Source organism: Oryzias latipes, chromosome 14 (assembly GCF_002234675.1).
Source record: "Oryzias latipes chromosome 14, ASM223467v1".
NCBI classification, from domain to species: Eukaryota; Metazoa; Chordata; class Actinopteri; order Beloniformes; family Adrianichthyidae; genus Oryzias; species Oryzias latipes.
The window spans coordinates 1,371,129-1,515,307 of NC_019872.2; the positions used below are offsets into that span (position 1 = coordinate 1,371,129).

The window sequence follows — 144,179 nt, forward strand, 5'->3', positions numbered from 1 at the left end:
CTATCTGGAAAGTGCAGTAGTGAAGGAGGGCAGGCAGCCAGATCGAGCACCGCAAGCTAACCACACTGCAAAGGTGTTTTTTTTTTTCCTGCTTACATACAGCTGACTTTAGACATGGCAGTCTCTACAACTGCCAAGTGTCTTTTTGATGTAAAATGTCATGGGCCCATAACCTGGAACGTCAAATACGGTAGTTTAGGGGATCTTTCATTGGAGCTCAGAGTTTACTACTTTCCGTATGTCTCATTGCATTCATTGGTGTCCCCATCTTCACATCAGGGCCGTCCCCTCCCTAAGTAAGATTGCTGTTGTCTTTCTCTAGGGTGCTGTGTCCAATCAGGCCTCTCACAAACAGCCTCTGTGGGAAAAATCTTCTGATCATTTCCTCCAGTTGCCTCATAACTTCAAAGCCAACTTCAAAGGCTCTGGACAGTGGGTGCGCCATCAGCTGCAACAATTTAAACCCAGCAACCTGACCCTTGAGGAGAAGGAAACCAAATCTTTTTGTCTTCATCCAAATCAGAGAGAGGGCAGGCTGCGTAACTGGGAGTGACAGTGCCAATATGCTGCAGTCTGGGGATTATGTGATCTCCAGGGGCCAAAGTTGTATGCAGGGTCATGAGGAGAGGAAGTTCAACAAAGCACTCACAATGCCTCACACCCAGAACAGCTAAACCCTGAACAAACCCCAGATAATTGTGTAACACAAGCCCAATTAGCCACAACCCCATAGATGCTAACAAAAGATGACCTGCCATTTATCCTACATTTGCATCTCATGAATCCTCATCCACATCTTTCCATACCAATTTCCTTTTAAAATGTATTTACATGCGAAATTTTGAGATTAATGCAGATAAATGCAAAGTATTCATTTTAAATATGCATTAGCATTTTAGGAGCTCAAATGGTCTCAAAGCAAAGGTGGTAGTTTTGGCAGCATAGATTATCCACAATCTCCTGATTCTCGACCTTTTCAGGTTTCAGACCAGGCCCTGCTGTTTCAAAGTGTCTTCAGGAAGCTGACGCTGCATGAAACTGCAAAAACACACTCAACTGGAATCCGTCAAGACCTTGTGGTGTTAGAGATACTCAGTGTTTTCACAATCTGTATTAAGTCTTAGAAACAAAGCATGACAGAAGCTATTTGCCGGAGGAGTGTTAAGTCTGTGTGAGGTTGATTAGAAAAAGAGGACTGTTATTTCTCAGCCTCAGAATTTAAAGAAGAGGGAAACCTCAGCTCGTTTTCCTACAGAGTAATGTGCACAGTTCACTTCAAAGAAACCATACGGTCCTGGGTAAAATCAATTTGAAGCTCCTGTCCACACATCATACAGTAAGTACTTTCCAGAGGACTACCACAAATTCAAAATCCCAATTTCCTGGGGACTTGTGTTAGTGAGTAGAGCCTGGGCAGCTTGATGCAGAGTAAAAGGCTGCTCTGATGAGTCTTTCCATACTCACCGTACAACCCCAAAGAACATGCAGCATGCAAACACACCATGTCGAATGGTGTGTTTGCATGCTCAACTCAGAAAAATATACCTAGATATTCTGAATAAAATAAAAATGGTGTTGTTAACAAGTTTTTGTGGCATTTTTCTGAAGTAGGACATGTATGAAGAAAATTAAGAATAAAATTACATTTCTACGTTTTCTTTTCTTCTTCAAATTGTGAATCAGGAGCAGATGCAAAAATACCATTGGAAAAGGCTTTAAAGGTTGATGTAGAAGCTGATGCATCCAGTGTTTTCCTTTTCTGAACGGCTAAAATTGGCATAATCATAATCGTAACAGACCACTGGGAACACTTTGAAAATAGATCAAAAGGTGAGTGGGACTTTAGGAAGGAACCAGAATTTACAGCCTATTTCAGATTTGTTTCCAGTTCCCTCCTTGGCCATTTTTTAGTTTTTCAACACTAATTATGTTTACTTTCTCCTAATTTTTTGTTAACTTCTAAATGATAAATGGAACAAAGAACTTTGCAAATGTTCAACCTCCTAAGCATCCATGAGCATGGACAAGAGGGAAAATGAAAATGGGGGGATTTGCAGAGAAAACGTGTCAAAAATCCAGAAAGACTTACACACCATGACCAGTTTCCAAGATGACAAGAAATTTGAGATGGTTAAAGATAAACTATAGCAAAAGTCAGATTTGTAAGACACATGCATATCTCCACAATGAATGCTTTGTTTAGAGAAACTTGCATAATTTCTGAATTATTCAGAACAAATACCTGTGATCAGGAAGAAAGCATTTTTAGATAAAAAAAAGATATCTGTTCATTTTGCACCTGAATCTTCTAAGGCACGTCTTTTTACTGTAGCATTATGATCACTGAGGACACATTGCGCCCCAGCACCTCATGTTTTCATGCCATGACGCACCGGCAGCTGGCTCCTATCAGTTCCAGACATATGTCGTTTATAAAACATTAATATAAAGCTGAAGTTAATAGAGTCAGAGAACACACTTTTAGATAATAATGGCCCATAGTGGAAGCAAAACCACAAAGGGATGTAGAATCCAACAATATATCTACCTTTTTTCTGGTACTTAAATTATGGATTTAAACCATCTGGAGGCAAGCAAATGACATGCCTGACAGATGACTTTAACAAAGATGTGGAGAGAGCAGGGGGCGTGTCTGAGATCACAAACTGAATTATAGCAGATCCAACTGCTCCATTGTGTGGTGTGATGGGCTGGGCATTCACAGCTGGGGCAGTCCAAACTGTTCTTTTATACTCTTCGATTCTGCTTTATTGAGGCCAGAGGGGCTCGACAAATGATTAAAACGAGGCAAACCCATTCCCTCCCAAATTAGTCTCCATTCATTTTTTCGTTTTTTTTTTCAGTCTTCAGAAAAAACACTCAGGATTGGTTGGTTGGATGATGTTACTTATGGTTAGGATGGCAAAAGTGGTGAGAGCAAAAAATAATTTCCAACTCGTTTCCAGTGCTGACTTCATTTAACCAGAGGTTTGGTTTGTTTGTTTTGCAGCTAATTGCAAAACATAATTTTCTTGTAAAAACAACAACAGTGACTTCTGTCCTTTCAAATTCTACTTGCATCCTAAAAATAAAAAATAAAAATTGAATATTGAATATATTCTTTATAGACATGAGTGACCCCCCCCCCCCCCTTTGTGTTGTTTTGTTTCCATATGGAGTCCATTTTTAGCACTTCTTTGGCCCCCAGGGTGGTCAGAGGAAAAAAGATCGGTCCAGCTTAACAAAGCTCTCAAACACCCGTCACCCCCACACCCCCGTCACTCTGTAAAGCAGGCTAGATGGAGTCTTGCCAATTAGGGTGGAGAGTGGCTCTTTTGCTGGCACCCACAGTCTTTTCACCCCCACATCCTCTGACTGGGGCCATTAGCGGCGGTGGCCTGCTGGCAGGGACTGAAATGTGGCCTCTCAGGAAATGACAGAGGTCCTAATGGTGGATCATCCTTCAAAGATCAAAGTTTGTTCACTGTGCCTGGAAGTGTATTTTTTTCTGAGATGTTGTGACGGTTTGTGTCACTAAAATTCCATTGATCAATACTTGGATCCTGCTTTGGTTCTGAGATAGATGTCTTGGATAGGATTTAAAAAGAACAAAAGCTTTTTTAGGTGTGTGTTTCTGCTTTAGCATTTTGTGTTTCTGACTACAGCACACATCCTTCTACATGATTTTAAACAAGCATTTAAAATGAGAAATAGAAGACTGAGGTGTAAACATTGTGTGAAGTATTTCCAATGCTACTACTGGTCAAATGGTAAAATGTTGCTTTTTAGAAGGTCATAAGTCCCAGTTAAGGTAGAAGTGAGTCAGCTGTGGCCTGGCTCAAGCTTTAGACTGTGGAGATGAACAGTGTGCAGATGTTTAGATTTCTGGACTTTGTCATTTTTGGGGATCTGATGTGGGGGTGCATCCTCTTCTCCAATTAGAAGAAAATCCACTTTCTATGCCTCAACCTTGAATCTGTTCTTGCACTGACATCACTGCATGGTTTGGAATTCTTTCCAAACAGACAAGACAAGTGGTGACTACCTGGACCTGCTGGGATCAGTCCTGGGGTGGTTCCAAAGTCTAGCAATGTCAAGGATGCCACCCAGAGTAATGGGCCACACAGGATGTCTTAACTATCTATCTTAAAGACCCTTGGAGCATCACCCAAGCTTATTTCTCTGTTTAGCCTCCAATACAGCAATGCCGAAAGCATTGCTGTATGTGTTTAACTGCATCATAGATCAGCTGATGTCCCGGGTCTGTGAGCAGGTCCCTGAAGTGTCTCTTGGCAGTTACCATTTGACTGACCTGGAGGATGCTGACAACACCATCCTACTCAGCAAATCCCTCACCCGCATGATGGGCACTAGCAGCATCAGCGCTGAAGTCTCTCAAAAAAGCTCTCTGGTGGCATTGAAACATCATGACAAAGCTCCGGGTCTATAACTTCACTGTACTCTCCATCCTGCTTTATAGTTTGGAGACATGGCCTTTAAATTACAGCTTAGCCACAAGAATAGATGGCTTTGACAGCCGGGCTCCATGGACCATTGAGAACATGCAGTAAGGTGGCCCCAACGCGTCTCTAACAGAGCTTTAAGAGCCTGAACGTGCCAGCCCCAAGCCTCCTGCCGATGCAGCACCAGATGGTTCGGCCACGCTCTCCGTCTTCCCTCTTACATCCATCGCAAGCCCTTTTGCAGTTTAATCCAGGGACTGTGGGCTGGAAACGACCTTGAGGCAAGCCCCGTACTCGGTGGACAGACGTTATTGCTGGAGATGTTAAACCTTACGGAAAAAATGGAAAACCGTCGTTTTTTTGGTCAGCTCTACGCACCGGGAAGGGGCATCCCCCCCGCAGGAGCCTTGATGATGATGACGAGCATGTCTCTCCAGGACCCTTCCACTCTCAGGCAACTAAATATGTGGAACATCAAGGATTCCACAGACACAATGAGCAGGAGGCAGAGGAACAGCAAAAGGGCTGAGAGGACTGACTAAATTTGCATTAGAAATTTTAAATGATCAATTTTCTTTGCTAGGGGTGGAGAGGGTTCTGCAGCTAATTGGTTAGAAAGCAGGTTAGGAAGAATTTCCTTAGAGCAAAAAGTTTTTGGTGGACAGCTTAACAGTCTGAGAGAAAAGGAGGCAAGAAAATAGCTCCGTGATCATTGGATACGTTGGAAAGGTCATGATAAGACATACAAATGTTTGTGTTGAAAGACAAAATTACTAAAGCTGAAGATAAAAGAAACCATACAAAACCAGAGAAAAATAAAAGATTGATATAATAACCAAAAGAGGGTAATTCTTTGAAAACAATATAAAACAAACTATCTTTAAGTGCTGAAAAGATGGGATCAAACTGAATACCTGTGTCAGAAAATGAAAGGTGTTGGAATACATGATGGACGAGGTAAGACAAAGGGGGAAAAGCAAAAATGACAAGAGAAGCTAGCTGACCAAATACTGAAGAGAGTGATGGAGCCAGTATACCTGACAGAAAGACAAAAACAAACTTAACTAACCAGTACTAACCTCACCAAACACTAAAGGTAAAATAAAATGCTAAATTAGTCAATTTTTAGACACTAAAGAGATAAAGGAAAAAAATCAAAAAGTCTGAAGACAAGCATCAGTGTTTGCGTTATTTTTTTGTGAAGAGATTTTTTTTACATTTGTCTTGTTTCTTACAGTACTAAACAATCAACATCAACTATCAAATTTCTTTTTTTTAACTTTTACATTTGAGAGGTTCAATGTTTTCCAACCTAGACTAAAACAATCAGCATGCGACACATTATAAACACTTATGTTTGTCTGTGTGAAGCTGTGGGTGATTACAGTTCATTGGAAGGGCCAGTCCTTTCATTAGTCAGGAGTCCCTGGGGTGACATCACCACAGGGGAATGTCTTCCCTCTTTATTAGCCATTCGAATGGTGAGGGATACATGAGGTGGTTTGGTGTCCTCAGATGGGAGACCAGCCCTGTGAATATGCATGTTGGCTGTGGGACGGCTGCAGAGGCGGGGAACATGGGGCAACAGTGATGGACGAGCTAGGCAGGGTATCATCTGGAGTCTCTCACATCCGAACAAAAGGGGTCCATAGGCTGTAATGAAGAGGACAGCAAAGTAGCAGAAAATAGGACATACCGGTAATAAAAATGAGATGAAGTCTCTGAAGCTGACTGTTCAATCTGAAACCCATTTCAGAGTCATCTCAGCGGGCAGCAAATGACACATTTTTGCAAAAATGTCAATATTCAAACACCATGAGATTAAACTTTACACAGAAGGGCCAACGGCACTGAGGGAAAAGTAGTCGTAGCATTTTTCACATTTCAATGCTTATTTTCATGCTTAGCAAATATTTTTGTAAGTGAATAATTGCATTACAAGACTTTTTACATTAGAGATTTATTCAAACATTACATGCGTATGAAAATGTTTCATCCATAAAATTGGACCATATTCAGCTTTGTGCTTGGATTTACGGACAGCTGTAGTGCAGAGGTAAAGCGATGATCTCTGACCAAAAAAAAGCAAGTTCAGTTCCTGCCTTGTCTGCTCAAGGCTTTAAACAGGAACCAGTGAACAGACACACATCTCTCCTCTGTTGCCTGATAAATTTCGGATTGGTTTTAGAGTTTTACATGGTCAAACCCCGACGTACGTACATCTCTGACCTTTTAACTCCATACTCTTTGGCCCGATCTTTAACGTTTTCGAACAACATCTCTAAAGCATTTCAAAAACCTGCTTTAAGACTGAAGGTCTCTCCTTTCAAGTAATTGACTTTGGAACTCGCTCCCATTGTCGCTACGACAGATTGACTCAGTTGAGTAAATCCCAGGTGAAGACATTTTTATTCAGGAGAGCTTTTAGTTGATTCTAGTCATTGTTTTATTATGTTTGAACTTTTATTTTGATTTTTTGTAGGGCATATACATTTTAGATTTTACTATCTCTCTGTGTTTTGGTTTGATTTTATGCCATCTTTTTTTAAGCACATTGTGATTTCTTTTTGTGAAAAATGCAGTAGAAATAGAGTTATTCTATTCAATTCTATTCATGTCATCAAAGTGTCCTTGGGCAAGACACTGAACCCCACATTGCTCCTGGTGATTGAGATTGGCACCAGTATAAGGCAGCTGAGCCACTATGTGTGGACATGGGTGAATGGAACCGTGCCTCCAAAAGGTTTCAAATCAGAAAAACTAGAAACTCCTTATTAATAAATGCAATTTAAAATGTTTTAGCTTCTTTGCATAGCACAGTGTAAAAATGCAAAATCTCATGAGAGTTCTGAAATGTATGGAGATATGTCAAAGAAAAACACACCTAATGGGTTTCATCATTTCTCACTAATCAAACAGATGGCACATTTTCATCATCTCAGCTGCATTCAGATTTGGTGTGTTCCCACACAAAGCAACATGATATATTTATTACAGTTATCCCCCAAATCTGAGCTCAGATGGGAATTTTGCTTGATTTATTGTTGTGTGTTTACCTCTGACCTGATTTTGGAGGTTGGTTTCAAAAGGGTAAATTTCCATCGGCTCCCTTGTTGAAAAATCAAATATATGACTATTTTAAATGTATTCATAGTCTGATTTACTTTAGATATGTTTAGACCCCAAATGTCTGCATTATAATAGACATGTTTTGTTATTGGAAAGCAGACAGACTTAACAAAACGGTCACCTCACTTAGTTCCACCCAATCACTTATAGAGAATGTTGTGTGATTGAGTAACCTCCAGTCAATGTGTTCATTCCAAATGGTGTTGAGGCTTCTAAAGAGAGCAGTTTAAAGCTAAGAAGAAGCTATGTTGGATAGGATATCCCTACATAACTATATACAGTCATGGTCTGACAGCACAGGAAGTGAACAGTACTTTTTTTTTTCAGAACTTCAGCCAGCCACTTCCTGTTGCCTATTTTTCACAGATCACACAGTAGTTGTGTCCAGCAGACACTGAGGTGAAGCCTGGGCCAAGTGCCTGAAAGCAGTTGGGAAGCTTTAAATTAGAGGTTGCTGAACTAACTGATGTCAGCTGTTGTCTTGTGGCAGTTTTGCAACCTTAAACTGTAAGCAACAGTGGTAAAGGAGTTGAAGTGACAGTAAGCGTGTTGTATCCGTGTAACTTGGGGAGTAAACTGCCGTCAGACAAAACAGAAGAAGAAGAAAACATTTGTAGTCCGTATGTAGTCCTTAGCAGGATTGTGCTGTCCTGATCTTTAACGTTTCTTTTTTCTTTTGTTTTTTGTCAATATTAAAAAAAATGTCTGCATTCTTAACATAAACGTAATTGTTTTCAGCTTTTCTGTTTTTAAGTTTGAAAGCTCAAAATTTCAGTTTCAAATCTTTTTTTCACTTTCAGATCTTTTTTCCAGTTTCAAATCTAAGAGTTCATGGCTTTTATTTTGTATGTTTGTAACAGGAAGAGAGGAGAAGTGAACGACGATGTCACTGGGTGCCAGCTGCTTTTGCCGATGATAACGTGTCTGTGCATTAAACCGCCCACAGTGTTCACACCGGACCAGCACCGGACAAGCAGGGAATATTGTTTTTCTACTGATTACTAGTAAATGTCCGCCACTCTCTGTTGGTGCAAAATATTGAAGCGAGCAAATCCACCCGTGAATCAGGCTGTTGCTGTCACAGCTCTACGAAAGACTTGGTGTCAAAGGATTCCGTCCGGGCACAAACTTCAATTATTAATTTCTCCTCCAAATGATTATCGTATTTACAATAGTTGATACTTTCATGATTTGAAAAAGGATGCTCTCCATGCGTCACTACCAAACCCGAATCTCTGTCTTGTCAAAGTTTAACTGGTTGAACTTTAAGGGTGCGCTCAATGAACTGAATGAGAAGTGTTGCTCCCTTCTTCTTCTGTTTCGTTTGACTTCTCAGTGTGCGAGGACACAGTGCCACTTACTGACACTGTCTGTTAACACTGACACATTATTAACAGCGAAAGCGGATGCAGCGACCCGAAACATCTCCTCAGCGTTAAGAGTGCTCACCTCTCCTCTTTTCCTGGTGCCAACATATTAAAAAAGCGATCAAACAGGGAGAATGACTCCAAGCTGTGTTGTATTCTTTCTGTCACACATTGTAGAGATTTTCATTGTCTGTAACAGCAACAATATACAATGTTGTATTTAAGCAACCTTCTTGTAGTCCAGTCATGGGAAGCTCTCTGTTGTCGAGGAAAACATGAATTTGTGTGATTTACCACTGTTCAAACAGCTCAGACAGTCGTAAAGGAGGCAGAACTGTGTGGAAATGCTAACAGCAGCTTATCTTACTATATCCTTTTATCAATAATATTTAATATAACCTTTTTGGACACTTGTGTCACTTTTTGTTCTCACGAGATGCCATTGAAAAGCCAGTAGGAAATGTTACCCTTCAATGTTTGACGTTTGAGGCGGCTTATTCAAAGATTTGAGCAGTTATTATTAGAAAATTCCATTTGAATTACCTGTAAAGGATGAATATGTGTCTTTTGTGGCCACTTTGTCCATAACCACTTGAATAGTTGGTGTTTCAATATTCTGGTAGTAATTATCCATTATCCGTTTTTCAATCTTGAACAGCTCAGAGTGCTCTAATTTACCACTTAAAAAAGTTGGCAGAGAATATTGGGGTGTATTTAGACTGGACACATTTGGTCCACTTAAAGTGAACCAGAGCGCGTTTCCCCCAATAACTCTAAATACTGTCTGAATACACCAAAGTCTGATATGCTCTGTGCTCAGAGAGGAACAAATGGACCAAACGGCCACCGTATCCGATGTAAACAGAGTAGGAATGTAGCAACAGATGAGTCGTGGACAAATATAAAGCAACGATTGTCGGGTTAAAACAGAAAAAAAGAGTCCAACTGTTTACTTGTTAGAACATTTATTTTTACACCATTAAAAAAGCTTCCTACATGCTTTTACGTTTCACACGCGCGGCGCAGCTGTGACGTCCTCCTAAAAGCCACCTTGTAGTTTCTTAACAGAATTCTTCTAAAACAAAACATAAAACCACAACGATGAAACACAGCAACTCACTGAAATGTGGACGGATGAATACAGGCTCAACTTTTAACGTGGGACACATAGCTGCTCACTGTTTTCCCAACAATCGTTGTCATAGACACTTCTCAACTACCTTCTGTCTTCTTGTCAGTAACTGCCCTGCAGAATGCCTCCACTGGACCGAGAAAGCGATTAAAAGGTGTTGAGCATGATGTTGATACAGACATTCAAAATGTTCTGCAAAATATAAAGTTTGAATAAGTGAACTATTAAGACAAGGACTAAAAGCTGCAGAGTTTCTGCACAATTTCTGCCTCTAGTTGCTTTGAACCGCCCTCGTAATTCCTGAGTGAAGAGATCTTTGGTCATGTGCTTTTGTTAACAAGTGTCATTTTGCACGGTAAAAGTGAGGAGTTTGATACTTATAATAATTTTTGGATTGAAGTTCTAGTAATTAATTATTTTTTGTGTGTAGATAGTCATTCTATGAGCTGGATAATGCTCTTCCAGGTGTGCATAATCAGGCATGAACACGGAAGCAACCGTCCAGCATGAAAATTAGATTAACGCGATAAAAAAATGCTCTAAAATGTCTGTTATTAATTAATCGCAATTAACAAAATAATTTGACAGCCCTTCATGAGACACGTACTGTTTGTATGCGATAGTAATTTTAGATGTGTGTGTACTTTACATGGCTGTAGTTCTCAGGGACATGTGGGCACTTTGAATAGAAGCACATATCTGGGCACTCTGGACAAATTATATTTTATCAACATATGTTTTTAGTGTCTCTTTACCCTAACACTGAGTAAAATCTAACTTGTCAGCTCATAGCACACCCCATTAAACCTGTGGGAAAGGTACTTTTCTGTGCAGAGGGGCCACATGTGAGATTGAGGGGTATTAGCACTGTGGCCATCAAAGGCTCAGATTGAGAGAGAAAAAAGAAGGATAAAAAGGACTCGGCTGGGCGCTAAAGCTGCCTCTCTGCACCCAGGGCTTTTTAATTAGCCTCCCAACAGGAAGCCTGCACAAGCACACACAATCACAGTCATGCATTTACACACACGAGCTGACAGTTCTTTGTTGTTGTTTTATCAGTCAGAAAGTCATAATTGAAGCATTGATCTTTAATTGATTTATGTTATTTTAAAGGCTGAGCATCACTTTTACCACTTTAGAGGTTACAACTTACTTAGTTGTCCATAAAAACCCTTTTGATCATGTCGTGCTGTTGTAAATGCTGGATGAATATGGATTTTAAATTGATCTTTTAAATTGAACTTTAGGAAAGGTGTATTTTTGGTTGAATTTCCAAGAACAATGTCTTAAAGTATTTTTTATACAAAACACATTTACAAAGAAAAACGAAACTATAAGCTGCCTCATTTCAAGCAGACGTTCCCACCTTTGTTAGTTTTACTGTGTGTCTATATTTATCCCACAACAGCTCATACTGAATGACGAGGGGCTCATGATGGACCAGCAGACTACATCAAACTTTTAACTGGCAGAGGATTGTCAAAAGCCTTGTTAAGTCTCAACAGGTAAGACCAAGGGGTTGGCTGTGCTGTAGCGGTGGACCTCTGATTGGAATATTGAAGAATCGATTCCCGCCTTGGCCGCTAATGTGTCGAAGTGTCCTTGGGCAAAACACTGTGCCCCACCTTGTCGCTGGTGGTTATAGGTTGGTCCCAGTGTTCAGCAGCGGAGCCGCCATCAATGTGTAAAGCACCTTTTACCTTCTAGGAAGTATCCGCCATTTCCCATCTCCTTTCATTTTGTCATTGGGATGCAATTAAACAGTCGGTTGGATGGGTTCAGTGCTGAATTGTTGTCACTGTCAATGAAATAAATGTAGGGATGTCCCCATCCGATCACGTGATAAGAAATTCAGGTCCGATCCCGTGATTGCAGTCGATCAAAATTAGATGTTGTCTCCCAATCAGTGATTGGATACTGTCTTTTTATTATTGTTTTGATCAGCACTGTGTATTTCAAGCCTTTCGGTGTCAAACAAATGTCCTAGTAGAAGTCTGCGTAACATGAACGGATCACAACATTATAGTGTCATAGAGCGCAGCGGCATACAGCGGTAGCTTAGCAGGAGGCTAACAGCTAACAAATACAGTTACTGAGACATGCACTGACGTGGACATCGGGGCTTAAAAGATCTCATAATAAACATTACAGCTGACAGCAAGTGTCTCTTCTTTTTGTCTCAACGCAAACAACGGCCTCCAAAGGCATGTCCACAGAATAAAGATCAGCTTTTTGTTTCTTTTTAAAGATAACGGCACTCTCCTGCTGCCAACAGAGCAGCAGGAGAGCAACCAAAACTAATAAACTGTTACACTGATATGAGCTAGTCAAGAAAGCTAATCATCTCATTCACAATTCTAAATATTTGGGAGAAAGTCCTTGTTTTTAATTTTTAATGGACATCTGATCACATCTGATAAAAAATGTTCTGAAGATCCCAAAGCTGCAGTCACCAAACTTTCTCACATGAATGAGTATTTCCTTACTATCGTATTGCAACAAAATTCATTCATTCATTCATTTTCTATTCCGTTTTATCCCTTTTGGAGTCACGGGGATGCTGGAGCCTATCCTGGCCACTTGTGGGCGAAGGCAGGTGACACCCTGGACAGGTCGCCAGTCTATCGCAACAAAATTGTTTGAGAGAATCATTTGTATTTCTTAAGAATTTTCCATGTAAACATGGATCATAATTGATCAAATTGATCTCACATGATTATTGTATTTGTAATATAATTTCCACGGCTTGTATTTGGCTTTATTATTTACTGCATGGTGCTCTGTCAAAATGTCAGTCTGTTTTTTTCTTTTTTTACAAACAAGTTTGAGTGTTGCTGTAAAAACGCTAACATGGCTATCGATTCTAATGTGTAGTGTGTTACACAGTACAAACAAGTTCTAGAGCTGTTGTGCATGCAGCTAATAAATTCTGACTGCCTGACAGATTCATCTCAGATTTTTGTCTCATTTCAGGCTCCTTATAGTTCGGTCTTCTTTATATATGACAACATTTGGGAAATACAGTCAGGACCATAAATATTTGGACAGAGACACATACTTTCTAATTTACTTTCTGTACATTACCACTGTGAATTTGAAATAAAACTACTCAGATGCCATTAAAGTGCAGACTTTCAGCTTTTATTCCATGGGTCGAACAAAAAGATTGCATACAAATGTGAAAAACTAAAGCATTTTTTAAACACAATCCCTTCATTTCATGGGCTCGTAAGTAATTGGACAAATGAAATAACTGGAAACCAAATGGTCATTCCTAATATTTGGTTCAAAAGCCTTTGTTGGCAATGACAGCCTGAAGTCTTGAACTCATGGACATCACCAGATTCTGGGTTTTCTCCTTCTGAATGCTCTGCCAGGCCTTTACTGCAGCGGCTTTCAGTTGCTGTTTGTTTGTGGGCCTTTCTGTCTGAAGTTTAGTCTTCAACAAGTGAAATGCTGCTCAATTGGGTTAAGATCAGGTGACTGACTTGGCCATTTAAGAATATTCCACTTCTTTGCTTTAATAAACTCCTGAGGTGCTTTGGCTGTATGTTTTGGGTCGTTGTCCATCTGTATAATGAAACGCCATCCAATCAGTTTGGCTGCATTCACCTGGATCTGTGCAGACAGTCTGTCTCTGAACACCTCAGAATTCATTGGGCTGCTTCTGTCCTGTGTTATCAATAAACACTAGTGTCCCAGTGCCACTAGCAGCCATGCACGCCCAGACCATCACACTGCCTCCACCGTGTTCTACTGATGATGTAGTGTGCTTTGGATCAGGAGCTTTTCCACGCCTTCTCCATACTTTTCTCTTGCCATCATTCTGGTAGAGGTTGATTTTGGTTTCATCTGTCCAAAGAATGTTTCTCCAGAACTGTGCTGGCTTTTTGAGATGCTTTTTAGCAAAGTTTTGCGTTGCTGAGTTCACCAGTGCTTTCTTTCTTTCTCAGGATGTACCACACTGTTGATTTAGCCACTCCTAATACTGTAGCAGTTTCTGGCATGTTTTTTTTTTTTTTTTCTCAGCTTAATGATGGCTCCTTTCACCTACATGGAGAGCTCCTTTGACCGCACGTTGCCTGTTCACAGCAAAATCTTCCAAATGCAGCACGAGTCCTCTAATCAACTCCAGGCATTTTATCTGCTTCACTCATAATGACATTACAAGGGAATTGCCCACACCTGCCCATGCAATAGCATGGAAGTCAATTGTCCAATTACTTACAAGCCCATGAAATGAAGGGATTGTGTTTAAAAAATGCTTTAGTTTTTCACATTTTTATACAATCTTTTTGTTCAACCAATGGAATAAAAGCTGAAAGTCTGCACTTCAATGGCATCTGAGTTGTTTTATTTAAAATTAACTGTGGTAATGTACAGAAAGTAAATTACAAAGTATGTGTCTCTGTCCAAATATTTATGGTCCTGACTGTAGAACATTCATGGTCTACATTTATAACTTGATGGACCCTCTTGTGCAGAAAATGTCTCAGATTAAGTCATCACATTTCTGAGTTTGCATTGAAAAGGCCTCATCACGTCCTGTGACAATCTCACATGAAGCCATTGTAAGTCCTTTAATACTCATTCTGCCAAAGTATGACGTCAATACTGTGTGTCACCCTGATGAATGCCACTCAGGGGTGGCAATAGCTATCCCCCTCTGAGCCCACTGTGATCAGGTCAGCTGCACAGGCTAATGCTGTATTGAGCTGTGGACAGGCTGTGGGTCAAGAGGCCTGGATGTCTCAGCTGCTGCACACATGGGGCCCTCATGGCCATCATGCAGAAGTTCATTTCTGCTTTACTAAACCATCTTACCTCAAGGGTCCCAACCAAACAGACATGCACCAGTCAGGTGGCTGTAAATCATAAAACAGAGTTAGTCATCAGCAATCCTTACTTCCTCTGTCTTCACACTGAAGTATGGCACATCAAAAGTCACATTATTTACTGTGGCAACACATGAAGTCATACTTTTAAGATGACATATTGTCAAACTTTTTGTGATATGAAGAGATTTGCTATTGAACTGCCTGCTGGGAAAACACTTAAACAGTTCCTTTAGAGCCAGACAAATCTCATGACTGGTGATGACAATGCAAACAATGTCATCACCAACCAAGTACTGGACTGTAATTTAACATTCATGAGATGTTAATAAGATGAGAAATGTCCCTAATTCACAAAGCTGTCTTTAATATTTATTTTTTATTGGGTAATGGATCCCAGCTGCTGCCCAAGAGCGTTAGGGCATACGATGGCTGCAAGAACATGCTGACTCTGGAAAGATTATGTTGATTACTTTAGATCTTTTTTTGTGTCATTTATGTTTTCTGTAAACAAAGACAGACAAATTGCAAAGTTTACCTTAAACTTCAGCCAAAACTCAACCAGACAGATATCAAATGTCTTTATGGTCACTTTTCATTCCTCTGAAGTGCTTAACCTGGATTCCCTCACTTCATGTTCCCTGCTGCTTCTCTGAGGGCAGGAAGGCGGGGCTTTGGCTCCAAACCAGAGCTCTACCTGGATGTTTTGTTAGGAACGGGTGAGGATCAGATGTTTTTGGTCAAACGGCACCTCTCATTAGGTCTCCCCTCTTATCCAAACAAACCTAATGAGACAGTGTTTAATGTCCAGTGCCCCCTCCTCTCCCCAGTCTGTGTGTGCTAAAGCATGCTGATCCAAATTACCTCGGTGTCCCACTCTCTAAAGGCACCTGGGCCCCATGGTCGCTTGGGGGAGGTTAGTTGAGGGAGAGGAGTCCACTGGGAGGATGCTGAAGCCGAGCCCAGCTGGAGAAAGTTAAGGAGCTGTGCACTGATTGGCATGGCTTGGATAAGAGAGGCGTTCCAACATCAGGAGAGTCAGCGGGGGCTCAAGAGGGTTTTTTGTGTTGTGTTAGAGTCAGTGTCATGTAAGAGTTTACAATATATTCCAAACATATTTTCCAAACAAAAAAGCATGAAGTTCTTTCACATAATTATATAAATATATTCTGGCCAAAAGTGTCCCATCAAAGAACCTGCAGTGTGGTTTGATGGTTTGTACAGACAAAGAGACAGTAGACCTGACTTTCATAACACCTTTCTTGAAGAATATTCTAAATAATGCAGAGTTTTGATTATGACCTAAATGGGTTAAAGTCATGGATCCTCTACTAACTGAAATACAAAAGTCAGCAGTGAGGAATTATTTGGATCTTCAGACCAACTTGATTTGGAACCGAGGAATAATCACTAAAACTAAGCTCTGTTAGCAAAACGCTTTATATTAGTCAAGATTGTGTTGCTTTCTATTGAAGGATCTTCTGTTGACATCTGGTGTTACACAACTTAAACCTCAATGACAGTTTTTTACTGTGTAATGTCGGGAAAGAATGCATCCAAAGTCTCAGGTGGTTGTTTGTATTGTGCCAAAGGGGCATCTATGAGGCCAAATGAGAACAATCTTACCTCCACCCTTTTATAATCTACCAACAGCTGCTGCATATCCAGTATAATACACAGTACACTTCTTAAATACGAGTGTCATAACGTTAACATAGGAGGCAGATGACCTAAAGTTCAGGAACAGAAGATTTTATTCCAAGCAAACACACATTGGCTGCACAGCTGACACACACTCATCCTCTTCACACTGCGCTCCTTCCCTTTTATGGGCTCCAGTTAATTGGCTGGAAGTCGCTTTAATCAAACAATTAAAAATATATACAACAAAACATAGAAATGTCTTTGAAACCGTACAGTTAAAGTCCTGTAAACAAAGACAAACATAAATAAACAAACAACTCAAATCATTACAACCATGAGGTATGCAAACAAATGCAAATCTTCTCCACTTCCTATGCTCAACTCTTAAACAGGAAGTGAAGGCCTTGGCCACCATCTTGTTCTTTGGGCACCAGGAAGAGAAGGTGAGAAACATGACAAAATCAATAAAGAAGTCCAAACATTTGGTGGTTGTGTTGGTCTTCCATGACGTGTCTAATAATAATGAGCTATAACAGACAGAGTCAAGTACATACAACTACTTTGTAACAAAGAGAAGTAGTTTTTTAGTCACAGCCCCTGAAAAACACATAAAAGCTTTATGTAGCCTCACTGACGGCACTCAGCCAGGGGAGGATGGGAAGAAATCCCAATTAGGATAAAACATTATCCTTTCTCATTTTATATTCAGCTTTATTTTGTAACTTAAGCACAATTTTCAGGATCAATACATTTTAATTAAGATTGTAAAAATGTATGATGATGGGAATTACACATGCTCTTGAAATTCCTTGTTCTATAATTTCATTACCGGATGTAACTATATAATCTGATTTACTTTTTTAATAAACCATGTACAATGAATAAACAGAATAATGTTTAAAGAAAACATGATAAGTAGAAAGGAATGTTCAAAGTGTTGTAAGAATTATCTTTTCAGTAACTAAATCTTTATTCTTATTATGATTTGCCTTGTTTTTTCTCATTGATTGTTGCAAAAAACAAAAGTTAGTTTGTAAAAATTTGAGACATGAAGGCTTTCTTCATTACTAACTCATCAATATAAACGGTGTTGTGTCTGTTAGAAGGAACTGAGACGTTGTCTCCATTGAGACTTCAGAGCGGACTGAGACATGCTTCTTAAAAGAGTTAGTCTGTTAGTTTGAAGCTACATGGAAGAAAATCTGCAGGCGGCGGGCTCTGAACTGAAAGCCTGGAGGGAGAAAACATCATGGAGCTTCAGCAGCGTGTAGCCTTCATAATCATCCTGTCACTTCACACGTGTGAAATAATGAGCCTGAAGCAGCGGCTGTGAGTCAGACGTGCTTAACTGAAAACACTTGAGGCCATTCCTGGCACTGTCATTAATTCTGAAGGTAACAGATGCGGCTCAATCAAAGATGAGGAGGGAGGCAAAAATCAATCCATCGCTTGGATGAAGGTCTGTCTGAGAGCTTTTGGCAAAACATGAGTTCAGTTTTAATCCTCCTTTCAAATAATCCCAGATTACAATCTTTGAGGACATATTTTTTGAAAATCATTTTTTCAGGTCAGTGACAACAGGGATGAGAGTGATTTCAATTTCACCGTATAGAATACAAATAATATGCATCTTTACTCAACCTATATTATGTCAGTAATCCATCCGCAAGAAAATGTTTTATAAGGATTGTGCATTTTCTAAAATGATAAAATTATAGGTTGTCAACAAACAGAAAGGTAAAGATTGTGTTCTAAATCTATGCAAATGAAGTCTGATCTCATTAAATTTAAATTATGTCTGTACATGCCCCAAAAATACCATGGCGTCTCCTTGATGGTACATAGATTAACAGAGATCATCACTATTTTGTTCAAATGTGCTTTCTGGAATATTAAAACATCAATGAGCCACAGAGGATTTGACCTTCCCGCTTCTGAATGTGCCAGTTGTAAATGTTGGAAGTCTGTGTGTTCTGCATAGACCTCCACTGAGATCGAAGCTAACACCTTCATTAAGCAGCTGCATCCCTAATCCCCACACGTCACTACCAAAGTCAGGTCCTTGATTGGTCAAAGTTCAACTTTAACTTTCAGCGCACGGTCAATTGCTGGGCATTTTGTACACAGAGCCTGAAAACGGACTTTGAAAGTTGCGTTACTATGCGTGAAAGTGAAGCTACATACACACCAGCCCCAGCAACTGGAGTTCAAGCAGCTGCTTTCAATGAAATGTCGATGTAAGCGCCCGTAAACAAGTGTTTCTGTGTTTAAAACACTCACGTCCATGCGTCGCTACACAAGTTTTTATGTATGTTTTTGGGGCTGTTTTTGCGCGCTGAAAGTTCAACCAGCTGCACTTTCAAATGCTTGAATAGCTGAATTTTGACCAATCAGGGACTCTGCTGTCCTTTTCAAAACACAGAGGTGCCAATTAGTTGAAAGGTGATCATGAAGGATGCTGAATAATCGCTGTTTCTGTCATTACATGATACCCAGTCTTTCATGTATCTGTCCAAGTCAGGATGGCAGTAAAGAACCCAGATGCAGGGAAGAACCACAAACAAAGGTGTAACAAGGTCCAGGGGCTTTATTAAAAAAAACAAAGCCACAGAGAATATAGCATAAATGCAGAACGAGTCTGAAGGATGATGGTAAGTCCCTTATATATCATGAGGCATTCTTCAGTAAGCCTTCTATAAGAGAAATCCAGAAATGACATCTCTTTACAAAGCCAAACAAATTCAGAAGATTACTTTAGATCAAACATTAAAGAGCCACTCCAATGAAAATGGTCTTATTAGTGTTGTTAACATGTTCTTGCAGCATTTTCTCGTGATGGAGAACATATGTAATGAAAACTAAGATTAAAATAGCTTTTCTGAGTATACCTTTATTCAAATCATGGTGAATTGGGAGAATAAGCTTGTAGATGTTGCATACAAACTACAATCGGCAGGCCACAAGCTCTTTATTCAAATATGGTGAGTCAGAAGAAGACAAAAAAATGCTGTTGGGAAAAGGTTGTAGTCTCTACATATAAACTACAGTGAGCAGACCAAAGTCTCCCTGCTGCTCCATCCTGATGCATCCACTGTCAGACAAATAGATCCATGAAGGTCTTTGTTTACCTCGTCTGAGCTAAAATCTGGATCTAAACTGAACAGCTGGATAGCTCCGAAATTGATCACCATTTTTGTTACACTACTTCTGTGTGCTTGGGCTTGTGAGGGGCTGTAAGTTAGCGGAAGAGACTGTAAACAGATGAATGATGGGAAATGAGCACAGGCTTACTCCACAGTCCTGCTTACAACTTTCTGATGAGCTCCTGCTGCTCTGCAGAAACTATGTCCCAGAAAACAACACAGGTTTTTGGTTTTGGCTAAAAAGGGCTTAATCATAATCAAAGACCACTGTGAATGCTTTGAAAATAGCTCAAAAGGTGATTGGAGGTTTTTGGGTGGTCCTGGCCGTGGATGGCTGTAGAGAGGTGCGTCTGCATCTGGAGCGCAGGTGTGTCTTGCAGTTCCCTTGAGGCTCATTCAAAAAGGGAAAGTTGTGTGTATGGAAGTGTATCATGAAGTATTTATAAGGAAAATATAAGTTGCTTGCACTTATGATGTACAGGTGATGCTGTGGCATGGTGGTCTTATGCCACACACACTCTAGTCATTAATAAAGCCTTAGTCACAACTGCCCTCACTGCTAGACTTGGGCTGTCTACAGATGAAAAATGGGCAAACCTGAAGGCCACACAGAGGGAGTGCACTCATCACGTAAACAGCACATTTCTTTGAGCAGTCTGCAGGATTTTCGGGGTCTAAAACAGTGTTTTTCAACCAGTGTGCCGCGGCACACTAGTGTGCCGTGGGAGATGGTCAAGTGTGCCCTGGGAAATTGCCCTCATTAACTGATCTAAAAACATTTACTATCTCCAGGATTTCAGCTCTCTGTTCATCCAAACAGGCCCTGATAAAACACTGAGGAGTTAGGAATATAAAAGATGTAAAATACATTTTCTTTGCGTTTATTTTATTTTATTAAAGACATTTTGATAAGAATGACTGTACAGTACCGCGATTAAGCTGCACCTTCGGCTGTATTTTGGAAAAGTCCCGCCCCTTTAACTGTCTCCACCAATCATTCTTGGGGAGCTTAATCACATGTCATCGGTCTGACCAATCAGAAGTGGTTAAAGTCTTCACTTCCTTGTCCCGATTTAGCTCGTAAAGTCGCTCAGTTCTAACAAAAATAGCAGCTAAAGCTCGTCTTTAGCGGTGTAGCTTTGCACAGAATCCGGTATCAGACCGTGGAACAAGTGAACAAAACACTGAAGCTCCGAAAACCGATCTCCAGCCGTTTTATGCACTACATCTCCCATGATGCATTGGGTCATGAGATTGACAGCGCACAAGGAGATCTGTTGTTAAACGTCTTGAAACAACGAACACACATCAATCTGTTTTTAAATCTTCTAACTTAACTTTTATTGCATTTTTTAGGAAAAAAAACAGCTGCAGTTTCCAGCTATTTCTGCCACAATTATCTCAAAAATGCATGTGAGATTGTGGAGGGACAGTAGATCAATACAGACCATGAGTTTCTCCTTTTTTTTTTTTTTTGGATGCTGGTGTGCCGCGGGATTTTTTTTAAGGTTAAAGTGTGCCGTGGCTCAGAAAAGGTTGAAAAACACTGGTCTAAAAAATGAAAAATCTTGATGACGTGCCTGCATCTCCCCTACTTCACCCTTTGTTTACCCTTGTGTGTTTTATAAATGGTTGCCATGACCTGTCTGTTGCAGAATAGCCGTATAAAAAATGTTGATGCACAGTTTTGCTCTCGGAGCTCACTGAGCGGTCTACTACATGGCTCATTTGTGTGGGCCCCCTGTGTGCCCCAAAAAGGTTTACCCATTTTTGCCCAAAGGCAGTCTGTATCTTGTTGTGACTAGATGTGAATGCTTCAGGATAGCAGAAATGTTCTATGCTGACAAGAAACCAATCGTGTCATGGGACTAATGTGCTGATGTTTGCTGTGTCTGACCTTCAGTGGACAGCAAGTGTGAAGAATTCATTTAGACAGAATAGTAATGTCCCAAATACCAAAGATGTTGAATTTGTGTCTGAGCAGCAACACACAATAAAACAGCAGGCAGATGGAAAGCAGACTGAAATGATTCCTAGTCCCTGATGGAAGCCAATCAAACAATGTCTTAGAAGAGACTAGGTAAACAATGACACCTTCATTGATTTGACCTTGACAGGACCAATTAGACACTCAAAATTCAATAAAAGCTACTCTCTACCCAATGACAAGTGGCCTTTGACTTGTCTGCCCTTTAACGGGATGGAACAGGAGTAAAAGGTTTGTGGAAGAGGGAAAAGGAAGAGCACACCTTTTTAAGTGCAAGATTTTAGAATGTTGGAACACAATAAAAAGAATCACAATGAGAATTTAAATCAAGGATCTACAACACATAATTATCAGTTGCTTTTTTAAACAAATGTCAAATAGAAAAGAGGTGCAGAAAATGTCTAAGTTCCAACTCTTCTAGCAATCTGAGAAGTTGGAAGCTGCTAATGGGAGCAGTAAATTAGTGTTCCCATGGTGCCTGGAGTTAGGCCACGTGTGCATGGAGCCCACCCCAGCCCCCCACCAAAGTTTCACTTGTGGTAAATCTTCATTTACTTTTCAATTTGGAAAATTTCATTTTAATCTGATCAAATGGGCTTAATCTGTGACTACAAATTAAAAACAAACAAACAAGAAAAGAAAACCAGACAAAAACCGACACAAGTAATCAAATCAACACCTGCTACAGGTAAACTGCATTAAACAGATTATGACCCTAACAAACTGTGTATGTGAAAACGGCTTTGGATTATTCTGAGCCACGCCATTCTAGATTTTTAGAATAAACCAATTCTTTTATAAAAAATGTTTTTCTTTAAATTATTTACTGTAGTTGGAATTATAAATCATAATATATAGGGACAAAAAAATGTATTTTACAGTTCTTTCTGATATCCTTTTTTCCAAGTCATGATTTTAATTGAGATGTAAAAACTAAATGTCAGTCGTAGAGACGGAAAGAATGTCTTAAATTAAATCCGCAGCTTTGAGATTCCTGCGGTTGTCGAGACACATCCTGTTAAAATCAGAAACTACTGCGCTGTTACTGAGAAAACACTGCTGTCAGCCGCAAAAGACTTTTTTTTTAACTTTATTGTTCAAAACAAATAGAACAAATATGTATGACAGGAACAATAGTCATAACAACGACAATTTCAGGGGATGGTACATGTATTACAAAAGAAAGATTACAGATGCTATGCATTGAAAATACTCAATAGACAGTTTTCATAAATATGAATGGCCTTTTTGTTTAAGCTATTAGAGATAATATGTAAATAAGATTCTAATTCTTTAATTATTACAGGAAAAAAAGTTGTGATAAGCAAAACTTTGATTTGTGAATATGAAATTCACCAAATATTATAATTAGATTAATTGCCAATTTTACGTTTGATCTTATATTTTTTTTTCGTGAAGGCCAAATATGAAATGTTCAGTGATGAAAGTCAGGCAAGGAAAAAATCCCTGAACTTTTCTTTGAGCGATATGGCGGGCACAGAGCGAAATTTTGGAAAAATACGTGGTCTTAGATGCATTCTGGTGCATTCTGGCAGCTAGTTATTCACTTCTTTATCAAGAAACTAAGACTAATTGGAGCATCATGATTTGTCATTCAAACCCCTAGTTTGACTCTCCATTAAGGACTTGCTGGTCCTAAAAAAGAATTTGGAAAATTGCTCAAAGTAACACAATCCTACAATCTACGCTTTTCCTTAAAGCTGCAAAACATACAATTGCTAAAATATAGTAACATCAAAGCCCCAAATGGCAAAAAGAACACCAGTAACTATTATATTCTATGAAAATACCTCAGTTATTTATACATTATTTCTGCTTTAGAAATGACTGATGTACAACATCCACTTGCACTGTTTTCTCAAACTATAATTACATCAAAATATGGGATCTGCTTTAAACTATAATTCTATAACATAATACATCAATTCTTTAACACCAATACTAAGTTCTTCCACTTTCGGCTTCTCCCATCAGGGGTCGCCACAGCGAACGAGTCGCATGGTAAATTTGGCAATGTTTTACGCCGGATGCCCTTCCTGACGCAACCTTCTCAAACCGGGCTTGGAACCGGCAGAGGTAGAGAAGGGAACAGGGAGGAGCCTGGAGTCGAACCCGGGTTTCACGGACGGAAGGCACCGCAAACCAGCACGAGCTAAACTGGCTCCTTTAACACCAATACTAAGTAATCTGTGAAATATCAAAACAAACATACAAACTGAACTAAACATTGTAAACATTATTTTTTAAGGGAGTGCGGGTCCAAACCATCAAATACTTATAATTAATGTCAACTATACTGAACTAAATCATGGTAATTAGGAAATACAAATAAATTAGATAGAGAAATGTATTCAAAATAAAAACTGAAACTCAAAACTAAAATTGAAATTATTTCAAAATGTGGTTTTGAGATTATTTTACACAAAAAAGTATTTGACCTACACTACCTTAAAAATCTTTTTTTTCCAGCCAAGACCACTTCAATTTGTTTTTTATCGTCTTCTCACAACTGAGGTCGTGACCACGCTCAATAATGACGATGCCTGCCATTATTTTAACACAAATTTGATCGCAAACTCTTCAGATGTGTTTGTGAAAGTTTAGCGTGGGTCCACCAGTTTTGGTCTCTAGGGAAGCGAGTCACGCTGACCACGTGGTGCAGACAGAGCCAATCAGACCCGTCGACGCATCCGAAAGCAACTAAAACGTCCCGTCATTGGTCAATTAGGCCGGGAAGACGAGAAATGGCCACGACCATAGAGGAAGCGATCTGCGGAGAAATATAGAAAATAAAGCTAAAATTAGCTGATTTCAGACCATTTTTTAATCCGGAAAGCGATTTGTCCGTAGAGATCAGGTCTTTATTTCCCGGAAAGTACGTTCGGTTTGCTCAAAAACCCGGATTTCCGGGAATTCCCGGAAGACTTTCATCACTGAATGTTCAAATTTCATCTGATATTGTGAATCTAATTTATAATTTATAAAACGTGCACAATCTTTCCAAAGTTTTTTAGTAGTATTACAATTCCAAAATAAGTGACTGACTGTTTCTGGGTGTTCTTTACAAAAGGTACAGTTGGGGTCAATAGTCTTCTCCTATCTGATCATGTATTGATTAGTGGGATAGATTCTATGTAGGAGTTTGTAGGAGACGTCTCTCATCTTGTTATTAATTAATAATTTCTGATGCAGGGTCCAAACATTTTTCCAGGACAAGTCAGGAATAAATTTTCTCCAATAAAAAACAGCAGAGGAACAGAAATGACATTTTGCTGAAACACTCATGATCTTGTTATTTTTTCGGGCACAGTTGAAACAAGATTTTCCAATAGTGGTGTCACTTACAGACATGAAGGGAATATTTGCATCAAGTACAGTATTTCTAAAGAGTTCACAGAGTTCATTAGTGACAGCATCAAAAACAATGGCATACTCTTTAGGGGGAACAGCAGGGTTACTGTTAAGGTTAAATTCCTCATTTTTAAGCAATCGACCATTGTGGTTAAAGAGCTGACCCGCCACCAGTAGGATATTATTGTCAAACCAATTATTGTAAAATAAAGATTTGTTCTCGTAAAGGATACGTTATTCCAAATAAAAAACTTATGAGGGAAAAAATTGTGTTTATAGATAAGTGCCCATGAAAGAAGAGTTTGTCTGTGAAAAGCAGAGAGTTTCACTGGGATTTGTTTATATTATAATCACAAAGCAGAAGAAAATGGAGAAAACCTACGTTAGCAAACATGTGATGAGGGAAAATATTCCAAATGGAGAGTGGATTTTTTAAATATGACTTAATCCAGTTTATTTTAAAAGTACTATTTAAAGTAGTAAAATCAAGAAAATTTAGGCCTCTTTTTCATAGGAGTTCATTAATACAGATTTTTTAAAATAATGAATACGGTTTTTCCAGATGAAGTTTAGCAGCATTTGGTCAACAGATTAAAGAGTCTGATTGTCCAGGTGCAGAGACAGAGCAGAGTAAGTTAGTGTAGAAATCCCTTCTGCTTTGGAGAGTCAAATCCTTCCTCTCAGACTCAGGTCTCTCTGAAGCCATTGGTTCACACGTTTCTTGGCTTTATCAATTAGGGGAGTGAAATTTAATGAGCATCTTTCTAAATTACTTTTGCAAATAATAATGCCTAAATATCACCTGCAAAAGACAACGAGCACACCCACGTCTGCACAACGCACGAGGCACGCGCGACCTTAGCCACGCCTCCTAACGTACCACGCACTACGTCACTTTCCCTCCCCCCGGCCTTAGCAACAGAGGAAACATGGCGGCGTCCGGCAACGCAGAGCATTCCCCGGAGATAACAAGGCCGTTGAAGATCCCGAAAACCGAGGTTCCATCTCCCGAATCGGAGGACTTGAGCGACAGTAACCAGTGCCAGTCCAACCCGTCCACGCCGAACCGCTTCTCCCCTCTGAACGTGGGTTCGGGGACCACGAGCCGTCCGGCGGCCTCGTCCTCCTCCAACTTCACTGCTTGCAGAGGGATGTCATGGACGCCCTCCGAGACGAACGCCCTCATCGCGGTGTGGGGCAACGAGCGGCTGACGGAGGCGAGGATGCAGCAGCTGGAGGTGGCCGGTACCGTGTTCTCCGGGAAGGCCCCCGGTCCCGCCATGTACGAGCGCGTGTCCAGAGCCCTGTCGGAGCTGGGCTACGAGAGGACCCCGTCTCAGTGCCGGGAGAGGATGAAGGTGAGCGGCTGGTGCCGGTGCTGCGGCGGCGGGAGCACAACACGTTAGTAACACAACATCAGCAACAAAACGTCAGTAACACAACATCAAAACATCAGCAAAAAAACGTCAGTAACACAACAACATCACAACATCAGCAACAAAACGTCAGTAACACAACATCAAAACATCAGCAACAAAACGTCAGTAACACAACCACATCAGCAACAAAACGTCAGTAACACAACATCAGCAACAAAACGTCAGTAACACAACAACATCACAACACAACATCAGCAACAAAACGTCAGTAACACAAAAACATCACAACACAACATCAGCAACAACACGTAAGTAACACAACATCAGCAACAAAACGTAAGTAACACAACAACATCAGCAACAACACGTCAGTAACACAACAACATCACAACACAACATCAGCAACAACACGTCAGTAACACAACAACATCACAACATCAGCAACACAACATCACAACATCAGCAACAACACGTCAGTAACACAACAACATCACAACATCAGCAACAACACGTCAGTAACACAACAACATCACAACATCAGCAACAATACGTCAGTAACACACCAACATCAGCAACAACACGTCAGTAACACAATAACATCTCAACACAACATCAGCAACAACATGTGAGTAACACAACATCACAACATCAGCAACAACACGTCAGTAACACAACAACATCACAACATCAGCAACAATACGTCAGTAACACACCAACATCAGCAACAACACGTCAGTAACACAACAACATCTCAACACAACATCAGCAACAACATGTGAGTAACACAACAACATCAGCAACAACACGTCAGTAACACAATAACATCTCAACACAACATCAGCAACAACATGTGAGTAACACAACATCAGCAACAACACGTCAGTAACACAACAACATCACAACATCAGCAACAATACGTCAGTAACACACCAACATCAGCAACAACACGTCAGTAACACAACAACATCTCAACACAACATCAGCAACAACATGTGAGTAACACAACAACATCACAACATCAGCAACAACACGTCAGTAACACAACAACATCACAACATCAGCAACAACACATCAGTAACACAACAACATCACAACATCAGCAACAATACGTCAGTAACACAACATCACAACATCAGCAACAAAACGTCAGTAACACAAAAACATCACAGCACAACGTCAGTAACACAACATCAGCAACAAAACGTCAGTAACACAACAACATCACAACACAACATCAGCAACAACACGTCAGTAACACAACAACATCACAACATCAGCAACAATACGTCAGTAACACAACAACATCACAACATCAGCAACAACACGTCAGTAACACAACAACATCACAACATCAGCAACAACACGTCAGTAACACAACAACATCACAACATCAGCAACAATACGTCAGTAACACACCAACATCAGCAACAACACGTCAGTAACACAACAACATCTCAACACAACATCAGCAACAACATGTGAGTAACACAACAACATCACAACATCAGCAACAACACGTCAGTAACACAACAACATCACAACATCAGCAACAACACATCAGTAACACAACAACATCACAACATCAGCAACAATACGTCAGTAACACAACAACATCACAACACAACATCAGCAACAACATGTGAGTAACCCAACAACATCAGCAACAACACATCAGTAAAACAACAACATCACAACATCAGCAACAACACGTCAGTAACACAACAACATCACAACATCAGCAACAATACGTCAGTAACACACCAACATCAGCAACAACACGTCAGTAACACAACACAACATCAGTAACAACACGTTAGTAACACAAAAAGATCACAACACATCAGCAACAACACGTCAGTAACACAACAACATCACAACATCAGCAGCAACACGTCAGTAACACAACAACATCACATCAGCAACAATACGTCAGTAACACAACAACATCACAACATCAGCAACAACACGTCAGTAACACAACAACATCACAACATCAGCAACAACACGTCAGTAACACAACAACATCACAACATCAGCAACAATACGTCAGTAACACACCAACATCAGCAACAACACGTCAGTAACACAACAACATCTCAACACAACATCAGAAACAACATGTGAGTAACACAACAATATCACAACATCACAACATCAGCAACAACACGTCAGTAACACAACAACATCACAACATCAGCAACAACACGTCAGTAACACAACAACATCACAACATCAGCAACAACACGTCAGTAACACAACAACATCACAACATCAGCAACAACACGTAAGTAACACAACATCAGCAACAAAACGTAAGTAACACAACAACATCAGCAACAACACGTCAGTAACACAACAACATCACAACACAACATCAGCAACAACACGTCAGTAACACAACAACATCACAACATCAGCAACACAACATCACAACATCAGCAACAACACGTCAGTAACACAACAACATCACAACATCAGCAACAACACGTCAGTAACACAACAACATCACAACATCAGCAACAATACGTCAGTAACACACCAACATCAGCAACAACACGTCAGTAACACAATAACATCTCAACACAACATCAGCAACAACATGTGAGTAACACAACATCACAACATCAGCAACAACACGTCAGTAACACAACAACATCACAACATCAGCAACAATACGTCAGTAACACACCAACATCAGCAACAACACGTCAGTAACACAACAACATCTCAACACAACATCAGCAACAACATGTGAGTAACACAACAACATCAGCAACAACACGTCAGTAACACAATAACATCTCAACACAATATCAGCAACAACATATGAGTAACACAACATCAGCAACAACACGTCAGTAACACAACAACATCACAACATCAGCAACAATACGTCAGTAACACACCAACATCAGCAACAACACGTCAGTAACACAACAACATCTCAACACAACATCAGCAACAACATGTGAGTAACACAACAACATCACAACATCAGCAACAACACGTCAGTAACACAACAACATCACAACATCAGCAACAACACATCAGTAACACAACAACATCACAACATCAGCAACAATACGTCAGTAACACAACATCACAACATCAGCAACAAAACGTCAGTAACACAAAAACATCACAGCACAACGTCAGTAACACAACATCAGCAACAAAACGTCAGTAACACAACAACATCACAACACAACATCAGCAACAACACGTCAGTAACACAACAACATCACAACATCAGCAACAATACGTCAGTAACACAACAACATCACAACATCAGCAACAACACGTCAGTAACACAACAACATCACAACATCAGCAACAACACGTCAGTAACACAACAACATCACAACATCAGCAACAATACGTCAGTAACACACCAACATCAGCAACAACACGTCAGTAACACAACAACATCTCAACACAACATCAGCAACAACATGTGAGTAACACAACAACATCACAACATCAGCAACAACACGTCAGTAACACAACAACATCACAACATCAGCAACAACACATCAGTAACACAACAACATCACAACATCAGCAACAATACGTCAGTAACACAACAACATCACAACACAACATCAGCAACAACATGTGAGTAACCCAACAACATCAGCAACAACACATCAGTAAAACAACAACATCACAACATCAGCAACAACACGTCAGTAACACAACAACATCACAACATCAGCAACAATACGTCAGTAACACACCAACATCAGCAACAACACGTCAGTAACACAACACAACATCAGTAACAACACGTTAGTAACACAAAAAGATCACAACACATCAGCAACAACACGTCAGTAACACAACAACATCACAACATCAGCAGCAACACGTCAGTAACACAACAACATCACATCAGCAACAATACGTCAGTAACACAACAACATCACAACATCAGCAACAACACGTCAGTAACACAACAACATCACAACATCAGCAACAACACGTCAGTAACACAACAACATCACAACATCAGCAACAATACGTCAGTAACACACCAACATCAGCAACAACACGTCAGTAACACAACAACATCTCAACACAACATCAGAAACAACATGTGAGTAACACAACAATATCACAACATCACAACATCAGCAACAACACGTCAGTAACACAACAACATCACAACATCAGCAACAACACGTCAGTAACACAACAACATCACAACATCAGCAACAACACGTCAGTAACACAACAACATCACAACATCAGCAACAATACGTCAGTAACACAAAAACATCAGCAACAACACGTCAGTAACACAACACAACATCAGCAACAACACGTTAGTAACACAAAAAGATCACAACACATCAGCAACAACACGTCAGTAACACAAAAACAACCCAACATCAGCAACAACACGTTAACACAAAAACAACACATCAGCAACGACACGTCAGTAACACAACAATATCACAAAATCAGCAACAACACGTCAGCCACACAAAAAAATCACAACTTCAGCAACAACACGTTAACACAAAAACAACACATCAGCAACAACACGTCAGTAACACAACAACATCACAACATCAGCAACAACACGTGAGCAACACAAAAACATCACAACACAACATCAGCAACATGTTAGTAACACAAAAACATCACATAACAACATCAGCAACATGTTAGTAACACAAAAACAACAGAACATCAGCAACAACACGTTAGTAACACAAAAACATCACAACATCAGCAACAACACGTTAGGTTAGGTTCACAGCATAAGTAACCATGGACACTGACTCCGAGTATAAGTTACCTCTCTTTCAGAAACGGGTTTGACTTACTCTGCTTTCTCTGGTTTAACAAACCTCCCATTCTGAAACGGAAAACCCAGGGTTTCCCTGTTTTCAGGGTTAACGCACTCAGAGTTTACACTTAACCTCCTTTCTGAAACAGGCCCCTGGTGATCTGTGCAGTGTTGAGTCCACCTGGGTGATCTCAAACACGCTTTTGGTGTCACCAACATACATTTCCATCCGTTTTCTTTACTTATTTGTACTGTCATGATGCTTTGTCAGTTTACCTTCTTGTTGCATCTTCAAAAGTGCAGATTAAAATGTGACACTGAATTAGAAACAGCACATTGTAATTTTTACATCTATTATTAAAGTATTTATTACATAATACAGTGGAAATAAGTAGATATGGTTAGCATGTGGATTTACGGTATGCGCCCCTAAATTTTCTGGTTGTGCCCCTGAAATTTTCAGTTGTGGGCACAGTGCTCCTAGTGAAAAAAGTTAGTCTGGAGCCCTGACAACACAAACTTCACAACAACTCAACAGCAACACAACACAAAAACATTAACAACAACACATCAGTAACATGAAAACATCCCTGCCAACACATCTGCAACACAAAAAACGCAGCAAAAAAACTTCACAATAACACATCAACAACACGGCAAAAACATTCCAACACAAACGTCAGGAGGCATCCCCCATTCTTGTCCCCCCCGAACAATCCCACACTCAAACACTCTTCTTAGTGCCACCTACACTCTGCCACCACACAGCAACCCCTGACACTGCACGCTCGGCCCCCACCCTGGCCAGCTGGACCCCCAAAACCCCCGGGCGCCCTGAGAGGACCAGGCGGGTAAAGACTGGCCGACCCTTCCTGACCCCACCTGTGCATCGTATGCCAAACAGCAGAGGCCCCCACCCCAGGGTACCTCTGTGTGTGGTGTTAATGCGTTGTGTGGTGTCTAAATTGAAAGTTAGAATTGGGGGCAGACAGGTGTGGTGTTTCACCGTGTCCCCCTCCAAACGCCCACCCCCACAAGGCTGTCGATAAATATGGAAGTGTCAGGAGGCCCTAGCACCCCCATTCATGCACCCATACATACCAGAGGGACCAATACTACTGCCTCCCCCAGGTCGCCACCCCCCAGAATGAAACTGAAAATAAATCCCCCTCATGCCAACTAATTTACAAAAAAAAAGATCAGCAAACCCCTCCTCACCCATCTTGAAAACCTACTCCCCTATGCTGTGGATGCATCGCGGACCCCGGGGCCCTGGGCCAAGCCCCCGCATCCCTGCCGGGTCGGCGCGCACAAGACCCTGCAGGCCCGGACAGAACACCCAAAACCTTTCCTATCTGAGACAAAAGAACTGAACCAAATGTCTGCCTTTCTCGTCCACCACAGACCCTCCGGCGCTGCTACAGCCGCGTCAAGGAACACGGGATTGGCAAACGAAAGAGTAGCTATACGCTGGAGCAGCTGGAGAAAGTTTTTGGTCAGGGAGGCTGGGACTCCCAGACCTGCGCCCCGGTGTTGATCAACAGCAATGGACTGTATCAGGAGATGGAGTCTGACGGCAGCACTCTGGAAGAGTTCTCTCAGGAGGACTGGTGCAACCAGGTCCTGGACTCAGCTTTTCACGAGGGTGACATGGAGAGTGGTGAGTTACCTACTGTGTGTAAGCAGCAGGCTGGTATGGAACTGATCTGAGCTCATGTTTGTCCTGCATTTTGTGTCTAGAAGACCTCCAGGTGTCTAGAAACAGACTTCTACACATACAAGCAGAGCTGTCTGACCAAAGCCAGTAAGTCAACAAAAAACATTCTTTGTGTTTGAAATGCTGCCAATTTAAGCTTGTGTTAAAAAATATCAGTAACTGTAACAGTAATATCAGTAATACTACACTGTCTGAGACCAAAAAATCTGTTAAAAGCCTGAGACTCAGTAGCTGAGCTCTGCAGAGCCCAGGAAGTGGATCAGAGTTGGAGTCAAAAATTCACCACATGCAAGGCTATGGAAATGCTAACATGTCGCGTGTGCTAACAAGCCGCGTGTGCTAACATGCTGCATGAGCAAACATGTTGCGTGTGCTAACATACCGCATGAGCAAACGTTGCGTGTGCTAACATGCTATGTGTGCTAACTTGCCTGTCGCTACCCGATCAGTTTACACATGCGCAATATTAAAAAAATATATAAATTACGCTACAGCGGTTCATGGTCAGGGCACGTCTTCGGATGATAATAACAAAAATAGTTATATATTTTTATAACAGCGAAAATGTTTTCAATATTAAGAAAGTTTACTTTACTGTTAAAAAAAAAAGAAAAAGAAATGTTTAGGCTAAAGACCACGCGATCCTGCTAATAACTACAAACAGACTACACGTGTTTTTTCTTCTTCTTTTTTGTCTGACGGCAGTTAACTTGCCAAAGAAAGAGGACACAGTGGCACTCCCTGACACTTTATTAATAACTCCGTTAACGCAGACACGGCATAAACGGCTAAAGCGGCTGCAGCAGTCGGTGACATTTCAGAGTAAAATGTGCTCACTTCTCCTCTTTTCCTGTTGCTAACATAAAAATACAAACGACCAAACAGAGAGAACGACTCCCAGCCGTGTGGCTTTCATTCTATCACTTATCGTTGAGATTTTTGGCGACCTTTTATTTTTTGGCGCTGTAATCCCGTCGGGGGAAGCTCTCTGTCGTTGAAAAGAAATTCTTGTGATCACAGTTATTGCTGTTTCAAAGGCTCAGACTGACGTAGAGGAGGCAGAGAGGAGTGAGAGAAATGCTTCTGATCTTTGAAAAAAAAATGTCTTTTACATTTTTTGATAATGACGTTTTACAATCTTGAAAGAACAAACGTATACAACACGTTCAATTAAGGGAGTAACTATAAATCAAATGACTTAAATGTTGGCCACATAGAGGAAGTGGCGTAATATTTGCGCGTATGCAGACTGATCGCATAGCGACATTGCTGCGTTTGCTAAAATGCTGTGTCATCTCTTCGGCCGTCAGGTTAAAGCTCTATCGTGTCATTTCAGTCCGACATTGGACCGGGTTCTGGGTTAGAGTGTAAAAGTTCTCCATACCTTATCATGAACATTGTAAAGGCTCTAAACTGACTCATTACCAAAATAAATGTTCTGCCTCTCCTGGAGGTGGAGCTCATGCTATAGCATTACACTTTATTCCTTAAGATTTGAGCTAAAAATGGTGCTCTAGAGCAGTGTTTTTCAACCAGTGTGCCGCGGCACACTAGTGTGCCGTGGGAGATGGTCAAGTGTGCCGTGAGAAATTGCCCTCATTAACTGATCTAAAAACATTTACTATCTCCAGGAAATCAGCTCTTTGTTCATCCAAACAGGCCCTGATAAAACACTGAGAAGTTAAGAATATGAAATATCATAAAATTATTTTTTCTATGTGTTTATATGATTCTATTAAAGACATTTTGATAAGAATAACGGGATAACGCGATTTAGCTGCAGCTATAAGTGTGTAAGGAAAAGTCCCGCCCTTTTAACTGTCTCCACCAATCATTCTTGAAGGCTTAATCACATGTCATCAGTCTGACCAATCAGAAGTGGTTAAAGTATTCACTTCCTTGTTTCGATTTAGCGCAAAAAAGTCTCTGTTCTAACAAAAATACCAGCTAAACTTCGTCTTTAGCGGTGTAGCTTTCCACAGAATCTGGTATCAGACTGTGGAACAAGTGAACAAAACCATGAAGCTCAGAGACGCTGGTCTTTCTGCGGTCGGCGCATTACGGGCACTACATCTCCCATGATGCAGTAAAGTGACTGTCTTAGCGCACAATGAGTCTCTCCTCTTAACGTCTTAAAACAACGAACACACATCAAACAGTTTTTGAATCTTTTGACTTAATTTTTAATACATCTTTTAGAAAAAACAGCTGCAGCTTCCAGGGTTTTCTGCAACAATTATCACAAAAATGCATGTGAGGTTGCGGAGCGGCTGTAGATCAATACAGACTGAGCTTTTTTTTTTTTTATCTATTTTTTTGGATGCTGGTGTGCCGTGCCTCAAAAAAGGTTGAAAAACACTGCTCTAGACCACAAATGGATACTTTAAATGTTTCCTTAAACGAGTTTGGACAATTCTTGCCTGTGAGTCTATAAAGCTGTTCAATTAGTCAGAAATGTATGTTTAGGTCGAACGAGCGTTAGCATTAGCCGTCCTATGGGAAATTCCATTATATGTTAGCATTAAGCTAGCAGGCTTTAGCTTTACTGCTGCTATGCGTTAAGTCACCAAAAAAAGAAAGACCTAAAAGATCGATTTCTACTTTTATGAATTGATTATTCATTTATTAAGCTTTGATTGATTCAGATCATACATTCATCCTCTAAAACCGATTATGTCCCTTTCGGGGTCATGGGTCTGCTGGAGTCCATCCCAGCCACTCGTGGGCAAAGGCAGGGACACCCTGGACAGGTCACTAAACTGTCTCAGGGCCACAATAACACACCCATGCACTCTCACACTCACACGTGGGACAATTTAGATTAACCAATTAACCTATGAAGCATGTTTTTGGACATTGGGAGGAAGCCGGAGACCCCGGAGCGAACAGGGAGAACATGCAAACTCCACACAGAAAGGTCCCCCCGATTCTGATTGATTAACCAATTTGATCAAACCAGCCCAATGTATTGATATTTTTTACATGTGCATTGCGGTTTGGGTCACACGTAACTTGCTGGTCTAATATAAAAGAACAATTGTATCCAAGATGACAGCAAACACTTTAATGACTTTGGAGGAGGAAAAGGCTCCTAAATATTAGAAAAATCTGTTTAAAAGGTGCTACATGCACATGGTATCTATAAAAGGGGGGTGGCAGCGGCTCAGGTGGTAGAGCAGGTTGTCCGATGACCGAAGGGTCGGCGGCTCTACCCTGCTCCACCCAGCCAGCCGTCATTGTGTCCTTGGGCAAGAGTTCACCCTTCCTGCCTCCAGCGCGGCTCCACTGGTGTGTGAATGTGTATGAATGTTCCGGTGATGGTCAGAGGGACCGTAGGTGCTAACTGGCAGCCACGCCTCTGTAAGTCTACACTAGGGCAGCTGAGGCTACATCAGTAGTTACCATCACCAAGTATGAATGACAAGTGAATAAGGGACACATTGGAAGCACTTTTGAGCACCAAGAAAAAGTGCTGATAAATCGAATCCATTATTATCATTATCAAGGAGAAACTATGGATTTTACGGCCAAGAGATGGAAAACTTCTTTCAGTAACTGCCTCAAATGGTGGTTTTATTTGAGTGGTGAGTCCAAGACAATTGTTGAGACGTACCAACACAGCATCACAATGGACTTAAGTTAGGTAAACGTTGGTTTTCATCCAACGTGCTACAGAAGACTCCAAGTGCTTGGATTCATCTGAGAAGCAATAGACAACAACCAGGTGTCCATGAAGCAGAGAGCAGTGAGCCTGTGCCGGGATCAACAACTAAAGCTTCTAGAAAGAAAGTCTGGTCCACAATGGGGTTACCTGTTGTTTCCTCTGGTCCTGTTCAGCCTGTCCTTTTCATCATATGAAGAATCATCTCTCACTGGCACAGACCTTATCAGTAGGTATGTAGTAAAATAACCTGTCTCAGTCTCAAACACAACTAAAGTATTTAGTTTAGAGTTGTGGTGATTTGAATCTAATTCAATAGGTTACATTTTCTCATGTTTTCATATAGGGTCGTGTCTAAGATGTTCATTTTTATATGTTTTAAATTCCTTTTAGGGGCAATAGATAGATAGATAGACAGATGTTCCCGCATGGAAATTGACATCTCCATCGCATACAGCACTGGTTGACATACGTATAGGAAAGAGCAGTACAGTTACCAGAAAAATTAGAACAGTAAAAACAGTAAGTAACAGTTTAAAAATCTGCAAAACAGCATATACAAAAAAAAAAGTCATTCAGGCCCTTTCCTTTCCCTTACCTTTTCTGTCCCCCTCCCCCCTCCTAAGTGGTGGTTAAAGAGTTTGATGGCACGGGGGACAAAGGAGTTTCTCAGTCTATTGGTCCTGCACCTTGGGAGGAGCAGCCTCTTGCTGAAGGTGCTTCTCTGGCTGCTGATGGTCGTGTGCAGAGGGTGGGTGGCATTGTCCAGGATACACGTTAGTTTTGTATATAGTTAGTTAAATAGTTAGTTTAGTTAGTTTAGTTTAGTTAGTTAGTTAGTTTAATAGTTGAACGGTTGAAGCTATACCTTTTTACAGTGAAACTGTTAACTGACTTGTCCCTATAGAAATATGGAGTAAACAAATGTACAGACAGATCATGGTACTCTCATTCTTTAAAGGTCTGTAGCTCTAAGCTGTTGAGATGAAGGAATACACTGGGATTCTGTTGCACATAAAACTACAAACTATGCGGCTGTTGAAGTCCAACTCGTCGTGCTACCGTCAGTACACCGGGTTCTTGAACATGCCCACAGTTACTGGGACCACAGAAGAAGAAAGGTCAGACATGACATTATGTGGTCAATGTAATCATTTGCTCAGGCTGCACATATATACTGTCTGTAGATGCATTACTTGTTGCACAACTTTATGCATTAAATGTGTGTTTCAGAAATGAGGCAGCCTTTGATGTGAGCAGATCATCAGGCATGGAATACCTGTAAATGTGCTGAGGATGAAAGGTCCTCCTTTGGTGAAAGAGCATGAGAAGGTTGATGCTTCAGACGACAAGAAGTGCAACAGAAATACCAACATTGTCTTTGCTTTGGAGAAAAATGCACTCCAGCAATTCTATATGATAAATAAATGACTGCATAATTCTGAAGCAATCCAAAGCTCATCATGAATTTGCCTCTTTGTCTGGAGTCTAGAGAAAGATCTATCCTGTCGGTTGTCCTTCACACAGGAGTTGCCAACAGAACAAGGATCATAGATGGCCTCAGGTGACCTCAGCTCTTAGCAACGCTCTATGTTCAGCTCTTTTTGGGATTCATACATTTTCAGGATGTGCTTTTCATGGCAAGAGGTAAAGAAAGACATTTCCTGTTGAATGTGAGCAAGGAGTGCTCCTCTGCATTTGTAAATATGGGTAAAAATCGTAAGCTGGTTCAGTTAGCCTTTGAAATTCTTAGCAATTATGTTTGCCATCCTTACAGCCAATCGTCTGCAGAGTGTAGACAATGCAAGAGACAAAGCATTCTGCCTGCATTCTCTTCTGCTCTGCCAGAACGATCCACGCCTCCAACATACGACACTACATCTACATAGCAAACGCACACATTACCAATAATGAGTGATGGTCTGAGAGGTATCATGTGTGCTCTCTCATCCATTGGTAGTGGATGGAGAATTAAAGTGGCCTGGATGAGTAAGACTCCTGCTCCTCAAAGCGGTCTGCAGTGGGTCCACTGCAGGTGCCAGCAAAGCAGAAATGATGCAGAAAAATGTCAGAAAAACGGTGTGAAACTTCAGAAGGAAAGAAAAGAAGAAGCTGTGACATTGACATTAAAAAGTGTTTTTCCTCAAATGTCATGGTACTAATTCTTAAGATCTATCTAAAATGTTGACATACATTTGTAAATGTCAATTTGGGAATGTTTGTTGTTGACGTGAATTTTGATTAAAACAATTGAAACCAGCTCCACTGAATCGCCTTGTTTTTCTACAATTTGGATTTATGGCTTGTGACAAAAAACTGCAGGATATATTGTGGAGAACCTTTAACCCAAAGTCCATAAGGGTCTAGTCTAAACAAAAAGCATTTCAAATGTGGTTCCCAGATGTGGGAATGAAAATCAGGCACTTTTCCTCGGTTCACCATGTGGCCTCTGTGTGCAGGAAGAGGGACACCATGCAGACTGTGATCCGGATCCTGGAGTCGGTGCAGCTGCAGTGGGAGCACTTCCAGACATGGACCGAGTTTTCCCGGCTTCATCTCTCCAACAAGCTGGCCATCTTTGGCGTGGGCTACAACACGCGCTGGCGCGAGGACGTGCGCTACCATTACGCTGAAATCAGCTCGCAGGTGCCGCTGGGAAAAAGGCTGCGTGAGTACTTCAACCCAGAGAAGCCGGAGGGTCGCGTCATCATGACCAAAGTTCAGAAAATGAACTGGAAGAATGTATACTACAAGTTCCTGGACATCACCATCAGTGAAGCACGCTGCCTGGAGCTGCACATGGAGGTGGACTGGGTCCCTGTGTCCCAGTCCAGGGCGACAGGAAGCGGCAAAGTAGCCTTCCACTACCTCCTGCCCGGGGACATACCCAACACCTACGGACTATATGCTATTGGCTTTGAGTCTGTCATGGGCAGCAACAGCACCGCTCACACCTCACCTCACACTGACAGCGAGGATCACAGCTCGCTCCAGTGCGAGTCCGAAAACGGAGGTCAGATCAGCGGAGCGGGCCAAGGGGACAGAACCGGAGGAAAGGTCACTTACTGCTACCTGGGCATCGCTGAGGACAGAACCATCCAGCAGTGTCTCTTACAGCACTTTCAGGGTTCTGGGAAGCTGTTCTTCCGCGGGGAGTCCTCCGCTGTGACACGCTTCCTACGGGAGAACTGCAGCGGCACAGCGCTGAGTCCAGACAGCGGCGCTGGCGAAGAGCCGCCGCAGCGCTTTGCTGTTCACATCAAGTTCATTGAGGTGGAGCTGGACTTCCTGTCAGCAGGTTCGCTGGTGGAGTGTCTGGAAACTGCTGTCGGTTATCCTTTGAAATACAACTACAGAAAAAGCTTGTAGCCCACTGTGTGCAGGACTTCTGGTGGTTCTGGAGAAGTGTGTCACCAGGAGCTCCTCCCAGGTGAAGGAGATGAAGATTAAGGCTGTACATCTGCAGTTTCAGGGCCACAGCTAATATTCTTCAGTTCTTGTTAGTTAAGGTGGTAACTACACTTCTGTGTAAAAGTTTTATGAACTCCTCACTTATTTCCACAGAGCCAAACCTTTTGGTAATCCTTTAAACGGAGCCTGTAGGCCGAAGTGCCGCCGTCCCACAAGCAACCAGTCAGGGGTGCAGCACACCTGATCCGGGTCATGAGCAGCACCGGGACCGAGGCCCGGGAGGCCTGCTTCTGGGTTTGTGCAGGAAAGGGATCACAGTGCTTTGATACATCAGAAAGATGGAAGCCAGTGTTTGGATGCAGGTCTTGAACCGGAACAGCTCCTCAGAGGATTTTTAAATGGGGAACTCATGGATTCTGTGTGCATCCATTCTGCCAAGCTTCCAACTGTTGGTGCTGAGTGGCAGAGCATGACAAAAGGAGAAGTTCCTGTGGAAAAGCTCCAGGAGATAAACCTCCAAATGTTCTGGACCACTGTAGAAGACTTAAAGAGGGACGGCTGCCTCGGACTTTTGCACACTCCTGTCTATAGAGAGTGAAATGCCTGTCAACTAAATCTGGCCAGCAGGACATGAAGCCCTTATAGATGGTCTAGAGGGGAGATTTGGAGGTCAGAGTGGCTGTGGCAGCCTCTGAAGTCCCTTTGGTTTTGTAAGTCTTCACTGCTTCGTTTGTCAGCGGGGGATGTGGGAATGGCAGCATCCATCTGTCTACCTCAGTGGGATGTAGGAAACGGGGCAGAGAGCCTTGATTTATTCTAAAACTGCCTTTACTTTGATGTTAGAGTCTGAAACGGAGTTTAGTGCGTCTGATACGCTGATGGAGTTTGCACTTTCACCTGGCCGACAGCCAGCAATGCTTTCACACACAACAGGGATGACGGCGGAGGGGGGAGTCCAAGTGACCTCCCCCTTTGTCAGCCACAGTGTTAACTTGTGCTGCTGTGATTTTTTCCACTGAGAAAGTTTTGTGAAAAGACGGCAAATAAACAGATTTTGGTTAGTCTGCCTGGCTGACGTTGCTGCAGCCACAACCACTACTTGAAAAGAGAAACTCCTGAAGATTACAGGAGGAATTCTCCCTGAGAGTCTAGCGAAGAGGACGGCGACGTCTACATTTCTGTGGAGGAAGGCCTGGCAGTCAGTCCTGCCTCACACAGCCTGCTGGCCTGACCTCAGGAGCACAGGAGGACTCCCCAGTTTGCTTCTGTAAGTGTTTTGAAAGGATCCTGTCAGTGTTGGTGAGCGTCTGCAGGCCTCACAGCCCGTCTGCACAGACTGCACTTACAGCTCTTCAGCTATGCGCAGACGTCCTCAGGCTCAATCAGCAGTCAGCGTCACATGACTTCCCTTGATAGTCATCAGTCTGACTTCTTCATGAAAACACGAGGGGATGTGCAATGTTCCAGGAAAGGACTGAAGGAAGAGTGGAGGAGTTCATACGTTTCTATGTATATGAAAATGACCATATTTATCTAGTATATATATATATATATATATTTAAGAGTATCCGTGTTCTTGAGCATTCCAGCTTCTGCAAACTTACAAAATGTAAGAGTTTCTCACAAAGAGTTGTGTATTTTCTGTTGAATATGCTGACACTTGTGTTTGTGATGGTTTCAGTCACTGTCCTGTGTTTACATGTCTGCAAAACAATAAATGGAGACCTGCTGTTGTTTGTGACATGTGTGAAATGTTTCTTTTCCTGAATACTTTTATCAAAGTAATTAACTTAATCTTTTTATGACAGCCTTGAGCTGATGGCTGTCATAAAAGTTCACCGTTTTCTGTCCTGATCATAACGTAACACCACACTGCTCCGCTCCTTAGGACAGTCCTGAAAGCCTGAATGAGTGTGAAGCTCTGCTGAATGGGCACTATTTACAAACCCTGACAGTAAGACAAGAAGGAAGAAGCCCCTTTCTGGTTGAGCTCAAGCGTTTCATTAGAAATATCTTAAAGAATCTTGAGGAATGAACTATAGGATATTCTAGACTAAATTTATTTCAGTAACAAATTTATTTCACTTTCAAATTGCAATACTTGAGAATTTGTCATAACTTTCATTATTAAAACTGACTAATAGAGCACAGCAATTTTACTGCTGATGCACATAAAACACTGATACAAAAAGCTACTTATTGAGACCAAATATGTCATTCCCCAATTTGACCACAAGGTGGTGGTACACAGCCAGACCTGCTTTTACACGGTGACAGCTGTGGCAGAAATATGGGTGTCTATGAGCAAAAATCACAGGATTTCTCTTGGTGAGGCAGAAAACTGAATAACGAGTAATTCAATAAAATGATCAGAAAATGTCAGATTAGTGGGAGCAACAACTTGCACTGAGTCATTTTGGGTGTCACATTTGAAGCTTTAAAGTCACAGGTAAACACCAGAACAAATACACAGCAGGAACTTCAGATAAACGAGAAAACAAATGAAAATTCACACAAGACAAGATGAGTAAACACTTACAACATACAAGTGAAACCAATTTGATAAATGCACGAAAAGGGACTAAAACAGTGATCCAGCAGCTTTTATGCTTCTGTGGTTTGCTTACATTTTCATAAACACTATATTATTTTAAGAATAAAATGCAAGTCAGCATTGCTCACACACTGTTGATCCCTCTCATCTGCAGTCCAGAGTGGCTGGAGCGAATTCTGATCTGAAACTGCTGTTGAATGATAATTTCCAGAAAACCTTTGCAGTCTGCAAGAAACCCTCATCCATGTTACTGAGACAGTCATGCATCCACAATGCTTTCTTTGGTCTGCAGAGGAAAGAAACTCTTTTATTCACTATTGGCCCTTCTATTAGCAGCTACAAGCCAAAGGTTTTAACCCTTGTGCTGTCTTAGATGAGCCCCCCCCTTCCATTGACGTGTTCTCCCTACCATGACAACGGTGGATAAAGGTGGAAAGATTTCATGTAATCCATGGACACCAGTGAAGATCACAAATCATTGAAGAAAAAAGGTTCAGAGCACTGTCTAGTGGGTCTAGATGACCCCACTCCCAATGTTTAAGTGCCTAGGATAGCACAAGGGTTACAGAAATGTTAATTTTTTTAAATATCAAATCTTTCATTCATTCTGATGTTGTCTCTGAAATATTTGCATTACTATAGAAGAATGACGCAAACATTCTGTCATCTGAACTGTCGCTGTGGAGCAGAGGTGGAGGGAAAAACCTCTGATCAGAATGTTGGAGGTTTGGTTCCTTGACTGCTCATGAAGTGCCCTTGGGCAAAAGGCTGAACCCCACAATGCTCATGGTGCTTATAGGTTAGCGTCTTGCATGAATATGTGTGTGTGTGTGAGTGAATGGGACTGTGGCGGTAAAGCGCCGCTTTGGGTCTTAATCAAGGCAGAAAAAAGAAAAGTGCTAAGTCAGTATCTCATTAATCATAAAGCATTTTGTACTTACTGTATTTACATACATTTACAGAACTGTGATGGTCTCTTCATCATGAAAATCATTTTTATTAGTATCATTCCTATTACTATTATTATTACTATCTATATTATTCGTATTATTATTCATATTATTTATTATACGAAAATGAAGGAAATTGGAGTAAAAGAACACAATTGTCTGAAAATAGTCAAATACAAAGACTGGACTGAAAACAAGCAAAAAGGCTAACGTCCAAAAGGAATCATTGAAAAACCTTCAAATACTGATTAATTACAGAAACTAGAAGAAATTTTGCCTTAATGGAAGAAAAAGAGTCTTTAATGAGAACAAATTCTCAGTTCTGTGTGTGTTAAGGTGAACATAAGGAACTTTTGGTCAAACTACTTTGACTGGCCTCAAAAAGTAAACAGGAAAGACCAAGTTGTCATAATTTCATCAATAAAAACAGCCGTTCTTTGATGTGTTTCCACGTCTCTCTACATGTGCTGTCTTTGGGTTTGAATGTTCATTCAGATGTCCAAACAGCATGCAGCATTAAGCTGATTGTGGGTTCTTCTGATGGATGTGTCTGGCCTTTCCATCAGCTGATGACTGACAATGACTGCAGCAGGACCCCCCCCCCCAGCACAAGGGGGAAGAGGATGGTCAGGACGGACAGGTCTGGGAAACAGGTGAGGGCGGCAGGAGTTATGTTTGACTGTGGAAGAGGAAGCGCTCCTCTTCATAATGAGCAGAAGGACCTATCAGACGAGGAAGAACAGACACACAACAGCAACAGCAGCATCAAGTCGGACCTTCTTTTACCTCTGAGAGTTTTCTGGGAGGTTTTCAGGGCTGAGCTGCTTTAAGACAAAGACACTCGAGGGGAAAACAGGTGGTAACGACTGTCACTGATCCATGACCAAGCAAACAGAACATTTGGAGAACAAGAATATGTGCCGAGCTATGCTGCTCAAGAACATCTGCAGAGATTTCAATCCTCACCAAAAACAGGCAGCTTTTGGCACGTTTGCCTGAATTCTGCAGAATGTCAATGGAAGCCCAAACATGGCAGGAAATCCCACTGTGACCTTCTATTCCTGCTGAACTGGAACTTGTTTCTTTGAATTTAATCACACAATAACCTGTGTTCACCTCTTCTAATTGAGCAGTCCACCTGAATTAACCTCACCTTTGTTGCCGAGGTGACTGTCTGAGCTCCAATTTCAGTTCTTCATATTTTATGTAAGGGTTGGGGGGGGGGGGGGGGGGGCTCCCTGTGGGAATATATGTCAAACTGAGTCCTTTTGCTTCAGAGTCATAGCTCTTCATACATGATGGAACAGGAGCTGGAGAGGCTCAGAGCAGAAAGGACGGTGAAGCTGCTGCAGCTGCAGCACACAAAAACTCCTACAGTCTGCAGTGTTCAGTAAAGCCTTTTGAACCCTTTTCCATGAAACTCATTCAAATGAGTCTTATTTTGACAGGTTTTTGAAAAACCTTTACGGTTGTCTAGTTTGTCACCTTAACATGATATATAGACAGAGAAATCCTTCATAACTGTCAAACATAAAAGCTGATTTTCACATATCAAGAATAAATGAGGGATTAGAAAAAGGTCACAATGTAGACGTGAAGGGTTGATTCTCCGCTGCCAAGCTGGCGCCAACCTACCAACAGAGGCAAGATGGGGTTATTTGTTGCCCAAGGACACTTCAAAACATGAGAGGGCAAGGTGGGAATCGAACCTACAACCGTCCGATCAGACTTCCAAGAACTACCCCTTACCAATGCTGCTGTGGTGACCCTGAGGAAATCCAAGTATAAAAAAATAAGGGTGAAGGGAAAAATCGAGAAGGTTTTGGTTGATTTTAAGCATCAAGTCCCTGTTGGACTTCAGGTCTGTGACTGTCTGTCACTCTGCCAGAATATCGCATCATACTTTAGGAGGTGCTCAGATGTTTTATCTTCGTGCGGGACCGTGCGTGCGCCGATGTGAGACAGCGCACGCACGAGCCGGGGCAGAGGGTGGTGCGCTTCCTCCTCCCCGCGCCTCTGCCCCCTCCCCGTGAAGCAGACCCACGGGCGGATAACTTTGGAGTTGCACTCGCTGCCGGTGAGGATCCCGCGCGGACACACACGGACGGCGCTCCAGCTTCCGCTCGCTCCGCTCAGAGTCCGGGTCTCTCCGGGAGCCCCCACCTGACGCGCCCCCACCTGGCCCGGCCAGCGCGTCCGCGGCGCGCGCACGGCAGCAGCGGCGCAGACCTGAGCGCAGAGACCGCTGGATGAAGGACGGGAGCGCAGAGTGTGTCAGCATGGAGCTCTGCCGGAAAGTTGCGCTGCTCTCACTGCTGTGTCTTTGGGAGCTCTCAGGTTAGTCTGCGCGGGTTTGGTTCTGATCTCTTCGGTTTTTGAATGCTGAGTGCTGACAGAAACCCGGGTTGAGCCTTTGTTTGGGACGTACTGTATACCTGCCTGATCCTGACAGTTTCAGACCCGGAACATGAAAGATGTGATTCTGTCTGGAGAGTCAGTGTGCCAGAAGAAGGATGGATTTAAGGCTCAAACACCTGTTTGTCTTTCACTGGATTTGAAACAAGTGTGTTCCACATGATTATGTCTCCCAGGGAGGAATAATCCCTTCATAGCTGCTGCAACATTGGCTCAGTGGTCTTTCTCTGCAGCACCGTATTAAACTCCTACTTTCACTCATGTACAGTATCCTAAGTATCCTTCATCCTACTTTTGGCCTGCCTTGTCTTGTTTTCAGAAAGTGGGACACGGTGCAGCTGCAGGAGTGTCTGAAAGCACAGTCATGGTGTGAAGTCAGGATAAAATATATGATCTCATTTTAGAACATTTCACAAATGTCAGAGAGAATTTCACAAGAAAATAGAGACTTTCTTGAGAGTGTGTTAAATAGGTCACACAGGACGCAGCCACCAGAGGTCAAATGAAAGCTCTGCCTTTCTGGGATTTGGTGTCCTGCTTAGGAATTTAGCATCTTTCCTCGCGGCTGTCTTCACTTGCCTCTGACTTTTCTGTCAGCAGCTGTTATTAATGTTTCTACGTTCATGTATGAAACAGGCTCCCTGAAAAAGGCTGCCCCTCAGCTTTGGGGGGCCCTGTCTGCTTCAGGTGAGTGCTTGGTACCACCAGCAGGCGGGCCGATGACTCCCATGTGCTTAGTGAGGCATACAGGCAGGAGGGATCAGCTTCCCTGAATGTGTTCGGGACTGCTGTGCGAGTTTCTGACACTTGTTGCCAAAACACTCTAAAGGACTGACGCAAGCACCCTCCAGCTCTCCGGTTACTCCCTGCGGGTGGAGGAACAGTTCCATTTGACCGTCATGCCACAATGGCAGTTCAAAGGAGGATGGCAGTGATCCTCCAGCTGACGGTTCTGGGGTTCTGGAGCAGCGTGACCCCAGCTTTAGTCCTGAAAACAATGGAGATACTGCAGAAAGGTCCATGGTTTGGGTCACAGGGAGCTAGAAATGCAAACGTCTTCTTACAAACAACCAAAATAAATATTTGATAAAAGAAAACGTGAGAATCTCAGTGAGTTTTATCAGATGCAATCCGATTTAAAAACATCTGCTCTCTGCATGTGACTTTAGTTTTTAGTTACCAGAAGTTTATGTTTAGGGAAAACACAGGTGATCAGAGGAATGAACTGTATTCAGTTTGTTACAAGAAAGCAAGTTCTGGCTTTTACGCCTCTTTTTTTCAGGCTTCTTCACTGTTCTTGGTTCTCACAGCATTTGACTTTTTGAACAAGCCTCCTCCTGCACAGACTGATGCTTCCTATCTGCTGGTGTTCTGCAGGCTTTCTCCTGTGTCTCCAGCTCTTCCCACACAAGGAGAGGCAACAGACCCATCAGCAGCTAGAAGATTTAGGTTGTTTGACCTAATTTGGGACCTCATTAAAGTCATTCTTCATATTCAGCTTCTCCAACAGTGCTGTGCTTCTTAATCTGATTAACCCATTCAAAATGTGGCATTGCAGTTTTATGAAGGTCAGCCAATTTGATAATAGCTTCAAGACCCTTTGTGCCTGATTAGGTGATTTCTTCCATCTGTTTAAATGAGTTTGCCCTCCTGTCGTTCGTCCTGAAGTACATGAACACCTGAGTTTCCCTTTTTCTGTATCTTTTCATTCTGAAAGTCTGCAGTGATACTTTTCTTGTGAAGCCTTTGAACATGAGTTTTGACCTGCGTGGTTAATGGAGTTTGGTTGCAGGACTGTGGCCTGAACTAAGACCATTTGTCCAGTTTTCAGAAAGCCCTGATTTCCACCTTTTCCTCTGGAAAGCTCTTTGTGTGGCAGTGAACATGACAGAAAAACCAATCGCCATCCTTCCATCATCTATGAAAGCCGGTCTGATCTAGATTGAGCAGTGCTGTTTTGATCACAACCATGGGAAAATAAGCTCCCATCTCAGTCTCATCCTATGGATCTCCAGACACGACATCTTAGCCACCACTTTGAGGGTGTGGGGGTATGTGTGGGGGGGTAGCTTCTGCAGACACAGGCGGCCTGTCGGCGCCATATACCGGTAGCTCAGATTTGGTAGCTGCTGCAGTTTCACATGCTTTGAAAAGAAGTCTCAATTTCAGGGATACACTTTATCAAAATATAGTCAGAGTCTATCTTCCACAGACTGCTGAACAATCTCACGAGTGTGTTGGGCACGCCCTTGCTAAAGCCACCTCCTCACTTGTCTTCCAGGTAGGCAGTGGATAACCGTTACCCTCAGAAGGCTCTGAGCCTGGTGTTTTTTGGGTGGGGTAGGGTGAGGGGGTCTGTAATGTTTCTATTTTAGTGATGTGATCATGGGTCATGAAGCAGCATTAAAGCTTTGTTTAGTTTCCTGTTTCACACTCCATTGTTTCACTGACAATGCTGCATCCGACACAAATGGACCTCAAGACAATGAATGGAGTCACTGCCGCACTTTATCTGACATTTTTGGCCGTGCACTCATGATCTTTCCATAGAATAATTCCAAACGGATGTTGAACAAAGCTCTGAGCTCTGATTGGAGCAGTCTGTGCCTTTGGTTCTCATATTTTTGACCCACCAATTTTCATTTGAGGATTGAGATTGAGGGATTTATCAGTTCCAATGACAGAAACATACAAGTGTGTATTTTTTCCTGCCTGAGAGGCTGTTTGCTGTTCTATGGTCAATCTGTGCAAGAGCGCCAGTGCTTCATGTAATCCTACGTATTTACACCCGCTAGTTCTCATTACAAGGCCCAGGAAAACAGGAACCTCACAGAAGATTAGAGCAGGTTTAGGCTCTCAGTGATGGGAAAAGAGAGAGCTGTCACTCACTATATGACGCACATGATCTTGCAGAGACCATGAAAACCACTTGTCCTGACCTCCTGTGTCCTTTTACTACCGGTAGTTTTTCTCGTTTACTTTCTTATATTTGGTTTTTACGTCTTTATTTGTCTGCAGGTTGACAAAAAAATCACTTATTTATCAAAGTGACGAAATGTTAAAAAAAACTAAAAACAAAACAGGACAAAATCAGGACCCAAAAGAAATGAAGCCTAGAACAAAGTAGATGAGGAGCAAGCCAAGAGATGACAAGAGAAAGCATGAACTTACAGAAACCGAGGGTGGAACTGACCAAAGTACAGAAACTGCTGTGGAAGGTCGTATCCAAAGCCAAGTACGACCAAAACGAGTTCCAGAACTGAACTTACATAACGAAACAGTAACCAGTCTTAATTCAAAACCATTTATAGAACTATATAAAAAGAAGCCAAAGAAAACAGTTTTCCCAGTGTTGGTTTAACAAGAACAGTGAGGTCAACCTGTTAATTCCGGTGTGTTATCTGGCTTAAAGTCTTATTCTCAGGTTCATGCGGATTTGAAGTAAGTGATAACTTCTCTTTAAATGCCTTTGACCTCTAAAACTTGACCAGCCCAGCCGCCGGGTGTTTGCTTAGTTGCCCCACATTCAGTGACTTGCTCCTATTTTTAAGTTTTCACAAACATTCATATTTTTAGTCTCAAAGTGGGATGAACTGTGGGAAAGTTCTGTCTGACGTGTGACATGCTGCTTGGAGACATGCAGATCAGTCGTTGACATTTGGAAGGAGGAATTCGTTTGTACTGTCATAACAGACAACAGCAGTGCACGGCGTGTGCGGCGTGCACGGTGTGTGCACGGCGTGTGCAGGTGAGCGCAGACAGACCGGATGTCAGAGGTGTCATGCAGTGAAGCAGGGTGCTGTCAGCTTCTGGCTGTTCTATGTCCTCTCATCTCCACGCATGGACCCTGAAGGCAGGCTGCCTCGCTCAGGGGTCATGAGAAAAGGACTGGGCGACTTTCCCAACATGGCCCGAGGATTCTTAAAGGCGCAGACGACCAAACTACATCCCTTCATCTTTTTCCTCACTGCTCTTCCTGTCTATGCCCCTCCCCTTTGTTCAGTCTAAAATGAAGGCCACACCAGCCCATGAGGGGAGAGCAGAGCAGTTTATGGAGATGACACTTCTCATTAACTGGAGATCTGGGTGAATGCTCCCAACTAAACTCATTAGTGCGTTTGTGTTTGTCTGCCACGCAGTTGTTCTGAGCTGCTATTAGGTCTTCTTAATCCTCAGAGATTCAACTTCAGCCACAGACTCTAGGTAGAAAGGACCAGATGAAGGATACCAGGCAGGAAAGTTCCTTTCTGCAGACTGTGGGGACTTCTGTACGCCTGTCCCAGGCGTGCTGAGCTGCACACAGCGGCATAAGCCTCAAACCCTCCTAATTCACGGTTGACTGTAGCAAAGCTCTCTCAAACCTTTAATGGCACAACGGCTAATGACTGTTTACAGCAGGAGGAGCTGAAAGTGTCACGACATGCAGCTGAAGACGTGGAATATGTAGCCCAGAGAACCAATATCACAAAAAGACTAAAAGTAGCTGTCGGAACCAGAAGTTCATCAATCAAACACAGGATAAAACCTAAACCAGGGGTCTGCACCCTTTACCAGTAAAAGAGACCTTTGGGCTCATTCTCCACTGATCAAAACCTGCTTGAACTTAGTGTTTTGTAACCCTTGAAGAAAATGTAATACTACTTTGCATTCGTTACATCATGTTTTTACATAATAAACAGGAATTATATTTTCTTTATGGCATGAATGAAGACAGAAATATACAGAGAAATGAGCCTTTTCTCAAAATGTGATTGTTTTTTACTTTTCACAGAAGCTTGTAATTCTTTTCAAAATAAAAGTATAATGTACTCCTACTAAGGTTTTTAACAAGCACAAGGCATAGATGGCATTTTCTCCTGTTACTTCAGTCTTTCAGCCCTGCTGGCACAAACCGCCCACTGACGGTTGTCTTTTATTCATCTTTTGTCATTTTAGCTAATGGACACAATGTCAGCCTTTCAAAGGGCCATTACTGATTTTTACTTGAAACTAAAAGTTTGTGAAAGAGCTTGAGGAAGACCCCGAGAGGAAGACATCAACTGGGTGTTGAATGTAGAGAAAGCTTAATGGAGCGTCCTCAGTTGGGGTGGGGGTGGAGAAGATGCATTTTTCACCTCCGTTGCTCATGTGGCGCTCAGTCTCTGTTGGCCGTGTGAAACCTCACTCTCTGTATGAAGGAAAAGCAAAACACAGCCTTTAGTGGTAAAATAAATCTAGGAAAGTTATCAACTAATGAAGCAAATCAGAAAAATATTAAAGAAAGTTAAAACAAGAACAGAAAAAGTGATCACGGATGAACATATGAAACAGCTGTGTCAGCAAAATGAGAACCGGTGTCCAGATGAAGTGTTTAGAGTGTTTTGTCTGACCTTCATAGAATATGACTGTGAGACTGTGATAGAGTAGTATAATGCCTGATTCCAGAATAACTATGACACAAAGAAGAGCAACTGGAGGAGCTGAGACTTTCCGGTGTTCCTCAAACCCAACAGGCTCAAAGCCCTTAACTCACTTCATGTTCCATCTGCCTCTGACTGAAAGGACTGCTTTTTCTTCTCTTCTTGATGCCAATGAAGCAAAGACTGTTTCATTTCAAAGATGATATTCTCAGGAGGGCACAGAAAAGGTAGAATACAGCACAGTGTTTCAGAAAAAAGACAAAGGAAAACACCTTCCGCCTCTTACATGGAAACACTGCTGCTGACAGTTACCTAATGGGTCTCTGAAGGATCTTCTGAGGCGGTGCATTTCTTCACTCCCATGGGATGGACGTTAACAACTGAATGATAGGAGCTGTGATTGGCTGAATGCGGCGTCCCTCCACAGTTTTAAATGCCGCAAACAAAACAGAGCGGACAAATATTCTTTTGTCATGATCACCACAAGGAAAAAACAGGAGAGGTTAAAAAATCTGTGGACAGACGGGAATTAAGGGCAGGGGTTTAGACAGGACGGGCTGTGATGAATGATTCTGTGGGAATGTGTGGGAAAGATGTGGGGGAGGGGCCTGAAGCCTTAAGGATGCTGATATAATCCTGGTTTTCTTCATCAAATGTTTCTGCAGCTAATGAGCCTCTGAAAGGAATACCTGCTTTTTACTGCCAATGCTGCCTAACTTCTCCTCTTAGTCATTTTTAGTCTACCTAACGCAGGAGACGGAGTCTTCTGCCGTTTAGTCAGTTGAATAGAAACACATTTTGTGTCATAGTGTGCACGGCTTGCAGTTTCTGTGTAAAGAAACTGTAATGTTTTGGTCTTTTTAGTGCGGGTCAGAAGCATTGTGTCACTTTGTTATTGTCACAAGAGCAAAATCCCTACGCACAGAGGATGCTAGTTTGCAGAGGCAGTCTTCTTCAAACCCAGTTTCTGAATAACGCGGCTTCAGAGGAAAAGAATCTAGTTTGTTTTTTCCTTTTCAGATGCACTGATGAAAATTGTGTTTTTGGTGTTTTTAACATGTTCCTGTGGGATATATATAAAAGAATTTAAGATTAAAACTGCTTTTCTGAGTATCTCTTTATTCAAATCCCAGTGAGTCAGGAGAAAAGGAAAAACTGCTCTTGGGAAAAGCTTGTAGTTGTCAGGGAGAAAATACGCAGGGCAGGCCTCAAGCTCCCTGCTCTGCTCCATTCTGATCACTCACCATCCATCCTTGTTGTCCTGGTCTGAGCTGGAATCTCCACATCTCTTGGCCCTTGGGATGCATCATTAGTTCCATTGCAGCCATGACTGAAGTTTCTTCTTGTCAGGCTACATCCTCAGAGACTAAGCTCCAGAAGAAATACAGTTAACATTCAAAATCCTAATGAAGTGATGGCTTTAGTCATGAATAGAGGGATGCTGAGAGTGCTAAACAAGCTCTGTCAGTCAGTGAGTCTCAGCCCCTTCACTCTCCATAACATTGAGTCATATTCACTCACTTTACCCGTGTCTTTTTGGACATCACAGTTAGTTTGCTAACAGCATCAAGGAGGTCTACTTCTGTTAGTTTGCTTCTCATGAGCATCTTCAGGTTGCTTAATGTTGATTTATCAAGCTTCTCAGCCAATCTTTGAGTGAATCTGTGCAGAAACAGGTTTTTCATTTCCACACAGAAAGTTGGATCCTGCTGCAAATCCCCCTGTCTTGTTACTGAGCAGAAGCACGTCGCCTTTGTGCTGGCAGGTGTGTCACAAGAAACTGGGGCATGTTCAGGTAAATCATCTGCATCCAGCTTAAATGTGAATGCACAAAACTACTGCACCAGTCATCACTGGTGGCCAAAAAACAAGTCCTCTTTTCTGCTTAACAGGTGCATGAAGTGTGCTGTGATGCCTGGTGCGTGTGCAGTGCATTCCCAGCTCGTCTGTGATGCCTTCAGACGTGCTGTGCAGGACATGGAACACCCAGAGTTACAGTCAAACACGCGTGTAGTTCACGGAGCAGAGTGCACAGCACGCTGCATGCTCACCCAAATGCTCAGTTTGCAGAGCTTCAGGTCTCAGAAGTAGAGTTTGGATGAGCCCACAAAGCTGAAAACAGACAAGAGACTGCTCTGCAGCATTTAGTCTCACAGCCTGTTTCACTGAAAGCAGCTTTGCATCAGCTGAGCTACACAAATGCCAGATTTAGTGATTTGATCCATCATCATTCCTCCTAATTCTTGCTTTCAACTAACATCCTTACTCACGTGCTGCAGCACCACTGCTACATTACCTCAAAGCCTAATAAGGTCCATCAATCCTACATATATCAGGTAGTCAGTCAGAAGAATCCTCCTAGATGGAGTCATTTCTCTGAAATGATCAGAAAGTTGTTACTCCAGGAGCAGAAAAGGCCATTGCAGGACATTGGGGTTGGGGGTGTCAGTGTTGTCATCCAGGCAGAATGGGTGAAGGGGCTCTGTTGGTCTGTGCCCTTTCTTGGTGTTCTCCTGCAGCTACATCTGCAGTTATCATACTTTTTATTTATTAAAATCGTTGTGAATGATTAGCTGAGGAAAAAAATGCCTTTGAAAAAGCTCTCAGTTGTGACGTAGAAAATACACTGAGTTTGTGAAATTCTTCCTGCTCCGCTCCGTTCTGATGCACCCACCTGCAGACACATAGCATGAACGTCTTTGTTTTCCTGGTCTGAGCTGGAATCTGGATCTAAACTGTACGGCTGGAATATTGTTGCACGGCTACTGTTTAGTTGGGGTGGTGAGGGGCTGTAAACTAACAGGAGAGCATGAAAACAGAGGGATGAGGGAGTGGCTTACTATACACCAACAGTTCTGCCCACAACTCTGAGGTGGATTTCTGATGAACTCCTGCTGCTCTGCAGAAACTATGTCCTGAGAAACAACACAGGTTTTGGGATTTTGGCTAAAAAATGTCTTAATCATAGTCAAAGACCACTGGGAATACTTTAAAAGTAGATGCAAAGATGATTAGAGTGGGACTTTAAATAGATTTAAATAGAGATTTCAAATAGAATGGAATAATTTTGTAATGAAGGTAGGTGAGCAAAGGCAGATAATCTCAGATGTTCAGAGGACAGACGTTCTGGTAATTTTAGAAGCTCCACTCAATCCTTCTGTTCTTCTGTCCCCTGTGGACACAACTGGACTTTTCATTTTCACAAGAAAAATGCAGAAGACAAACCTGATCCAAGTTATTTTCTTTTTGTTTAAGACTTCCTGGTCTGGGCAGAAACAGTTACAAAAATAAAAACATTTGATTAAAGGGCGTTCGTCCTGCGAAATAAACGTTCATTCGTTCATTCATTCATCTTCTTCAGTTTTATCCCTTTCTGGGTCACGGGGCTGCTGGAGCCTATCCCGGCCACTTATGGGTGAAGGCAGGGGGACACCCTGGACAGGTCGCCAGTCTGTCGCAGGGTGAAATAAACATTATGAGCTTTTTAGTGTCTTATACTGTTCATTCCTCACAAAAAACAACCCCAAAGTGGTATTTTGATCCATCCATGCATCTTTGATCGTTCTTCTAAAAACCTGCTCCCTGATTACCAGCTCCTATTGGGATGTCACAAAGTGAGGAACCGCCCCTTCCAGGAAGAGTCTGTGCTGTCAGCTCCACCCCCAGGCTAACACACACCCACTTTCTCCGTGGAGCTAGCGGTGATCAACAAAAACGCTTCAGTTTTATATACACCACATGCACATCCACCTTACAAAAGTTTGGATGTTGTTTGTTTTCGTGGTTGAAAGACAGACACACTGCTGAGGCCGACTCTAGGATGATGTCATAAAATGGGCGGCACCCACAGAGATCAAGTCGTCTTACTTCCGGGTGGGAAAATGAGCTGCAAAAAATCCTTTATTAGCTAGCGTGTCAAAGGTCATATATGATCCCATTTATGGCTGCGTTTTCTCTGGAAGGCTGGAGAAAAGCATGATGACAGGCCCTTAAACATCATGGAGTCTGCCTCTCTTGCTATGCCTGTGGACTTCTTTCCTTTTCAACTTGTTGTCCGCCCCCCACCCCTGTCCTCCTTGTCTCCTGGGGGCTGCAGCTCCATCTCATCAGCATCAGTGCCTTGGCCCCAGGGTGTTTGCTTTTCTTGGCTTGTGGGTGTGAGTGCTTTGGTCATTCCAACTCTTCACTCACATTTGGTATTTATTCAGCTTTACTGCATTATTCCAGTTTATCACCTTCCATCTCCCCCTAATCCTCATCTCCCTTCGTTGTCCCTCTCCTCCCCGGGTAGCATATATGCAATTATGAGCTTTTATCTTTTTTTTTTGGTCACATGTAACCACAGTCTGGAGAGAGCACAGTTGACGTCATTATCACTGCTAATGGCTCAGAGTTGCAGCCTTTCTGCACAGCCTTTTCTCATCCCTGTTATCATACACAGTATAATTGAGGAGCTATTAAAAATGTGCCCTGTATCATTACCCTGGCCCCCCTCAAAGAAAGCCTCCACATTTAAGCATGCAGCTGATAATCTGTTTTTCCTCCTGCAGTGAGCTTTCATCACTTGTGTCCAGAGCACAAGCAGAATGACTCTGTTCACGTGCACGCTCCTCCGCTATCATTTGACAGTTTGTTCCAGCAGCTTCAGCACGCGTCTTTTTGCAGAAGGGTTCATGTAGAATCATCTCGGCGCTCCGACCACATGCCCTCCGGGGTCACGGCGGTGCACATGCGAGGAGAGAAGCAGCAGTCATTGTGCTGCACACAACTGGAATGAATGAATAATGAAACAGCTTTGTGTGGCAGGTACCCTCCTGACAAACCTGGGAAATAAAATCCAGGAATATTTTACACATCATCGGAATAATCTGATTAATAATTGACTGTTGGAGGACCGGACCAGCTGCTCCTGCGTGTCCAAAAGCATGCGGCTCCACATGAAAGACTTCTTCCCTTTCTGTGTTTAGACGCCCTTTTGGACTCCTTTCCTAGCTTTTCTCCAAAAGTCAGCATCTCATTAGTTTTTTCATTAATTATTTAACAAATGGATTATTTTTCCTTGGTTTATGTTTTAATATTAATAGGCTTTATCTAAATTTTGAATTGAAGTTTGTGTTTAAATGTTCCGTTTCTAGGTGTTCTGTTTTGTGATCCACCTTGTTAGTCTAGACTACACTTGGAGGTGTCAGAAGTCTAGAAAATCACTACAGTTGTGTATTTCTGAGGCTGATTGAGTCTGAGACATTTCCCTGATATGTGAGACACTGTAGTCCAGCATTTTTAGGCATTTGGTAATGCATCTGCATGGTGACACCTGACATCATAATGATTTGTGGAAACTGCAGATACACATGTTCTTGCTGCTAAAATGACAGAGGACGCTGTTTGATCTGTCACAAGTTCCTCTCCTCACAGCAGATTTCCTCTCAGCTGTGATTCACTGAGCGTCTGTGAGCCCTGGACAGTTTACTTTATGTCCCCTCCTGTAAAGATCAGACCTATATGAAGACAGTACTATCCGGGGCAAATAAGGTACTTGGTCTGTGAAACTCTGTGAAACGAGTTGACTGCTGCCCTTTTCCTGATTGTTTTCCTGACAGAAACCTCTGCTCTTCTGCCCTTCATGGTTCTGCTCTGCACTCTGCTGCTGCTGCACTGGCAGTCAGTCCTGCAGAGGCACAGAGTCTCCATAATCTCCTCCGCTCATGTGCTTGAAGAGGTGGAAATCTCTCAAACGAATGTTAAACAGGATCTATCAGGATTAAGTTTGAGGCTGTCTGGCTTATTGCTGACTGTGTTTCCCTTTTAAAATCGTAGACGTGCCCATCGCACGCGCCACAGAGACTCCTCCGAAGTCACGTGCTTCTGGGCTTTTTTTTCCTTTAGAGTGCCAGCTCACGGAAAGCTTTCAGCTGAGGATCATCATTGATGTTTGGAGCATTCATTAGTGACTGGTCATTACGTTCACTGATTTCCTGAGGCCAGCCATCCATAAGAAGCCATTAACCACAAACACTGGGAGTAATTAGGCAGCGCTCTGACTTTCTGTGCAGATATTTTCTCTCAAATAGTCATGTGTGTGAATAACTGTAAGAAGTCTTGGTGATTTAAATTAGGCTGGCCTTGCTGTGCATCATCTGTTTTACTAAAATAGTTTGATTCCATTTGCGGGTTATAGGCTGCTCAGTAGAAAAAGGTAGATGAGGGTAGAAGTCAATGACATGTCAGTGGATCAGCCTGCTAAATGTGTTTGTGAGGACTCACACACAAAAGCCTAATTTTCTGTCACATGGGATGAAGATCCTCATTTAGATGCAACACATTTTTTTAATATTCAGCAGTCGACATTCTCCTGCTCACACGGCGCCCCTGCCAGACCCCTATGGCAGAAGCTTGTGTGGTATTCCCAGCCCCTCCATCACCCTCTCACTCATTTTAACTCGCAGCTTCCTGGAGGACAAAAGCTCCTCATCGGACTTGTAACATCTCTCCAGAGACAGTTCCCAGACCTGATGGTCTTCCTCTGCTGTTCTGATCATCAGGAGAAATCAAAAGCTGCACACATGCAGAGTCCAGCAGGAGCATCAGAGTCTGTCTCCTCTGCCCCTCCTGACACCACATGTCAGTGTGCCAGACATCACACCGCCAAGCGCAGTAGAAAGCGTGGGAGCTCCGCCCATCCACAGAAACCTGATGTTTATGTCTTTTAACTCATCACCGTGACAAAAATAGACTCAAGCTGTCAAATGCCAGATGCTGTTTTTCCTCTTCCTCTGGTTCGGCTCATCTTTTCATGACTCAGTGGCCTCTGTGGGGTTTTTGATCATGCATCCAGGTTCATCGCCCCGACTGTGATCCCATCTTTCTGCACATCACTGAAGCTGATATGCCTGCATGTCAGGGCAGTTTATGAAACAAAGTGAGAACAAAAGTCACCTGCTTAAAAATCCACTCCGATGAAAAAGGCCTTTTGGTGTTTGTCAGATGTTCTTGTAGCATTTTTCTGATGGAGGATATAAATGAAGAAAATTTAGCTAAGAAATTAATTTCTGAGTGTTTCTATTCATCGTAAATCAGGAGCAGACGGAAAAATGCCATTAAAAAAAGAAATGCCATATTGTGACGTAGAAAAATATGTTGGCCAGGCCATAAGCTCACTGCTCCGTTCCATTCTGAAGCATTTCAGGTTCAAGGAGAAACAAATCCTTCTTCTCTTGTCTTTGTTCTTAAATCTAGTCTTAGTCTTAAACTTTCCGTTTTTGCGCATGTCATCTTTTTACTTAAATTATTTTTAGAAAATAATTATATTTAGTCTCCAGTCAATTTTAAAGACACACTAACATTTTATATTTTTGATTTTTTATGTGCTGAAAAGGAGATTTTCCGCTTGTGACCAATTTGTTTTTTCGCTCGGCCAGCTCCACAACATGTAATCTTTGCCAAAACCGCTGAGTTAACCCTTGTGCTATCTTGGATGACCCCTCCTTCCACTGACGTGTTCTCCCTACCATGACAAAGGTGGATAAAGGTGGAAAGATTTCATGTAATCCATGGACACCAGTGAAGATCACAAATCATTGAAGAAAAAAGGTTCCCGACCCCTTAGGGGTTATAGAACTTGGGGAATTTTTTTGACAGTTTTAACAGTTTTATTTGTTTTATTTAAAGTTATTTATTTCTTCTTTTTTGTTTTTTGTTTCAGAAAGAGGTAGAAACCAGAGCACCTGGAGAAAACCCTGTTTAGAATCCAGTGTCAGGCATTAAGGGGAGCGGGGGGGTTACTTCCCACAAAACTGTTGCCTGACCTCGAGAAAAATACAATGATGCTGTCACTAAAATAATGTAATTGGAAAAAAATAGAAAAGGAAAAAAAATTGAATAGAAGATACATATTTACAAGGTACACATTTAGAATAGAAAAAGATAAAAAGCCACACCAGTCAACTAATAATTAAATGTTTAACTCTTTAACACTACACAGAGTTTTAGCTACAGTTTTGACATCCTTTGGATGATCAGAACTCCATCTCCAGTGTCAAAGACTAGCTTGGTGTGTGTTTGAGGGGGTGTTGCAGAAATGAGGCTTTCCCTCCAGAGCTGTGGTCGGGGGTCCACTTAGTATAACCCTTGTGCTATCTTAGATGACCCCACCCTTACATGGACGTGTTCTCCCTACCATGACAAAGGTGGATAAAGGTGGAAAGATTTCATGTAATCCATGGACACCAGTGAAGATCACAAATCATTGAAGAAAAAAGGTTCCCGACCCCTGGTCTAGTGGGTCTAGATGACCCAACTCCCAATGTTAAAGTGCTTAGGATAGCACAAGGGTTACAGACGTCACTTGACCAATGTAGAAGCCATGTGACCATGTAAGACAACAGGCTTTCTTGGTGAAGAAACCTTCATTTTTCCTAAGATTCCAGGAAGTGTAACCCCCCCCCTTTCTGGATCACCCAGCCGGTCCTTCTCGACGAATCGGACCGGACCAGGTGACTTCAGGCTGCTTGGTGAGGAAGACAGCCTTGGCTTAGAATAAAAACCAAACTTTATCATCACATATGTCAAATCTTTGCCCTCAGTTTGAATCCTCTCTGGGGATCCATCCTCCACTCATCACCAAAACATCTTTTCACACAGAACACACACTTAGTGCCTCCACACACACACAGTACAATTCTTGTTTCAATACTTTATTTTATATTATTTTGTTTTGTTTTTTTATTAAACTTCTAGTTTCTCAGTTGAAAGCTTGTGTCTAATGTATTGCATATGTGGATTGCTTTTCAATAATTGATGATGAGCACGGAAAGCAGCAGTTGCAACTGCAAATCAGAGGAGAGCAGCCAAAGTAAAGTCACAGTTAGCCTTACTGAGTACAAAAAAGAAGAAACAGAGAACCAGCGGTTGGACTAGGAAAAGACGAGTCAGAAAAAGGCATTAAAGGCTTTGTTTAGACTTTTGTTGGGTGGAGGGGAGATGTGGGTGGAGAAGGAGGGGAGAAACCAGAGGGGACTACAAATAGTGAGTGTGACAGATAGAGCCAGATAGCAAGCTGGAGATGTGGCTGTTTAATTGAGTCATTGAGGATTAGAGGAGGATTATGTGAAAATAGCAACACAGCAGCAAATTAGCCTGGTAGCTTTAAATGTGAGGAGTGGACAAAGCCAGAGAACTTGACCAGACAGCAACAACAAGGTCACCCAGTGTCAGAAAAAAGAGGCTTCAGTCCCTGCAGGACTATGATCACAACATCACATCTTGTGCTCTTTTGCTGACAATGTCTTTCAATGCCTTTGAGATTCCCATTCTTTCTTTGAAAATGATTAGCTAGGAAAAATACAAATCAATGTCCAACCATTTTTTTCCAGCCGTGGCTGGCGATGTAAACATACTTCCGGTGGCTCACCTAACCCACGTCTGTGCGCTGCAACTCGAGTCTCGCGACTCCCACTACTGAGAGCTATGGGATAATATCATGGGACAAATGAATCCACCATGTCAAAATGCGCTCCTACGCTCAATTTATGGCATGAAATTATATTGAAGCTTTGGAGAGCTGGCTCACGGGTCACAACTCACGGATGTGGGTCGCGGACCAAGAGACGTGAGTCAGGTGAGCCACCAGAAGCTGTTGTCGGAGCTGTTTACAGCACTTAGTGTCTCTCATTTTCTGTGTGATCGGCCATTTCATTGGAACTGAGGCAGAATTTACCTAATAAAGTGATTTTCACATGAGAATAACTTACAGCCCAAAGAAAACGCTGCACTTTCTCACCTTGTTCTTGGCCGTTCATTATTATTTTAATCCACTTTATATCCGCCGTTTTTTTTTCTATTAGAGCCTCTAAAAAGTCAAAGTCGTCCCCCCACTGCCTCCCTGAATTTGACCTGCAGATTTCGGCCAATCAGATCAACCAGAAAGGTTATCGCCCCCCCAAGTGACAAACACCCTGAACACTGCTCCCAAATCGAGCAAGTGTGCAGTTAGGATGGCAACCGTGCAGTCATAAAATGCAGGGTCACTCTGTAAGCATTGTGTTTGGGCAGTTGTAAGGTTTGCTCACTCAGTTCATGAATGCATTCGTTCAATTAATGGGAGCCATGAAACGTCATAGTCTACAACCTTGAGGTTTCGTAGGGACTCAATGAGGTTTTGCTTTAGTGTTAGGCTTTGGTAACACTTTAGAAAGAGTAAACTTTCACTTTGATAATGTCTCAATTTATTGTTCTTTCTATGTGTGAATTGCTCTTAGTCTGGCCCATCCCTTGACATCAATAGACCCAGTCAGGAGCTGTTAAATGGGGAATTTGTTGGGCATGCAAACCCCTCCACCGCAATAAGGTGGCAAATCAAGGAGGGGGCATTTTTTTGATTGTTTTATTGCTTTCTAATATTACTTTTGTGAATTAGGGGTTATAGAACTTGGGGAATTTTTTTGACAGTTTTAACAGTTTTATTTGTTTTATTTAAAGTTATTTATTTCTTCTTTTTTGTTTTTTGTTTCAGAAAGAGGTAGAAACCAGAGCACCTGGAGAAAACCCTGTTTAGAATCCAGTGTCAGGCATTAAGGGGAGCGGGGGGGTTACTTCCCACAAAACTGTTGCCTGACCTCGAGAAAAATACAATGATGCTGTCACTAAAATAATGTAATTGGAAAAAAATAGAAAAGGAAAAAAAATTGAATAGAAGATACATATTTACAAGGTACACATTTAGAATAGAAAAAGATAAAAAGCCACACCAGTCAACTAATAATTAAATGTTTAACTCTTTAACACTACACAGAGTTTTAGCTACAGTTTTGACATCCTTTGGATGATCAGAACTCCATCTCCAGTGTCAAAGACTAGCTTGGTGTGTGTTTGAGGGGGTGTTGCAGAAATGAGGCTTTCCCTCCAGAGCTGTGGTCGGGGGTCCACTTAGTATAACCCTTGTGCTATCTTAGATGACCCCACACTCACATTGAGGTGTTCTCCCTACCATGACAAAGGTGGATAAAGGTGGAAAGATTTCATGTAATCCATGGACACCAGTGAAGATCACAAATCATTGAAGAAAAAAGGTTCAGAGCACTGTCTAGTGGGTCTAGATGACCCAAATCCCAATGGTAAAGTGCCTAGGTTAGCACAAGGGATAATATAAATTTAAAGTAATTATATACATAAATATCATTCGCATATATATATATATATATAAACCAGGGTTCAATTTCCCGGGGCAGAATGAACAATCAATGGCAATGGAAATCGGGCGCAATTAAAATCACCCAGTGAGGGTGCTTGGGCAAGACCCTTAACACTACTGCCTACCTCACAACATGAGAGACAAGGAACCACATGCGTCAGGTGCTGGGGGACCAGAGCATCCTGATGGAAAGTGGGCTACTGGAACAAGACGGAAATGGACTAGATGTGAGAACAAGGTTCTGTTAGGATGCTGCTACTACTCAAGTCTTCCCATTCATTCCACAGAGAATGTGGAATGAATGAATGGATGCTTCGAAACCCTCAATCAAGGCCAATGTCCAAAAAACCGGTAGCCCAATGCTCCTATCACAACTTGAGATTGAAGCAGTACAATACAATTGCAATACCACGGGAGAGCCAGAACAGCAGGTCAGAGAGGAGGTTATACCACACTACTGCCCTGAGCTTGGGCAACTGACCTGAAAGACAAGATCATGTCTAGAATGACCACTAGGCAACCCCGAAACCACCTAGACCGGTTAAGTGATGTACCACCTGGAAGTCTTCTGGAAACAGCGAATGAAGCATTAAGGGCAATTCCTTCCACAACAATCATAGAAATCAATGAATGTTTTTACACTTCAGCAGCAGTGATACTTGAGATGCTTGGCATGGAAGAAAACAATACCCATCATGGAAGCAAGCAATGCCAAAATCAAGGCAACTCGGAAGGATGTGAGTAAGCTGACAGAGTTTCAAAGAGGTACAATGGGAAAGCAAGTACCTAAGAGATACAGCCAGATGCCCATACCTGGAGCACTGGAGACTGCCAAACAAAGGCTCTTAGTCTTGAGCAGCCACCTAAAGAAGTACACAGTAGACAGATAAACAGGCTGTTCGCAACTCAGCCTGCGAAAGTGTACACTCATTGGCAGGGTCAAAACAACCGATCAAACCCACCAAAGCTGGAAACTGAACAGTACTGGAAAAGTATATGGGAGAAAGAGACAGCACATAACAGCAATGCCCAGTGGCTGGTCTCTCTGAGAAAAGAACATAGCAACCTCCCTGAACAGAATCCAGTATCCATCACAGTGGCAAACATCCAAGAAAGAGTCTCAGGTATGGACAGCATGGGGCACTGACATGATACATGCCTACTGGCTAAAGAAACTCACTGCACTCCACGAGTGCCTGGCAGCACAAATTAACCAGCTGCTAAGAGATGGGACTCACCCCGAATGGCTAACTGAAGGGCGAGCGATCCTGATCCAGAAGGATCCCTCAAAGGATGCAGTCCCATCCAACTACAGGCCAATAACCTGTCTCTCCACAACATGGAAGCTCATGTCAGGCATCATTGCAACCAAGATAAATAGGCACATGGATCAATTCATGAGCAACACACAGAAGGGCATTGGTAGAGACTCCAGAGGAGCCAAACACCAACTCCTGGTTGACAGAACAGTCGCTCAAGACTGCAGGTCACGACACACCAACCTGTGCACAGCCTGGATTGATTACAAGAAAGCCTATGACTCAATGCCACACACATGGATCACTGAATGCTTGGAGCTGTACAACATCAACAGGACTCTAAGAGCCTTCATAGGAAACTCAATGAAGCTGTGGAAACTACCCTTGAAGCCAATGGGAAGCCACTTGCACAAGTGTCCATCAAATGTGGGATATACCAAGGTGATGCTCTGTCCCCACTGCTGTTCTGCATAGGTCTGAACCCCCTCAGCCAAATAATCAACAATACTGGCTATGGATACCGACTCAGAAATGGGGCCAACATCAGTCACCTCCTCTACATGGATGACATCAAGCTATATCCTACGATGTAGCGTGACAGTGACTCCCTGATCCACACCAAGTCGAGCGTAATTACGCTAACTCATATCCGTTCTTTTGGAACCGACATACCCAGAGTTAGCAAGTTCAGACGGACTTCAGCCAGAGTTCAGGGTTAAAGTCAGGGTACTTTAAACATGCAATCTGTAATACCCCCCAGTTGTTAAAGGCTTTAGAAGCAGGTTATCTGTCTCTTAGATCCATCCAAAGGAGCAGACTATCTCCAAATCCACTCGTGCTAAACTCCAGCAGCTAATTTATTTAACGGACACGTGAGGCATGTAAAGGGAAGGAAAAGCTTCAGGAAGAACCCTTCATGGACTTTAGAAATGGTTGCTCAAATGTGGAAGGAGTCGTTGGCCTTCATGACCTAATGGTGAGTCTGTGGTAAAAGTAGTTCCAGGTTCAGAATGCAGCTTCAGATACTTGTGTGCTGAGGAGCGTTTGTTTTAAACTGCGGTGGCTTTACTTGTTTCTAAATTGTTTAAAATACACCATAAGTTTAAAATTGCTACATTTGTTTTTTGCAACTTCTTGTTTTTTTAATTTATGTAAGAAAACGATTCAAAACTAGCAAAAAACAGGAATCCCAGCCAGAAAGCAGGGTGCAGCAGGTTTACTTAAATATATGAGCTTGGATAAATATTGAACTCCCAGGCTTACATCTTCTAACCGCTGTGGTTAAGCCGCTACATCAGGCCTTCTTTCATTAGGATGTGTTTATCTAACAACCAAAGCCACTCTAGCGGCCCTCAGGGCAAACTGGGCAGATCAAGTGCCAAAAGTTTGCTTCTGAGGTTGCAGAGCGATATCACCAGTGCCACCACCCTATGTGTGATCAAAGCAGCAGGTCCCAGCGGAGCAGAACTGATGATAGATGATTGTTATCTCCAAAAGAAGAAGCTCAAAGGGTAAAACCACTGGACCGTGAATTCATGTGGGGACAGTGATGTCCCAGAGAGTCCAGAGTGCCTGGTTCAGTGAAAGGTAGAGTGTGCTGCATAATGCATGGTGGTTGTTATTTTCATCACATGATGCTGTTAGGCTTCATTGTGGTTCCTGCTCTGTCAGCACAAATTGCAGCACATTCACTGATTGCTGTTGTGGTGTTTACTTTAACCACTATTTGAGTTAGTGGTCTCAGCTGGTTCCATTAGGCCATCCTGGCTCCACAGCACTGTGGGGCATCTTCTTGTTTCATTTTTTTGCTTTCAGAAGGAAGTAGGACAAAAAGCTGGTTCTGCTTTGCAGTAGATGCATTATTTTCCTCTGTAAATAACAGGCCAGCTCACAGGTAAAACAAATGGCAGACAGAAGCGAGCATATGTACACACAGACCCCCTTTAGGACTGCAGGCTGCTGAGGGCTCTTGATGCCATGTGGCCTCACTATTTTCAGGACAGGTCCACTGTGACCCAACACAGTCTAGACATTAACAGTATATTCCAACTTCAAATCCTGTCTGTGTTTTATTAGGTATTTCCAATGCAATATTTGTCAATGCAAAAAAAGAGGCAAAAGATAAAATAACAACATTGAAGTAAATGAAGAATTGTGGATCGAAGCAAAGCTCATTTACATAACGTTTAGACATTTTTATGTTTTTATAAAACATAAAAACACTTTCAGATGTATTTTTTAACAAATGCAACTAATATGAATAATTATTATTAATATTAGGTAATATATGATCTTATATTATTATTGTATATGGATTAACTAATACAGTTAAATGTTGATCAAGTTTAACCTGTGAAGCATGTTTTTGGACAGTGGGAGGAAGCTGGAGCTCCCAGAGAAAACCCACACATGAACAGGGAGAACATGCAAACCCCACACAGAAAGGTCCCCCATTGATGTTCTGATTCAGGTCCCCCAGCCGGGACTTGAACTGGGGGCCTTCTTACTGTGAGGCAAGAGGGCTAACCACTGCTCCACCATGCAGTTGCATGTCTATTCTGGAATGTCTTGCCACATTTGAGACTTTGTTGTTTGCTAATTCCTCATTACATATCATACTGGTATGATACATTTATACCATGGTCCGAGTGAATACTTGATTCTGATTGGCTGCTGAGTGTGCATTTGAAAGTGATATACCACATGATAACCGCACGGTGAAAGAAGAAGTTCCAGTCACCTAGCTTGAATGTTTTGTATCACTGCGCCGGCTTCTTTAAAAGAACCTTTGGACAAAAACAAGCGGTAAGAGCTGAACTTTCTCTCTGAACTGATGCTTTATTCGGCCCATCTGAAAGATCAGCATATATATATCGCTGAATCTTGACTGCAGCGGTGGTGTGGCGTGACGCAGACTATTTGTTATGCACCACGTAACAAATAGTTCGCTTTTTGTGAGAAAAGCGATCCAAATTGGAAAAAAACAAGAATTAAGGACTAAAAACTGGTTACTATTTATTTCTTTTGTAAGTGACCATGGTATAAGCGTTTTGATGGCCTTCGAAGTGTGCATTATCACTTTTTTTTTCTTTCGCATCGGACGGTTCAGGCTTCCACGGCGTGTGTTAAAAAGTAATAATGCATACTTCGAAGGCCATTAACCCTTACATATTATTCATACTGGTAAAGTCGTGGAAAGCAAACCGATCTGCCAGGTGCTATTAAATGAACTGTTTACTTCAGGAACTTCAATTTTCTCCAGATTCTCCATCCTTGTCCTACCTGGGTTAGAACATTGTTGGGATTACACGCCTTAGTCAGATAGAACTTCACTTGGAAAATGTTTATATTTAAATTTTTCTAAACCTAATACTCAGCCATTAGTTTTTTGTTTTGGTTTTTAATATTATTTTCATGAATCTTTCCAGTTTACTGTTTCCCAACTGTAGTCGTCAGCACAGGGGAGGCGCTGCAGGGTCGAGCAGCTCGCCTGGTTCCGACCCGCTCCTCCTTCAGACCTGCTCACAAAAATACAACAGCTGGTTGACAGACAGCTCAAGGAGGTTCTGCATGACGAGGCTTTTTCTCACTTTTCATTCAACAATTACTGTCTTTTTAGAAGAACTTCCCATCCCATAACAGACTCTGGTCCACGTTCACAGCCGCAGACATGCCCCCTCCACGTGTTCACGCTGGTCTCTTCCTTCTGGCCGCTGGCACATCTTGACGGTGTTGAAAGCACCACGACAATCTTAGAACATAAAAGTTATTTTACAAAACCATAGAGAACCACAGCACATGGATGAAAGATCCACATGCGGCTCCGGAGCCGCAGGTTGCCGACTCCTGGACTGAACGCCTTCTTTTCATATGCACAATATGCACATCCATCTTTGCAAAAGTTTAGATGTTGTTTGTTTTAGTGGATGAGATGCAGACACACAGCTGAGACCGACTCTAGGATGATGTCATGAAATGGGCGGCACCCACAAGGAGAGAAAGGCGGAGCCTCAGAGATCAAGTCGTCTTGGTTGGAAAATGACCTCAGGAAAATAACTATTATGTCATTAAAAATCATTCTTTAATGTGCTAAAGGTAAAATATAAATACATTTATGGATTCTATTTACTATGAAAGGGTTAAGAATAGCATTATATTTTACAACAATTCTTCCTTCCAGTTAAATTTATGGTTAATTATTCCACCCAAAGATTTATATTAAATATTTTTTCATATTTACTGTTATTTATTATTTAAAATATATTTATTTTCCAAGGCTACAGTATAGGAGATACAGAGAAAAGGATCTGGAGGTGATGATTTGGTGTTATCTTTATTTTTAAATGTCCGTAAGATCTTCTTTCGTTTTCAGTTTTAATGTAAAAGTAGCACTCAAAGAGGACTGATAGCAAATGTGGGTTAACAATACTTATATATAGAATGCAGTCTTCAACTGTTAACCCACATTAGAATACTTTATTCGATATATTTATATATCTTGTTTTTACTGATAATTCTTTGCCTTCACAGTCTGTTGACCTTGTGTGACCTTGTGTTCTCCTTGTCTACATTTTGTTTCTATATCCTGGCTTCCTCCTGACGTGCTGTGACTCTGCTCCTCCATAGACTTCATTTCCTTTCTCTAAATGATGTTTTCTTAATGTAAATAAGAGAACAGAGGCCGTCTACATCCAAACCAGTGGAACTCAGCCATGTTCAGATTGATAACTTGAGCTCAGTGTAAAAATCTGGTGAAAATGATTTTTAAGTTCAGGTATACAAATGAAAAAGCACCAACTCTTGTGTCTTTACTTATGTTGTCTTTACATAAACCTGTTTTAATACATTCATGACTTAAATCTGTCTTCACTGTGAAATCCTCTTCTGTTTTTTAGCTGAACAATATTCAGAGCCTAAGCAGCAAAAATAAACAGTCTTTTCTCATTTGGTCATTTACTCATTTGAATCTCAATGATGGCGACAAAAGTAAGAAACAGAATAAAGTAAAGACTGAAAGAAACAGAAAAAGGATTACAGAGTGTAAAGACTTGTTTCTCTGTCCACTGACAGGAAAAGCTTCTGTGTGTGTCGTCAGGAGTGTGTGTTCTGGTGCTTCTGTGTGTCTTCAGATGTGTGCTTGTTTGTCTGTACGTGAGTTCACACATCACATCCTCGCCCTCTTCCTTTTTCCTGTCCTGACATTCCACTTCCCGCTACAGCAGCCTGGTGCTTCCAGATAAGGTTTTCCAGTACATTCCCTCTTCCTGTTGATGCACTCGACTGCATCCAGCTCTCGTTCCAGCCCAAAATGATCATTCCACTGATAGCAATTAGACACCAAAATAAATATGTTCTGTCTTCCTCGTATATCTATTTGAAGGTGCACCGCTGTTCCTGGATAACCCCCGTTGTGGGGGAGGGAAGGACTCAGTGCTGAGACTTGGGGAAGTAGTTGTTGAGGACAAAACTGGCACAGATCAGAGTTGCTGCTTTTCAGGTTAGCAGGATGAGTTTATTTGTCAGGTGTGCAGCCAGAACCCTGCATGTCCTGCCTGCAACTGGATCCCTGCAGGAGAAGCTGAGGGGGTCTAAGCTCACAGGGAGAGCCTGCAGGAGACAGGTGTGCAGGTACCTGGTAACCGGAGTTAGGTCCTATTGTCTATTGTGCTGTGAAAGTCTGGGCGGTGGTACAGGCTGCAGAGCACAATGCCTCAATTTAGAAAACCAGGACTCTTACCTGGAAAGGAAAACTGTGAAGGTTTATATGCCTGCTTTGGAGGTGCAACACAGCTGGAGAGGTGAAGACAGTAAGAATGCAGGTTAGCAGCAGCCATTTTTAGAGAGAGAAAATGGTTCTTATTATGCAAAGTGAAACCTGAGGAGCTTCATGTGACTTCAGATGAAAACGAAGCAGCAGCAGCAGCAGCAGCAGCATGAAGTTCCATCTCTGCCTAGAACGAGCAGCACTGAATGAATCTGCAGGCCTAGGTGGGCGATTCCGGGGATTTAGGTATCGATCTGAAACACAGGTCAGAGACTTTTGACAAATAAAAATGTTAATTAACTAATTACAACAATCTGAACTGAACATACATTCAATGTAATAGAGATGTATGTTAATAATCTCATAATACAGTAATAATAAGAAAACAGTAACTATTACACAATAAAAAGCTCAAATGTAAGAAATGTTAGTGTGATAGCATTACAAACATTTATTTAAAAAAATAAAGGCAGCAAAAAAATATCAAAGTCACTAGTAAAAAGAAGTAAACAAAAAGCAACACAGTAAGAAATATAAAAATATAAACAACACAACAAAAACTCCTGCCTTTGGTGCAAATATGTGGCTGAAGCAGGAAGGGGAGGGGCAATGGGAGGGCAGCAGTGAGAGAGGAGCAGCTGCTCCGTTTACACAGACGGACAGCGTTGCCAGATTGGGCAGTTTTCCACACAAATTGGGTATTTACTCAAATTGGGCTGTTTTTTGCTCAATCTGGCAACAATGGAGACAGATAGATGCTGCTCTTGCATAAACGTTACTAGAGACCTCACCGCATTCACTCTGTTTAAAAAGCACCTAAAAACCGCTGAACCGGTCTGTCACCTTTGTGTCTATATTTTGTTATGTTTCTCACTGTGTTCCTGTTTTTATTAGTTATTTGTATTTTAAATGATTGTCTATTGTATATGTACATTTTCTATTAACGTATTTAATTCATGTTTTGAGGTTTTTAGGTTGACAATTTTTAACACCTGTCTGGGGACTACAGATGAAAAATAGCCTTTGGGCTAATTCTGGCGCATTGCAGCCAAGCAATGTGCCAGAATTAGCCCAAAGCCTTGCACTGTCCCTGTTAAATAAATGAATAGAAAAAATAAAACTCCATAAGTAAATTAAATCTATTTACTTTACGTTTTGAAGAAAAACTGCAACAAAAGTATCAAACTCACCACGCTAGTATCAATACTATCGATATTCAGATCGATACGCCACAGGCCAGAAGTTTATTTGAACATCAATCACAGTGCTCTTCTTTGACCTGCCCAACTTCCCAAAGCTGAAAACCTTTTGTAACTCATTTTAATATTAATGCTAATACATTATTTATGATCTCTTTTGGGGAATTATGGCTCCAAAATGAAAAAAATGTCCACCCTGATCTCTTCTAATATGTGCATCCTTAGCATTACCAGGAAGTGTCAGCCATTGACTTGTCTTCACAAGTGGTTCCACAGAGTGCATGCTAACAGCAACTTCCATGAAAGTTCAAGAAATCCTTTTACAGCAGAGTTCATAGTTCTATGTGTTAAAGTGTGATTTTATACAATATTTTTCCTATTATTTTATTTACAAAAAACATCTTTGTGGTTCCAATTTAGTTCTATATTGTCCTTCCTTCTAAACAATACATCTACTCACCTTCCAACAAAACTCTGTGTTATCTCTCATGGTACTGTGTCCCATAGCAAGTGTTGAATGTTAATTTATCCAGAAAAAATACATAAATGATTGGGAAGATTTGGTTTTTTGGTGCTCAGGAAGTCATGACTTCAGCTTCCAACAGGCTTGTTTTAGTCTCCAAGTATAAATGCTAAAAGGTTCGTTGGTCTGATTAGGCTAAAGTAGTTTTACCAGTCTAGACAGTACTACACATTGCTGCAGCCCACTGCAATTCATAAAGGAGGCAGCATCATGGTGTGGGATTCTTTTAGGCAGCCAGCTTCCAGAGGTTTGAAGTGATTAATAAAAAGCCAAAATCCCACAGACTTCTATAGAAAATAAACAGCTGTTACTCAGACATTCTTCTGGTCAGAAGAAATATTGTCACTCGAATACATTTTTCAACATGTTCTTAATAATCCTCATTTTTATTATATATTTTTATGATATTTATTTAGTTGTAAGTGGTTCAAGTTATAACCTAACCAATCAGATGCCTCATGTGGTGGTCATGTGGTGCCTGCTGGCTCCTACCTCAAACATTCAAAATGTCTGATTGACAGATTCTCCAGAGCTGCTTTCAGTAAAAGTGCTTTGGATTTTGAACAAGCTTACTCCTGATTGGCAACAGTGGTTGCCATAGAAACAGTGACTCAGACCATCACCGTTTGCTTACGTCGTCTGGCTCTGAAACAACGTCGTCTGTATGGCAGAAAAATGGTGACTGAATGGACTTTGGTTGGAGCCGTAGGTTAAGCATTTTCTATGGGTGACGTCACACACGCTCAGTCCAGTTCTCTTATACAGTCAATGACTCACACGTAAACTATGACATCCATCTGCTGACACATGTTGCTCCTGAAGCTTTGATAGCTGCTGTAAAGAACAGTGACAGAAGTTAAACATGCCACTGATGTAAAGGAAAGTCATGGTGAGAAACAGAAGCAGCTTCTGTGTCCTCCAGCATAATCAGAGAGCGAGCTGCCTGTCCATCATCAGCTGCTTTGGTTATGAGACTGTGGAAAAAGGTGACACAAAAAAATGAGCAACTGACTGCTGAAAATCACTTTTGTTTCTAGTAAAAACATTTTTAGTCTTACAAGAAACATTTTTATAATAGAGGGAATTTGGTCAAATCTTTTCTCTGCAAAAACTACATTTTTTATGATGTTTGTCTAATTTCTTGTCAAATGTTTTCATTCCACTGAGTGAAAGGTGAGATGTGTAACATTACACAAAGATGGAATCATTTTTTAGACCATATGCATTATGTTAAGGAAAAGAATTATTTTTGTTAGCAGATTTAGTAGATTTCTTGCTCAGTACAAAGTTTGTTTCAGTAAAATGTAATCTGCTAAGTCTTTGAGTCTCATGTGTAATAAGCTCATTAAACATGAATTTAGGCACATTTACTTGGTGAGATTAAAAGGGTTTCCAGTGTGAACACCGGCAGCCTGAGGAGCTCATAGCAGCAGAAGCATTGAAGTCTAGACATTGCCATGTGAAAAGAATGACTCTCTATCCCATATAGGTGAACTGTGAGAAAGGAGACATTTTTGCATTGAAGTTTGGGTTTCAGCATCTGGTGTTTCATCCGGGGGCTCCAGAGTGCTCTACTGGTTAGCCTTCTTACCTCTCAACAAGAAGCCCTGCTTCCAGTCTCTGCGGGGTCCTTTCTTTGTGGAGTTTGTATGACACTCCAGCTTCCCCCCACAGACCAAAAACATGGTTCAAAGGTTAATGGGGGATTCTGAATTGAGCCTTAGTCGTGGATGTAAGTGTGAGTGGTTGTCTGTATTTGTGTGGCCCTGTGATGGTCTGGTGAACTGTTCATGGTGAACCCAGGCCTTCAGTGGTTGAGATAGGCTCCAGCAACCCGACAATTGCAAAACAGGATCAAGCAGGCTTAGAAAATAAATGGATGTTGTCTCAACAGATGCATGTTTTTTTCTGTTATGAATATGAATTTCTGTTTGCTCAGAGGATTAGTGCTTTGCAAGAGCTTTTTATGTGAGTGGGTCGATCTGCACAAAGACAACCAATCCTGCTTGAGCTACTCTGGAAGTGTGACATCAGACCTCTTTGCACCCCTCCCAGGCCCTCTTCAGTGAGAGCGGTTGTGCAGGTGTTTTCAGTTCTTCTTTTGTACCGTGCCGATGTTGCTTCCGTCTGGGCTGGATGATCATTATAATGTGTGCAGCAGTAATAATAATTCCATCATAAACAGAGGTTAGTGTTTTAGAGCTTCATTCACAGACTGAACCCAATGTCCGCTCCACACAGCCATGTAATCATGAGACACAACTGTTGTTGGGAGACATGTTATAGCATTTGAACTAAACTCCAATGTTACGTTTGTGAAGGTCCAACAGTTTTAGACTATGTCATGACACAGACCTGCTGACACAGTTAAGCTTCAGAATGCTTATATCGGTGTTGGGAGTAATGCCGTTTAGGTTTAACTGCATTACTAATGGCATTACAAGTTACGTAACAGAGTAATCTAACTAATTACTTTTATCTCTAGTACAATGCTGTTCTAGTTACTTGGTAATAATTGTGGCGCATTACTTCACAGTTCATTGATGTGGTTTAATCCTCATGGAGCGCTTCTTTTTTTCCCTCTACTTAACTTAAAACTAAAGGAACAAATTCATGTTGTGCCCCGATACTAAGGCATTACCGATGTCCGTCTAAAGCTGCTCAAATCTAACGAAGCAGCAAACAGAAGCCACTGAGCCCCGGTGTGGGTGCTCCGGTGACAAAGCTGCACCAAGAAAACAAGACCAACTGGATTCTACAGCCCAGTAACCCAAATAGAACTGAACAGAATTATTTGATAGTTTGTTGTGGAAATCCTGCTCTCACTGTTCACTGATAAGTCAGAGTCATTCGAATTTCCGGCAGAGCTGGACTTTCCCCTCCCTGCAGTAATATGTTCACAATGTGCAACGATGACAAGAACACAAAAATGAAATATGGAGCTAAAAACGTCATTTAGGAAACTTGAAATGTTCGTTTATTCTAGAAATCTTCACGTTGATACTATGCAAAGTTTGTTTTGCTCCTCATGTACATTTTTTGTTATTTATATTTATATTGCAGTTTTGTTATAATTGACAATGTTAAACTTCAGGTTAAGATGCAGTGTATAAGAGGATGACTTAAGTGAAGCAGAGCTATATCTTATAGTTGATCATTTTTCTTGTTGATGGTTTTCCATTCCATTTTTCCCTCTGTCATCGTGATTGAAACTATTTTGTTTATTCAAACAACAATTTGAATAACTAAAATAAGTTGATATTTAAAACCTTCACGATCAGTTTATGTGAAGTCAATATTAATAATATTTATATGTATGGCTTGTTGCAGTGTTGTTGTGTGATAATTCTGATGAAAAACATTTACATATCTACATTTCAATCCTCTCTTTATTGTAATTAAACAACATAACTGCATTGGTAAACCTATACCAGAATACTACAAGGGTTACTTTCATTTAAATGATTTGTTATGTCTGGACGCAGCTGAAAAAAGATATTAAATGTATTGCAGTATTTTAACTGGCAAAGTAACTGAGTAAATTATTACTTGTAAGACACACCCAGCCACCAAGACCAAGTGGGCACCATATAGTTTAAAAGTGGGCTGAAATGTTGCCCCTGAATAGGTTTATCTGCCGTTTCCGTGGTGGCCCCACCTGTGTTTGCCCACATTGGCTTAAGTGGGCACTCAGCCATATGGGGGCCACTTTGCCTTGCCGTCTGGGCAGTAGCTGAGTTACTAACTCAATTACCCGTTGGGCAATGTAACTAGTAACTTAAACTAATTCATTTTTAAAAGTAAAGGCCCGTTCACACCGGGACGAATTTCGCCGGCGATTTTCGCCGACGTTTAACGCCTCGTGACTAAACAAAGGGCACCAATGTGAGTGTGCACACCGACGCGAAAAAACGCCACGCGCCAAAGCGTCAAAAAAAAAAAACGCCTCGGGTTCGTTTTTTTTTTTCGACGCGTCGCATCGAAATCTATTCGACCAATGAGAATGCCGCTTTTGCACACGTGTCTGGAGCTTCTGAAGTTACAGTAAAACACAACTTGGGGGCGCTCAAACACAAAACTGCCTTGCTGAGCACACATACCAGCGAAGAAGATAGACGCCAAGTAGCGTCTACACAGCCGCAAAGAAATAATGACGGACATTCTAAAACATCCCCGAACCAAGCACCAGTTGGAGCTACTGATGCTTGAAATATTCATGTTTTCTTTGTATGATTCTGACAAGCGCGTAAATACTTGCTTTCTTCTTCTGAGTGAAAAGCGACTTTAAGAATCGTAAAGTTGCGCAGCGCCACCTTGTGTACAGGAGTATTTCTGTTTACATTAAGCGCCATCTAATGTCAGGGAATGAAATTGCATGTTCGCTCGGCTCATCGTCAGCGAAAATCGCCTGGGTGTGAACACAAAAAACGTGGCGAAAAACGCTGGCGAATAACGCCTGGCGAATATTCGTCCCGGTGTGTACGGGCCTTAAGGGTTAAGTCAGGGTGTTTCCCAACACTGGTTTTGAATAATGTTAACAATAAAACCATAGAGCTAGTACAACCCTTGCTCCAATGGAGCAGTAGAGGAACTTGAACTGGCAACCCTTCACTCAAAAGTCTATATCACTAACCATTACCCCTTAGGCCCCCACAGCTCTAATTCTAGTGAGTGCTTAAAGCCTGCTGACCCATCAGACCTCAGATCACTCAGCAAATCAACATACAGCTAAAAATGTTTTAGTGTGTCAAACCTTTTCCTGGTTTTTCAGAAACAAACATTTGAACTTAAAGTTTAGTTTTTCAATTCTGCAATTTCAGTTTTCAAACAAACATTATGACCCTCAATTAGCCATGCAACAACGAAAAAGCTAAGAAAACGCAAACACAAAGTGCTGATTGGATGGAAAGAGTTCTTTGCAAACAATGGAAAATAATTGTCTAAATCCCAAGAAGTAAACCAAACAACAAAGGGCCAATAAAGTTCAAAATGTTCTGCTTATAAACAGGTTAGAAAAAGACAGTTTCACCAAAAAGGTATTCAAGCGCAAAGCTGCTCTTTGGGTCTTCATGTCATTTTCCATGAAATCATCTTTTTTTCTGCAGTTCATTTTCTGCATTGGCTTATGCTAGAGCTCTGACGGCGGATAGGCAGAGAAACTTCTAATTCTGGAACATGTCAGGTCATGTTTGAGCTCCTTGGGTGCTAGGGCTTAGATTACAGGCTGCTGCTGCTTCTCCTGGTTTCCAAAGCTACAATTACATTATCATAAAAATAGCATTTGTTTCTGTGGTTTGAAGCTGGAAAAGGTGAAGTAAAGTGGAAAATACAGATGCAAGGAAAGGGTTTTCTGAAATCAGTGTCATTTTAAAGGGTACAGACAACAACACAAAAACCTCTTTTTACTGTTTTTCCCCATCTGTATTTCATCTTCTCTAGTATCTCCCATTCATCCATTAAACAAAACTCAGACAAAAGGTGAATTTTCTGAAGGTTTGATTGATCAAACTGTTGTTCCACTGACTAATTCATGTAGCTGGCATGAGCACACAGGGGGCACATTCATCGTTTTTCATGCTGGAACTCAGCAAACATACAGGTCACCCATTCTTTCGACACAGTCCTCTGATGATTCCTGCTATGACTTTCCTTTTATATTATAGCAAATGACAACACATTAGAGTGGCGAAGGCAGCAGGATATTGAGGAGCAAAAAACAAAATGAGAGCATCCTGTGGGGACGGTGAACTTTGTGACTTCCAGCGTCTCACAGCTGGTTTGTTTATTTGAATGGCTCCTCCCCCTCATGCTCTCTGGGACATTTCTAATTAGGATGTGCAGTAAGACAGACAGGACACACAGGCAGGATGCAGTCTGTGTGTGCGGGGTGTTGGTGATGGGGTCACAGACTCATTACTACCCAGTCAAAGGAAAGCCCCCCACTTACTAAACCTGAGCTCAAAATGCAGACGATCTGAGATGCTCATCACAAAACTGTAAATGTCAGAAGCAGGGCTGGTTCATGACCTGATATTGACTGATCTGATTTTTCATTTTATCATGATTTTTCAGAAAGCATATTTTAGGAGAGCAAGTTTGAAATTTGAAGTTTATTTGGTTCTTCAGATGTAAGATTTTACTATTTTTAAACCATAATCAACATTAACCAAAGCAGAATGGGCTGAAGTAAGCAGTTGGATGGCTCAGTTGGCTGGGTGTAGGCCTGGCGAGCAGGAAATTAGGGTTTGCTTACCAGGGAGCGCGATGAACCTCACCCAGTGTTGGTCTTTGGGCAAGACCCTTTGTGCTACGGCCTAACTATGTATTTGAATGACTGTTGACATTGTATTGTATTTCACCCGTTCAGGGACTACAGACGGTAACTGGCTTCGGCCATAATCTGGTGTAAATGTTTTTGCATATTGTCCCTGTCACATAAACTAATAAACAAAACAAACAAACAAAAAAGCACTTGGCATCAGGACACCATAGTCAGGAGATTATTAATCGACTTTGAAGTCGTTTCAGGCAACCTTCGGCCATTTGTTAAAACACTCGGGTAAAGAAAGGAAAAAGCTGTCCACTGATGACTACCTGGTGGAGGGTTGAATTTGCTGGTGGGGAAGGAGGCTGAAAAGACTTGGGAGACCCAGACATACTGTGAGGGTCTCAGTGACGTGCAGTGAGGTTGATGGCTGGTGAGGCACTGACTCCTCTGGAGTCAGATTTACAATTACAAGAACGGAATATTTCACCATTTATCTAACAGCAGCTAACAGCTTATAAAATACACACAAGAACATATTTGTCCTACAGAGAATATTTCTTCTATAGACATGGATAGAACACTCTTGTGTATAAATTATTCACATTTACTGTAAACAAATTAAAGTATACAGATGTGTTCAGCACACATTTGACCCTCAGTAACTATTTCTGGTATTTTTCCAACTTCAAATTCTGGAGCTTTAATCAGTGTTATCTAATGTTCTCTGTGAAAACAATCATAAAAATAACTCTTTTAGGCCTAAAATTGAGTTTTCAAATTCTTACATTTTTTTCCCAATTACTCCCATGTTATTTAAAAAAAAATAAAAAAATTGAAAACCATTTTGGCCTTACTTCCTCGCTCTGTTCCGTTTCTACAGCAGCAGTGTAGCTACAAAGCAGCTGTCAGCTCACGTCTGCCCCCTGCTGGTGAGGCTCCCCTCACTGGCAGCCTTTTCTCTGGCCTTACAGCAGTGGTCTGACCGCACGTCTCTGGTAAATCTGAGTCCTGCAGTCAGACATGAGGCGAAGCGCTTCAGAGCCTCACCCGGAGTTTCCGCTCCGAATGTGATCACACGACACCCAAGCTCTGTGATTTAAAACCTTACAAACTGTGGAAAATGTGTGGAGTCAACTGAAAATATATCTTGCACACGGATGTTGAATGTATATATGTTCTTATCACTCTAAGTGCCTTTTTCAAGACAGTTTTTTGTGTTTTGTTTTTCTTACATTAAAGTGGTTGTGTTGTGATCTTTCCGTGTGCCATTTCAGAAAACTGAACATTATTGACAACTACCTTGTGACCTATAGATAATTCACTCACCATGTAACTAGGGAGACCCGAGGAAGAGCGGTTTGGAACAGAAGGGTTGTCTGTTTCCAGCTATACTTGCGAAAAATCAAACCTGGCTCTTGGTGTTTGTTTCCTTTGTTAATACTGTCTTGTGTTTTCAGAAATAACCTTGACAACGGTTCAATAGAAAATAATATTTACTTAATGTACGTTTTTCTATTTTATCACAATGACAGGTGAGGCCGAGCCTCACTTGCCTCATCTGACTGCACGTCACTGGAGGGTCTGTTGGGAACATCTGGCTGAGCCCTCCATAAGGGAGATCTTTAACTCTCACATCCGGGAGAGCTTCAAACAGGCACAGAGGAAAGATAATTTGACCTCTCTGGGTGAAGGAAGAGCTCCTGCCACAGGTGGATGAGTTTAGGTATCTTGGCGTTATGTTCATGAGTGAGGGAAGAATGGAGGGTGAGATTGACAGGCGGATCGTGCCTGTCGTTATGCGGTAGTTGTGGGGAAGAGAGAGCTGAGCAAAAAAGCAAAGCTCTCAATTTATGCGGTAGATCTTTGTTCCAATACTCACATATGGTCATGAGCTCTGGGTCAACATTTTGGACAATTCCATGCTCCAAACAGTTCCCGCAAGGTTGGAGCATGGAATTGTCCAAAATGTTTTGGTATCCTGAAGCATTCAGAGTTTCTTTCACTGGAACTAAGGGGCCAAGCCCAAGTCCTGAAAAACAACCCCACACCATGACTCCTCCTCCACCAAATTAAACAGCATCTGCATAAACTGCATCCAACGCTTTGCATTGCACTTGGTGATGTGTGGCTTGGATGCAGCTGCTCCACGCTGGAATTCACTGAGCTCCTGAGAGCGGAACATTCTTTCAATAATGTTTGTGCAACAGTCTGTATGCCTGAGAGCTTGATTTTATACACCTGTGGCCAGGTCGAGTGATTAGAACACCTGATTCTGATCATTGCGATGGGTGAGCCAATACTTTTGATTATAAAGTGTAATTTGGGGTCTGTGTTTTTTTTTTTTTATTGAAACATGTCTCCCCATCAGAGGAGGCAGCTGAACCATTGCCTCACCTGTAAACTTTCCTCGCCATCGTGAGCAACTAATAACTAGTAAGATAAAAATCTGTCCACTAATCTGTTTTATAAATGCAATTTACAAGAACGTCTTTTTGAGCATTTTTATCCTCAAAATCGCAGTTTACGTATTTCCTATACAGTTATGATGGTTGCTCCAAGGTGAAACAGGGAATGGAGCACAGCCCCCATTGTGCAATCCCTAATAAATTGAGTTGCCTTTCTTTAGTTTACTCAGCATATGCTAATAATGTAATTCTGACGCACATTATATTCTTTGTAATGAATTTGGAAATGTTAATGAAAGGAAAATGTCATTGTAAATCTGTTGAGGGCAATGCCCAATAAGAGGAGTTTATTGTTTTAAAGGGGAGAGATATGGAAGAAGGTTGACATGTCATTGGGAGATATGGCCTGTCTGAGGAGCAGCGAATGTGCTCTGACTCCTGTTGTGCACTCGAATAAAGAAAAGGCTCTCAAACCGTGGCTCCTCTGCATTGATCGACAAGTTCTTAAAGAAAGGCCTCTGTGAAGCAGACTAAAGACCAAAGCATTTCAAAAACCGTGGGCTGTGAATCCTAACTAAAACAAACTGTAATTATTTCAAAATAGAATTAATGAGAACATATTTCCTCATGGCTGATTATTGGCTCTCAGAAAAGGCAGGTAGACTTGGGTTTTGCTCAGACACGTGCACACCTACACACACACACACACACACACACACACAGATCCAAACAGCAGCATCTGCTACTGCTGCTCAGAGAGAGGAGGTGCTCCAGCAGCATGGCGAGTGTTGCCCTGTGCAACGACCAATTGGAATCATTATGGACCTCATCAGCTGTGCAGTGCCGGACAGACCACTTCCATCTCCCCAAAAAACAGTCTTTCTTCAAGTGATGACATCCTAGCTCTGCCCATGCTTAGGCCTCATGGTTTTTCTGATGAAGCTTTGAATCACACTGAAGTTAAAAATGAATCTTTTATCTGGACGGTCAAATGACCAGTTTCTTTGTCGGTCTTGTTCACACATCCAACCACGCTGTATCCCTTTTGGGGTCACAGGGCTGCCAGAGCCTAACCTGGTTGGACGTCAGGCTAGCTCTTGGTTAACTAACCCAGAGTTTTAATTCACCACAATCAACTTATATGGTCAGCTGTCGTCTGTGTTGATCAGATTGATCTCGCAGCCACCCAGTGTCTCAGACTTGTGTGGAAAAGCAGGAAATGTTTGTTGTTTTTGATCAGCACTGATTAACCTTTTGAGGCACGAGCTGCAAAGCTGTCATGTTAAATATGACCGGCTGGCTTTTATCTCTTTGCTCCACGGGAGCTTCACTGAATGTGTGGTCCAGCATCAGACCCTTCTGTTTTTCAGCCGGGTCTACATTTGGATTGTTATTCAGTAATCGTTGTCCTTGTTTGGTTCTTAAGCATCTTTTGGTAATAGAGCAGGCGTTAGTGAGAAAGTGTCAGACTGTGTCATTACTCATTTCGTCTCCTTAGCAGACACCAGTCTTCCTCTTTCCTCCGCCTCATGAGGAAAGCAGCAAATACCCAACTTAGTTCAAATCCACTGGAATTAGAAAAGCAGAGCTGCAGTGTGTCAGAAAGGAGCAGGGCATTTATTTATTCAACTTGCTGCTTCTAAAGCTCAGACACCATGCAGCATCACTAAATTACACCGGCAAAAAAGACAGAACAGAAAGCTGAGTTGCTTCTGCCTTGCTTGAGCCTATTTACACAACAACTGGATGGAAGTTAGTGTTACAAAACGAGATGTTTAAAACAGCTGTTTTGTGAATAGTGACAGCACTATGTTTGCAGAATATGGAAGAGAATGCATAAAAATGGAGGAATGAGACACAATTACAACAATACCAGTTCCACAGAGGTATCATTTGACAGTCTTTGCTTCTCTTCTCGTCTTTGGTTCTGTCACGTTCAGCTTGTAATCTCGGAGACCATCATCATGGTTCAAGCACAGGCTCAGGACTTGGGTTTGGCTCAAAACTTTATTTTCCATTTTCTCTGTTGCAATTCACAGTCATGCTCCAATCTCTAACCGCTAACCAACAACCACCCCCAAATGGTTACAACTCCCACCTTTATAGGATATCTCCTTTGGGAGCTACCATCCACCCAAGTTCCCACAGATAATGTATTTACACAAAATATTAAAATATACATTCAAAGTTTCCCCAACCCCTATAAAAATAGATAATTTCCCCCTACAAAAATAGCACTCACTAACTCTTCCTAAACCATTTCAATAATTCAATCAAATAATAAAATCTCCCCTGTTAACTTTACAATGATTTTGGTTCCCTCCCCGGAACCAATATAAGGTTCTTGTACCCTTAGGGACCTCTTTTGCTGGCCGACCTTTCCTGCCACAGAAAACAGACGTGAGTCACCACAATCATAAAGGCATACACAGACATACAGCAGCCGTAAAACCTTCATATTTAAATCTATGTGCTTTCACAGGTGCTTCTGACCTAGAAGAACTTTGCTGCTGCTGCTTAACTTTAGCTGCATTAAACTAATAAAACCCTGTCAATAACCTTCTCTGCCTGTTTCTTTAATGTGACAACTGCTCGTTGTGACAGGTTCATAAAAAGTCCATCTGCATTTGCACTAAGAGAACCACACTAGAGTTCATGTGCAAGTGAACAGATGCCCGTCTGCTCAATGTTTGCTAGTTTGCTCCCAACCCAATATTAGGTGAGCTTTCACAGCTGTCAACAGTTGGTAAATGCTAAATGCCGAATACTTATATAGCGCCTTTCTACCTTCTTCGAAGGACCATATCGCTTTACAGTCACAGACCCAGTCACACACACATTTACACACTCCGCTGCCGAACACTGGCACCAACCTTCTACCAGAGGCAAGGTGGGATTCAGTGTCTTACCCAAGGACACATAGGCAGGTAAGGCGGGAATCGAACCCAAAAACTATCGACCACTCTACCAGTGCACTACGGCTGCCCAAACAGTTGCTAATCAAACATGGACCAGCGTTGATCGCACCTTTTACCTTTTTACCTAGAAAGTCTTAAGGATTCATCTCACACAAAAGGTTATAGTCCAGATGATTGTTCTGCTGCATTTGTTAGAGATTTCTCTTGAGTAATTTAAGCTGCAGGTGGCAGATGAAACCTTGAACATTGTTTCATTGTCTTTTTTTCCTGCCCAGCATTTCAGAAGGACTACTGCCTTTCTTTTTGCACTTCTAGTGTTTTTGGTACTGTAACACTGGGAGCCATTGAAAAGTGGGAGTATTCATCTCCCTCTGCGCCAGCAGGAGCCACTTCCTGCACGACCTCCTGCACTAGACTTCACTGCTGAACTATTCACCAGGCAAACAGGCTAATCTTGGAATATATAGATATAGTGCTATCAGGACGCCCAGCTACTTCCTGCCAGTCATCCTCTACACAATGGAAGGGAAGTGCGTTCGTGTGTTTGAGTGCCTGTGTGTGATTTTGTGATCCTTTATACTAAATTATAGGGCAGTTAAGACAGATCTTAATTGGGGTTAAGATTTGTTTATACATTTTCTGTTATTTTTTATTTATTTAGTAATTCATCATTTTTATTTAAATTAGCCATTTAATAACCATATTTGTGGGATATCATATAAACTACAAATCAATGAAGACGCACATTTGATAATTTTTGCAGGGCATCAATACCACAGCTCTTATCAGATTCATGGAACACAATTTTTAAAGATAGAAGTGTTGTTATGGTATATAACTATAGCTTTTATTAAGAGGTAGTTTGTAGAGGTTTCGTGCACTATAAGTGTCACTAACCCTCCACATAAACACACACATGATTTAGTGAGAATGAAAGACTACTATACCCAGGTATTTCCATATTTAGGAATCTGTTCAAGAATAGTCCCATTTGAGGTGGTGATGTTTGAAAATGCTTTTTTTTGCCTTCTCAGTCTGAGAAAGACTGCTTTTTCTTTCAAACCATATGACTTTAGTTTTGTTTGTGTTCAATACAAGCCTCAAGGAAGACAAACATTCCTGAATTGAGTTAAAACTCTGTTGAAGATGGGATAGGCCTGCTGTATAAAGAATTTTGTTGTCCGCGTAAAGATGAATGGGTCACCTACGTGTTGCTGCAGATAACTGATTTATATATAGTAAGAACAAGATAGGCCCTTGGATAGATCCCTGTGGCACTCCGCAGGTAACAGGGAGAGACTGTGGCATTAAAATGTCTGATTTTAGAAACTGTGATCTGTCTGAATGATATGTATTAAACCAGCCAAGCGAGCTATTAAAACACCAATATCTGCCAGTTTGTTTAGTAGAATAGCATGATCTACCGTATCAAATATTTTTGGCCAGATCTATAAGTAATGCTGCAAAGGACTTTTTTTCATCAAAGGCAAAAGTTATTTCATTTAAGACTTTCAAGACAGCAGTGATACAGCCATGATCTGGTCGAAAGCCAGACAGGGTTGCAGTGATAATGTTATTTTATCTACGTTCACACTGCAGGGCTTAATGCTCAATTCCGATTTTTTTGAAAAAATTCGATTTTTTTGCAAGGCCGTTCACATTTCCAATTAAATGTGAATTTTTGTGATCTCCTGTGTGACCGTGAAATGACCCAGAGAGAGGATAGAGCGCGGGGGGCAGTGGGGGCGCGCATTCATGTTGTGTGTTAGGAAGGAAGGAGAATGGTAATAAAAGAAAGTTTCCCCCAGAATAAATGCGATTAACCCACTCTGGAGAATCTAAGGGTCCAAACGGGGAAGTGAACCCCGAAGGAGGATCCGCCTTCGGTCCCCCGCGCTTCTAACCACGGTTGGAGAGGGAGAAAAAAAAAAGTCATCACGGGAAATGTTCAACACCACGCTCGGCCATTTCACTGGAAATGTTTTCAAAATCTGCCCGGTTGCGATAAGAGCCCATTGAGTTTGGTCTGAATAAAGCGATCACCCCAAACATGAATCCAATCGGTGACCTCGCTTCCCTTCCACTGACTGGTCTCAGCAGCGTCATACGCTGTGGTTTATGGTTATGTTCTAGTTCCTGCCTACTTCAACGCAGAATGATGAAGTTTGTTGCGTATCAATGACGTACGGGTCGGATTCACGTTCAGACGGAGGTCACATTTTAAAAGATCGGATACGTATCGGATTCAGGACCACATATCCAAGTGGCCTGGGTCGCATTTGAAAAGATCGGATCTGTGTCGTTCAGACTATCATGACAAGATCAGATACCGGTCGCATTGGGGCAAAAAAATCGGAATTGGGTCGTTTCAGCCTGCGGTGTGAACATAGCCTTAGATGTTGAAAATATGTAATTTGTTTATTCACAATTCTTTATATTATTTTGGATATATGTGGTAAAATTGAGATGGGCCGATAAAAAGTAGGGTCAGGATGATCTCCACCCTAAAAAGTTGGATGCACAACAGCTGTTTTCCATGACCGTGGTATTACAGTGGTTTCAAAACAGAGATTTATATCATCTTTAATTGGTGATGCTCTGAAAGATGCTGCAGTTTTATCAAAGAAAGGGTCCAGTTCATCAGACTGTATGGGTCAAGACTTAGCATCTCTTCAAGAATGAGCTGTTCTGAGACTGACTGGAGCCTGAAAACATGTACTGATTACAGGAGTAGACTTTAACTGAGTCTTTTCATGCTGATGAGTGAAAGTATTTGTAGATTTATAGACATAGCCTGATTTTATGAAATGTTCATTAAAAGTATTAATGATTCAACTTTGATTGATAAAGGCAGTTGGGTTGAGGGCTTATTTTCGAGTTCTCTCACTGTCTCCCAAATATATTTGGGATTAGTTTTTTTTTTTTGTTTGTTTTTTTGCTGTACTTGTGATAAAAGCCAAAGAAACCTAGGGCTATTGCGATTTTTAGCCAATTTTCTTGATGGGTGCATGCTTATTCATAACAGAATTTAACAGTTCAAGTCTGATGTTCTGATTTAGACAAAGAGGCAACAAACTTCTTCTGATGGTGGACGGTAACATCCAGCCACAGATAATACCTAATTGTTTGAAAGGAAAATCTTTCATTTAAACAGCTGGTACGTGAGTGGAGAAGATCATAAGGTCCTGTGATGTTAGTGGGGCCCAAAGTGAGGGCATGGAGTTTAACTATTACGAGATACAAACACCAGCTAATCATCTTCTCATGTCATAACTTCCGGGGCCCAGACATCAGAGACTGGGATGTTAGCAGGCAGTGTATGCAGTGGATGGAGAGATTTGGATCAGATAAATGAGACATTTGACCTCCTTCTCTCCGAGTTCTTCCATCTGAAGATGACTGGTAGTTTTGCAGCTCGAGGATAGAAGTGCCACATTCCTCTCCAGCAGTCCCACAGTCATGTCTCCTCTTAATTATCCTGTCATGGACTTGGACTTATCAGATGATGAGCTCAGCCTCCCTCAGCCTTGAGCGGTTTGTGAACATGATACGTTTTACGTATTTTACTTCTGCCCTTGTGAGGACCACATCTGCTGAGTGAAAGGTTTAGAAAATTGTGTCGAATTTTTTGAACTTTTTGCCATATCTCCACTGCCAAATTATACATTTCTTAATTTACTAGCAAGAAAAGTTAGACTCACTGGATTTGTTTGTAATTCTTCATTTGCAAGCAAAACTATACATTATGTGCATTACTGTGTTATGTATCAAAAACGTACAAATACAAAACACAATTAACACATACACAACTTGAAAAGACTGGAAGAGAAAACCGGAGTGTCCAGAGAAAATGGAAACATCCATGAGGAGAACATCCACACAGAAAGAACCCAGCTGGGATTTGAACCAGGGGCTTGTTGTGAGGTGTTAACCACTAGACCATAAAATATTACATTTAAACATGTGCAAAACTGTTAAGATGTAATTCAAATGAAATTGTATGGTTTTAAATATCATAAAGCTTCATATTTTAAATTGAAATCACTGTAATCCTTAACAGAAATAGTATTCCATGTGTCAGCTGGCTATTTAAACAAATACTGAGGTTTTCTTCTTCACTAGTAAAGACTTTGTATAAATCCTCACAAGAAGTTGTGAAGAACAGCATCAGGAGGCAGGAAGAGCCCACTCAATCAGAATGATCAAATATGGATGCCTCCACAGTAACAGAGACATTACAACAGTTGTGTGTCTGTTGTGAGGGTGCTCAGCGTATTGGAACTCCTCGTGTGCTCTGCTGTTCAGACAGGCAGAGGGGAAGGAGGGACAGTGGATGCAGATTTGACACAGACGTCAGCAACAGCTTCTCCCCTGGCACCTCACCACCCTGAAATGGTATGATTCTGTTTGGTGATCTAAAGTCTGCTGGCAAATGTTTGGATTCTGCTGAGGACACATGCAGGAGCTATCAGTTCAAACTTTAATCTGGAGGAATTAGGATAAGTAGTCCCAGGATAGTTCAGCAGTTTATCTCCATGAGACCGTGGCTTTGCATCTCCTCCCAGCCCCTCACTCTGGATCATCCAGATTATATTATCCTTCCTCCTTCATCTCTCCCTGTTAAATCTCTTTGCTATTTTTCTTTTCACGACAGCTAAGGATATTTTTAAAAGCTTTAAGAATGTGTTTATTTGTGTACCTCATATATTTAAATTTCCCGTATAGCTGGAAGTGTCTCTCAAGGTTGGTTTCCACCAACAACGTTTTAGTTGCTCCCTGTACTCATCAGCTTCCTCAGAGATGCTGATAACACAGGAAGCAGCCAACACCCTCCACCCATCTTAGCGACACATTGATGAAGATTTTAGAAGTTCACTCAAGCGCTGCTGCATTTTGTTTACACTGATGTCCAGCAATCACAGGAAGCAAAAGTCCTTCCTGCAATTTCCTAATTAGTCTGTGAAACCTGCACACACATGCGGTCAGTGACACTTTGAGACTCTTCTGAAACCGTGTGATAATCAGTTCTGCTGGTTCCCCTTCCTCTCCATGACATGCATTCAGACATTCCAGCGCCTTTACAGAAATGCTTAGATCAACACTTCCATTTCAGACACAGCAAACCACTCAGGTAAAAGTGCAAAAGATCAGAACAATATTAGATTAAATATAACATATATTAGTCATTCACAGTTTATATCTTACAGTGAAGCTAAATGGAAAATGTTTCATAATCATTAAACATTAAAAAATGCTCACACATTCTCCTAGTTCTTCCATTCCCTCCAGTAGATTGATTTTCCTTCACATAACTATGTAGAACTTAATGCATATATATATTCACTTAAAATGATTTATTGTACTAAAGTATAGTACGTTTTTGTTTTACTGTTATATTTGTGATATGTTTAGTGGCTTATCCAACCTCAAAATATTTGTTTATTTACTTCTCTTGCCATGTAAAACCTTTGCAATTCATTTCACAAAACCAATGTTTCCCTTTAAGTTGACAATTTCAAGTTGGAATTTCAAAATTACCATGTATATCTTCAGCTGATGAGGCAGGGGTAAGAATAAAAGCTCTTTTTAGCTGTTCGTGACACAAAAAAAAAAAGAGAATACCTTAGAGTGAAACAACGTAAAACAGACACATGAAAAGGAATTAGGCAGAAAAAACATCCGTGCTCAACCCAATTTCGAAAAAAGCAGGCAATGGGGATTATTTCCCACAATTCTTTGCTCCGACACAGCAGACCCGATGCGCACGTGACCACCGCCCTCTGCTGCAAGACGCTTGCGGCCACACCTCTTTGCGGTAGTCTTTGGAACATAAGTAAAAAAACTCCAGAGGGGAGCGCAACTCGCCGGTGGCTGGCTGAATCACACTAACAGGTGATTGGGAGTCTTTTTCTATCTGACAATCAACTCTGGGCCGCAGCTGCGCCTCCCGTCATAGAGACGGAGCCGCGTGTGTGAGAGGGAGGGGGAGGGGTTGTGAGCGCAGACCATTTTTTTAGGATTGAGTTTTTTTGGAGGATTTCTGCTGTTGGTGTTGCACAAATTTAGGGAAATGCCAAATATTTTTGAGTAATCCCACTGATGAGTTCTAAGATTTAGTCTTTAATGTTTTATAAGACCTAAACATATTAATCACAATAAGTTTTATTTTTTAGATCTAAACCCTCTGATATGTTTCACAAAGACACACACAGGACGTCACACATTAAGAAATTATTGCTAAAAATGAAACAGGAGTTCAGCTCTAAAAAAAAATGCTCTAAAAAATGATGAAAGAGCAAAAAAAATGGAATTATTTGATATGTAATTTCTTATTAATATTTCCAGGCTTTCTTTGTTTTGTCCTGCAGCATGTTCATATTTGTATAATTTTGACAGAATATATTTATATGGAAAACAAAATATTTCAAGTTATTTAAGGTTAAACTTGAGTTATTCTGGATTAATGTTCCTGTTTTTATTCATATTTATGTTCAAAAAGTTCAGTTTAAAAGGTTTAAAAGTTTAGCTTTAGTGTGTTCAGTAAACATTTATCTTCTTCGGCCCAAAACCTTGAGCGTGTTTTTAACTTAGGCCCCTGTGTGACTGAGTTTGACCCCCCTGTAATACGAGTCTAGAAAATTCATGCATTTTTTGATTAAAATGGCTAAATAGAAGATAGGGAACACAACAGGATGTTGTCAAATTTTGCATGCGTGCGGGGGGGGGGGGGGGGGGGGTTACCCGCCCAGGGAGTAAGTTAGTGTAGAACCGCCACTGGGGTTGACAGCCGCAGGACACGTACATGCAGGGGATTACCGTGACGTCGGAGAGAAGTCCAACCGCATCGGTGGAATTTTCGAGGATTTATTCCTGCAATCGGGTGAGACCTCCTCATGCTTGGAATGACTGAAAACCATATCAACGGTGGACAGAGCCGGTAAGCCACGTACGTTCATCCTACGGACGGAACATCGACATCCCGCGTGTCGTTTGGATCTCCGATTTCATATGGAGGGCGGAGGACGCCAAGATAGGCGGTGACTTTGGTGACTTTGTAAATAGCGAAACAATATAAAAAAACTGGGGTGTATTGGGTAAAAAAGCTGGGGAAGCTTGTGTGGGGTTGAATACTTGAGACTGTTTAAAAACACTTGAGTCATATTGGTTGTGGGTTTTTTTTGTTTTTTGTTTGTTTGTTGTGTGTAATACTTTGATAAATTGAAGAGTGTTACATAATGGTGGCCAGTATGGGGAATGATTTGGGAATTTAAAGGGTTTTAGTTTTTGTTTTGGGGAGGGCTGTTCCTCTGTTAAGAATGGCAGCTGGTGGTGAGAATAATAATATGACATCAGCCAGGTTTTCTCCACGTGTGGTTTCTGCTTTGGATCCTGACTTTAGTGCAGGTCCTTTTGTTACACGGCGGTCTAATTCGGCTGGGGAGATTTCCTCAATGTTAAGCTCGCTGTATCTACAAGATGAGGATCAGGTCTCTGTACACGATGCGGAAGAGCTAAATATTGAAGGTGGGCATGATAGTGATGCGGATGAAGATGCACAGTTAGAACGGGGGAGACAGTTTGAGGAACCTGTACCACCAAATGAGGATAGTGTGAACCTAGAACTCACTGCTTTAAAACAACAGGTGGTAGGAATGGAGAAAAATTTTAAAGACTCTCTAATAAGCTCCCTGAATAGAGAGAGTAGTTTCAGAGAGTATGTGGATGCTAGTTTTGCCAAGTTGGAACGACAGTTTACGTGTGCTGTAGAAAAATTAGAAAAGGACATGGTAAACTGTATGCTTCGCCGAGATGAAAAATGGAAACAACAGTTAGCGACACTTAGATCTGCTAGTACCCCAGTAGCAAAAAAAAACATAGCTATTTCCACAGATGTTAGTACCATTGCTCCATCACCTCAAACCTACTCCCATCTCTCACGTCTGTCTGGTGCAACCCCATATTACAATAAACCTCCGGTTCGACTGGATTTCCCTACGTTTGGTGACAAAAGTGATTCTGATCCAATTAACTTCATAGAACAATGCGAGAATTACCTGGACCTGAGGCCTTTACCAAATCATGAGTTAATGGGAACTTTGTCTGCAGTCTTGAAGGGTCCGGCTTTGAGTTGGTGAAAAGCCACAAAGGCCGAGGTGCAGGATTGGTTGTCATTCAAAGAAGCTTTTCTGTCTGCATTCCTCCCCACTGATTACTTAAGTGAGGTAGAAGAGAAATTACGAGTCACGGTCCAACAACCAGATCAATGTATCAGGGATTTTTCATACGATTACCGGGCATTATGTCTAAAATGGAAACAGGATATGCCTGAAGAAGAAATAGTCCGTAGAATTCTTAACAACATAAACCCAAGAGTGGCGGGATGTCTACGTGGAACAGTTTCATCTGTTGCCCAGTTGGTAAAAATTGGATCCATGGTTGAGAGAGACTGTATAGGTGTTAAAGAATATTGGCAGAAAATAAATGCCAACACCGATCGACCTACAGGAAGACCAGGAGACAAGAAAAATATACCAAAAGGAACTATGGGTGTAACAATGTCCCAACCAAACCACCAAGAATACCAGGACCCGAAACTTTTGATAGTGCCCATTACTCTTAGGGGAATAAAGTGTGAAGCTGTGTTAGACACCGGCAGCACGTTCACTTTGATGAAAGCCAGTCTATGGAGGGCTGTCTCTGATACGGACGACACAGTGCAACCAGTTACAAGTATAGGTTTTGTGATGGCAGACGGAACTGTTCACCAGGCTTTAGGGAAGAAAACAATAAAGGTGGAGTGGCACGGAAAACAATGGCCATTAGATATAAACATCATGGAGGATGTCCATCTGGCTTTCCCTCTGATCTTGGGTTTGGATTTTCTGACGAAGACTGGTGCTATTCTTAACCTAGCCAAACGCAGCTACGGTCTCAAAACCGATCAGGGTTATATATTCCATGCTTTCCTTCCACCAAAAGACCCTTCTTCGATACAGATGAACCCTGGATTTCATCCAACTTTTCCAGTTGTTCACTTGTATTATGCTTGGCAGCCGGACTTTCCTCATTGTTGGACTGCTACCCCTAGTGAAACTGGAGGTCCGTTATACAACTCTGGTTGTCCCGAGTTACTCCAACAGCTGGTTAAAGAGTGGCCGACAGTCACCTCCGGTGTGTTGGGAAGAACTCACCTCGAACAACATACAATCTTTTTACAGGATGAGGTCCCTGTAAGAGCTCGAGCATACAGGGTCTCTCCTCTAAAAAAGAAAATCATTGAAGAGCATATTGATAAAATGTTAAAAGAAGACATCATTGAACCATCCCAATCTGCTTGGTCATCCCCTGTGGTCCTGGTGAAAAAGCCAGATGAATCTTACCGATTTTGTGTGGACTACAGACGTGTAAATGCTAAGACCCTGCCTGATGCATATCCAATGCCAATAATACATGACATCTTGGAGTCACTTGAAGGTGCCTCCTGGTTTAGTTCCCTAGACTTAAAGTCGGGATACTGGCAGGTCGAAATGGCAAAAAACAGCATCCCACAAACCGCATTCACCACGCACATGGGCCTATTTCAGTTCAAATGTATGCCATTCGGACTAAAAAATGCAGCTGCAACATTCCAACGGCTAATGGAAAGAGTCTTGGGTGAGCTGAGAGGAAAGATATGTTTTGTATATATCGATGACATTATAGTGTACTCTAAGACGGAGGAAGCCCACATGGAAGACCTGACAGCTGTGTTTAAGAGACTCAAGGCCGCCGGCCTAAGCTTGAATATGTCTAAATGCCACTTCTTTAGGAGAGAACTGCTGTTCTTAGGACACTTGGTGTCCGAAAAAGGGGTAGAGGTGGACCCAGAGAAAACACAAGCAGTGACTGATTTTCCCACACCCACTGATATCAAGTCACTCCAACGATTTTTAGGTCTAGCTGGATGGTATCATAAGTTCATTCCTCATTTCGCTGACATTACAGCTCCTTTGAACCACCTGAAGAAAAAAGGAGTGGAGTGGAACTGGACCAAGGAATGCCAACACAGCGTAGAAATGTTGAAGGAAGCCTTAAAAACTCCTCCGATCTTATCACAACCAGATGTTTCTCGGGCATTTCAGGTCCATACCGATGCCAGTGAAGTGGGGCTGGGAGCCATACTAACCCAAGATACACCACAAGGAGAGTGTGTCATAGCCTATGCTTCCAGGGTGCTGCGGGGTCCCGAAAAGAATTATTCCACCTCAGAAAAGGAGTGTTTGGCAGTCGTGTGGGCCGTAGAGAAGTGGCGACACTATTTAGAAGGACAGGAGTTTACGGTTTACACAGACCATGCAGCTCTGTCATGGGCTTTTAATTGCCCAAAAACGTCATCGCGATTAACTCGTTGGATTTTAAGGCTCCAACAGTTTTGTTTTAAGGTTCACTACAGAAAGGGGTGCCTCAATACGGGCCCTGATGCACTCTCACGGGTAGTTGAGCCGCTCGTCATCAGACCTGGACCACAAACGTATTCACACCACAATTCGGCTCCATGTCTGAAAATTGCAGTCAAACCTTTTTCTGACTTACCCGCCACATTAGCCGAAATCGCACAAGAACAAGATAAAGATCCAGTTGTTAGTGATCTACGCCAATCCCACCTTACATCCACCCCTTCGGGACGCATAGGTTTTGAGACACACCAGGGTGTGTTGTATCGAAGGGCGCCATTGAAAGACCAAGGTGTAAAATATCAGTTGGTAGTTCCCAAGTCACTTATATCTGAGTTTATCAAATATTTCCATGACAACCCACTAGGGGGCCATCTGGGTCAACTGAAGACACTCTTACGGGTCTTGGAGGTCGCTTGGTGGCCAAGCGTAAGAAAGGATGTGTGGGATCACACAAAGAACTGCCAAATTTGTCAAAGACTCAAAGCAGACAACCGTAAGCCATCCGGTTTAATGCAGACCACCTCGCTGACCGCTCCAGGAGAAATGTTGGGGATTGATATTATGGGACCATTTCCTAGGAGTAAGAAATCCAACACTGTATTAGTGGTGATAGTGGACTATCTAAATGTTTCCACTGAAAGACAGTACTACTCCACGTCTGATTAAAATCTTGAGGGAGGAGATCTTTACTCGCTGGGGCGTTCCCAAGTATTTAGTCTCTGACAGGGGTCCCCAGTTTACTAGTCACCTGATCAAGGAACTATGTAATACATGGGGGGTCATTCATAAGTTGACTACCAGTTATCATCCTCAGACAAATCTAACAGAGAGATTTAACAGAACCATCAAAGTCATGATAGCCTCGTTTGTTGGCCAATACCACAACACGTGGGATCAATGGCTTCCTGAATTCCGTTTTGCTGTTAATACTGCCCAACAAGAGACCACTGGGAAGACCCCTGCAGAGTTAGCTTTAGGACGGAAAATATATGGACCACTACAGAGACTCATACATAAACCTCCTTCCCCCGAACATTCATCTGCATACAGTTTATTGGAACGACAGCAAAGGATGTTTGAGGATGTTCAAAGGAGAGTGGGGTTGCACCAGTCCAGACAAGCTAGGTATTACAATAACCGGAGGAGAGATGCGCACTTCCTGCCGGGTAACCTAGTCTGGGTCAGGTCGCATCCACTGTCCAAAGCAAGTGAGAAGTTTTCTGCGAAACTAGCGCCTAAGTGGGAAGGACCAGTAAAGATCATAAAAAGACTGGGACCGGTTAACTATAAAGTCGGTTGGGGCAACCCACAGAAAGAAGATGTGGTACATGTGATGAATTTAAAGACGTATCATGGGTCAATTCCTGGGCAGCCGTTGGCTGGGGGGGGGGGCCTATGTAGCATTGCCACATATGTAAATATATATTTGGAGTTGTCTATTTACTGAAAAAAGAAAGAGAAAATTCAGTATTGACTTTCCTGTGTTAACCCTGGTTAATATGGTCCTGGCTATATGTTTATTTCGTTTGGAGTTTATGTTGGATAACAGGGGATTGGAAACTACATGATCAGGAGACTCTGGACTACAAATATGGCTACCTGGGGACTTCCTGGGACCAGGTGAAACACAAATTAAGAGGAGGTGAAGCGGAAAGACAGAGGGTTGACAGCTGCAGGACACGTACATGCAGAGGATTACCGTGACGTCGGAGAGAAGTCCAACCGCATCGGTGGAATTTTCGAGGATTTATTCCTGCAATCGGGTGAGACCTCCTCATGCTTGGAATGACTGAAAACCATATCAACGGTGGACAGAGCCGGTAAGCCACGTACGTTCATCCTACGGACGGAACATCGACATCCCGCAGGTCATTTGGACCTCCGATTTCATATGGAGGGCGGAGGACGCCAAGATAGGCGGTGACTTTGGTGACTTTGTAAATAACGAAACAATATAAAAAAACTGGGGTGTATTGGGTAAAAAAGCTGGGGAAGCTTGTGTGGGGTTGAATACTTGAGACTGTTTAAAAACACTTGAGTCATATTGGTTGTGGGTTTTTTTTGTTTTTTGTTTGTTTGTTGTGTGTAATACTTTGATAAATTGAAGAGTGTTACAATCTGTGGAAAAAAAACATCCTGACCCTTTTACTCCCTCCTGCAAACCTGCTCCCATCTGCCCTGCTATCAGTCACCATAGAATATTTAAAGTCAGTCGTTGTGAAGCCTGAAAAGTGGATTTCAGACATGCCACAGTGGGAAAGATTAAGCCTCACTGACCAAATTAGGAAGCAAAAGTGAATGTTATAAATGGGATCCACGTGACCTTGATCATTTCTCTAGTCGTCCCTCTGTGTTCCTTCATCTTTTTCCTCCAGTGTGATGCTCTCTTATTGGATTCAGGAAGGATTTCTGTTTGGAAATCTTCTTAAAGCAGCACTTGGCAAGACTTTTATGGAAAAATGTACTCAAAGTTAAATCAAGAAGAGGCATCCGCCCTAATGAGGAGCTGCTTTGGCCCTTACTTTGCAATGTAATATTGATGTTACGATTGCTGCTGAAATCTCTCATGTACTTCACATTTGCACTATTTTCATATCTATTATTCCAAATTAGCACCACATCTAAAGGAACGCTCAGGGCAACATTCAGATATTTAGGTTGTCCTGAGTGCTAAACATTTTACAGCATTATAGTTCACCTCATTAAGGTATGGAATGTTTTTGTCTGCTGGAGCTGGTTAGAAGCTTTTGTTTGTTGTAATTCATCTCTGAATTCTATAATTTTGCCATTTCTTGCTACACTCAAATTGTAATCTGGCCAAACATTCAAATTTTTGACTGGAGTCCTGCATCTCATTTTCCTGCATCTGTTCATAAAGATAAGAAGCAAATGCTATTGATACATTCAATGTATGAAATGGAAGGTAAAAAAGGGAAAAGTGTACAGTAATTGTTTAGTGGAGCAGATTGAAGACATTTATCAAAGTAAGCACCATTTTTTTTGTTTTTTTGTTTTATTTGTTTTGTTGGTTTTGTATAAAGATTTACACCAACTGTTAGACTCCTAGAAAGATGATGAAATATGATTTTGTTATTGATTTTGATTCTCTTTTTCCAAACCAATACCGAGGCGCTAAAACAGCTCCAGGGAACCTTAGCAGCAGCCAGGACCAGTTATTGGGTCCATTTGGACTTAGAAAGAAAGAAGATAGAGGCAGAAGCCCAGGCTCCTACGATGAAGGGAATGGAGGACTAGTTTATGGAGCCACAGCTGAAATGAAGGGTCCTGAAAGAGGGGGGCCTGAGGGTCTGAGGGCCTGAGGGCCTGAGGGTCTGAGGGCCTGAGGGTCTGAGGGTCTGAGGGCCTGAGGGCCTGAGGGTCTGGTCAGGAATGCAGACAGGCTGGCAGAGGGAAAGACAGGGAGCAAACGTTGTTTGTGAATTATGTTCATTTGCTACTTTTTTGTATTTTTATTTGTATTTCACATTGAAAAGCCTCTGCTGCCAATGCCAATGTCGTTTGACATTCCATCATCCATCACAGTCGAACACAGTCACCTGAGCACAGGCACCATCTCACCTTTCCTTCAATAGTGTGCGTGACGGAAGGATACGCTTCACATGCGTTTGTTTGTTTGATAGCAACCCTTGTGCTATCATAGTCACTTTAACATTGGGAGTGGGGTCATCTAGACCCACTCGACAGTGCTCTGAACCTTTTTTCTTCAATGATTTGTGATCTTCACTGGTGTCCATGGATTACATGAAATCTTTCCACCTTTATCCACCTTTGTCATGGTAGGGAGAACACCTCAATGTGAGGGGGGGGGGTCATCTAAGACAGCACAAGGAATACATAAATATGTGCGCGTGAACTGTAGTTGTATTGTGTACGCGTTGAAATGTATGTGTGTGAAGGTTTTTGCAGGCGTGTTTGTAATAATTGAGTGTGTCTGTGGACAGGCCCCGCCCTTTTGACTAACACCTACACCTGACAGTAATGATGATAAACCTTGACCAGTTTGTTGCCTCTTTGTCTAAATGTACCTCCTCCAATCTTTCATCATCCTCTGACCTTGGGTTCACGCTGCATCCAGTCCAGCTGCGGTGTGTACTCTCTCGGCATCCAGTCCGGTCTGGCCTCTCCGCTCCGGCTCTCCTTATCCATTACGTTGGCTTCAAATTTTGGTTGAACGCCGGAGCGAGCCGAAGCACTTTTTTGAAAGGTTGAGGCAAATCAAACCTAAACCAAAAATCATGAAAGTGAGCGTTAAGTGTATGTGGTACATTATTAAAAATAAAACCTATTTTCCGCTGTACTTGCTATGTTTGTGGTGGATGTATGTGGTAGAGCGTCACCATTGATGACAAGAGGCTGATCACAGAGGTCCAGAACCACCCCATCCTTTAAGGTACCACACAGGCTTTTTATAAGGATAACAACAACAAGGCAGGAATGCCAAGGCAGGAATCGGTAGCCAATGTAAGTCACCTGCCGTAGCTAAACGGCTCCGGTGCAGCCACCTGGATGCAGGATGCAGTGTGAGCCCAGGGTAACTTCAGATCCTCTTTTTTCCGTTTCTTGTACCCTTGTTTCCCCTCACTAATATCCCACATATATTCTCTTTTATTATTATTATTATTATATATTTCTTTTAACTTGTCCTGTCCTTGGGTGGCAGTTTAGCTCAGGCGGTAGAGCAGGTCGTCTAACAACCGAAGGGTTGGAAGATCAATCCTCGCTCTCTTCAGAAAGCTGCTGGTCCCTGAGCGCGGCTAGTCTGCAGCTCACCGCTTGCCCTAGGGCACATTTGTCAAAGTCAAGGCCCGCGGGCAGAATCCGGCCCGCGAATGAGTTATCTATGGCCCCCGGGATGATATTTGATTAATATTAGAACCGGCCCGCAGGCTGTAGCTGCCCGCTGGTGTTTTGCACGCAACAATACTACATTTCCCATAATGCAACGGTAACCCGCGAACTCACTGCAGCGCAGCAAGCGGACCTCGGCTTCATCATTCATCCCCGACACAATGGCCGAGCTGCGCATCCAATCTGCTCAGACGCTCTGTATGTTTGGCAGAACATACCTGTGTGAACGACTGTTCTCTTTGATGAAGCTAAACGAAACATCACATGGGGGCCGTCTTACTGATCAGCACCTCCACTCAATCCTGAGGATTTCCTCAGCTCAAAGCCTTACCCCGAACATTGAACTTGTACAAAAGATGAGACATCACCAAGTACAGGCTCATCCTCAGACAAGTGAGCATCACAGAGCATTAACGTATTTTTAGTTTTTAATTCAGTTACATTTTTACATTTGTTTCTACAAGAAATGGGATTTTTCTTTGAAGGACGTATTGTTTTGTCTGTGTGCCATATATTTTTGCATTTTATCTTATTTTATTTATTTATTTATTTATTTATTTATATTTATTTTTCAGTTAATGGACTCAGGGGAAATTGCAGTTAAGAGCCATGAGAAAGAATACAACTGATTTGATTTATTCTATATTTTCTCATTTTACTATTTGAAGCAGTAATTGGTAGGATAATAGAGCAGCATAATATTTATAATATTTATAGTGCATGCAGTTTCATTTATGCATTTATCTTGATATAAGGAACATATTTTGTTTTTGAAGGAAAATTGCTTTTTTGCTGTTTGCCTGTTGAAAATGTTTTCTCTTCAACTTACTGACAGAGCCATAAGAAAACATTACTTTATTCATTTAATATACAGGACATGTGATTTTTTTTTTTTTTAACTTGTCCTGTCCAACAGCTGGGCAGACAGATGAGAGCTGACGGCTTCTTGTGTTGGACATATTTTACTTTAACAAGAGGGGTTATTAATCTTCATACAAACCAGAGGTATGTCTGAATAAACCCCTTTTGGAATTTAGGCTAAACTTTATTAATTTCAACCATGTTTGAAAATCTTTGGTGTTGGACCGGACGGAAAAGGAAAGAAGGGAACAAGAGAGAGGGCCGTTAAAGAGGGGGGGGGGGGGGGTAGGAGGGTGATAATAGGAGGGTAGGGGGGATAAGACCATGAAGCAGCATAAAGCAACAAGTTTACTGGTTGTTTATCATTACGGTAAGGTTCAAATGTAGTACAAAAAGGGCGGGGCCTGTCAGCACACACACTCAAATGTTATAAACACACCTGCTAGCTGCAAAAATGTCCACATGTCGACATGTACACAAAACAGATAGTGTTCACACGCATACTTATGCCTTTAAACCAACTAGTGTGAAATATTTCATTCATTCAATCATGCAAACTATTAGTGCAAAGGTAAGCTAACACCTGTGCTCAGGTGAGTGTTTATGTTCTTCTAAAATGGATGGTGGAATGTGACATGTGATTTTTATTTGAAGGCAGTTTGTTCTTGTCTGTGTGCCTGCTGAAAAATGTTTTCCCGATTATTCATTTAATCATTAAATGATACACTATGTTAGGTCTTGGTTCAATAAGCTACGTGCAACCATTTCAATATGTTTTAATAAACATTGAACCAGTCCGGCCCTCGGCTTATAGCCATTTTGTTTTTTTGGCCCTCAGTGTATTTGACTTTGACATCCCTGCCCTACGGGATGGGTTAAAATGTGGAGAACAATTTCCCCATTGTGGAATAAATATAAATAAATTAAATTAAAAAAAAACACCTGGGCAAACTGATGAGAGCTGAAGGCCTCTTGTGTTGGACATTTTTATTTTATGAATCTTCAGACAAACCAGAGGTATGTCTGAATAAACCCCTTTTGTAATCGAGGCCAAACTTTATTCATTTTAATCAAATTTGAAAATCTTTTGTGTTGGACCGGACGGAAAAGGAAAGGAGGGAAGAAGAGAGAGGGATGTTAGAGAGGGGGGATAGGAGGGTGCTCATAGGAGGGGGGGGGGGGATAAAACCATGAAGCAGCATAAAGCAACAAGTTTATGGATGTTTACAATCATTACGGTCAGGTTCTAATGTAATACAAGTCTATAAGGGCGGGGCCTGTCCACACACACACACACACACACAAATGTTATAAACACAACTGTTGGCTCCAAAGACGTCCACATACAAACATGTCTACATGTACACAATACAACTAATGTTCAAACACGCAAACGTATGCCTTCAGACCAACATGTGAAATATTTCATTCAGTCACACAAACTATTAGTGCAAAGGTGAGCTAACACCTGTGCTCAGGTGAGTGTTTATGTTCTTCTAAAATGGATGGTGGAATGTGAAAAGAAGGAGGAGGAGCGCCCAGCCACCCCCACACCAAGACCCCTGCCGCAGCAGCCGCGGCAGCCAGAACCCCCCAACGCCACAAGGCAACAGGCAGAGAACAACCGCCACCCAGGCCAGGGCCAGCAGGACCGCCACGGGAGCCCCCAGAGCCCCTAGAGCCAGAGAGCAAGGAGGCATGGGGGACAGAGAGTGCAAGCTTTGGCTGCTTTAGAAATACTTTTTGTGTGTAGACAATGTATGTGTCTGAAGTTTTATCCAGGACTCATATGTTGATGTGTTTGTGGCAGAAACGCTGTGAGTGTTAAACTCTTATATATTCTTTATATTTTCAGGTTATCCTTACATGTTGGACCTTGTTGTTTGTGCTTGTCTAAAGCAACTGTCACCCCAGTTTCAAGTTTGTCATTTTCTCAGCTGCTTATGTCTGTTTGTTTCATGGTTCAGTTGGTCACCTTCTTGCTTCTTATTATTTGCTCAGTTCTGTTTTCTCAAGCTTGAGGTTATGTTTAGTGTTAGGATTTGTGTTATTTTTATGTTTCAGTTTATCTGTTATTTATGTGAGTTGTGTCTCTTTTCACACCTGCGTCTGCATCCCGTGTCCTGTCCGCGCTGCATACATGTGCAGATGTTCATAGATGGTTCTCATTATTCTGAAAGGAGCATCGGGCGAGGGCCTGAAGGCATCTGTCATTTATCAGAAAGAATCTGGAAATGTGAAGTGTGAGCTGTGCAAAATGACATTTGAGAGGAAGCTTAGAAAACAGTCGCCGTGCTGCTAAACAATAACCGATTAGCTGGACCAATGTGAGCAGCACGTTTAAAAACAATATCATTATATATGTTATGCATGTTGTATTTGTTATTAATGAACTGGCACACATGGTTTCTCTGTCTGAACTAAAAAAAAAACAGCTTTTTACACCATTTTGTAAGAGATGTGTTCAGCTCTCTGCTGCCCCCCTCTGGCTATAAAAGCACAATAACCGGAACAGACTGGTCTCTTCCAGTGCTGTTCCTGTTTGGATGAAACCCTTTTTTGGAGATGGCCTGCAGGAAAAAGATTCCATCCACTGTAGCCTGTATTGAAGCATAAAATGTAAAATAAGTTCCTAAATAAGAGATCAAGGTGAAAAAAATGACAAAAGACGGGAAATAACAGAAGTTTTCAAATTCTGTAGAATTGAGGACAAGTAGAGCAATTGAATGAACAGCAAATGCTAAGTAACTTGTCAAACAGAAGAGAAAGCTTTAACATTTTTTTACAGAAATGTAAAAAACATGAGACATTTCTCAAACATGTTCTCCATCCATCCATCTTCTTAACCCACTTTATCCCTTTGAGGATCATGGGTTGCTGGAGCCTGTCCCAGCTACTGTCGGGCAAAGCTGGGGTGTACCCTCGACAGGACACCAGTCTGTCACAGGCCACACAATCTCTCCCTCACACACCGTCACACTTTAGAGTCACCAACAGACCCACAAAACTCGACTTTGGTCTGTGAGGAGGCCAGAGTGCCCCAAGAAAACCCACACTGCCTCACTGTGAGGCAAGAGTGTTAATCCCTGCAACACTGTGAAGTTCACTGCAATAGAATGTAATACATTTAATTTAGCAGTTTTCATTTCTTTCTTTTTTATTTTAATTTCACAAAATCTTCCATGGTCTTTTGTCCCTTCTGACCCGTCTTCCTCTTCCCTCTTCCAGGACTAAAGGCTCTGACCAGCATTGACGTGGTGAGGGGGGCACAGGTGGAGCTGAAGGCCTCATCTAACAGCAACATCGAACAAAGCGGCAGCACTGTCATCTGGAACTTTATATCTGACAGTATTGTATTGGTGAGTGCTTGATGAAACCCTGCTTTCCCTAAGTGTTTTTGTTTATGTGTTTGTGTGTACACACTAAAAATAAGGACATTAATGTGCACAAAAACCCACCAGATGATTCTCAATAATATCACAATCAATAAAAAAATAAAAAAAACGTTCAATCATTCAGTATCACATCAGAACCTTGGTCAAACTATGAAGCAGAGATTCCCATCCAAAGGTAGAGTTCAGCATTTGTCTCTGTTTTCATTCCTGTTGTTTGTCCATCAAACAGCTAAAACTTCATCGTTTCAGAGCAGCACAAACATTTCTGTGTCTAATTCTGTTACAAAAAAGCAACTTTTCCTGCCTCCTTTTGATGCCACATCAAAGCAGAGTGATTGACCCACCGAGCCCTGTCCCTGCACTGTTGGGAGTGGGAGCTGGTTCATGTTAGTGCAGCATTCAGATGGCAGTAATGTGCAGATGAGAGGCCATAAAACCAAAACACATGTGGGTGTGGAGGGAAAAGATGACTGGAAAGAGGTGACCTTCACACTCTTCTCTGAAAATGTCGTCTCTGTTTAAATCAGATAAACTCTGTCACACAGTTCAGCAGGGATGGGAGGAAAACGATCACTGGACTTGTTTTGTGATGGTGTTTACATGCACACCAACGTGGATTTGATCCTTTTTTAACTTGTCCTGTCCACCAGCTGAGCAAACACATGAGAGCTGAAGGCCATTTTACTGTTACAATTGAACCTTCTGACACATAGGTGCATATTTTTTATAAACCCCTTTTGCATTTGGAGAATAAAAACTTTATTTAAATGTGGTGTTATATGTTGATTATATCTGTTTGCATTTCTATTGGACCAAACAGAAAAGGGAAAAGAAAAATGTGAAAAGTAGAGTGGGACGTTAAAGGTACAAAAAAGGGGGGAAAAAACAATGATTATAAAAGGGGGTTAAAGAAGTTGAAGGATGAATAAAAAAGTAGAAGGGCGTTGAATCACTAAGCAACTAGTTGCTGGGGGTTTATCATCATTACTGGCAGGTGTAGAGGTTGGTCTAAAAGGCCGGGGTCTGTCTACACACACTCAAATGTTACAAACATACCTGTTGTAAGTATGTAACACTCTTCAATTTATCAAAGTATTACACACAACAAACAAACAAAAACAAAAAAAACACAACCAATATGACTCAAGTGTTTTTAAACAGTCTCAAGTATTCAACCCCACACAAGCTTCCCCAGTTTTTTTACCCAATACACCCCAGTTTTTTTATATTAGTTCGTTATTTACAAAGTCACCAAAGTCACCGCCTATCTTGGCGTCCTCCGCCCTCCATATGAAATCGGAGATCCAAATGACCTGCGGGATGTCGATGTTCCGTCCGTAGGATGAACGTACGTGGCTTACCGGCTCTGTCCACCGTTGATAGGGTTTTCAGTCATTCCAAGCATGTGGAGGTCTCACCCGATTGCAGGAATAAATCCTCGAAAATTCCACCGATGCGGTTGGACTTCTCTCCGACGTCACGGTAATCCTCTGCATGTACGTGTCCTGCGGCTGTCAACTCTCTGTCTTTCCGCTTCACCTCCTCTTAATTTGTGTTTCACCTGGTCCCAGGAAGTCCCCAGGTAGCCATATTTGTAGTCCAGAGTCTCCTGATCATGTAGTTTCCAATCCCCTGTTATCCAACATAAACTCCAAACGAAATAAACATATAGCCAGGACCATATTAACCAGGGTCAACACAGGAAAGTCAATACTGAATTTTCTCTTTCTTTTTTCAGTAAATAGACAACTCCAAATATATATTTACATATGTGGCAATGCTACAAGTATGTAGTTGTAGAGTTAGATAAGTTAATTCTTCTCTATGAGTTCTGGTACATCGCCTGTCTGTCCTGGGGGAGGATCCCTCCTTCATGTGGACACCCCTGAGGTTTCTTCATTTTTCCAGAATCCATTTTTTTAGGAGTTTTTCCTTACCGCGAAGGGGGGGTCTAAGGGCAGGGATGTCCAGTTTAGTTTAGTCAGTTTGTTAGTTCATTTTAGTATTTTCCTATTGAACTCTTTGTATTTATGATCCTTTTGATTTACTTTTTCAATTACCAATACGAAGCCCATCGAGACGACAGTTGTTGTGAATTTGGGCTAAACAAATAAAATTGAATTGAATTGAATTGTTGGCTCCAAAAATCTTAAAACACACACACGTCAACAATTACACAATACAACAATACTTCTATCCTGAAAGAGTTGAATCACATTTCTGATGATGACAGGCTATAGGATGAGGTTTGGGGGGGGGCATGCAAAATGTTACTCAGTTTTGCCCCGTTTCTGAAAAATCAGTGCTGACATTTTGCTTATCTGAGTTTTTGTTCACTGCAAATAATGAAAGTACTTTATTATGTTTATGGTCAAAGATAAAACTAGCATTTTTTATGTGACTGTATGTCTGTGAGAGTTTTTGCAGATGGTGTAAAAGAAGGGACATCTGTAAGTCTGCAGGTCAGACATCAGTCATTCAGGGGCAGACTGCTGGTCTCAGCTCAGAGGCATGTTTCTTGTTACAAATATGCAGAGAAGGATTGTCTGTGTGCAGCAGAAGCAAACTGAGTTTATGTAACTTACAAATGTATTTCAGATAAAACCTTCTGAGAAATGTCAAACATGTTTCCTTTTCTGGGCCAAAGATGTTAGAATTACAAATCCCTCAGATGTTTGGGGTCAGGATATCAGCCAAGTAGTCACATCAGCATGGATGTCCAGGTCCACACATTTCCTCCTGACCTGCAGCAGCTGACTCTCTGTGGACACGTCATACTTCTTATGGAAGCCCGTAGATTACTGCAACAATTACATAAGCTTTCAGCAAAAAGTATGTTTTTATTGGAATTGAATACAAAATGTTTTTTCTGTGAAGGCTGCTAACTCCAGCTTCCTTATCACCTGTGTTTTTGTCTTACTTGTGTCTTCTGACCAGGTCATCTCTTACAACAAAGGCTCCACAGTTTATGGCAGCCAGTTCAAGGGCCGCGTTGGTTTTGTTAACCAGATGCCTTCACAGGACGTGTCATTGATGATCAACAAAACCCTGGAGTCTGACTCGGGACGCTACGCCTGCCAGGTCATAACGTCTGGGACAGTCCCTTTCGTCACTGAATTCAGTCTAAATGTGAAGGGTGAGAGGAAGCATTTCTGCCTTCAGTAACTCCACAGATAAAAACAGAGACTTCTGACATCACGTTCTAATGTATAACCATTAAAAACCTGTTCTTGTTTTAGTTCCCCCGTCTCCTCCTAACTGCTCCGTGATAGGGACACCTACCCTGAGAGGAAATGTGACTCTGAGCTGCATGTCCAGTGAGGGGAAACCAGCCCCTTTGTACCACTGGAAGAAAACCAAACCCAAAACTGAGATCTTCTTCCCACCCATGCAAAGTGAGTGTACAAAAAGTGTTGCGGGTATGAAGTGATTCAAGTGAAAATGGAAAACATACACACACACATTATCAGATGCACTGCACACGTCTGTCATATGTTCACTTGTTTTGTGTTGTTGCAGTTGATTTTGTTAAAAAAGCCCAACTCAGCAAATTAATTCAATGACACTTTCTGTCAAGAAAAAAACCGACTCTTTCAGCTCTAATATCTTACCAGAAGTTGAATATATTAGTATTCTTTTTCAAATAGAATATTTTTGGCCCAAACTGGGTCTGAGTGAAAACAGGCAGCTCTGGAGTCGTTTGAGTCCAACTGTCTTCTGCAGTTCCAGCCTTGCAGAGCTTACAGTTCATGTTTTCCAGACTGCACCAATATGCTATTTGGACTCTGCACAGCTGCTTTAACCCTTGTGCTATCCTAGGCACTTTAACATTGGGAGGTGGGTCATCTAGACCCACTAGACAGTGCTCTGAACCTTTTTTCTTCAATGATTTGTGATCTTCACTGGTGTCCATGGATTACATGAAATCTTTCCACCTTTATCCACCTTTGTCATGATAGGGAGAACACGTCAATGGAAGGGGGGGGTCATCTAAGATAGCACAAGGGTTAATACCTTTTCTTTGGATTACTTGCTCTCAATTGTTTTGAGAGCACAACACTGAGATGTTGGAGACTTACCACCAGTCTGACTGTGATTGACACTTATGCAGCAACATCAATAGAGCCTCTTTTCTTCAACAGTCAGCGAAGACATACTGTTTTGGTGTTGAATACTTCTGAGCCTCAACCACCCAGTCCTAGTCCAAGGTCTGAATCCAGAGCAAAGTATTCTAAACATGGATAAAGGATTTCTTTCTTCCAGCTTCTCTAAAGGCTATAAGGCATTTCCAGGCCAGTCTAAGGTAAACTGTGTGCCCTGAGTCTGCCACAGACCTCATCCTGTTTAGATATGCCTCTTGTCAGATGACCAGACAACATCATCTGACTCCTGTTGATGTAGAAATGTGATGGCTCTACTCTGAGCTCCTCCCAAATTGTTGCACCCTGTTTCAAAAGAAGACCCCCAGTCACCTGTGGAAGGGCAAAATTCCCAACTTCCAATTCTCAAAGCGAGTATCCCTGCTGAGAGGGAAGAGAGCTGACTAACAGCCAGGATGGAGGCAACAGTTTTCCTGAAGCTGAGATTAGACTTTTGGCAGGCCGGTCTTCTGCTGTACTCCAGCACGGAGTTTACCATCAGAACACATCCTCCAGTCCACTTTGAAAAAGAGGAGCCCGGTTCATTGATCCAGTGCCCCACCCACCCCAAGGACGGAAAAAAAGGTCTCAGAGATGTGGAGACGTTCCCAGCAGGATTTTATTACTTTATGGTTCTGATGTTTTAGTTAACACCAAGATATCAATACCCTGTCCTGCACAAAAACTCAACCTTAAAACATTGTTGCCCCTTATTTGTTCATTTGCAGCTTACAAAAGGTAAAAGTGAACTTTCTGCATGTCATCACCTACCGGCAGTTTAAAATAATCCAAACATGGCTGATATGTGTCTGTAGGAATGATCAGTATTTTATGATGTTTTAGACTCTGAGGCGGGTACTCTGAAGCTGACTAACCTTAGCAGCAACATGACCGGACTCTACGTCTGCACGGCCAACAATACAGTCGGATCAGCAAACTGCTCCATTAACCTGGAGATCATCAGTAGTAAGTAGCAGACAGCATCACAAGTTGATAAAGGTGCTCCTTCATCCATTGATGTCTTGACGGTGAGTCATGGTATCTGGACCTAAAGTCTTTTTTTTAATGCTTCAGCACTCTTCTGAGTGACAAGCCACTTCGATGAGAGGTGAAACATCAAGTCCAGATGCCACGACTCACCTTCAAGGCTGCATCACAAGTATCACAGATACACAGTATGTGACTGCTCCAGTTCTTCCAGTCTGCAGCAGGACGTCCACTGCCAGGATGTGTGGAGGAAATTTTGAAGCCATGTAATCACTGTCTTTTCTTCATGATTCCAGCCAATAAAGTGGGAATGATTGTTGGAGCGACGGTGGGCTCAGTGCTAGGCTTCATCTTCCTCATCTTCATCCTGATTGGTTTCCTGGTTGTTTTCAAGAAGCGGAGCTACGTTGAAGACGACATGGCCAATGAAATCAAGTGGGTTATCATGGCAACACATGAAAGTATTTTAGAAAATGTTGTGTTTGGTGACCGAGCACTACTTTCTTAGCTACGCCTCCTGGGTCCACTTAGGAAGAACAGGTGCATCATTACACGTCATCAAAATACATACATAAAAACAAACACAGGAACTTTTTGAATTCAAAATAAACCCCCAAAAAAGACAGAAACCCCCAAATTAAGATAAATCAATCAGTTGTGTCATGAAATTACAGCATGAATTATGGATTTTTTAGATAAGCTTTAAAACTATTATGGCATTTTGCTACTGTGATACCTAAAGGCAGCATATTCCAGTATGTTATTGAGCTAAATATCTTTTTTGAGAGCATTGGTTCATGTTAGAGGGAAAGTAAAAGTAACAGAAGCTTTTCTAGTGTTAGTAGTAGACAGCATTTGCAAACATTAACTAAAGGGTTTGTGCAGGGCCCAGATTTTATGCAGAAACAAAATCAGACTACAGCAAGCCTGTCCTGAACTTTCATCCATCAAAGACACTGATGCATCCAGTCTGTATTAGTCCAAAAAGACAACCCAGAGCTAATCATGCAGCCCCGTTCTGCACTTTGTAAAGTCTGTTGGGTTGCAGTTGACCATATAGCAGGACAGTAATCAAAGTGACAAAAGACTGAAAGTCTGCAAAACCAAATTTCTTGTTTCAGTTGGAATATAATGAGCATTGATTCTGATTAAAGATATATTTTGCTCATTTTATTATTATTCACATTTCATAATTCCCAACAGTTTATTCTCTTTGACTTGTTCCATTGGCTGATTCTGTAATGAGATGGGCAATGTGGGAGTTTCTCTGACAGACTTTTGAGAATCTAGTAACAAACATTTAGTTTTCAAAACACTCAACTTTAACTTCTTCTCCACAACACACTACGAAATAGACATTAACTCTGTAGTTCATCTGTCACTATAAAAACAAGACAGCTTCCTTGTGGAATCCAAATTCAAATAAATAAAGCTTTTTGGAACAGAAACTCTGTCAACTCATTATATTCTGATCAACAAGGTTCATCAGCCATTTTAAGAGACTAATGTAAAAAGTGCTAGAGCTGCTAAGTCGTTGGATTTATTTCAGAGCAAACACTCTTTCTTGTATTTTTTTAAGTGTTGTCAATAATTAGTATTTTGATCAGCTATTTTCTGGCCACTGCTTTTGCCAAACCTTTCTTAACGTTTACCCGTAAATGATTGAACTTCTAACTCCAGTAAATGAGGAGAAAAGTAAAGAAGAGCTTTAAAGGTCCTTGTGATTGAAAACCAAACAAAAAAAGTGGGGTTTTTTTTTCAAAACTTTTAGGCAGCAGTCATGACAAACATCATCATGTGGAACACCATGTCCTTTGCACTTTCAGGGAGGACGCTCAGGCTCCAAAGCGTGTATCCTGGGCAAAGAGTGGCATGGGCTCTGATGTTATATCCAAGAATGGTACTCTCTCCTCCATCGCCTCCAGCCCGCACCACAGAGGATACTCTCGCCACCATGACAGCCATCACCAGCAGCCTAGGCATCCAGCATCAGACACTGCCTCCATCATCACTGCCACGGGCAGCACAGGTGGCTACAGACCACCTCGCCACCAGGGGGCCTCTACTCCCACCCACTACAACTACAACAACAGCTCCACCCTGCAGCGTGGCCCGCCCACCTCCACCGAGCCCGTCACCAACGGCAGCTCTGTGCCTGTGCAGGAGCGCTACAGTCAGCTGCCCCAGGCCCAGATGCTGCAGCAGACCTATGGCCACCCTCAGACGCAGGCTGTTCCCTCACCACCACCACTGCCCACCTCCACCATCACTGCCTCCCACATCAGCCGCATGGGAGGGGTGCCCATTATGGTGCCTGCTCAAAACCAAGCAGGTTCACTAGTCTAACTGCAGCTTGGTGAGCTCAAGGCTCCTCATCTGGATTTTCCTGAGGAAAACATTTGGTTTGGTCAATCATTGACATAACAGAGCATACAACTAAAAGGCTGCCTATATTTCTGTTTGATTCAAGAATATAATGTTTACCTTCTTTAGATTTGCTACATTCTTCTCCACACTCTTCTTTATTTTATATAGACTTGTGTATTTTTCCAATAACCTTTGTTCCACACTATAAATGATCTTTTTCATTTTTTTCTTATTATGGTGATAAACATCCTATTTTCGGACACTTTTTCATTCAAACTGTTGCTTTATTTTTGAAAACGTTTGTGCAGTGCATCTGTGTATTTGTGACGGCAAACAAAGCAAATCGTTCTCGTCTGCAGTCCAATGGCAGTTTCTCCTCACTCTGCTTCACAATATTTCTGTGAAGAAACTAAATGAAGAAGCTAAGATTATCAGTGCAACAGCAGGGTCTGAAGTAGAATGCAGACTTTACCATAGCAGATGTCTAACAGGAACAAAAAGATAATGCAGGGCTTACTTCTGATTGTTTTTGGTACCTCAAACGTTCTAATTCTTACTCAGTATTTATTTATGAAGTACATTTTATATGAGAAATAGCACAAAATGCCTCACATGGCAAGAAAACCATCTTAATTATTTGAACACCTTTACTCACCCAACACCAGATAAACAGCCAGCTGTGACTTTAGAAAAACAATTTGATACATTAAAATCCAAATATGAACAACTTAGAATCAAATTAAATGAAAACAAAAAGGCCGTCTGGCTAATTCAAAAAGATACATAAAAACATAAAGGGAAAGTATGTCATTCATTCATCTTCTTTACTGTTTATTCCCTTTCGGGGTCACGGGGTTGCCAGAGCCTATCCCGGCCACTTGGGCGTAGGCAAGGGATGCCCTGGACTGGTTGCCAGTCTGTCGCAGGGTAGAATGTCCTCAATCACACATCCATTCACTCTCACACCTAAGCCAATCAACCCATGAAGCATGTTTTTGGACGGTGGGAGGAAGCCGGAGATCCCGGAGAAAACCCACGCATGGGGAGAACATGCAAACTCCACACAGAAAGGTCCCCATTGATGTTGTGTTTTTCATGTCCCCCAGCTGGGCCTTGAACTGGGGGCCTTCTTGCTGTGAGGCAAGAGCGCTAACCACTGCGCCACCATGCTGCCCAAATTATGACAATTAACAAATATTAAAATATAACAGGATGCTTGTTAAATATAAGTAAAGACAGAGGCTCTCCTGCTGCTCTTCAACATTTATACATCCTCTGCAACTCTCAGGCTCTTTGCAAAGTTTTTTATTCCATAGATGTGGAGCATCGACTCACCATCACTTTACTTTTAGAAAAGTGAAAAACGTCTCAAGGACCATTATAGATGACATATTTGTGTGGGAAATCTCAATTAAAACAAGAACAAGACCCCACCCATGAAAAAAAACAAGAAAAAAACAATAACATAAACTGTAAAATATGATCAGTCAATGCAGTGATTTTAGAATGAGGCAACTTCTAACAGGGAGGCTGGATGGATGGATGGATGGATGGATGGATGGATGGATGGATGGCAACATCTTATTCTGTGTTTTGTAATACTCCACCACATATTTAATATTTACGGTCCTGTGTGGTTTTATCCTAGCACCACCTCAGGGCACTGTGGAGAGGGTAAAGACTAAAAGACTAGTATATACAAATGATCTACCATCATTATGTTGATCAGTTTATCAGCAATTTTGAGTTCTAAATTTAGCTTTAAACTCAAAGTTAAAAAAAATCTATAACTACTGTTATTTTTAAAGGCTATGAATCTTTTTTGTGTATTTCCAAGTTTTACTCGTGCCGATTCTAACTGAATTCCATATTGTGGACAGAAGACTGAGCGGTAAGCTGTTGTATTGTTTTGACCGTGTAGGTTTAGAGGTGAGGTGGTTTCTGTGAGGTTTTTCTGAATGACTGCAGTGCATTTAAGCTGAGCAGTTCATTGGGCAGCCTTTAGGCTTTAATGAATTCATGCTTGGATTATTATGGTAAATTAAATCTGTGTTGAGAGTGTGTATGGCTCTTTAGAAGTGTACATTTTAAAAAACTGTATTCAAGACAAGCCTTTATTTTTATACCGCTATAAGATAAACTGATACAAACTTTTTTTAGTCCAGAGTTTAGTGTTTTGGAAGAAAAATGTGCTGACTGATGCACTGGAGTCCATGCCTTCTGCAGCCATGCAGAGGACGTAAAACCAAGAGCACTGAGAACTTGTTTCCTTAAAATGTATGTTCATGAAAAATGATGATATTTTCACCCATAATAGAAATAAATAAACTCATGCTATTTTTTGTCACTTTGTTGTTTTTTTCAAAGATTACTTTCATCAACGTGTTGCCTAACTTTCCACATGAAAAAACTAAGCAGCCAGTAGTTTTGGAGCCATGATTCGTCCAGAAGAATGCTGCACAGTTTTGACCCGTCTGTTAAGACTTTTAAACCTGTTGGAGTGTAGAAATGATTAAAAAAAACATGTCAACAGATTCAGGGGTCCCATTATTACACCTTGTTTCTTACGAAATTATTTTTTTATGGAGTTTTTATATCCTAGACTTTCCAGTGCAATCTTTGTTGCTCCTTTTACTTTTATCCCTTGTGCTATCATAGATGACCCCCCCCTCCTCACATTGACGTGTTCTCCCTACCATGACAAAGGTGGATAAAGGTGGAAAGATTTCATGTAATCCATGGACACCAGTGAAGATCACAAATCATTGAAGAAAAAAGGTTCAGAGCACTGTCTAGTGGGTCTAGATCAGTGTTTTTCAACCTTTTTTGAGCCACGGCAAACTTTAACCCTGAAAAAAAATCCCGCGGCACACCAGCATCCAAAAAAAAAGAAGCAGAAATTCATGGTCTGTATTGATCGACAGCGCCCCCCCCCCCCCCCCCCCCCGCAATCTCACGTGAATTTTTGTGATAATTGTGGCAGAAAAAGCAGGAAGTTGCGGCTGTTTTTTTCTAAGAGATGAACCACCAGCTAAAGACGAGCTTTAGCTGGTATATTTGTTAGAACTGAGCGACTTTATCAGCAGAATTAAGAACAAGGAAGTGAAGACTTTAAGCACTTCTGATTGGTCAGACTGATGACATGTGATTAAGCCTTCAAGAATGATTGGCGGAGACAGTTTAAGGGGCGGGACTTGTCCTTACACAGTTATAGCTGCAGCTAAATCGCGGTACCATGATTTTTATCAAAATGTCTTTAATAGAATTAAATAAACACAAAGAAAAAGTAATTTTAAGATCTTTTATATTCCTAACTACTCAGTGTTTTATCAGGGCCTGTTTGGATGAACAAAGAGCTGATTTCCTGGAGATGGAAAATGTTTTTAGATCAGTTAATGAGGGCAATTTCTCCACGGCGCACTTGACCATCTCCCACGGCACACTAGTGTGCCGCGGCACACTGGTTGAAAAACACTGGTTTAGATGACCCAACTCCCAATGTTCAAGTGTTTATGATAGCACAACGGTTACAGTGGAGTGGTGGTTAGCACTTTCACCTCAGTGAGAAGGTTTTCGTTGGCATCTACGGCCTCCTCCCACATTCCAAAACCATACTTCTTAGGTCCAGCTTTACTCACAACTGGTGGATACAAGCAAAAATGTCTGCAATTTCTTCAATCAAGTTAAAATACTCATTAGAAAACATTAGAAAACTTTCTTGAACCAAAATGAAGGCTCATTGCTGAAAGTGGGCATGTTACTCACTGCATCTGCTGCTCACGAACAGGAGGCTCACATTTGGACTACGGTAGTCTATCCACAGAACACTGTCCGTATTGAAAGAGTGTGCTTGAAACAAGTCTTGCTCCATAGGACACAGCAGTTTTTCTGGACCATTTCACCGAAAGCTTCTTTTCTGATCATCAGTTTCCTCTGCAGACTGTAGAACAGGGATGCCCACACTTTTTTACTTATAAGCTACTTTTGAGACGAAAAGTTCCAAAAGATCTACCTATATAAATATATTTAGATACATATGGCTTACCCTAATATGTCTTACTCATAATAAGTTAGGCAAGTCCTGAGAAGCCAGCTCAATGGCAAAAATAAGACCCGGGCAATAAACAGCTACGCACTGCCAGTTATCAGATAACCTGCAGGAATAATAAGATGGCCAAAGGAAGAGATACAGACCACGGATGTTAAGACACAAAAGCTCCTCACCATGCATGGAGGGTTCCATCCCAAATCCAGCACACTGAGACTGTATGCTAGCCGCAAGGAAGGAGGCAGAGGACTAGTGAGCGTAGAAGCCACTATCCAGGATGAAACATCCAAGATCCATGAATACATCAAGCTCAAGGCCCCAACTGACAGTGTGCTCAGTGAATGTCTCAGGCAATGGAGGGCAGAGGATGAGCACCGGGAGAAGAAAGAAGAAAAAAAAGTGCGCTTAGTGTAGATAAACAGTGACGTATGTTTCAGAAAATGTTCGATTAGCCGTTCTGCATGTCAATCAAATGACGTGTTACACTGTGAAGATGCTGATTCACTGACAGATTTTTCTTTATTACATTTTTATTTTTTTGTTTGTTTGTCGTTGATGGCCCGTGATCTGCCGTCACATCCTTTGTGATCGATCGACATGATGAACACTCCTGATGTAGATGTCTCCAGTTTTTCTGTAGGCAGTTTCAGTTTGACATTTAAATTCAATTGATGCAATCCTTCATGGCCTTGCCATTGATGTTTTCTTCTTAGATACTTTGTCCCTCCAAGACATCACGTTGAAAACTCATCATCCTACAGCCTGAGTCTCTTTGATTTTTCTTTCAGACATTTGTTGTTTTATCCCAATTATTCTGAGACTCGTTCATCAGATAAGTTTGTCTTGTAATCTATGTTCTGTTGATAAACAAACATTGGCTCATGGGATCTAAAGTAGTTTTGACATGGGGATTTTACCAAAGACAGAAAGTTGTCAAAAAGTGTGTCATCTTAACATCCTTCAATTCCGTCAGGCTGTCAGTCCTGTTCAGCACTTCTACAGTGCTGGCAGATTCCTATGTCTGCTGATTTGGTTGGATGTTTCTCTATGATATTATTTTAGGGTATTTTTAAATTTACTTCTCTTTCACAGACTCAGTTTACCACTGGTTCCAATCGAGGTCTGCAGAAGAGCATCTCTGAACACACAACACCTCCAACCTTGAGGCAGATGGACTATAGCAGCAGAAGACCACACCGGGTGTCATTCCTGTCAGCTAAGAACAGGAAACTGAAGCTACAATTCACACAGACTCGCCAAAACTGGACAATAAAAGATTGGAAAAACGTTTTCTGGTCTGATGAGTCTCTATTTCTGCTGTCATATTTGGATGGAAGGGTCAGAATTTGGCATCAACAGTATGAAAACAGAGGTTCACCCTGCCTTTTATCAATGGTTCAGGCTTGTGGTGGTGTAATGTGTGGGGAATATTTTCCTGGTTCACTTTGCCCCCCTTAGTACCAACTGACCATGGTTCCAACACCACAGCCTACCTGAGTATTGTTGCTGACCATGTCCATCCCTTTCTGACCACAGTGGACCATCTTCTGATGGCTACTTCCAGCAGGATAAGACGCCATGTCATAAAGCTGGAATCATCTCAGACTGGTTTCTTGAACATGACAATGAGTTCACTGGACTCAAATGTCATCCACATTCACCAGAACCCAACTCAATTTTAATTAAATTATAATCTTTCAATAACAATGAAAAACATAGGACTAAAATCAGAGATGTATTTGTGAAATTAGAGCATAAAGGTTGTAAGGATTTAATGTTTTATTAGAATCTTCTCATTCGCTTACATGGCGCAAAGAAAGTCATAAATATGCTAATGTGTAAATGCAGTCACCTGACAGGAAAGAGCTTCTCTTACTAGGAGATGATATGAAGGAAGACTCAATGAATAAACTACTGGCTGCTCAGGTGGAACATAATCCGAAGCGTTTGCTATGATCAAGCTCTATATGAATGTGACAAAAGTGAGGAACAAAGATCTGGACAAAAAAGGCTAAAGAGCACTGGATCTGGAGATGTTGAAAGAAGCTTAGAATGCACTGAACTGCTCCCGCTAAAGGAGTGTGCTTGTTTGCATTCTAGTAAAGCTACAGTACTTAGTTGGCAGAAAAAGGTCCATGGCTTTTAAATCTGAATGAATCGCCATTTCACTGGAAACAAACAGGGAAAATGTGGATCCATTTGCACCAGTGAAAAAAGTCATCAGCTCTCCGGTGGGTTTTGGTTGTGGAGCATGATAAACTGGTGGAGGCCTGTTGACGTGCGACATTGACAACTTGGCTGCTGTTAGAAATAAGAAGATGACAGACAGTGAAGCAGTGAAAACACTGCCGCCACACCTGATCTTGTGAATCTTGCTGTATTTCATGCTCCATTAGTGAAGTCCTGTAAATGTGAGCCATCCCACTTGTTCTGTGATTGGCTTAAAAACATTATTCATGAAGAAAGGAGGTGCGCTCAGCGAGAGGCAGTTGTTGTGGTTTAGTCATCAGGATAATGTTGGAGATGAAGATTCATGGTTGATAATAATGAAAAATGGGGGCTCATGCATCTTGGGCCAGAGGAGAAGAGCTTGGAAAAGCTTGGTAAAGGATTACTCCATTACACTGCTGCCTGTGGCCTGGTGGTGCTTTAGGTGGGACACAAGACTAAAAGGGAAGAAAACATGGATTACCTTTATGCTGTGTTTTGGCAGGCAGCAAAGAAACGGCTGAATCTGATTTGTCCAAAAACTTTAAATGTAGACTTCTTGTGTTTACCTTTTAAAATGTAGTCAGTCAGCAGTGTAGGCACCTTCTCACTGTCCTCCTTTATGGCATACAGAACTAAAACAGATGGAATGTCTTTACTAATAAACAGGTAATTTAATTAAATATTTATCATTTCATCGTAATAAGAATGTTTTGATCTGTACACCTACTTTTAGTGAGCATCTGCAGGTCATCAACAGATGGTGGGGTACCTTTCTTCTCATATGGGATGACAGTGTTTAGATACTGAAACAGAATCAGGGTGAAATGTTCAAGCTGAGTGGAAGGTGTTAAACATTCCTACAATGAGCTCACATTTCTAAACATTTGGTAGGTGGCGTAACCTCCTAGCCATCATCTAATGTTTGATTTTTATCGTCATCTGTTGCATACTTGTGACGTGGAAAGGCAGTTTAAAAGTTTGAAAGTTGTAGTAGGTTTAGGTTTAGGCTTTGTGAATTGACAAAGCCTCTTGGATAAGAGGTGAAATGTTTTCCAACTTTAAAACCAAGTCCAGATGACATCCCCTAAACCTACTACAATGGAACCAACCTGGATGAATGACAGTCTTCATAGACAAGTTTGAAAGTTGTCAAAGTTATAGGAATACTGCAAAAAAAAAAAACAAAAGCTAAGACTGCTTCTCATTTAGTGCTACGGTCACAAATACAACTCCCAAAGGGAAGGCGTCAACAGAGTATTTAAGATTAGCTGCTGTTCCGTCAGGAGTTAGCAAGTCAGGCAGGGATGACGTCATTACGAAATCGGGCAGCCACAGGGCAGTGATTGGATGATGTGTAAATGACTCCGGACGGCAGCCGTTCATATCAAGTGCCATCAGCTGCCCGGTAGCCTGGGGGTATGTAAAAAGCAGCATGCATTATAAATTTTAAGAAACATGCCTCCCAAGAAACAGCAAGGGCAAAGCGGTCCAAGGATTACTACAGGACTCAACAGCCCTCACCGGGTGCTTGCCCTGCTACTGTCCGGTTGCTAGAAATTGTATGGTGACAGTGGGACGGAAGCGCGAGGGCAGGGGGATAGCTGGACGGCGGCAGTCCAAAAAACAGCCGATCATCATATAATTTTGGGAAATGTGGAGACCCTCCTATCACCTGCCACCCGCCCGTCACTTGACTGCTGCCGCGCGACCTCTATATGTGCCCGGGCAGCCAATGGCTGAAGTCAAAAAATCATCTGGTTGTCGTTTAATTTGACTTCCGCGGCCACCACGTAGCACGTAAAAATATGACTGCCGTGCGGCCACCTACTGTATTTGCTGAAAAACTTGCATTTAGGGCCACTGTGTGATTGCATTTTGGGATATGTGACCTAGCTTTTAATGTGAGATGAGGTAGGCAGGCTCTGACAGACCCTGATCAACCCTTCCTAATCATGAAACAACAATCTCCTCTATTGAGTAACATACAGTCAGGACCATTAATATTTGGACAGAGACACATTCTAATTTAGTTTCTGTACATTACCACAGTGAAATTTACATAAAACAACTGAGATGCCATTGAAGTGCAGACTTTCAGCTTGTATTCCATGGGTCGAACAAAAAGATTGCATAAAAATGTGAAAAACTAAAGTATTTTTTAAACACAATCCCTTCATTTCATGGGCTCGTAAGTAATTGGACAAATGAAATAACTGGAAACAAAATGGTCATTCCTAATATTTGGTTAAAAAGCCTTTGTTGGCAATGACAGCCTGAAGTCTTAAACTCATGGACATCACCAGATTCTGGGTTTTCTCCTTCTGAATGCTCTGCCAGGCTTTTACTGCAGCGGCTTTCAGTTGCTGTTTGTTTGTGGGCCTTTCTGTCTGAAGTTTAGTCTTCAACAAGTGAAATGCTGCTCTATTGGGTAAAGATCAGGTGACTGACTTAGCCATTTAAGAATATTCCACTTCTTTGCTTTAATAAACTCCTGAGTTGCTTTGGCTGTATGTTTTGGGTCGTTGTCCATCTGGATTATGAAACGCCGTCCAATCAGTTTGGCTGCATTCACCTGGATCTGCACAGACAGTCTGTCTCTGAACACCTTAGAATTCATTGGGCTGCTTCTGTCCTGTGTCACGTCAACAATAAACACTAGTGTCCCACTGCCACTAGCAGCCATGCACGCCCAGACCATCACACTGCCTCCACCGTGTTCTACTGATGATGTAGTGTGCTTTGGATCAGGAGCTTTTCCACGCCTTCTCCAGACTTTTCTCTTGCCATCAGAGGTAGAGGTTGATTTTGGTTTCATCTGTCCAAAGAATGTTTTTCCAGAACTGTGCTGGCTTTTTGAGATGCTTTTTAGCAAAGTCCAATCTAGCCTTCCTATTCTTGAGGCTTATGAGTGGCTTGCATCTTGCATTGTACTCTCTGGATCTACTTTCATGCAGTCTTCTTTTGATGGTAGACTTGGATATTGATCCGCCTACCTCCTGGAGAGTGTTGTTCACTTGGTTGGCTGTTGTGAACGGGTTCCTCTTCACCATGGAAATGATTCTGCCATCATCCACCACTGTTGTCTTCCGTGGACGTCCTGGGGCCTCATTTATAAACGTTGCGTACGCACAAAAGAAGGCGTACGCCACTCTCTACGCAATAGTTGAGATTTATAAAAAGCAAACTTGACGGGAAAATGTGCGGTCCTTCATCAAGCTCTGACCCAGGCGTACGCACAAAAACGGGTGAAATGAGAAACGGCGACACCGTCGGCAGATGGAAGAAACACGTGAAAGTGAAAATGACAATACTGCCTCTCAGAAATAACATGAAGACTTCACAAAGAAAGTCTTACAATTAACAGCCTACACGAACACCCGTTTGATCGATCAGCAGTGAAGCAAACAAAAAAAAAATTCAAACGAAAATTACAACAGAAATTCAAATGAACAATTATTTGCAGAAGGAAAAGTGAAATATGTTCTGCAATATTGGCATGTTGTGCAATTCATCCTCATAAATAATATATTTAACAGAACGAAATAATGTACAAAACTGACATTCCCGTCAATGTGTCCGTCTGGCGGAGCAGATATAGGTGCAATTAGACAGACAGATGGATAGATGGAGAGAGATGCATTAATTGTCCACTAGGGAAAGTTGTTTTCATAGTAAAACATTTCTTTATAAGCTACAGAATTATGGTATTCATGCATATGCCTTTAGTTTGTTTTATTTTTGATAAAACAATGTATGGCGTACGTCTCAACCATTCAGAAAGCAACAAGAAATTACATTTGCGCTGATTAATTTCCCATTTCCACGTGGATTATTACCGACATCTGTAGCTTGTCAGATGTAATTAAATGGATGGAAATAAAATGCCCCATCACAATGCGTAATGACGCACAATGGCTGATCTGGCGCTCTTAGAAGATGTGGCAAATGGAAGAATTCGGAGTGAACGCATCTTTAGACAGCAAGGAGACTTGCTGGCAAACGAGGACGAGTGGCTTATGAGCCGGTTCCCACTTCCTCTGCGGGCTTTTGGGGGGGTGTCCCCCGGTGCATCTGGCGCGTCGGTGTCCCCCTACGCCTCAGTCACCACTCCACTTAAAAGGGATTCCCCAATTATTGCCGCCAGTCTCTCATCAGGAGGGGTCAGCTCCGGTGTCCCCCCCACACCCGTGGCAGACACGGGTGTGTGTGTGTGGGGGGTTCAGCGCTAGACGTTTTTTTGCCTTGACTTTGATGTCCGACCTTTTCTTTTTTATTTCGGCCACGGTCCGAGGTTGTGAGGCTACAGCGTTTTCTGCGTCTGCCGCCGTCTGCCACTCACGTGCCTTTTTGGCATTAGTAATGCCCACACTGTGCCCTCCAATCAACATTATTCTCCTCTTTTCCACCTCGCCAACGATAATTTCTGCTTCACATTGAGTGAAGTTACGTTTTTTTCATTTCCTCTCTTTGTTTGCCATGGTTTCGCAATCAATGAATATTCATTTGTGGGCGTTTCACGGACTATTTATGGGCAACTATGGGCGTGTCATGAGGCCGCCAAAGCTGCGCAGCATTTAGAATCGGTTGTGATTTATTAAAGGAAAGATGCGTAGGATGTGCGTGCGCACGGTTTTATAACTCCGAATATTTCTGTGCGTACGCACGTCCTATGTTTCATCCGTACGCCACTTCTGACGCAAATCCTACGCAAAGTTTTATAAATGAGGCCCCAGGTCTTTTTGCGTTGCTGAGTTCACCAGAGCTTTCTTTCTTTCTCAGGATGTACCACACTGTTGATTTAGCCACTCCTAATATTGTAGCAATTTCTGGCATGTTTTTTTCAGTTTTCTCAGCTTAATGATGGCTCCTTTAACCTGCATGGAGAGCTCCTTTGACTGCATGTTGTCTGTTCACAGCAAAATCTTCAAAATGCAGCACGAGTCCTCTAATCAACTCCAGGCCTTTTATCTGCTCCACTCATAATGACATAACAAGGTTTTACCCACACCTGCCCATGCAATAGCATGGAAGTCAATTGTCCAATTACTCACCAAATGAAGGGATTGTGTTTAAAAAATGCTTTAGTTTTTCACATTTTTATACAATCTTTTTGTTCAACCCATGGAATAAAACCTGAAAGTCTGCACTTCAATGGCATCTGAGTTGTTTTATTTAAAATTCACTGTGGTAATGTACAGAAACTAAATTAGAAAAGTATGTGTCTCTGTCCAAATATTTATGGTCCTAGCTGTAAATGTGTGGCACCAGTTGTGACAGAAAACAGTTTAGCTTCCTTTAAGGTGCTTCAAGGGATCCAATGGCATTCAACATTTGATTACTGAAGCAAAGACACTTTACAGAACCACCAAACATGTCTTAATGACTAGAATTTCTTTCTCAGGATAAGAATTCTTGGTAAACACTATTTTTCTGACCCCACGGGCACAACAGTCAGTGCACCTTCCACAAGTTATTTTTATCATGTCTATCAAAATGAGCTATACATGGACAGGATGAATGGTCATTGTTTATACAACTAATAATCTGCATTTCTTTGCTTGCATCATTGCACACAAACTTGTTGAACATGTCTTCAACATTTTGTACATTCATTTTACAATATTTTTTTGGGTTTCCATGAAACCTCATACACTGAAGAAAATGGGTGATAAAGGGGTAAAACCAGAGAGGAAGAGGAAGAAGAGGCCAACATGGAACCACATGGCTGATGAAATCAGGGCACTACTTGTGGATCATGTGGTAACTAATGGCCTCACAATGGCTGTGGCTGGTCAAAGGGTGCAGCCAAATGTTGGGAGAAGCACAGTCAGTTCAAATAATCAGACAGCAGGTGATCAAACTGTCATTTAGGGCTTTTCAGCACAAATTGATTTGCTCTGTACTATCATAGTCATGCAAGACTTACAATTTACTACATCTTTTGCCACTGACTTGCTTTTGTGTGATTGACTTTCCATTTTGATGGACGGACGGACGGACGGACGGACGGACGGACGGACGGACGGACGGACGGACGGACGGACGGACGGACGGACGGACGGACGGACGGACGGACGGACGGACAGACAGACAGACAGACAGACAGACAGACAGACAGACAGACAGACAGATAGACAGATAGATAGATAGATAGATAGATAGATAGATAGATAGATAGATAGATAGATAGATAGATAGATAGATAGATAGATAGATAGATAGATAGATAGATAGATAGATAGATAGATAGATAGATAGATAGATAGATAGATAGATAGATAGATAGATAGATAGATAGATAGATAGAGTCACAGAATTCACCTGCTTCTCATTTCCTGAGCTTCCAAACGTTTGTCTGATGCCCGTCTGCAGGATGTTAGACAGTCCCTCCATGCTGAAGCGCTAAAGGTCACAGCACAAAAACACAGGTAAATGCACAAAAATAAAATAGTCATCGTTAAAAATGACTGACCCAGCTTCTTCACCAGATGAGCAACATCTCACTTAGGACTGACCAGAAATATAAATACATAAAAGTATTTTCATTTTAGGGGTACAGAGGTTTTGATAATAAGTCACGACAGAAACCTCAAAGACAAACATCCATGTGTCTTTGGTTGCTTTACAGTAATGCAGCATCAGGTACCGGCAGAGACAGAGTTGTTGAACTGCATGGAAAATCCATTAGACCCTACAGTGAGTGGATAGCATGCAGCTCCTGCCACACAAAGACTTTCCAGGAAGATGTTTTAGAGGCTAATGGATCTGAGATCAATGTTTTAAATAGTCTGTGTAATCAACAAGAAACTAACCTGCTTTCTTATCTTTATGTGATTCACTTAAAAAGTATAAGCATGCTAAATTCTGCAACTACGTTAACAAAGTTTTGCAAATACTAACATTAGCACCACTCACACAAAGTTTTATTGATAAAACGTTCTCACCTTGACAGGCATGCTGCCTGTCTTGTCCGTGCTCCCCGTGAGCCCTGAGTTGCCCCCATTCATGGACACCATCCCCCCTCCCTGCAGGCTCAGGGCCTTGTCCCGGCGCTTGCGCTTGTTGCTTTCCCGCTGCTCCTTCTGCCTGTTCTGAACCTCCATTAAGGCTGTGATGAAGGTGTTCTTCACCTCCTTCTCAAACTCCAGCTCATCCCTCCGAGCCAGCTGGTTGACCAGCTCCTCTGAGTAATCGCGGATGGCTGCCTCCACTCTGTGCAGCAGCTCAACGAGTGCCGAGCTGGGCATCAAGCTAAGGCCTGTAGGATGCATGGAGGAGAGTGAGGAGATGGTGAGGAAGAAATCTTCAGAAAGAAAATCTAATCTAAAAGAGGTAACAGATAAAACCACAAGAATAAAAGAAGATGTTTAGAAGAATCATAAGTTCATTTGTTTTAACAGACTGAGAGGCCATAACAACAGTGGCTGTGTTTTATACTAAATATCGAAGAATATTTAGAGTCAAATACTAGTAATACAAATAGTGATAGGAAAGATTGAGTAAAATTCAGGATTTGACTTTTTGTAAAACACAACAGCACAGCATCTCAGATTGAAGCCAAACAAAGAAACTAGAAAGAAATCCAAGTCAGCAAAGAAGTTTTCATTTGAGCTTTAAAAAACAGTTTAGAGTTGCATGGAAGATGAGACTGACTTATATAGGAACTTTCAGCTTTTCTCTTTTCTGACTGTCATTTTCTGGGGATTCCTGGATGGATGTGCAGTATGTGGAAAGGGAATAGCTCCTGCAACAGTCCCCAAAGGACTCTGCAAATGTCCCCCTAAATTCTGTCTGCCGTTCCGGAGCACCATGCATTTCTGGACTTCCAGACGGTATTTCTCATTCCAACACAAAATATTAAGTTGGTGAAAAGTCCTGATGAACAACGTTGTGTTATTTCATTTTTGTCTTTATGGTCGAGATCTCGGTTAAAATAGAAATGCTTGCATGGCTTGCAGCTCTACCTTCATAGGAGCAGTTGTTGTTGGAAGCCTGTGACAGCTGCCTAATCTCCTCCAGCAGGGAGGGGTTGGTTCTGGAGGAGCAAGGGCTGCCCTCCTCTTCATCCTCCTCCTCAGTTTCACCAGGATCAGGAGAATTTTCCATCATCTCAACTATTTCCTCAATGACCTGGAAGAGACATAAAGATAGAAATAGGAAAGGTGTGCTGGATACCAGTGGAGTTTGTGAAGCATCTTCTCCAGATGGTCTGTGACTTTACACTGACAGCTCCAACAGGATGAAGACCAATATTGTTTCCCTGCAGTTTTGAAACAAGTTGTTTAAAGATCATGTTTCTATGCAATCATTTCAAACCCCCAATTATTGCATAAACTTCATATGCTATATTTTTGAACATTTTGGACATTTTTTAGCCTTAGAATAAACTATTTTATTGAAATGAGTAAAAGAGCTTCACATAAAAGCCAATGATCAAATGAAAGTAATGAAAGTGTGATCCAGAGTTTAGTTTATGGTTAGGTGTCCAGATGTCCATACATGAAGCTTCAACAGTGTGCTAAACACACACATTACTAAGCTTCATCATACTCAAAGTGACAAGCATGTTGAATGTTGTTTCATGCTTCTAATACATTTGATGTTCTCAGTTACTCTCCCCACTTGTCTATTTGCCCCTAATCAACTCTCCAGTCCAGATCATCTCTGCTGCCTTTGTGACACTGAACCTGACCTGTCTGCTGGATTCTCCTTGTTTGTCTCTGGCCTTTCGATGCTCTGCTCACTGGATCAGCCTCTGCCTTGGATTCTGCACACTTGATCTCTGGATTAGCATTTGGCTCAGACCATGGATAAATATTTTGGATTAATGAACCCATTTCTACTTAAACTGCCCCTGTACTGGGCACGTTTTACACCAGTGGATTCTGCAGTTGGTTTGTTTTTCTCTACAGTAAACTCATCCTCCAATCAGTCTTCTTCTCCTGTGTATTTCTAGATGACCCGGTTGAGTATTTCCTGAACCCATCCACACGTCCTGTGCCATGATTTTCAATAAATGTGGATTTGACTTTATTTGCAGCTCTGGTTTTATAATTATGTCTCACTATTTATTGGGTGAGCTTCTCCTCACACATACAGATGCATTTCTTTATGGATTAGCTCAGCAATAAATAGTCCAAGTATTTTAATGTAATTCAGAAACAATTGCTAAACAAAGCGAGATTCTGTATGAGTCTCTCTTTATCTTGACTAAAGATGTGAAGTGGTCCTTCAGGGTCATCTGCGTCTCTGAGCAAAAACATCCATGAAGACACTGAGGGGAAATGGAGCAGAAACTCCACACCAGGAGCATCAGAAATCTCAACAGTGAGACCTTCCAGATAACAAATAGGACTTGAGCATCTCAGAGAGAACACTGCAGTTTCTCAGGTTTCACACACACCTGATCTGCTGTGATGAGAGGCTCATCATTCAGGCAGTTGGCATTATCGTTCTTCTCGTTCATCTCCTCCTCGTCTTTTTCACAAATCTGCAATTTGAGTCAGAATGTGAACTAATGTTAACAGCAAAGTGATGTTCACACGAGAATATGAATGCCTCATTAAACAAAAAATATACATTTAGGTGTTTAAATAACAAAAGACTTGTTTTATTCAGTGGTGAATGTGCTTGAAGCTACACAAACACTGTTGGCAGGGATTTTAAAATACAATTCAGATGTATATATTTATATAGGGAGAGAGGAATCACAGACTTCACCAAACATTTCTGAAGAGTTCTTTGGAGAAGAAGCTAAAGGTAACTCTGTTCCCCATGGGAGATGCGTTTGCACATCCAAACAAAGCTGGGTCATAAAATTGCTGCTGTCTGGCTGCATTTGAGGAGGAGGAGGGATCTCCCCCACTGTCAGAACGCTCAGCGTTGGTCAAGCATGTCTTCAAGTGACACTGGGAGCTCTTCTCTGAATACATAAGCCAACACAGTCGAGAAATATCACATCAGCTGTCTATAAATGTGACATTTAATGTCTTTATTCAATGAAATTATTATTTAAAAAAGTGTGTTGTTGTATTTATAGTCCCTAGTATTTTTATGTGTGATTAATTCATAAAAAGTGCTGGGACTGAAAAAGGGAGAACAGGCTCCAATGTCCCGATGTTTTAATTCTGTATTTGTGAAAATAAAGCTGTTTTTTTAAGATCTCAAGAAAGTTTGTGTTTTTTGAGTAGAAAATGAGGCTCGAGGTTTTTTTTTTAAGTCAATCAAGATTTTCTAAATCAGCATAAAGTACCAGTTCAAGTTGATCACAAGAAGAAAAAAACCTGTTGATTTTCAAAAAGAGCAGCAAATATCTAACAGATTGTTGAATTTCCTTCGCTCTGTACCTCACGGTCTGAAAGGTTCCCGTTGAGTCCCTCAGAGTTGGTGGTGTCCCAGGTGGAGATGTAGTTGTCGGTTAGAGCGTCCCACACACTGAAAAACAGCACATATGTGCATCCATGTCAGTCAGACAACATCCACCAGAAAAAGATACAAAAAAGAACCTTTCCTTCCAGCAGCTCCACAAACTTCTTCAAACTGCAATGTGTGTTTTCAAAATCGGTTGTTTGTCTTCAGCGGGCTGCAGCTCCATCAGACTTCATGTTTGTGTTTCAGTAACAGTTTGCAGGGAAAGAAGGAACAAAAGAATGCACTTGACAGAAATCCATTGCAGGTCTAAAAGAGTTTCTTACATCATTATTCACAAATGTCTCCGACTGCAACTCCAACGCCTGAACATCCGTGAATGAATGACAAGACTGGAGAGAGTCTCCTTTGTCCTGCTTTGTCCCTGCTCCATCCACCCCGTCACACAGTGGACCCATTCACCATGCAGTTTACCTCACCGGCCATGCCTGCATGCCCAAACTGCAAAACAAACCTTTTAAACCACAAAACCCCTAATTGTCCAGATTGGATGACTCCACTTTTTTACACATCATTTCTGTGAGATAAAAAGTGAAAAAGACAAGACAGTTCTGTGAGGACAGACCATGACGCTGCAAAATATTTAATACTCACAAAGATTTCCAACCTTGTCTTTTGACGTTCAAGATATTTTAGCAGGTTTGAAATTGTTTTAATTCATCTTTGCTCTACAGCTGTTCTCTAAATCGGTAGTGGAAATGTTTTTGTCTCATTAAGAGCTGGGATCTAGAAAATAGGCAATTTTTATTAAAATAGGTCAGAATCCTTTTTCATTTTGTTCTTAAATAAGGTCATTTTAACGTGTTACACTAGATTTTTATCTAGAGAGAGAAGGGGAAAGGCAGGAACATAGGTTTGAGAATAGGGACTCTTAACGTTGGCACAATGACAGGGAAAGGCAGAGAACTGGCAGACATGATGGAGAGAAGGAAGGTAGATGTACTGTGTGTGCAGGAGACAAGGTGGAAGGGCAGCAAGGCACGTAGTATTGGAGGAGGATACAAACTGTTCTATCATGGTGTTGATAGGAAGAGAAACGGGGTAGGAGTGATTCTGAAGGGGGAGTTTGAAAACAGTGTTCTAGAGGTGAAAAGAGTCTCAGACAGGATGATGAGCCTAAAGTTAGAAATTGAAGGGGTGATGGTGAATGTAGTCAGTGGGTATGCGCCACAGGTTGGCTGTGAGTTAGAAGTGAAGGAGAGATTCTGGAGTGAGTTGGATGAGGTCATAGAGAGTTTTCCCAGAGGAGAGAGAGTTGTTATTGCAGCAGACTTTAATGGGCATGTTGGTGAGGGCAACAGAGGTGATGAGGAGGTGATGGGCAGGTTTGGTGTGAAGGAAAGGAATCTGGAGGGACAGATGGTGGTGGACTTTGCGAAGAGGATGGAAATGGCTGTAGTCAACACTTACTTCCAGAAGAGAGAGGAACATAGAGTGACATACAGAAGTGGAGGTAGGAGTACTCAGGTGGACTACATCCTATGTAGACGAGGTCATTTGAGAGAGGTTAATGACTGCAAAGTGGTGGTAGGAGAGAGTGTAGCCAGACAGCACCGCATGGTGGTGTGTAAGATGACTCTGGAGGTCAGGAAGAAGAAGATAGGGAAAACAGAAAAGAAGACCAAGTGGTGGAAGCTACAGAATGAAGAAACTTGTGAGGAATTTAGGCAGAAGTTGAGGCAGGTCCTGGGTGGTCAGGATGAGCTTCCAGAGGACTGGAAAACTACAGCAGAGATTATCAGGGAAACAGGTAGGAAGGTGCTAGGTGTGTCATCTGGAAAGAGGAAAGACGGTAAAGAGACTTGGTGGTGGAATGAGGAAGTACAGGAATGCGTCCAGAGGAAGAGGTTGGCTAAAAGGAAGTGGGATGTAGAAAGGACTGAGGAAGGTAGACAGGAGTACAAGGAAGCGCAGCGTAGAGTGAAGAGAGAGGTGGCAAAGGCCAAACAGAAAGCTTACGATGAGCTATATGACAGGTTAGACACAAAGGAAGGAGAGAAGGACTTGTACAGGCTAGCCAGACAGAGAGACATAGATGGGAAGGACGTGCAACAGATAAGAGTGATAAAGGACAGAGATGGAAAGGTGGTAACAACCCAGGAGAGTGTACAGAAAAGATGGAAGGAGTATTTTGAGGAGCTGATGAACGTGGAAAATGACAGGGAAAGAAGGGAGGAAGATGTGGTTGTTGTGGAGCAGGAAGAAGCAGAGATTGGAAAGGATGAGGTTAGGAAGGCTCTGAAAAGGATGAAGAGCGGAAAGGCCGTTGGTCCTGATGACCTACCTGTGGAGGTATGGAAGTGCTTAGGAGAGACAGCAGTGGAATTTCTAACAAGGTTGTTCAATAGGATTTTAGAGAGTGAGAAGATGCCTGAGGAATGGAGGAGAAGCGTTCTGGTTCCGATCTTTAAGAACAAGGGTGACATGCAGAACTGCAGCAACTATAGAGGAATAAAGTTGATGAGCCACACAATGAAGCTGTGGGAAAGAGTAGTGGAAGCCAGGCTTAGGAAGAAGGTGGAGATCTGTGAGCAGCAGTATGGTTTCATGCCCCGTAAGAGCACCACTGATGCCATTTTTGCTTTGAGAATGTTGATGGAAAAGTACAGAGAAGGTCAGAAGGAGCTGCATTGTGTGTTCGTAGATTTACAGAAGGCGTATGACAGGGTGCCGAGGGAGGAGCTGTGGTACTGTATGAGGTCGTCTGGAGTGGCAGAGAAGTATGTCAGAGTAGTTCAGGACATGTATGAGAGAAGTATGACGGTGGTGAGATGTGCTGTAGGTAAGACAGAGGAGTTCAAGGTGGAGGTGGGACTACACCAAGGATCAGCTTTGAGTCCTTTTTTGTTTGCTATGCTGATGGACAGGCTGACAGACGAGGTAAGACAGGAATCTCCCTGGACACTGATGTTTGCGGATGACATCGTAATTTGCAGTGAGAGTAGAGAGCAGGTGGAGGAACAGCTAGAGAGGTGGAGGTTTGCTCTGGAAAGAAGAGGCATGAAGGTCAGTCGTAGTAAGACAGAATACATGTGTCTGAACGAGAGGGATCAAGGTAGAAGCGTTAGGTTACAGGGGGCTGAGGTGAAGAAGGTGCAGGAGTTTAAGTACTTGGGGTCAACAGTTCAGTGTGATGGGGAGTGTGGAAAAGAGGTGAAGAGGCGAGTGCAGGCAGGTTGGAGCGGTTGGAGGAAAGTGTCAGGAGTGTTGTGTGACAGAAAAGTGCCAGCAAGACTCAAAGGAAAGGTGTACAAGACAGTGGTGAGACCAGCTCTGCTCTATGGGTTAGAGACGGTAGCAGTGAGACAGAGACAAGAGGCTGAGATGGAGGTAGCAGAGATGAAGATGTTGAGGTTGTCCTTAGGAGTGACCAGGTTAGACAGGATAAGGAACGAGTACATCAGAGGGACGGCTCATGTTGCCTGTGTTAGCGACAAAGTCAGAGAAGCCAGACTGAGATGGTTTGGACATGTTCAGAGGAGGGATAGTGGATACATTGGTAGAAGGATGTTGGAGATGGAGCTGCCTGGCCGGAGGGCAAGAGGACGGCCAAAGAGGAGATACATGGATGTCTTAACAGAGGACATGAAGTTGGCTAACGTTAGGGTAGAAGATGTTCATGATAGAGTGAGGTGGAAAAGGATGATTCGCTGTGGCGACCCCTGATGGGAAAAGCCGAAAGAGAAAGAAGACACTAGATTTTTATCACTTTAATCAAAATGAATAATTAGATCCATAAAAACTCAAAAAACAAAGAATTTGCTAAGAATTAGTATGACATTAAAATGTGAGTAATTATCTATCAGTTAGCTATTTTCCCTTTCTGAATGCTGGGGGGGAAATTCCTGTTTCGAGATTTTTAAATCTTAGTATCAGATTTCTTGTTCAAAGTAGTAAAGTGGACACATCACTTCACTGCTTTTTTTGTAAAAAAAAAATTAATTAATTTTTGCCCACTCAGACGCTTCTTTATGTACTTTCCCTATTTTCAGACCACGTTTCCAGAAAAATATATCCAGTTTAACTAGAAACTGACACCACATGTATGTAAAATGTTCGTTCAATATGATCATAGGTAAATCTTTGGAGTTCTGTGTGTCCTTCAGGTCACAGACCGATTCTAGTCAAAGTGAAGCCTTGGCAGCTCGTTCTCATTTGACTAGAGTGGCTCACAGAACAGACACTGCAGATGATCTGCTTCAAATGTCGATGAATTGGGCCATCGTTGAAGGAAGGTGCACTGGATGGCAGGTTATCCTTGTGCAGCAGTGCAGTGTTTCTCATTTACTGGACTGGGTTCAAATGACAGAAAACTTGGTCTTTTTGCTTTCATTCACTAACCAACCAACATGTTATTTGAAGGTCTGAAACAGCAACAGCTGTCATTTATGTTCCAACATCCTTCCAAATTATACGGAAACATATTTTTGATCTTCATGTAGAGGCTTGAGCCGAAGCTCTGACCTGTTAGGTCACAGAGCAGAGCAGGAGTTTTTTTCTCCACATTTATGACTTTGAAGTACATCAAGCAGTTTCCACAGGTTGATTTCAATGAGCGGAGCAGGATGCTGCTTTCCTGCATATACCAGCCTATCATTCTGCATGAGTGACATGGGGTGCTGTCATTTCACCTGTGAGCAGCAAAGCTGACCACAAGCAGGCAACTATCCTCCTCCTGTTCCTTCAGTTTGCTGCACTCTGCCATGTCTCATATCACGCAGCTGCAGGGATTAAGTCCAAATGTTCAACAGTGTTTTCAACCACAAATCGGATTATAGTTGACGTTTCCAGCTGCTCTGTAGTTTGGAGTCATGTTGACATATTTTCGCTTTGCTAAAACACAACACTGTGTTCCTGACAGTGTCAAGAACAACAGCTCTGCCTCCTGTTTTAAAGCTATTAATAGCTGCTTACAGTCTGTGTTTGCATCTCTCATCACCAGATCGTAAATTACATTTTACATTTCTGTCCCAGGATGGAGGACGTTAGAAAGACACAGTAAACTGTTTATCAAGCACCAACATGGATTTTATTATTTTAAAATGCCCTCTATCGAGCAATCAGTAAGATATGTTAAACAGAATTCTATGCAGAGATGTCTCTGTTGGTGCCACAAGAACACACACACACACACACAAAAGGGCTGGCAGTGGAGAAACAGCCTCTAACACACAGCCAACGCCTACTGAAGCAGAAAAAACTGCATTCTGAATTATTCAGCATGCAGCCTGGCTGAGAGGAACAGGGATGTGTAATTATAATAATCCAGGTACTGCACAAAAACTGTGGAAAGCTTGATTTCATATGAAGGTCTTTTCAAGGTGTGTGTGTGTTCTTCAAAATGAATGAAAGAGGGCTTCCAGGTTTCCCTCACTCTGTGTCGCCTGGAAAAATGTCAACATATGTAGAAAAACCTAGTTTGTAAAAGATCTTTTGGATTTGGGTTCATCCTGGTCAGTCCAAGAGTCTCGCTTTAATCCAGTCAAGATGAGGTAATTGAAAAAATGACTAATAAGGAACCAAAAAGCATCGAGATAAAAAGTGAGGCAAAGCACTGATCACATCAAGTCTCAATCTTCATCATGGCAAGTCTTGTGTTAGTTGCAGTTATAACAAAAAAGCATCTGGAATATTCTGTCATAGGGAGGGAATACCACAAGAAAGATTTTTGATAGTATTGATCAGATTATCTAGACCAGGGCTGTCAAGCATACAGCCCGCGGGCTGTATCAGACCCGCCAGGTGGTTAAGTCCGAACCACACATGAGGAGAAAAATCAAAAGGATGTTTAAAAAAGAAAGCACGTTTCTAGTCCATTCCTGTGGCGAGTTATGATTTTTTTTTTTTTTTTTATGATTTCTAAAGAAATAACCGAAATGCGCAATTCCGCCACTAGGGGGAGCAAAGGAAAAGCAAAACAGGTGAAACAGCAAATATCTGCATGTGACAAAAGGGAAACCTAACAGCTCTGTGTCTGGATAAGATGCAGTTTGGTTCCCAGCGAGCCTCACCACTGTTACATTATAAGAATAATCAGTAGTGACACAATGATGAACAAAATGTTGTCAAAAAGAAAAAAAAGGTTGAAGTGAAGTGCTGAGCTTTCCAGGAAAAACTGAAAGAGTATTATTTGTTCACGGAGCTGAATGCAAAACCTGCATGCTTGGTAGGTCATCAACAGGTCGCAGTGCTCAAAGAATATAACATTCAGCACCACTAAGAGATTTACCATAAAGAAAAGTTTCACTGTTTGCAGTTACGAAAAGAGAAGATTTAGCAACTATTAACTGGACTGATAGAACAACCGTCTGCATTTACTGCAGCCGTGACGTCAGTGATGGAGCAGTGACAGACACCTTATTGCAGACAAGTTGGAGCAAACATCCAAACCATTTTAGGATGGTGAACTTGTGATAAAATTCTGAAGGCTGCAGAAGTCTTGTTCCCAAAAAGCAGTCGACCTTTGCCAACATGAGTCTGTCAAGGATTACAACTGCAGGTACAACATCTCTGAGGAGACTTGGGCGCCAAATGAAGGAATCCAGTCATTTCAGTCACTATTGATTAAAGCACCAACATCACAGATATGTACAGCTGTACATATTTATTAAAGGTGTTGAAGAGACGTCACAGCAGAGTTTCTTGAATTGATGGAAACCGCAACAGCTGATGACAGTCAGCTCTCTAGTCCCTGTGCTGGATGATGTTGGAGGGAACTGGTCATGTGACGTCAGTCTGGTCACTGATGACGCCCTTTAAAGCTCAGGAACGACAGTAAATGTGTTTCTGCAAAGGGTCTGAATCTTGATATTGATGGCCGGGTGAAGTTTCAGGAGAGAAAGGAGGTTAACTCCAAATTCTTGTTATGTTCATAAATGTTTGCAAGTTTAATTTAGTTTAATTTTTCATTGATTTGCACATTTACATTTTTGGCAGGTGTTTCATTTTTTTCCGTAGCCCCTCTTGAGTTTATTATTGGGATTGTTTCAGTGTCAGATGTAAAATATTCAGTCTGCATAAAATTGAAATTTTTTAAAAAGGGAAATGCATTTTATTTGAGATCCATTCACTATGCGCATGCAGCGGGAGAGAATGGGGGGGGGGGGGGGCAGTGTGGGCGCGCATTCATGTTGTGTGTTACGGAGGAAGGACAACGGTTATAAAAGGTTTCCCCCAGAATAAATGCTATGGACTCTTAATTGACCCGCTCTGGAGAATCCTGGAGAATCTAAGGGTCAGAACAGGGAGGAGGAGGAGGAGGATCCGCCTTGGGTCCCCCGCGCTTCTGACCACGGTCGGAAAGGGGAGAAAGAAAAAAAAGTCATCGTGGGAAAGGTTCAACACCACGCTCGGCCATTTAGCTGAAAATTTTCTCAAAACCGCCCGGTTGCGATAAGAGCCTCTTGAGTTTGGCCTGAATAGAGCGATCACCCCAAATATGAATCCAATCGGTGACCTCGCTTCCCTTCCACTGACTGATCTCAGCAGCATCGTCTGCCATGGTTGTTGTTTATGTTCTCGTTCCCGCCTACTTCAACGCAGAATGATGACGTTTGTTGTGTATCGATGACGTACGATTCGGATTCAGGTGGCCATGCTGGTTAGACGGCGGTCGCAATTGAAAAGATCGGATACATTTCGGATTCAGGACGGCATACCCAAGTGGCCTGGGTCGCATTTGAAAAGATCAGATACAGGTCGGATAGGGGCAAAATAATCGGAATTGGGTCGTTTCAGCCTGCAGTGTGAACGTATCCTAAATTTCTACAGTTGTAATACATAATACTTGCAAAACTGACCAAAGAGTAACTGAATTCTGCTCTGTGGCCTGTTTTTCTTTTACCCTTGTATTCTGCAGTGTGTTTTAGAAGATCCAGTGTAAAACTGAAGACCTACATCATCTTCAAGACTTCGTGTTTTCTCATGTGTTTGTTGACAATTGCTGCATTTCTGCAGCCATTTAGAATTCTTTATGACATCACAAACCAATGAGAAAGAGGAGGAGCTTTCTCTGTTTCTAACTGGGTGACATGAATAGTCTTTAGCAGCTTTGTGTGAGGTTTGGTATTAACTAACACATTTTGCAGACAGGTTCGCTGTTTGTTTGCCTTTCAAAACTATGCAAACTATAAATGCAGCTTTTCCAAAAGGGTTTTCCGTTCTACACAGTAAGGAAGAAAACTCTATGTTCAACTTCTAGACAGTAAATTGAATAATCATTAGTCAGTTTAATATTTTGCTGACTCAGTGACAAAATGTTACCTGACCTTTCAGAGCCTGAACACATGAAAAGCTTCAAAGGGCCAGAGAAGACTTTGTACTTTTGGTTCCTGCTCCCCTCAGATCCTAGATTGGCGTGGACCACCACTTGAAGAACCAGTGATGCTACACAGAAGTAACTGTCCTTAATACAACAGTATTAAAATTTACCGTTATAATTATTGAATGGCAGTTATGGGAGCTCAGCAGGATGTTTATCTCTTGAAGGATACTTGAAGCCTGGATCCGAACCAGTTTGTATCTCAATGGAAGACAACAGCATGAGCAGTTAAATGTCCTAAACTTCAAAAAGTGTTTGTGAAAACACAGGTATCAAAGGTTCTTCATAACCATGTCTTTAAACCCAGAACCAAACCTGTCAAAACTGTCATGAAACCATAGGCAGCACAAAGAGTGGTGCTGTTGGATTAACGTTGACCTGGGGAGAAGAGCTTAAAGAGAGTGGTTTAACCACTGTGCTGTCCTAGGCACTTTAACATTGGGAGTTGGGTCATCTAGACCCACTAGACAGTACTCTGAACCTTTTTTCTTCAATGATTTGTGATCTTCACTGGTGTCCATGGAATACATGAAATCTTTCCACCTTTATCCACCTTTGTCATAGTAGGGGGAACACGTCAATGGAAGGGGGGGTCATCTAAGACAGCACAAGGGTTAAAGGAAAAGGATGCATTCCTGACATTGAGCTAAGACGACTTACTCTTCATCCTGCAGGCGCTCTTCATCTTCTTGGTTGTGGGACTGGCTGCGTATGGGTGCCAGGCCTTCAGTTTTGGTGTTGTAGTTATGGAAACAGACATTGAGCTTCTCATCAAACTCGTTGACCAGGTCCTCCATGGACTTGAAGCTCATCATCTCAGAGAAGTTTTCCAGCTCAGAGAAGTCCTCTCGGGTGATAGAGGTAAGAGGGACAGTGGTGGTGGGGTACGAGGAGTGGCTGAGAGCGGGATGGTCCAGATCATCCATCCGACACGGCCGAAGGTCCTCAAACTCCTCATCCAAGCACACTAAAGGGGCTTCCATGGTGTCCCCCGTCAGGCTGCTCTGGGAGCCCTGCACAGCAGAGACAGCTTTAACACAACAGCAGTGCATATTCTTCTGTATGGGTTAAAAGAGGACATTTAGACATTCAGCACTCTTTGATGATTTCAGCCACAAAAAGAAGAATCAGCCTTCCACTGATTTGAGTCAATCCCTATTCAAAGAACCAGAGTGACTCTTCCAAAATCCTGCTTGTGCCTCATCTCATCTGAAGGGGTCCATTGTGTTCAGACAATGAAAAATGGAGCAGGACACAGCAGAAGGGGACCAGGTCCCAGAGGGAACCCTACCAGCTGGCTTTGCTGGTAAATGCAGTTAATTAGCAACACCAGCTGAGATTTGACTGATGAGGCGTTGAGAACTGGTTACGATCTTTGGAAGAAGATCATAAATGACCTTAAGGTTGACTTTGTGCTTTCAACTACCATGAGTGGTTTCTAGTGTGTGTCAAATTTTGAAGTATCTCTGAGAAAACCTATTATTAAAAATCATGATGTTTAGGACATGTTCTTAAAAAAGGTAGACTTTCATGAAGAGCATCTTAAATTACCTGAGAGATGGGAAAAAACATAAAAAGTGCACTGTTCAAAAAGAAAAAAAAAGCTTTAGGAAAGTTTTAGAAAATATGAAACCAAAGAAAAACTTACAGTTAATAATTTATTGTTCAGTGAGGAATAATGTAGAATAGAGCAGCAGGCTGGGTCTAAGTGTGCAAGTGTGCAAGACCTTTATTGAGAAGAACTGCTCATTACTCTGGATTATAACATAACGTGTTAAATTTACAGTTTCATACAAAGTTTGTGATTCCACTTAGAGCAGAATTTACTAAATGTGTTGTGTAGCAGTGCTGTTAGAGTTGTGTAGTCACATGACCATGATCTAAAAATAGACTTTTTCACATCAAACATTGGAAGGGAAAAATCCTGGTGGAACTTGGCACATCCACCTCTTTTTGGTGCAGTCTTTACTCCTCTCTGCTCTGCTGGACTGCAAGAGGAGTCCGTTTAAAAACATGCTTGTGCAAGCCTCCTCTTCCTCATCACTTCACTCAGCAAAGTGCTGCTGCGTCTGCAGTTGGATATCGTCTTTCAGTCTCATCCTCTTCACGTCTGTCTGCTCACTATACTGCTGCCTCTTCCTGCTGGTTTCACTCCCCTTCATCATCTTTAACTATACCTCCTTTCTGAACATTCTCTTTGAAGAAGATGGCACACAGGACCTTCATTACAAGCCAAGAAATACATCACTTAGTCCAGCTACAGTGACTGTCTGCCAACTGAGCCAATTAATGTCATTTATTTACCCATGACGAGGAGAACAGACGAAGAACCAGCTCTGCCTATACCAGGCAAACCCACACAACATAAACTAATGCTGAATTACATTTGAATAAGAAAAAAAAAATCACTAACCCAATTTCCTTACAGCCATTTCCAAGTATGTCTAATTTACTGTCAATACAGAGACATGGAAGAACTCTGGAAAATGTACAGCTTCTTCCCTGCAGAAGTGAAATCCTGGAAGTCTTTACTGGGAGGCAGGTACAGTCTTTGTACCTTTGGACCAACAGCTCTTCTGTATGTTTTTGCCTAAATGAATGAATGAATGAATGACTGACTGAATGAATGAATGAATGAATGAATGAATGAATGAATGAATGAATGAATGAATGAATGAATGAATGAATGAATGAATGAATGTATGAGGGATTTGCAGTGATTTCAGTCGTCCATGGCCATTTCATAAAAGCATTCATACCTTTGTTAGCTGCTTTCCTTAGAAATGTTTATCCTGTTTAACCTGTTAGTTCACTGCACTGAGCTTCATCCTCTGGAGTGAATTCAGATGACAGCCACATCAATGCAGGTTCATTAGGTTACCATTAGTATGAAGGGTCTAACTTTTAATAGCAAAGAGTTGAATTATTCCTCATTCCGTTTCAAAGTGCACCTTAATGGAAGGGTCCACTCATGACTGACAGCAGCTGGGATTTCACCTAAATGTGTGGCCTTAAATCAACGTTCAACGAGCAACGGTTGAAATGGAAACAGGAGCCAGAGAATGTCAGCGGCTCAGCAGAGAGAAGAGACGAAGGTGGGGGAGGGAGAGGAGTGGTAAGGAGAGAGATGGAGGAAACCATGGTTACAAGGCAAGGATGATGACGGCAGGATGATGATGAACCGGGGGGAGTCAGCGCTCAATGACTGGCTGGTGGGATGATCGGAATAGAATGAAAGCTCATTACCTGCAATAGATGAAGGGCTGTTTCCTCTGGCTGTGTGTGAAGCCTGTCAGATGAAGAGGATCTGTGTCCTTCCTCGAAGGAATAGCCGGTGATGAGCAGCAAGACTTACAGTTATTCCAGAGAGAAACAGAAACAAATCAGAGAAGTAAAGATGGCAGCGTGTGGACAGCTCTCTGCTCTGTATCCCTTTCCACATCCGCTAGACCACAGCCACCCTTCTCCGTCCTCCCACAGACCGTTATTTTCCAATCAGTAAGCAGACAGTCCAGCTCACACGGAGTCTGCGCACTGCTGGGCCTCTGACGACATCCACTCCCCCCTCCCAGCATGCTCTTCCTCTCTGCACACTCTCTTTCTCCCTTTGTCCCTGCTTCACCAATGCTCCCATTCAGCCTCTGATATTGATGAGAAGAGAGGAGGAGCTGTGCTTTGGGGGAAGGAGATTGTGTTTACAGCTAAGTAGCACAATGTGCTGCTCAGCTTTCTTTTGTTGTCTGCACAGTTCTGCAGCTGCAGTCAGCACAACCACTGAATGAAAACAAGGCGCTAATGTTATGTAATGTCATGTCAAACACAGAAACAGGCTCTAAAATAGTTTCAGCCTGAGCTAGTCGTTCAGATGGTCTCTTTTTCTGTAAGAAAACAGGAATCAGCAACACCTCGGAATCAGACACACATGCGGGCAAAAACCTGTTTTTAACCAGAAGGGAATTTCATCACCAGAAGACGTTGCCATGGCAAAGACAGGATCATAAAATCAGGAAGGCTGTGGAGCTCTGTACTTTCTCTGCAAATATAAAACTAACAATAAAATAAAGGAAAAAAAGGTGAATATTGAATCAAAGTGTGATACCAAACATACCTTCTATTGTCTGTGTAGACCACATGTGACCACATGTGTCAAACTCAAGGCCCGGGGGCCAAATGTGGCCCGCCATGTCATTTTATGGCACCCGCCAGAGCATCAAAGATTTAATTTCTTAAAATAATAAATAAATAAAAAAATGGTGTGTATTTATTCATAATTGGGGAAACGGACTTGAAATATCAGATTGGGCAACTATACATTAGGACTTAAACACTGTCCATATAACCTAACCTGACAGAATCAAATGTAAAAGGATTTATGCTAAAGTAACAAGCAAACATATGTTTTCTATGCAGCTGTTATTGTCACTTTATAAAGTTAGAATAAACAAGTAAATGAGTTATTTAACATTAAGTAGTAGTTACTTTAATTTTTCATTACATTTAATTACATGTATAAATTATATCAGGCCCTTTGAGGACAGGCACTATGCTGATGTGGCCCTCAGTGAAAATGAGTTTGACCCCCCCTGTTGTAGACTCTCAATAAACCAAGTTTATTCCATCTAAACAGTTGTAAGACATAGTTTCTGCAGATTGACAGGAGTTCATTAGAACATCACTGGAATTTTAGTTGGGACTGTTGGTGTGGAGTAAGCCCACACTCATTTCCCATCATTTTAGATCTAAAATGGTTTATTTCAAGCAATCAAAGCAAGAATAATGCAAAAATCAATACAATTAACAGTTATACATTCATACAAAGACTTATCAAACTTAGGATAATTGGACATTAAATCAAAGATTACTTGAAAAGGAGTGAAAGGAAGCAAATTTATGTAATCCCACCCATGTTCTACCGTAACCTTTTCCATTCCACGAATGATCATTATCCGGTTCATAACTTTTTATCAGACATCTATGCCTTACCAACACAGTTTCAGGTCATTAAATCCTTAAGTATCAATAAATCAAATGACAAAGATGAAGTATGATTAGAAATAACATTTTATCAGAAAAAATAGACACAGCACTGTTTCAAAAATCTTCATAGCATATCCAGATGAAGTATCAAAAATGTATCCATCATTTTTTTCTTTCAATAGAAAAATCATAAATACGTTTAGACATAACACTATTTCTGAAATCATCACAGAATATGTAAATCAAGTATCAAAAGTTAAAAATATGTGAAAATTATTTTTCATTAGAACAACCATAAATCATTTTTTGGGGCAAGTGAAGTGATATAATTACAGATCAATCACGTTGACTATCTTTAATAATTGATTAAGTATTTTTTCATTAAAAAGGTAATGCTGTAAAAGAATAAGGTCCATATTCTGACCAGTGTCCAAGTTTGGTAATTCCTTTTTCTGCTGCCTGATTGACTGCTGTCCTTCTGGTTTAGAAAGAGTTTACAGTTCTCTTTGCTGTAACGTCTGCAGACATTGTTAAGGTCTGCAGATAAATATTTGGACAAAGACACATTCTTTTTAATTTAGCTTCTGCACATTATCACAGTGAATTTTAAATAAAACAACTCAGATGCCATTGAAGTGCAGACTTTCAGCTTTTATTTCACGGGTTGAACAAAAAGATTGCATAAAAATGTGAAAAACTAAAGCATTTTTTAAGCACAATCCCTTCATTTCATGGCCTGGTAAGTAATTGGTCAATCATTGAGCCATCATTAAGCTGAGAAAACAGAAAAAAACCATGAAACCAGAAACTGCTACAGTATTAGGAGTGGCAAAATCAACAGTGTGGTACATCCTGAGAAAGAAAGAAAGCACTGGTGAACTCAGCAACGCACAAAGACCTGGACGTCCACGGAAGACAACAGTGGTGGATGATGGCAGAATCATTTCCATGGTGAAGAGGAACCCGTTCACAACAGCCAAACCAAGTGAACAACACTCTCCAGGAGGTAGGCGGATCAATATCCAAGTCTACCATCAAAAGAAGACTGCATGAAAGTAGATCCAGAGGGTACAATGCAAGATACAAGCCACTCATAAACCTCAAGAATAGGAAGGCTAGATTGGACTTTGCTAAAAAGCATCTCAAAAAGTCCTGGAGAAACATTCTTTGGACAGATGAAACCAAAATCAACCTCTACCAGAATGATGGCAAGAGAAAAGTATGGAGAAGCTCCTGATCCAAAGCACACTACATCATCAGTAGAACACGGTGGAGGCAGTGTGATGGTCTGGGCGTGCATGGCTGCTAGTGGCACTGGGACACTAGTGTTTATTGATGACGTGACACAGGACAGAAGCAGCCCAATGAATTCTAAGGTGTTCAGAGACAGACTGTCTGCACAGATCCAGGTGAATGCAGCCAAACTGATTGGACGGCGTTTCATAATCCAGATGGACAACGACCCAAAACATACAGCCAAAGCAACTCAGGAGTTTATTAAAGCAAAGAAGTGGAATATTCTTAAATGGCCAAGTCAGTCACCTGATCTTAACCCAATTGAGCATGCTGGTTTGTCCGTCTCCTTTCTCCAGGGAAGCGGGTGGCAGACCTCAATAATATTTAGATCCAGGAAAATCCTTTTTAGTCCCTTTGTTTACACTCTCTGCCGCTACCTTACAGCCCTTCACACCCCCAACCCAACATTAGCGGTGCAACAAAAATGGTGATCAATATCAGAGCCATCCAATCGTACAGTTTAGATCCAGATTCCAGCTCAGACGAAGAAAACAAAGACGTTCATGGATCTATTAGTATGTTAGCAGACGCAGCAGAGCATGGAGCTTGAGGCCTGCTGATTGTAGTTTGTTTGCAACAACAACGTCCTCCACCATGAGAAAATGCTACAAGAACATGTTTGAAACAAAATACAATGTTCAGGATTGAACATGGAAAAAAAGGAAATGTCTCCGCCCCCCCAAACCCACCACCCACGTTGACAAGGTTTCTTCATATCAACAAGAATGACTGGTCTTTCAAGCCATCTGTCCTCTCTGCACTTAAATGTTTTTAAAGTCCACAGTCCTGCAGGTGAACTGCTGAGTCCTGGCCTGATAGCGTGTAATGTGTGTGGGGGGAAATGGGGGGGGGGGTATCTTTTCAAAAAGCACAGATCTCCAACCCCAAACCCTACTTATTTAACTGGAGATAGTATGGACCACATTACTCTGCCTCTATAGCTGTGATTTGGCTTTTTTATTTATTTATTTTCTTTCTGGGGGGGGGTACCACTTTTGTGTCAGATGGAAGTAGCAGGGGCAGACTTACTATCAAAGGTGGGCTTTTGCCTGGGGCCCCAACACTTTTGGGGCTCCAAGCTGAGCACTTTTCAAAAGTAATTTCCACACCCATTACTATTTAACTGTTAGAAAAACCCAGATCACTGCAGTGACATTACACTGCTCATGTAAAAGTGTTTTTCCCTCCCACTTCCCCCCAGCAGCAATGGTCTATTCCATCAACAGCAAGTTGGTGACTGATAAGCAAGTTTTCCGCTGATGAGCAGCAAAGAGATTCTGCTTTAAAAAAAGCATGAGATGAAACGTAGTTATTGTAGAAAAATGGTCATTATTAATATACTGTTGATGCAATTAAAAATAAAATAAAAACCAAAGGAAAACCATCTCAGACAAAATTCTAACATGTTAGAAAACTATTTTCAAAAGGACAAAACCGGAAAAAGGGAAAGGGATTAAAGGAACTCAAACAGAAGATAAAGAAAGTCATTTTGTTACATTCCCAAACTTCTCTTACATTCTTTTAACTTCTCTTGAATGCCTTTTTCTTTGTGGTGTAATGATTAAACAATTAAATCAATTTCTATTCCTAGATCCACCATGATGGATTCGTCTGAAGCAAGTTGTTAATCAAATCAACCGACAGCATTAAAACACTATCAAAAGAAATACATCCATAATCAATATTGGAAAATACTATTTTGATTGAGGCACCGTAGGTTCATTTTTACTAAAACATGAAAATGAGCAAGTTCATTACAGAGGACAACACACATGTGAACACAGCAGTGGGCCGGAGGAAGGAAACTAAAATGTGAATGTTAGTACTTAAAACAAACCAATGTTGGTACCTAAAACATTTTAAGTTCAAACCAACGTACTTGAACTTAATCCAACTGACCTACCTAACTGGAAACATAAGGGGAGTGGCTGATCAGACCCCTAGACACACAAGGGACAGCTGACAAAGACTAAGACCAATAACAAAATACTACAAAAAAAATAGTTCAAAAAGTACTTGTCCATTAGTAATATAACACACAAAACTAAATTAATTAATTAAAAATTTGCTGGAATTTAAAGCAAATCAATATTCAACACAAACAGTTCTTTTCTACTCGTGCAATGGTAAAGTCCACTTAGCTGCTTTCTTGACAGCAGCAGCCACAATGGTCCCCTCAGCACCAGAAACTCAAGACAACATGACATTACATTTATAAAAGTAAACTAAAAATAAAGCTCACAATGTCTCAAATGTTATTTTTAAACCAAAAACTGTCTTTTGTGTGTATTTTCTGTTTGAAAAATAAACATCTAAAATCGTATGCACAATATTAACTGATAGAGAATATATGTAGTCTAGTGTACGATGCAGGAGGTAACTGCCCTGATGGAATGACAGCATAGGCAGCCATCACACTCCCATCTCCTTCAGAGCCTTCCTCAGTAGCACGAGAGAGGAAGTCTGTGGTGATGTTTCTCTAGCAGGGATGTAGTTGACTTTGCATCTGTAGGGCTGCGTGGTGAAGAACAGGCCATTAGAGTCCTTCATCTTCATCCAGCCAACACAGAGCCCTCTGGTCGGTCTCTGAAGTGAACTCTCTTCCCAGGAGGTGGTATTAAGAGTCCAAGGCCCATTTCACTGCCAGCCCCTCTTTCTCCACAGTGGAGTTGCAGGTTTTTCTGGGGAGTAACTTTCGGCTTATGTAAGCCAAAGGATTCAATTGCATGGACTTTATTGATTTGTGGTTTATCAACTCACCTCCAATAGTCTAACCAAGATACTCTCTTAACTGGATTGATAGTTAACCCAGAAGCACACAGGCACTGGAGAATCCTCAAATGTCCTACATTGGGGGGTCAAACTCCAGGCCTCGAGGGCCAGCCTTCTGTTGCTTTTCCAGGAATCCTGCCATATCTGCTGCTGATGACCTGGATCAGGTGTGTTTGACCAATAAGGAGCTTTTTTG

At 41.7% G+C, this 144,179-nt stretch overlaps 3 protein-coding genes and 1 long non-coding RNA gene across 6 annotated transcripts; 3 read left to right on the plus strand and 1 right to left on the minus strand.

The window, feature by feature from the left end:
• The first annotated feature begins 24,618 nt into the window (after positions 1-24,618).
• On the plus strand, positions 24,619-41,776 carry msantd2 (Myb/SANT DNA binding domain containing 2). 2 transcript variants are annotated; one of them, XM_011492403.3, is made up of 4 exons: positions 24,619-26,430; positions 32,651-32,906; positions 32,990-33,050; positions 39,084-41,776. In XM_011492403.3, exons 1-4 carry the CDS (start codon positions 26,002-26,004, stop codon positions 39,991-39,993), a joined length of 1,656 nt encoding a protein of 551 aa, XP_011490705.1. In that variant the 5' UTR covers positions 24,619-26,001; the 3' UTR covers positions 39,994-41,776. The 2 variants fall into 2 exon arrangements, with proteins under 2 accessions (XP_011490705.1, XP_011490704.1); XM_011492402.3 differs by having other exon boundaries at positions 24,624-26,430; positions 32,987-33,050.
• On the plus strand, positions 35,269-38,092 carry LOC110013437. 2 transcript variants are annotated; one of them, XR_002874624.1, is made up of 3 exons: positions 35,269-36,857; positions 37,586-37,745; positions 37,858-38,092. It is a non-coding gene; the product is annotated as an uncharacterized LOC110013437 (long non-coding RNA). The 2 variants fall into 2 exon arrangements; XR_002288558.1 differs by lacking the exon at positions 35,269-36,857 and adding an exon at positions 36,871-37,375.
• Positions 41,777-44,837: 3,061 nt separating the features above from the next.
• On the plus strand, positions 44,838-110,649 carry esam (endothelial cell adhesion molecule). The gene is made up of 9 exons (XM_023962759.1): positions 44,838-44,876; positions 45,838-45,876; positions 53,049-53,148; positions 102,272-102,402; positions 105,376-105,574; positions 105,678-105,833; positions 107,421-107,543; positions 107,861-107,999; positions 109,391-110,649. Exons 1-9 carry the CDS (start codon positions 44,838-44,840, stop codon positions 109,908-109,910), a joined length of 1,446 nt encoding a protein of 481 aa, XP_023818527.1. The 3' UTR covers positions 109,911-110,649.
• A 5,087-nt stretch (positions 110,650-115,736) lies between these two features.
• fez1 (fasciculation and elongation protein zeta 1) lies at positions 115,737-138,489 on the minus strand. Its single transcript, XM_004084225.4, has 10 exons — positions 138,185-138,489; positions 135,599-135,951; positions 126,537-126,624; positions 125,594-125,680; positions 124,155-124,320; positions 123,135-123,448; positions 122,512-122,592; positions 116,918-116,993; positions 116,757-116,822; positions 115,737-116,645 (listed from the first exon to the last, which is right to left on the minus strand). The coding sequence occupies exons 2-10, from the start codon at positions 135,919-135,921 to the stop codon at positions 116,629-116,631; spliced, it is 1,218 nt and encodes a 405-aa protein (XP_004084273.1). The 5' UTR covers positions 135,922-135,951; positions 138,185-138,489; the 3' UTR covers positions 115,737-116,628.
• Between the last annotated feature and the right edge of the window lie 5,690 nt (positions 138,490-144,179).

What these genes read in the sequence shown, in the direction of transcription:
- msantd2 (XM_011492402.3), top strand. Translation starts at nt 26,002, where the DNA reads ATGGCGGCGTCCGGCAACGCAGAGCATTCCCCGGAGATAACAAGGCCG. An exon ending in AGTGCCGGGAGAGGATGAAG is followed by an intron (nt 26,431 to 32,650) that starts GTGAGCGGCTGG and finishes CGTCCACCACAG; the next exon opens with ACCCTCCGGCGCTGCTACAG. An exon ending in GAGCTGTCTGACCAAAGCCA is followed by an intron (nt 33,051 to 39,083) that starts GTAAGTCAACAA and finishes CTCTGTGTGCAG; the next exon opens with GAAGAGGGACACCATGCAGA.
- esam (XM_023962759.1), top strand. Translation starts at nt 44,838, where the DNA reads ATGGAACAGGAGCTGGAGAGGCTCAGAGCAGAAAGGACG. An exon ending in GGCTCAGAGCAGAAAGGACG is followed by an intron (nt 44,877 to 45,837) that starts GTGAAGCTGCTG and finishes TCTGCCGGAAAG; the next exon opens with TTGCGCTGCTCTCACTGCTG. An exon ending in TATCTGACAGTATTGTATTG is followed by an intron (nt 102,403 to 105,375) that starts GTGAGTGCTTGA and finishes TCTTCTGACCAG; the next exon opens with GTCATCTCTTACAACAAAGG.
- fez1 (XM_004084225.4), bottom strand. Translation starts at nt 135,921, where the DNA reads ATGGAAGCCCCTTTAGTGTGCTTGGATGAGGAGTTTGAGGACCTTCGG. An exon ending in GGAACCTTTCAGACCGTGAG is followed by an intron (nt 125,681 to 126,536) that starts GTACAGAGCGAA and finishes CTCAAATTGCAG; the next exon opens with ATTTGTGAAAAAGACGAGGA. An exon ending in CAACAACTGCTCCTATGAAG is followed by an intron (nt 123,449 to 124,154) that starts GTAGAGCTGCAA and finishes TGCATCCTACAG; the next exon opens with GCCTTAGCTTGATGCCCAGC.